General features: G+C 41.6%; 2 protein-coding genes, 1 long non-coding RNA gene and 1 other non-coding gene across 7 annotated transcripts; 2 read left to right on the plus strand and 2 right to left on the minus strand.

Annotated features, from left to right (window-relative positions):
• Window positions 1-10,570: 10,570 nt before the first annotated feature.
• RMND1 (required for meiotic nuclear division 1 homolog) lies at window positions 10,571-54,177 on the minus strand. Of its 2 annotated transcripts, XM_030316596.1 has the most exons (12): window positions 54,054-54,177; window positions 47,907-48,424; window positions 39,193-39,301; window positions 37,377-37,452; window positions 33,930-33,969; window positions 31,925-32,025; window positions 29,156-29,262; window positions 28,185-28,249; window positions 27,396-27,472; window positions 24,917-25,037; window positions 11,256-11,372; window positions 10,571-10,788 (listed from the first exon to the last, which is right to left on the minus strand). In XM_030316596.1, the coding sequence occupies exons 2-12, from the start codon at window positions 48,408-48,410 to the stop codon at window positions 10,747-10,749; spliced, it is 1,359 nt and encodes a 452-aa protein (XP_030172456.1). In that variant the 5' UTR covers window positions 48,411-48,424; window positions 54,054-54,177; the 3' UTR covers window positions 10,571-10,746. The 2 variants fall into 2 exon arrangements, with proteins under 2 accessions (XP_030172456.1, XP_030172457.1); XM_030316597.1 differs by lacking the exons at window positions 10,571-10,788; window positions 11,256-11,372 and adding an exon at window positions 13,231-15,505.
• Window positions 32,069-32,214, minus strand: LOC115515189. The gene has a single exon (XR_003969220.1). It is a non-coding gene; the product is annotated as a U4 spliceosomal RNA (small nuclear RNA).
• Window positions 54,178-54,519: 342 nt separating the features above from the next.
• ARMT1 (acidic residue methyltransferase 1) lies at window positions 54,520-69,196 on the plus strand. 3 transcript variants are annotated; one of them, XR_003969007.1, is made up of 6 exons: window positions 54,529-54,621; window positions 56,650-56,755; window positions 57,167-57,411; window positions 62,612-62,777; window positions 66,070-67,568; window positions 69,157-69,196. XR_003969007.1 is itself a non-coding variant. In XM_030316598.1 (5 exons), the coding sequence occupies exons 1-5, from the start codon at window positions 54,578-54,580 to the stop codon at window positions 66,835-66,837; spliced, it is 1,329 nt and encodes a 442-aa protein (XP_030172458.1). In that variant the 5' UTR covers window positions 54,529-54,577; the 3' UTR covers window positions 66,838-67,821. The 3 variants fall into 3 exon arrangements, 2 of the variants coding, with proteins under 2 accessions (XP_030172459.1, XP_030172458.1); XM_030316598.1 differs by lacking the exon at window positions 69,157-69,196 and having other exon boundaries at window positions 66,070-67,821; XM_030316599.2 differs by lacking the exons at window positions 56,650-56,755; window positions 69,157-69,196 and having other exon boundaries at window positions 54,520-54,621; window positions 66,070-67,821.
• A 2,539-nt stretch (window positions 69,197-71,735) lies between these two features.
• Window positions 71,736-86,512, plus strand: LOC115514531. Its single transcript, XR_003969008.1, has 3 exons — window positions 71,736-72,434; window positions 77,533-77,617; window positions 85,680-86,512. It is a non-coding gene; the product is annotated as an uncharacterized LOC115514531 (long non-coding RNA).
• Window positions 86,513-112,478: the final 25,966 nt, after the last annotated feature.

The raw sequence follows: 112,478 nt of genomic DNA on the forward strand, positions 1-112,478 counted from the left end.
GAAGGCAGCAGTTTCCAGGACACTCTTTGGTTTTAAGGCATGCAATTTGGTTATAAGCTCCTTAATTTGATGTTGAACCCGTTTTGGTTTACAGAGCCAGCCTTAGCACATTGCCCTGGCACATAGTTTCCAAAATATTTAAGGCAAACTTAATACCTTAAGACAGTTAACATACAGAAGTGTCCCTCACCCCCCCTAAAAATCTGAGTTTGATTTAGTAATCCAGTTATACCCAGAGCTACTGATGACTAATTTCTTCTTTGAAGATTAAATAAGCAGCTGTGTAACTTTAGTGGTCCAAAAGTGAATAATAGATTTCATACATACCTGCCTTGAACTTTCTTGTTCTTTGATCAGCTAGATAAATGACTTGAGTGGTTAAATGTCTGCCTGCAAAACCAAATTCTGACCCTGATATGTATTTCTAGTGCACTAACACATCAAAGTTGGCCTTCAGATTGGCACGCCAGATTCCTTGGATGGCTGTGCAGTGGAGATTTGTTTCATCTTATTGAGAAACTAAAGTGGTTCTGATTGGTAGACAGAGTTAGAAGTCTTTCAGTTCTTAATTCTTTTAGACCTTGAACTTCCAAGTTTATGGTCTGATGGAATACTTACAGTGGAGAGTGAACTGACTTAAGGGAAACTAAAGGAAAAAGTGGGCTAAACTGATGGCTGAAGTTTTAGATTAGTTTTTTTTTTTTTTTTCAACGTTTATTTATTTTTGGGACAGAGAGAGACAGAGCATGAACGGGGGAGGGGCAGAGAGAGAGGGAGACACAGAATCGGAAACAGGCTCCAGGCTCTGAGCCATCAGCCCAGAGCCCGACGCGGGGCTCGAACTCACGGACCGCGAGATCGTGACCTGGCTGAAGTCGGACGCTTAACCGACTGCACCACCCAGGCGCCCCTAGATTAGTTTTAACCATTGTGTCTAGAGTAATTGGCCTTGAGTCTCAAAGTAATCGTTTATTCTTAAAACCAGTGAATAGTTTCCCAGTACTGTACTCTTATATAGTTGTATGGAAATGAACCAGGGTAATTCCTGAAACTCTGGGTCTCATTCCTAGAGAAAGTGCTGTCAAGAACATCCTAGTTTTCTCTTCAAGAGCTGCTGTTCTGGATTTTAGAACAGGGCTGATTGGCTGCTGGTTCTCTCAAGGCATAGGCATGTTACTTGAATTTTGCCAACTTATTTTGATTTTTAGTCACTAGCATAAAGTAATAGCATTATAAGGAAAGCTGTGCAAATTATATCTGCTTTCTATAACTTGCTGAAGTAGAAACATTTAGGTGAATACATAGGCAGAGGTTGGGGGAAAAAATAGTCCTTGCAAAGAAGGACTAATAGCGTATCTCAGGATTGGGTTAAGAGAGCTGTCAGTCTGGTTGTGAGAGAGCCACAAATGCCCTGAGTAGTAAGAAAAATAGAAGTTAAATCATATGTTGAGTGCTTATGTACTGACTTATTTTGGTATTTTCAAAATAAGTTTGGGAAATTAGGAGTTCAAAAATAGTTTCACACAGTTTACCTCAAAGAAAATCACAGTGTAAGCAGATAATCTAAGTGGATTCATCAAAAGTGAGTTATGCATAAATATTCTGCAGTCATGTGCTGCTGAAAGTTTTGATGTGTGTTATGCTGAAATACAGTCAGATGAATATGCACTTGCTTGTGTTCTGAAGAGGATAATTTCAGTGAGACTCTGACAGTGGTCAGAAAGCAATTTAATAGTGCTGTACTTAACCTTTTTTTTTTTTTTTTTGGCCAAAATTTGTGAGTGCTCAAGTGAAAGATGGAATTTCCTTTAACACTGATAATAAAAGTAATAGAGGAAATAATAGATGTGGGTAGATCCCAAAGCAGCTTTTTCCCTACATAATTTCATGAAGGATGTCCTCCCAGGTAACCTTGAATTAGGAAAATGACATGCTTTTTACATGCTATTAAGCCTACCACGCCTTCTGTGTTTTACATTAAATTTAATATATAAGTCAGATAAGATGTATTTGGAAAGTGTCTTATATTTTGTTGGTTTGGTTATAAAGTTTATAGGAAATGCTTATTTTATAGTTGGTTGTTATTGAGACCATTTTCCCTCAAGGATTCCTGATACTTTAGGGAACTTTTTGTTTTGCTATTAGTGTTGGTTTCTTTTCTTTCTTTCTTTCTTTTCTTTCTTTCTTTTCTTTTCTTTCTTTTTCTTTTCCTTTCTTTCTTTTCTTTCTTTTCTTTCTCTTCTCTTCTCTTTTTTCTCTTCTCTTTTTCTCTTTTCTTTTCTCTTTTTCTCTTCTCTTCTCTTCTCTTCTCTTCTTTCTCTTCTCTTTTCTCTTTTTTCTCTTTTCTTTTCTTTTCTTTTCTTTTCTTTTCTTTTCTTTCTCTTTTCTTTCATTTTATAGAGTGTGCAAGTGGAGGAAGGGCAGAGAGAGGAGGACAGAGGCTCCGAAGGCGGGGGGCTCTGTGCTGACAGCAGTGAGCCAGATGTGGGGCTCAAACTCATGAACCGAACTGAACTGGGAGATCGTGACCTGAACTGAAGTCAGATGCTTAACTGACAGCCACTCAGGTGCCCGGCTTTTGGGTTTCAGACCTTTTTGATTACAATCTGAAGATGGTACACACATATATGTAAAATTTAAACAGCCATCAGGAAATAGTACTTGGTATTTTGAGTTGTGTAATCCATTCTACCTTTTTTTTACTTTTTTTTTTTTTTTTAATTTTTTTTAATGTTTATTTTTGACAGAGAGAGAGAGAGAGAGAGAGAGAGAGAGAGACAGGGCATGAGTGGGGGAGGGGCAGAGAGAGAGGAAGACACAGAATCTGAAACAGGCTCCAGGCTCTGAGCTGTCAGCACAGAGCCCGACGTGGGGCTCGAACTCAGACTGCGAGATCATGACCTGAGCCGAAGTCGGACGCTCAACCGACCAAGCCACCCAGGCGCCCCTCTACCTTTTTTTTAAAAAGTGATTGTGGTGGTTTAAATTGATTTCATCAGTCACCGATGAATCTAAGCCCACTTTTTGAAAAAAACTGGTAGAATAGTTTTCTTGCTGTTACAAATTACCCCAAGATTCATGGCTTAAAGCAGTAAATATTTGCTTCTCTCTTACGGTTTCTGTGGATCAGGAATCTGAACTAGGTTAGCCTGGTGGTTTTGGGTCAGGGTCTTTCGTGAGGTTACAGTCAAGATGTTGACCGGGCTAAAGGATTTGCTTCCCAGGTGGCTCACCCTCTGGCAGGTTAATGCTGGCAGTTGGTGGGTCTCAGTTCTCCGAAAGACTGCTTGAGTGTCCCCACGACATGGTGGTACTTTGTTTCCCTCAGAGCGAGGGATCCTAGCTAGAGCAAGGAGGAAGCTACACCACTGCCACATGCTGTTAGTTAAAAGAAAGTTAAGTCCAGCCTACAGCCAAGGGCGGAGGAATTAAGCTCTGTGTCTTGAAGGGAGGAGTATCAAAGAATTTATGATGTATTTTAATAACTACCACAGTTCTGTATTTTTCCTGTTGATGGGTGAATTAGGACTGAACCAGAAGGCTTGTTGAAGTCAATCTGTAAGTAATTATCGTAGTTAATTAAGTCAGTTTTTTCTCTGAGGGCATCTAGTCTCAAGCCCTCCATCTTAAATTTGAGAAGGGAGGCTCAGAGAAGTTAAGTAATTAACCAGCCCAAGGCAGTTCAGTCTAGGAAAACTAAACTGATTTTTCTCTGATTTTTGTCATGAATAATCTGTGTGCTGATTGAGAAAACTGGCTGGTGATTTTTAAAAATCTAAAGAAGTTATAGTGTAGAACTGTTGTGTTCTAGTCTCCTAGTTTGCGATCTTCTAGATAATAGTAATACTTTCAACCAGTTTGGCCTGCAGATAATACCCGATTCTTTATGAATTTGTAGACTCCTCACACCAGCACCCCTTCCCCATTGATTTTTAGAGGAGACAAAATGTACTTCTCCAATGAATTCAAACTTTTATTTACTGTTAGCTCCAGATGCTGCCTATATACAGATCTTGAGATTGACTATTCCAAATAGCACATTTCTAGGACCTAAAAGAGGTTATAAAAAAAGAAAATCAGGGTTTGAGTGTGAAAGAAAGCTCTACCATTTTCTGCTGTGAAATTGTCACGGACACTTTGGATCTAGAAAGATTTATTCTAAGACTGGTCTTGGCTTTGTGGTACAAGGAGCAGAGACCCTGACATTGGTAGTGTGAGTGAACTGGGGTAAATGTCTAAGGCTTTCCTGGATTTATTTCTTTTAAATCCAGTAGACTCAGGGCACCTGGGTGACTTAGTCGGTTAAGCATCTGACTCGGGGGTCAGGGCATGATCTCCTGGTTCATGAGTTCAAGACCCGTGTCGGACTCTGTGCTGACCGCTTAGAGCCTGGAACCTGCTTCAGATTCTGTGTCTCCCTCTCTCACTGCCCTCCCCTCCTCATGCTCTGTCTTTCAAAAATAAACAAACACTGAAAAAAAATTTTTTTTTTTTTTTTTTTTTTAAATTCAGTAGACATTCCTAAGTAATAGATTGGGGGATACAGTAAATTATCTTACACCTTTGCTGTTGCCGGATTGATAATGGCTACTTTGTTCTTAAACTGCTTTCCAGTTTCTCTTACCATCAGGACTCCTGACAGTTGCTATTCTGCCCTAAAGCACATACTTACGTGATTGCTTTTCTTGTTGTCTACCTATATCTTGTATCTCCCATCCCTACTGTAAATTCTTTACAGGAACTTCCTTTTCTGTATATTGCTGGTGCTCAGATGCTTGCAGAATCTGTAGTTGAAGGACCCAAGAAGTCAGTTTTTTCCCCTAGAACTGAATGTAAGAAAACGTTTATTGTAGAAAGCCTCTGAGTATAGGTGGGAGGTGCTGGTGGTGAATATGTCAATAACTATCTATGTTCTTAAGATGGTCACAGTCCAGTGGGGGAGGACAGTCATATACTTACCATACAGTTTGTTCTACACTATACGTGTTCAAAGTGCAGTGGTGTAGTATAAATGAAGTTGGTATTTAAACTGAATCTTGGGGCGCCTGGGTGGCTCAGTTGGTTCAGCGTCCAACTTCGGCTCAGGTCATGAACTCATGGTTTGTGAGTTTGAGCCCCGCATTGGGCTCTGTGCTGACAACTCAGAGCCTGGAGCCTGCGTTGGTTTTGTGTGTGTCTCTCTGCCCTTCTCCCGCTTGTGCTCAGTCTCTGTCTCTGAAAAATAAACGTTGAAAAAAAAAAAAACAAACCCAAAAAACTGAATCTTGAAGGGTGAGTAATGTTTGAAAAATAGACTTAGTTTCATCACATGTTTGGTGGTTGTACATTTCTTAGCTTTACTTCTTCATTATACATTTACCCTGAGTTGTTTTATTGTTTTGAGTTACCATCATGTTCTGAAATTGCTTTTTTCTGTGGTGTGCATGTTCTTTTCACATTATTTTTCTAGAAGTGTGCTGTCCCGTTAAGTAGCTATAAGCTGCATGTGGCAATGTAAGTTAATGTCACACTAGCCACATGTGGGTAGAGGCTACCATATTGGACAGCACAGATATAGAACATTTCTGTTGTTGCAGAAAGTTCTGTTGGGCCGTGCTGCTCTAGAATCATGTTTTGCTCATCTGCACATTCTCATGTTGTCTGTAATGTGTTGAGTTAGGAATAGAATGAGGAGACTTAATAATAGCGTTTTGGCATTATTGGAAGAGACAGAGTGGTTGGTATTTATGAACAGAGGGGAGAGAGTGTAGGCTACTATGTGGTGAAGTCAAGTCAAGTGTAGGTTGGTATCGTGCTCTGTACCTTAAGCTGTTTGGCTTTGGGCATGTTCCTTTATTTCTGAGCCTCAGTTTTTTGTTTTACTCAAATAGGGAGAATAATCATTATCTCCTAGGTTTGTGTAAGTGTAAGAAGGTGTGTGTAGGGGAGCTCAGCACAATACCTCAGTCTATGATAAGATCATTACCATATTTTTGAAATAATCACTGATTAAAGCAATTTGCAAAAATGTTTTTCTTTTGGTGCACAGTTCTGTGAACTTAACATAGATGAATATTTGTGTAACCACTACCACAGTCAGTATACAGTGCAGTTCTGCCGCTTTCAGACAACTCTGTCCTGCTGTCCTTTTATGTACTTGCTCTTCCTCCCACCCTTATCCTCCTCGGCAGCCACGAGTTGGTTCTTCATCAGTTTTGTCCCTTTTAGCATGCATGTTACATAAATGGAGTCCTATAATATGTAGCCTTTTGAGACTGGCTTCTCAGCCAAGTTGGGTGACGTTGGACATGTGTCACGTTTAGTGTAATTTAGAAGTATTTCCTAAAAAACAAATGTGAATCTGCATTTTTGCTTATAGAGTTGCATTTGACTTGGGATTTTTACGCTTGAAGGTGAAATCAGTGATGAAATTTATAGGGAAAAACGACTTCCCCTGATAACAACTGTGTGTCTGTACGATACTGGCTTGTTTTTCTTTATGAAAATGATTGATCCTTGGTTTTCAGTAGTTTTCAGTAGTTTCAGTAGTTTATCCATATTAAAGCTCTTCAGAGTGGCAACAGAGTCCTCGTTTGAAAAAGTTGTCTGTCTAAACATTAATGTCTAGGATGTGGCCTGAAGATAGGATAACCAGCTAGCTGCCTTGCCCCGGCCTTTCCCAGCCTAGCACTGAAAGTCTGGCTGCTGCAGGAAACCCCTCAGTGCCGGGAAGTCCAGGATCTGAAAGGGCCCCATAAAATTTGGGGATTCCAGTTCGTGAACCACAGGACAAGTATTCAAACTAATCTTCCCTGCCATCAGAGCGCTTAGAGTCAAAATCTCTAAGGTAACCAGAACCCAGACCACAGGAGGCTTTTAAGATTAAGATCAGTATTCTGAATTTAAAGATTAGCACCCTGGTGGCTTAGATTTGACTGGAATTACATCATTTTTTGGTAGTTTGTTGCCCTCTGTAAGTCTTCAAGTGATGAGTTCAGGAAGCAGAGTCCGTATTTTTATGTTAGCAATATTCAGTTGTGGTAAGCAGGTTTCCAAGACTCGTGTGGAAGCCAAGTTAAAGTCAAGTTTGTGCTTAACATAATCTCTTGTTTTGGGTTTTTCAGTTCAAATAGTGATGTGTAAATCTCACATACATTTTAGCTTCTCTGTTTCATGTTGTGCAGAATGAGTGAAAAAATGTGGCCTTTAAAGATTTTAACAAAATCCTGCTTTGTTAAACGTCTGAGGAAAGGGAATTTGGACTAGTGACCTTAAATCCTCCTTACAGAAATGGCAATTCAGAACCAATGGCCAGAATTGAAAGTTAATAGAATAGCATCGGAAGCACTTGGCAAACCTTCCTCTGCTCATCTTCCACCGTCTCACAGCAGGGGCCACACGCGGTTTGTAAAGCGGGGCTCAGAGGAGCGCGAGGGGAGGGGATGGGGCTGGGGAAGGTGAGAACTGAATCACCCGAAGAGACACATTAGTACATTAAACGGAGCAAGAGGTGCTAGTGAATTACTGACCATCTGTATCTGTAAACTGAGGACGAGCCGATAAAAAGTCTCTTAAGTTAGCGGTTCTCCGAGTTTAGTGAGCATGGGAACCTCTTGGAGAGTTGTGAAAAACATGTTAGTTGCAGCCTCAGAAATTCTGACTGCAAAACACAGGAATCTAAATCATGGACACCCAGGTGTTCGCTGATGCAGTTGGTCTGAGCATCCCGCTTTGGAAAAAACTGCTGTAAGTGGTAGAAAGACCAGGGAATACTTACATTAGGGGAGTGTGGTTAAGTTTTCTCAAAAAAATCTCTCCTCTGCAAGCAACAATATATTGATTTGACATGTAAGAACATCTCTACTTCTGACTGCTGTGGTTGTCTGAGGAGGCACCCAGAATGCTTATGGGCAGCTGCCTGGTGCGTGGGAATTGTGTAGAGTTTCCAAGCCTTTTGGGGCTCGCGCTGAACAGCCGACTCATTCGAACGGTGGAAATACTGCTTTGTATTTATTGAACTTGAACCACTTCATCCATTTAGGTGCAGGGTTTACTAACCTCTGTCTTTAAGTCTCTCATGCTGTTAACTGGACTCAGAGGGAGTCCTCGTGATTTGTTTCAACCTCCATTTAATCTCAGAATCATACTGGGATTTTTGCTCAGATGGATTGTAGGAACAGTAAACTCTAGGCTTCACATACGTTAATTCCATTAATACTCCTAGCAACTCTATGAGGTAGTGGTACTATTAAACCCATTTTACAGATGGAAAAAGACCCAGAGAGACTCAGTGATTGGCCCAGGGTGATCCAGCTAGCAGGTGGCGGTGAAGACTTCGAATGCAGGTTGGTCTTAACCACTGTCCTCTCATGAGTGATAGAAATTTGATCCCATTTTGAAGAGTGCTTCCAGGACTACTGGTGAAATGTAGTTAACTTGAGGCTCTCTTTAGTCTTCTGGTAGGATTTCTTGGTCATTTTGTTTTTACAGAAATTGTGATCGTGAAACACTTCCTTGCTTCTGTTACACCTAAGATAATTTTAAAAACTTCTCTATAACTTTTAAAAGTTGAAGCTTTTAGCATGAATTTAAGTATTTGAAAAATGTAGTTTCTGATGAATCAAATGTTGATGTTTAAAAATCTGTTATATCTGCCTTTAATGTATCTAGTGGAATGTACTACCATAATGAGTTGGTGGCTACCATGATACCTTTAAACATAAGTAAGCGATTCAGACTTAACACTGTTCCTTTTTCTTATGGAAAATGTTATATTTTTCCCACAAAATGTTTACCTAATAAATTTTTACGCTTGAAGGTCTTATTGATTATCCTTTTGATCTTTGCAGCATACTTGTATATAAGCTGAAATGTTAGAATTTGTCTGGACCACGAGACACCAGATGTTTGTTTTTGTTGTTAAAATTGTTACAGTTAACACAAAGGTGACCCAAACAGTAGAGTACATACTGATAATTGAAGTAAAACTTCATTGGAAATGCCCTTCTTAATTAATAGGTGGGGGATTATATGATCCCTATTAAACTAGGAAGCTTTGTTGGCCAATATTTCAAATTGTCTTCTTGTTGCTTTCCCGGAGGGTTTTAAAATGTATTTATAGGTTTTTAAATACAGTAGATGGAACTGAGATTCAAGATGGGTGAGAAATGTCTTCTGTATAGTGTGAGAAGGGAAGCTGGGAAAAGAATAGGCTTGGTACATTGACTGCAGGCGTACACACAGGCACGGCCGTTTTCTGTGAGTGCTGACCTGGAACTTAGGTCTAGAAAGCTGTTCTTGAACTATTGATGTCCATGTGTTCCTTGGGAAGCCTTGGGAAACGTACCTACCAGATTGCTGCTCAAGAACTCTTGCAGTGAACTGAAAATAAGCCAGGATGTTTACCTTTGCACTGTTAGAGAAAAGAAGTACATAAAAACCAGCAGTAAGGGTATAAATATGTATTCTCTTGGTGAAACACTGTAGCAGTTAAGTTGCAAAATAAGTGTCTCGATTTAGAACAGTAACACTGTTCAGAGATACAAACTGAACAGCAGGTAAGAACTGTGCAGTTCCACTCCTGTGCAGGTGGATTTTTTCCATAAATACGGTATAGTATGTAAATGCATTTTTTCAGCCTTTCCTCTAGGTTGCTTTATTGTAAGATTACAGTACATAATACATGTAAGAAAAAATGTGTTAACTGACTTACCGGTAAGGCTTTTGGTCAACAGGCCAAAAATAGTTTTTGGGGAGTCAAAAGTTATACACGGATTTTCAGCTATGTGGGGGACTGGTGCCCCTAACCCCCCCATTTTTTCAAGGGTCAACTGTATAATGTATGAAGAAAACCCAGAACATTTAAATTCATTGTGGTGGGAAGCATAGTGGGGCAAGTGGGGGTTATGCATAAAAATGAAGATAAAAAGGGCTTATTTAAAAAGTTGTGTATCAGGGCTCTTGGGTGGCTCAGTCGGTTAAGGGTCCGACTTTGGCTCAGGTCATGACCTCATGGTTCAGTTTGTGAGTTCAAGCCCCACGTCGGGTTCTCTGCTGTCAGCACAGAGCCCACTTCAGACGCTCTGTCCCTCTTCTCCTGCCCCTACCCTGCTTGCACTCTCTCAAAAATAAACATAAAAAAAAATGTTTACCAGTTCAAGATGCTAAGCACATAAATGTCAAGTTCTTTGTGGCATTTTTTCATTTCCCCAAAGTATGTGTGAAATGAAAAGTGTCTGTGGGAAGAATATTCTGACTAGGTAGGTAGTGAAAGGATGGACAGTACTGATTAATAAAAAGAAATGTCAATGAGCAGTTGTCCTGAAATTATGTCATCCAAAGTAGGTAAAGAAAATTCCACTTATGTCATCACAAACCTGTGTTTTATGTATTTACTCCCAACACTCCAGAGTTCCTGTATGGGAACTTAGGGCTAGGATTGGCATTTCCTGGAGAAAGATGATGGGCAGTGTCCAAAATCTAAGCCTTTTGGCTTTAATAATTCTTAGGTACTAAGATTTCTTAGGTACTAAGCTTTCCACAGTTCTTTAAAAATACCTTCCTTTCAGCTTCTCAGTTAAAGACCCCAACGCCAGATTTGTCATTAATTTTTATTCAAGCAGCAATACATTTAGGAGCTAAAAAAGATCACTGCAACTTTTTGATTAAAATTAAATACCTACTAAATAAGAGATTCCCCCAACAGTGAGCATTTATTTTTGATTGCAGAACTTTAATATCCCTTGCACTGATGCTTTTCTTTGGCCATCACTTGATCAGGAAAAATACTCGTCCCAATTCAAACATTACCTTAGGGTGATAAAATGAGATTTATTAATTTCATAGCAAATCATTTGTACAAACTAAATGACTTTCCAAGATTGTGATTAATGAAAAATGCTCCTGTAGTCTTTCCCATGTGGCAAGCTGCAGATCTGAGGCAAAGGGCCTATAAATTTGCAGCTAGAACATTCTCTAAATGCTGTCTTTAAAAATGGAACTTCTCCAAAAATCACACTTGGTGCATTTGCAATATTGCCATAGCCACTTGAAACTTGCCTCACTTCCAAATAAACTCAGTAAGTAGGACAAAGCCATGTTCTTCTGCACTATCATTTTCTATGTCACATTATTACTTTTTTAGATTTTTAATTTTTATTTTTTTAAGTAATCTCTACACCCAAAATTAGGCCCAGACCCGCGACCCTGAGATTGAGTTGAACGCTCCAGCAAGAGTCAGCCAGGCACCCTTATTTTCATTTTAAAAAGATCCTTACCTCGATGGTGATCAGAATGACGATCATCCACTCCAGGCGGAGTGCCCTCTTCTCAGTCAGGTGATTCCTCATTAGATCTGTCAGCTCCATGCAGTGTTGAAGTTTTTCATTCATGACCTGCATCAGAAAAATCTTAGGAAGTGTCCTGTATTTATATTTCAACAAGCCTAAGAAGAGTGTCACATCTCAAAATTCTAAAGGCTTGAAATAGGTATACTCTTGTTCCTTAGGCCTCTCCCCTCTCTGCCTCTTGTGACTCTAGAGACATTTTGTAAAGCACAGATTTGACTGCAGAAGTACTCTGCATACTGAAGCTCTTAAAGCCCAAGATTTTGGTGGAAGACGTAAAAATAAAGTTGTGGAGTCCTAGCTTTTGGTAGCTGCCCTTGGGTTTTTAGCAGTTAAGAAAGGCAAACCCGAAACATGCTCTGTGGTCAGAACATGCTTTGTGGCCAAAACATGGCCTGAAGATGACAAACAATGATTACCTTCTACTAAAGCTGCCCATACCCCCAAACTTTACTTGACCTGCTGCATACTTGTCACTAGATGGCACTGCTTTCAGTGCTCAACCGCAGAGGTTCTGGTTTCCGATGCCTCGCCACAGGCTGGTTGGGATGGGTTCAGAGTCTTTGAATTTGAGACTTGGATGTGACTCCTGGTAGTTATACCTCCTTAATCTCTGTATTTCACCTTCTTTTGGAAACTGGAAAATCTGGAAACCTTTAAAAAATAGTTTCCCTTTGATAACTTACGGGGTGGTGTGGATCTGGTCTGGAAATTTGAGGCCATCCCCACAGGTGCATGTTTGGGGATTAATGGAAATGTGTCAGTGTGCCATATGTATAAGGATTCTGCACAGAGCATTACGTCGCCTTAATCATGAGAGCACATGGGGGACCACACTCAAGCATACATTTACCATGTTTCCAGGCTGGACATTATGTAGTTTCTCATCTGTATAAATGTTTAGGACAGTGCCTCCTTTCCTCTCCTTTCTTTCCTACTTTCTTTGCCCCCTGTTCCTACTGGCTGTTCAGTCTTGGTCTGTAAACTTGCTCATCCCCAGGCTTGCTTCTCTCTTCAAGACACTGGCCCCACCCTCTTCCGTTTTCTTTCACCTTTGACTAAACTGGCATTTCCTTCCTCCACCTCCTCATCACTCAGTTTATTCTTCAGCCCTTAGAAGCTGCGTATTACAACCCCCCATGAAACCTCCAAATGTCCTAATTGGTAAATGGCAACTTTTCTTGGTTATAAACCTGTTAAACATTTGACAACACCTTGAAATACACACTTCGACTTTTTCTCCCCTAAGAACTAAGTTTTCTACCTCTGACCATTTTTTTCTGGGGTTTCTCTACCTCCTCTTGTTTTTAGATAGCATTTCCCTAAGTCCTGATCTTGTCCTCCTTGTCTTCTAGCTCTGCACTCTGCTTGCACGATCTCACCCATTTTGGTTTGTGTAGATGCTCCCTAAACTTTGGTCACTTGCATCCCACCATCACCACCCCCCCGCCGCCCCTGCGTCCCCAATCACTATATGTGATGTGTGTGTTCCAGCTGCACTATTACATGATTTCCAAAGGCTCTGCTTAATATGTCTATTTTAAAAGTAAAGGGTCACTGCCATAAGTGGACAACAGTTGGACGTGAAACTATGCTGCCAACAGGAGGCTGAGCCTGACACCTGGGGAAGTGGGAGAGTCGCATCCATTAGACGGCCTATCAAGAACCGCGACAGCCAAACTAAGTGCTTCTCCCGAGAGAAATCTGACTTGCTTCGATGTTAATTCAGGGTCCTTGTATCACCTAAATTCATCTCTTGAACAAGTGTTATGTATCCCACATTTTGGGAAAGACTTAACTATTTTCTACTCCCAAATATAAATGTTTAATGCTCGTCTCTTCGACTGAATTTCCTTTTTAAGTAGGCTTCATGCCCAATGAGGAGCCCAACTCAGGGCTTGAACGCGTGATCCTGAGATCAAGACCTGAGCGGAGATCAAGAGTCGGACACTTAACTGACTGAGCCGCCCAGGCACCCTTCTCTGACTGAATTTCTTTCTATAAAACATCTTCTGGGTCTCCTGCCCACACCTCAAATTTAATGTTTCTAAAAACAAAAACTGACATCCTGTTCAAGTCTATCCCTTGCCTTGGGTTTCCTTTTTGCAATCAGGTCCTTATCTTCCCAGTCACCTGGGGTGGAGATGTTTGATCTCTAATCCCCACTCCCTACGGTTACCCCTCTGTGGACAGTCTTGAATCTACTCGCTACTTAGCATTCCTTAGTACTACAGAGGTAGGTCTTCGTCAACTATTCATTATTCAAGGGATCCATCACCGTCGCCCCCCCCCCCCCCCCCGCAGCATCAGTTTTCATTCTAAATGGCTGTTCAACAGCTTTGTAAGCATTTTACCGTTCATTGCCTCCTTGATAACATTATCCCAGATCATGTGGTCCAATCGCATTTTAGATGGTGGGGTCCTGAGCAATCTTCAGAAAGCCTTCCAGCCCGCTCTTTCCTCAGTGCCCTGTCCCCTGGTGTCGGGCACTTTGTTCTGCCTCACGATCCTCTGCTGTCCACGCGGCACCCTCCCCTCCTGCCCCCCACCTTGGGGGGTTCCTCTTGCACGAGTTTCAACCGTCCGATACTGCCCATCATGATGTCAGCACCCACCTGGCACCTTCCCCAGGCCTCCTCCCCAAGGCCCCAGGGTGGAAGAGCTGGGGAGAAGACCCGGGCTTAGCCAATCATAACGCCCAGTTCTCTCACCGCACGGCTGGTCAAAGCTTGGACACCTGTCCCAATCCCTTGACGTTGCCAGGCAGACCGAAATGTCAACTTGGACGTTCCCTCTCCCCACACCTGTTTCCCCCCATTCCCCAGAGAAGGCCACGGAGAGGCAAGAAGGAGGCCAACCTGGCACAGAAGGTGCTCAGGAGAGAGAGTCCCGAGTGACCCGTTTGGGTCTGTGCGAGACATGCCTTGCTCCCACACTCCAGCCTGGTTTTTCTCGGCAGTACACGGTGATAAAAGCAGCGCTGAAACTTTTCCCGTGGTTTGTGCAAGGGAGTCCCCACTAGCGCACGCTTCCCACTTCATTTCGCTACAGCGTCATTCACGTTACATGCACACACGAGGGAGAACACAGGGATGGTATACAGAGGCGGTAAATGCGAAGTGGGCTCTAAACAGGTAGGTGCTGGGAGGAGAGGGCGGGGAGCTACAGGAAGGGGACCTGGGGAAAGCATCTCACACAGGAAACCGCATGGACGCACAGCACGCTGGATACTTGGAAATACTTGGAAGTGAGGTTAAAAAGGTAAGTTAGTGCCCAACTGTGAGGGATACTGTAGACCGTATGTCGTAGGCACAATAACGATCCCCCAAGGGCATTCACACCCTGATCCCTGGGACTTATGCACACGGCCTGGAGAAGGAGAGTTACGATTGCATATAGAATCCACGCTGCTGATCAGCTGACCTTAAGACAGGGAGATAAACCTAGATTATTGGGGGAGGTGGGGTTCAGCGTAGTCACGGTGGAAACGGCAAGAAGAGCTTCAAGTGATGCCACATGAGGCCCCAACTCGCCTCTGCTGTGTGGCAGGGGCTGCAGGCCAAGGGACGTGGGCAGCCTGTAGGACCCGGAGAAGGCAAGGAAAGCCTTTTCCTGCCCAGCGCCTCCTGAAAGGAACGCAGTCCTGCCACACCTTGATTTTGCCTCAATGACTCTCCCGTCAGACTTCTGACCCACAGCGCTGTAATCTGATGTGTTTGCGGTAAGCCAGTTTGCGGCAACTCGTTACAGCACAAGAGAAACCTCCACCTCGAGGTAACCTTGGGATTTTATTCTGTAGGCGCTGCGGGTCCTTTGTTCCGTCTTCAAATGTCGTATTTACTATACTGTGCCGGGCAGAGGAGACATCTCTGCCTTCCAGCTAAAGGGTCCAGCGAAGAAGGTATGGGAACAGTCTAGGGAGTGTTACAGGTGGGGCCTAGAAGGGAGGCGTCAGCACTGTAACCCGCCCCCCCCCCCCCCCGTCCCCCGTGTGGTCACCAGCCCAGGGCCTGTCATCTGGACTCTCAAGAAGTATCGGTCAATGAATGGATTCGTAGGAGAAAACGAAAGGACGGTGTGCCTGGACGTGGAGGGTGAATGAAGTAGAAAGAGGAAACCACCATGCATTTCAATTTTCTGCTTGACTGACAGAGAGATGAGGCTGGTGGTCCCGCCACGAGCTGAAACGGAGAACAGGGAGGGTTCAGTGTGTTCTGGGAGAATGCCACGGGTTGCATTCTGCGATCTTAACCACTGAGTAGTTCTACAGACATTTACTGCGCATGTGCTCTGGGTGAGGCCTTGCCGAGAACTGGGACTGTAACGGGTAAGAGGATCATCCTGGTCTCTGACCCCAGGGAGCCTACACCTGGCGTGCAGCGACACACAGAAGTCACTCTCGGAGGGATGCTAGGAGATCCGTGAGTGTGGGATTTAGCAGGCGATGAAGCAGCAGTGGTAACGGCGGGAAGGCAAACAGGAAACTGAGGTCAGATACACTTATTGGAAATCGTCAGGAAGAAATGGGCGCGGAAGTCACGGAAGGAACCCACGACAGGACTCGGGGACGCCGACGGACCGGTGTGGTGAGGGGCCCACCGCAACCTGGCTTTCCTGGCGCGACTGCACTTGTGCAACCCGTCTCCGACTTTCCCACTGAACCCCTAATACCGGCTGAAAGGACTTCGCCTCCACCCTCAACTTTTTGGATGGCTTTCCGCACATCTCGTGCCTATTACTCTTCTTTTTCTCAAGATTCTTTCCCCTGGGAAAAAAAACCAACAACAAACTGGAAGAAGGAACAGCTTTTTCGTGACACCACCACTAACTCTCTTTGTCCTGTACGTCTTCTTGGAACACTGTAAACCTTGTTCAAGGGCAGCACCGGTTCTTAATTTTTTTTTTTTTTGTATCACACACGGTGCCAGCATTGTGTTGAGCACGCTAAGGAACGTTAAATTCTTTTATCTCCTTCTAAATAATCTTCACATAACTAGTCTTAACTGCCTTTGGCATGCTAAGAAAGTACCCTGAGAAATGTAGTTTGGGAACTTTCAGGAATGCTTGCTAACTCATGTGGAAGGTTTGACACCAAAGAGATGGCTCAGAGTGGGGCTGGGAGATGATGAACAATTAGCTGTAATGACCCAATCAAGCCACGTAGATGACAATGGTAGTAACAGGGCACCTATGCTATTGGGGAGACTAATTTAATGGAATGAGAGGAGAGTTCCATAAAAACCGTCAGTTACCAAAGGAATTCTGATGAGCGTTTTAGTTGCTATGTAAGGAGTTTTCAGAAACAGAACATCCATTATATACAATGGAATGTAGTTCAAACCCACGTGACCACCATGCTTAGCAGGCATTTACCTACTAGAGGTCCCAATCCACCTACCTTGCTTGCCCTCTGGGCCCATGAGCCAAATCATCCCTCTGTCTCCGGTGTGCCTACCATATATTCAGATATTTGGGGAAAGTAGCTTCTATCCCCTTTGCTGCTGTGTTGTAAGGAAGGAGGGGGAATCCCACGGGTATAGCTCCAATTTCATAGAAGTCCCTTTCCCCCTAATACATTGCTACTTCTACTTTTAGCTATCTTGCCCCAGTTCCTAACATAGAATCCAATAGAGATGTGGTAGAAATATGTAATTTATCAAGATAATTAAAATCAATCTTGAATTTTAGCTCCTAAAGAAAAATTAAAGTGAATTTTCAGGGACTGTTGGTATTACAGAATGTTTGTATCCACCTTAAATTCTTATGGTGAAGCCCTAACTCCTAAGGTGGTGGTATTTGGAGATGGGGCCTTTGGGAGGTGATCAGGTGGAGATGAGGTCATGAGGGTGGGGCCCCTATGATGGAATTAGTGTCCTTACGGGAAGAGGAAGAGTCCCTGGACAGCACTTTCTCCTTCTGCCATGTGAGGCCACACTGAGAAGGTGGCCACAAACCAGGAAGAGGGACCTCAGCAGGAACCCAGTCCGTGCACGTGACCAGAACACTCAGATGCAGCGTGTGAAGTGCTGCCCCTGGGACATACATACAAAGAACTCCAGAAGCACAGAGGCACAGACCCGATGGAAAACCTTTCCTAGGAGGTGACCTTTGGGCTCATCAGGCAAAATGCAACCAGAGATGGTCCTGGCCCAAAAGCATCAAATGAATCAAATCACATCAACTTGAAAGAACTTAAGCTAGAGATAGATGATGGTGCCACATTTAAACAGACCCTTATTCTGATGAACTGCAATGTATGCATCCTCCCTGTGTACTCAGTTAACGACTGAGAAGCCAGTAGTACTGTAGTTAAATATAGTTCGTACAAGATTAAAAAAAAAAATAAACAAAACTGCCACAGAACGGACCTGTTCCGGGACTTTTCCAATTTGGGGACTGACTGGACCCTACCCCACCTGCCCTCTGGGCTGCACAGTCAACCTTCCCATGGTGTCTCCACTGGAGGAGCTCTGTGCCCAGGGAAGCCCCGAGATACCCCTCCTGGTTTAACAGAGTATGATGCACTGGCACTTTCTCCAGGTTTTCCCTTCCTTCTCAGCATTTTGATTCTTGTCCAGCTAGTTGATTATTTCATTGCACTTCTGTCTTCATTATTGACCCTCCTTTGACATTTCTCATCTTCAACTCTGGCTTTCCTGTTGAATGCCGTGTTCATATTCAGTTCTTGAAAGACACCCTTATCTTGATACTTCGGTGAGCCATATGCTCAAACCACGTTCCTAATTGGTGACCATGATATTGTTTCTCCTTTCCGGTACTCCTGTCCACGAAGGACACGTGAAAGACACCTTTGGCATCAATATCACAGAACTGTGGTTTGAGGGAAGACAGGATGGGGTGGGGGGAGTGTGCCTGAGCCCAAGCTTCCAAGCAGCTGGTTATCTTGGTTACTGCTCACTTTACTGACTCAATTAAGCACAGCAGGCTGGTTATCAGAAGAGGCAGAGAAGGTCTCTGCATCTGCTTGGTGGCAATGGCTTTGGACCCCATCACAATGATCATGATTCCACCAGAAGTCTCCATTCCAAGACAAAAAGAGACACCCAAGAGCAGTAACTTTGAGTGCTCTCCGATTTGCCCCCAGTGAAATTTGTCTCATCAACACTGATGTTTTCCGTTAGTGTGTCATTAAAGAATTCTCATAAGAGACTTTATTTTCAAGTTAACTTTACTGAGGCATAATTTGCATACAATAAAATGCAGCCTTTCTAACTATACAATTGGAAGACTTTTGACAAACGGATATCCTTGCAACTGTCCCTGCAATGTTTCCATCATCCCAAAAAGTTCCTTTGTGCTATGAAAACTAAGGTCCCATCCACCCACCCATCCTGAGCTCCAGGGAATCAATGATCCACTTTCTGTAACTACAGATTCGATTTGCCTTTCTAAATCCCATAAATACAGCACATCTGTTTTTGTATCTAGATTTTTCCATTCGGCATAATGATTCTGGTATTTATCCATGTTGTGGCATGTATTAGTAATTAACTTATTGCTGAGTGGTATTCCACTGTATGGATATACCACAATTTGTTTATCCATTCACTTACTGATGGGCACCACCGGACTTCTTCTAGTTTGGGGCTATTATGAATAAAGCTGCTACGAACATTTGTATATAAAACGCGAGAGGACACGTTTTCGTTTCTCCTGGGTAAAATACTTAGGAGTGGAATTGTTGAGTCTTCTCGTAAGACAATGATTGGTTTTATGAGAAACTGCCAAGCCATTGTACCAATTTATATTTCCACGAGTAATGAAAATTCCAATTGCCCCCCATCCTTACTAATACCTGGTATCAGTCTTTTAAATTTTAGCCATTCTAATGGGTGTGTAGTGATATCACATTGTAGTTTTTAAAGTTTTTTTGTTTTTGTTTTTGAGAAAGAAATAGAGATAGTGAGCAAGCGGGGAGGGGCAGAGAGAGAGGGAGACAGAATCCCAGGCAGGCTCCACCCTGACAACGCAGAGCCCGATGAGGGGCTCGAACTCACAAACCATGAGATCATGACCTGAGCTGAAGTCAAGAGTGGGACGTTTAACCGACTGAGCACCCCTCACATTGTAGTTTTAATTTGCACTTTCTTGGTGAACAAGGACACTGAACATCTTATTCATGTTCATACAGCCACTTGCATTATTTTCTTTTGTGAGGTGTCCAAATCTCTCCCCCATTTCAAAAATCGGGCTGCCCTTTAATTACGGAGTAGAAAGAGTTCTTTATATTTTCTGGATAAGTCCTCTGTCAGGAATACATACTGAGAACATTTCCTCCCAGCCTGTGACTTGTCTTTCATATACTTAGCAATGTCTTTCGAGGAGCAGTAGTTTTTAGTTTTGACAAAGTTGAACTTACCAAGCTTTCCCCCCAAGGTTCATTTTTTTTTCCCCTAAGAAACCTTTGCCTGCCTGAAGGTCAGGAGGCTTTCTCCTATTTTTTATTCCTAAAGTTTTATAATTTTAGTTTTTATAAGTCTCTGAACCATGTGTGTGAAGTAAAGAATAGAGTTCTTTTTTTTTTCTTTTCTTTGAGAGAGAGAGAGAGCAAGATCATGCAAGTGCAAGCAGGGGAGAGGCAGAGAGAGGGAGAATCCCAAGCACAGATTCTGTGCTGACAGCACAGAGCCTGGCTCGGGACTCGAGGCGGGGCTCCATCGCACAAACAGTGAGATCATGACCTGAGCTGAAATCCAGAGTTGAATGCTTAAACAACTGAGCCACCCAGGTACCCCTAGAGTTTTTTTGTTTTTTTTTTTAACTTATGGCTATCCAATTATTCCAGCCATTTGTTGAGCTGATTTGTCAAAAATCAATCACCTAAGAAAAAACATCAATTGCCTATATGTGTACAGGTCTGTTTCTGAAATCTACTCTGTTCCATTAATCTATATGTCTATTCTTATGCCAAGAGTCAAATGTCTTGATTACGGTAGCTTAATTTAAGCAAGCCTTAAAATCAGATGATAAAAGTCCTACAACTTTGTCCTTTCTTCAGAGTTGGTTTGGCTAGTCTAGGCCCCTTCCATTTACATTTTATAATCAGCTTACTTCTAAAATACATTTTTTAAAAGCCTGCTGGCGTTTTGCTTGGGACTGAGTTGGAATCTACAGGGTAACTTCCAGAAGTAACTTCTTCATAATACTGAATCTTCTGTTGTACGTACACGGGATATGTCTTCATTTAATTTCTCAGCCAACATTTGTAGTTTTCAGGGTACAGATCTTTTTTTAAAAAATTTATTCCTATATAATCTGAGGTCTTGACCATATTGTAAATGGTATTTCAAATATTTCATTTTCCAATTGTTCATTTGCAGTATAGTTATTTTTTTATATAGTGACCCTGGGTTTTTTAACCTTGAGAAATTCGCTAATTAGTTCTTGTAGCTTTTTTGTAGATTCTTTAGGACATTCTACATACAAGATCCTGTTGTCTGTGATTGAATTGTTTTACTTCTTCTCAAGAGATTTTAAATCTTGGAGCTATAAATACAGCCACCCGCAGGGATTGGTGCCTTGTCTAGCTGGCACGGCACAGGGCTTTCTCCACGTATCTAGGGTTCTAGAGACTGGGTTAGCAGCGGATCCTCCCAACTGCCGCTGTGTAACAGTGGTTACGTGTCAATCCTTTCATGGAGAGACTCCATCTCAAACCGGCCTCACTACTGGAAGAAAGAGTACTCTCAGCATCCTCCGAGTAGAGGGGGATGAGCCTACACAGCCCTTCTGTTCTGAGAGTTTTATGCTTGCACTTGACCATTTGGTTGTCCACTTGGTTGTCAAGGTATTCTTCGTTCAAGGTGTCCTCGGTTGCAGACCCGATGCCAAGAATTCCATCTTGGATAGTGAGAAGAGACACAGAAAAATGGCCACGTTCCAGGTTAGAGATCAGATTGTTAGTCTGTTATCATCCTTCTTGCCCAAGCCAAGTGGCAGTGGCAGCTGGCTTACTGAGGATCCTGCACGTGGGAGCAGTAGGTGCTTGCTGGCAGTGCCTTTGGTGGCCTGAAGCAGGGGATCACTGAAGTCGCAGCAGCGAGAGGATGACGTGGGTCACAGCGCTTACCAAGTAGGCTTCTAAAATGTTCTCCACCTCTTTCAAAACCTGAAGTCTATGTTAGGCAGACTTCTAAGACATCACCCAAAGATCCTTGTCACCTGGAATTCACACCCCTGTGCAGTCCCCTCCCCTGGACCGTGGGCTCCCCTTGTGACTTGTGTCTGACAAAAATACCGCAAAAGCAAGCAGGCTGTAATCGCGGACGAGGCTACGAGAGACTGAGTCTGTCTTGGCGGTGCTCTGCCCCCTTCCTCTCACCCGCTCGCCCAGACAAAACGGGCTGCCTGCTCTACGGAGAAGACAATGGGGCCGGGAACGGAGGGAGGCCTCTGGCCACGAGCTCAGGAGGAGCTGAGGCTTCAGCCCAACGGCCTGGGAGGAACTGAATCTTGTCGACAACACAGGGGTGAACTAGGAAGTTCGCCTTCCCCGCTGGTCCCGGAGATTACTGTAGCCTCGTGAGAGCCGGAGGCCCGGGCTGAGCCGGACCCGGATTCCGGACTCCTCAAACTCTGGGACAGTAAGTGCTGTTTGAAGCCACTCAGGTTTGCAACAAGTTTTTTCGCAGTGATAGCCAACGAGTGTAACCACAGGAGAGCCCCCAACTCCGTAAAGCTTTTGGCATCCCTTTTATAGCCCCTGGACCTTCAGCCCCTGGACCCTGTAGGCACAGTCCACAGCTATGCAAGCCCAATGTTTTTCATGTCTGACCAGACATCTGGATTGCCAGATCCTGTCTAGGTAGACTTAGTACCTAAAACCGTATCGGAGGCCACTGAAATTCGAATCTTATGGTATCACTGATCAATCTTTTCGCGGTAGCTAAAAGCAACATAGTTTAGGGTGGGCCTCGTGCCCTGACCACTGGAAGCGACCTCTACTCGCCTGTGCTCGAAGACGCCCATGCAGATAGAGGTGGTAGCAAGTTCAGGGACAACTATAGTTGGTACTATACAGGTCAGTGACAACTACACAGACAACTTCGATGTTGTTCTTCAGGGGGAAGTGTCTGATGTGGGGGAAAATATGTAGATACCAGAGCTGCCATAACATTCAATGAGCCATGGTGGGTTTCTGAAGTTGTAAGTCATTTATTTTTGACTGGGCATCGGATGCACTGGGGAAGTGGCAGGAAAGAAGACTGAAAAAGAGGAGGAAACACGACGGTCCTTGTATATGAAAGCAAGAACACTTGAACATAACCCATTAGGCAATGAAGGAAATTAAAGGTACTAAACTGGCTGGAAGGAAGGAGAAAAGGCAATCCACAGATAACTAACATCAAGATAAATCAGATACTGAAATTATCTGACAAGGATTTTAAAGCAGTCATCACGAAACTGCTTCAATAAGCAATTATGAACATGCTTGAAACAAATGAAAAAAAAGAAAAAAAAAACAAAAACCAGTCTCGGCAAAGAGAGAATGTAAGAGGAATCATACGAAAATTTTAGAACTGAAAGGTACAATAAGCAAAATAAAAAAATTCAGCGATGTGCTCAGCAGCAGAATGAAGGTGATAAAAAAAAAAAAAAAAAAGAATCCGTGACCTCAAAGGCAGAGCAATGGACATGACCCCACACAAATGACAGAGACAAACCAGAACAGAAAACAAGTGAACAGAGTCCTGAATGTGTGCGGGAATGGGAAAGGAGCTTATATTCAGGCTTTCTCATCAGAAACCAAGCAGCTCGGAACTAGGTACCATGGCAGTTTTCGGGTGCTGACAGAACAGTCACCCCAGAACCCTAGAGCTGGGGGCGGCGGGGGAGGGGGTTACTGAGACAGTCTCACATGAAGGAAAACTAGGAGGGTCTGTTTCTGCAGACTTATCCTAAAGGAATAACTAAAGAATGTTTGTGAAATGGAAAAGACTAAAAGAAATCTTGGAACATCACGAAGGAAAAAAAGAACAACAGAAAGAACAAAAATAGAGGTAAATGCAATAGAATTTCCTTCTCCTCTTGAGTTTTCTAAATTACATTCGGCGGCTGAAGCAAAAATTGTAACACCGATGGAGTTGTCACAATGTCTGCGGAACAGTTAAGACAACGGTACTGTAAATGGTGGAGGGTAAACGGATGTAAAGGGGGTAGATTTCTACACCTGACTTACTCTGGTCAAATGTCAAAACCAGCAGACTGATAAGCTATGCATGTATAATATAGTATCTAGAACAACCACTAAATATCTGTGCTGAGAGACATAGTAAAAAATAGAGAGATAGATAAACCAAAATGGAATCCCCAGAAATGTTTTAAGGAATGCACAGGAGGGCAGGGACTGATACAGGCAACAACTCGGATGGATCACAAAGGCATTATGCTCAGTGAAGACAGTTTTAAGAGTCGCATGCCGTGCGATTCTATTTATGTAACATTTTCAAAATTACAAAATTACAGAGACTAGATCACTCACGGGCAGGGGTTAGGGATGGTGGGGGAGGGGAGGCGGTGTGACTAGAAGGGGCAGCACAAGATCTCTGGTGACACAACAGCTCTGCGTCCCCACACCACGTGGTCACGTGGACGTCAATGTAATAAAAGGTCACAGAACTATGTGCGTTATGTCGCAAAACATCCATTTTCTTTTGCACCCTCCTTCCCCACGTCGTTTCTCTCTTATCATGACCACCTCCACCCATCCCATCATTCTCTTGATGCCTATGTCTTCTCAGTTTTGCTTCATTTTGCTTCTAAGTGCTTGCGTGATGGTTCTCACTGGATGGCTTCTTGCCCCGTACTCTCAATGTATCTTTTTTTTTTTTTTAAGTGCATTTACTTTGAGAGAGCGAGAGAGAGAGAGAGAGAGAGAGAGAGAGAGAGAGAGCAAGTGTGTGTACATGGGGGAGGGGCAGAGAGAGAGGGAGACAGAGCCAAGCAGGCTCTAGGCTGTCAGTGCAGAGCCCAACTCAGGGCTCAATCTCACAAACCATGAGATCATGACCTGAGCCACAATCAAGAGTTGGACACTTAACCAACTGAGCCACCTAGGCGCTCCTCAACATATCTTAAATTTCACTCCTCCACTCCCCTTGACCCCACCTGTCTACGTACTGCCAGGTTCCTACCGGGCACTCGCAGGCAAACATCAGTCATCCTTGACTCGTCCCTTTCCTTGGCCTCCCATTATCAATTACTTATTTGTCTTGGAAGGTTCTTTCTTGAATTCATTTCTTTTCTTGCTGCCACCAACACAGTTCTGGGACCCAAGAACTCTTGCTTGAGACTTGATGAGGGCTTGGAAAAGTAGGCCTCCAAACTCTCACTTATCTCATCTAGTCTGCAGAGCAAGTATCAGAATTTCCTTTGGTGCAATAAAGAAAATTTCTGGAAACTGTACACAGCAGATGGGGAAGGGGAAATCTGGAGATCTGAATACAAGTCAAACAAGGTATTTCTCCCAAAACAGTGAAACACATTTACTTAAATTTCAAATTTCTCTTCACACAGTCACACAAATTATAAACAGTGTTGTGTCTTTCTCAGTGAAAGCATAAAATACATACCTTAACTCTACGAGCAATGCTAAGGAACTGACAAGTTTTATCATAAAGTTGTTCCAGGTTTTCTCTGTCCCAGTAGAAATCAGGAGTGATCAAGAAGTCTGAACTCAAGTTTATACGGTGTCTTAAAAAAACAGAAATTATAAAACTTTTTTTACCTTGAATGAAAAATCAGTCTCTACTTTATTTCTTTTTACCTAGTACTTTATGAAAACATTTGTTAATGCTGACCGTGTTTCCGAGAAACACGTAAATAAAAAAAAATTTACATAAGAATTTCAAAATCTGCCACCAAATTACCTCAATCTTTAATATTATTTATGAAGTAATTAGAAAAAAATCCCCTCATTTTGCTTTCATTCTGAGCTTTTTTCTGTTTTTATTAAAAATTTTTACAATATATACACACTTTTTTTTTTTTTGTGGCTAGGTAATCATGTGGCTTAAAAATGACAGAAAAGGTACACTGACAAATCTCACTCCTATTCTTATCCCTCTTTCCTTTTCTCCCACCCATAGCGGGTAACCAATGTTAGCTTTATTCTTCCAGTGTTTGTGCAAACACTGGACAAGTATACACACACACATCCTTCAATATCTACCTTTTTGCATAGGAGCCCTAAGCTTACTTTTAAATGAAAATTTAAGGCATAGAAATAACACATAAATGGTCATTCACTATAAAAAAGAAAAGCCCTAGAGAAGAACTCAGAAAACAGTAGTCAGCCCTCTTACCCTAAAACACAACTCAAATCCTTTAGGCCCTGCGAATGCTTTGCTGTGTCCTTCCAGACCTTTCCCGTGCATGCATTCATGTGTGCGTGTGCACATATAAACATATATTTGTAGCACGACACATATCAAGATAAAGATGAATATTTATTTTTGTTTGTTTTACAAACTGGATAATACTATACGTAATTTGGATTTAAGTTTTCACCCAATGTAACTTGCCATGTATCTATCAGAGATTTACCATGTTCCTTTTACTAATACACAAGCACTTTTATTATAAAGAGAAGAAAACTTAGGATAAGGACAGGAGGACTCTATAGAAACTGCTCACAAACCTAAATATATTTAACTCTAACTTCTGAGTTTTGATACTATTATGATCTGCCGTATCAAATTCTGCTTGTGTTACCAGAGAAGAGGATAGAAGAATCTCTCTACCCCACTTCTTGGAAAACTCAAGGCTTCATTCACATGTGCTGCCCGGATGCTCCCGATGAGTGGGCTTTTATTTTGCTGGCTTCCGGAATAAGGGCCCCTGAGCTATGAGAAATGCATAGGCGATGAAATCCTGGAGCACTTCTCTCCAAGCCAATCTCTACGGAGAATGTGGAAAACAGCTCTCAAACTACGTACAACGACCTCGAGTAGCTCACGCCATATACTCCGAGGGACAAAACACCACTGCCTGGTGAGAATAAGGCCAGGATTCAGGGTGTTTCGTTCCATGAATCCTGGGAGAATTACAAAGATGAAATAAACGGGAAACCTTTCCAGAAACTTATTTAAAATGATGCATTGATGTATTTCGCCAATTTTAAGATCCAGTTCTTTCCCATCTCTGAAAACGGAAGGCATCTTTAAAAAACGATGTCTTACGGGCGGCAGTTGTGACTTAGTGGCCATTGCTTTAATTTCCCGTATGCTTCCTTTTTATGTACGCCCAAGAGGGAATGTGACGGAATCTACACCCAAATAAGGCTAAAAGTCATTTCAGTGTAAATGTTAATTCTGTGATAAAAAAGCATCCTTTCATAGTTTAACTGGCAGCACTTGTCTCTGTTTCCCGCATACATAGGAATTAAAGTAAAATATATTATTTAAAATAGTATTTATAATATTTATAAAATAAATATATTTTAATTCCAACGTAATTTGTAATGTTATATTAGGTGTACAATACGGTGACTCAACAATTCTATACGTTACTCTGCGCTCATCGTAAGTGTACTCTCAATCCCCTCACCCAGCTCCTCTCTGGCAACCATCTGTTCTCTACAGTTAAGAGTCTGTTTTTTGGTTTGTGTCTTTCTGTCCTCTGTTCATTTGTTTTGTTTCCTAAATTCCACAAATGAGTGAAATTATACGGTATTTGTCTTTCCCTGACTAGCTTTATTTTGCTTAGCGTTATGCTCTCTAGATGCAATAAGATGGTTTTCCTGAGAATTCCTGTCACCCAAATTCTAGAATATACCTTTCTCCCTACAGAGAACATCTCCTGTGCCCCGTACGTAGGTTGACTGTGGATGGATCAGGGTCTCTGTGCACATGCAGAACCTCATGCAGTGCGGTCCCTAATGTAGCCCCAGGGCTCCTGACCGGGAAGGTTCTGCCTGCTTATTTATCCAGGAGATAAATACAGCTGCAATTCCCATAAGGGTACGTGGTTGCTTTTTATTCTACAATTACAGGAGTGTTTCCTTCAGACTGTTAAATATATAAATTACTTTATTTACAGAGAAAATTCTACCTCAGGGCAAAGAGTTCACCCATTTTCTGCATAACTTCTTGATGAGATAGTTTCACTTTCTTCCCAGCTTTTAAAGCCTATTTGGGAGGGAAAAAAATACATACGTACATACATGTATATCTCTCCAACAAGTCACAGGACCAAACAACACATTCTAAAGCAGTCACTGACTCCACGTAAAGGACTGTCTTGGATGCCACTCTCTCAGTCATTTCTCTTTGAAATTTCAAAATCTTATTAAGTAGAAATTTTACATTCCCTTGTCCCACCTCTAGGATCTACATTCCTAACCTCTTACTGGAAAGCAGGGCCTCTTTCCCCAAGAATAATTCAATTATTCATTCAAGTAAAAAACAAAATCACAGTAAACATGAGTGTTAGTGTATTTTGATATAACTTTACACGTATTTTTCAAGCCACTATTTGTCTCATAATTCAGCAAAACACTTTTCAATCAAGAAAACTGGTCATAATCCTATTCCTTAGAGGGGACAGAGCTCACTTCTCAAAAAATACAGTTACATTAAAATTACTACACCATCAGAAGAAAGTAATTAGACTTTTAAGTTTTAAAAAGTAAAAACAAAAACAAAAAACAAAAAACAAAAAAAACAGCATAAAATTTTTTAATATGTAACGAGTGTTCTGTTTTTGCTTAAATTCAGTGTAGGTTTTCCAGTGTTTGTTACTACTTTATTATACTCCTAAATATATTGTTGGGTGGGAAATTTGTATTTTTCCCAAACAGAAATCAATCCTTGAAAACAATCATAACATTGGTATAATTACCTCTGGAATTGACTGAATAGACTCAACAAATTTGTCCAGTGATGCCTCCCAAATAGCCAGTTTCACTGGGGGAGAAAAATAACAATGAAACTTTTTTTTATCATCATACTCCTGTTTCTACAAAACGCATAATGAATTGCACAGGACCTCTACCGCCATTGCAGCCCAGTTTAAGAAGCACATGTGTTAACAATGTGACACTGAAACTTAAGAATAGTTACCATCATACAGGGGAGCACTGAGCACTCTGCCATGTTGGCAGACCAAAGTGACACCTGGTAGAATTCCTGACTTTCTAACACTGGATCTCAGAAACCCAGGACTATGAGGTCCACCCTGAAGGGAAGTGTGGCTGCGCAGACGGGGCAGGACCCAGGCCTTCCTGGCCATCCTGCGGGCCCCCTACTCTTCTCGGGGCAGTGAGTAAAGCTCACGAATCCCCGAAGACTCCGGGAGCGGTGGACAGGCCAAGCCAGCCACAGCGGTGGACAGGCCATGCCAGGCATGGCTACAAATCTCTCAGAGAACTTCTAGTTTTATTCAGGCGCATGGATCTCCCAGAAAAAACTGAGAGCCACTGTGGCTCTCTGTCCCACTCCCGTGAGGAACTGGGTGCACTTTTCTACAGAGGCCTCCGCCCAGTCACAGCGGGCTTTCTCTGCCCGGATTATAGACAACCTGAGAGTAACGACCACATAGAAGAAGAGAGGGACACAAAGGGAAAAACAATACTACAAAAAATATTTTTGGAGAGGGCAAGCTTTATTGAAAGAATTAATAAAGAATGAGTAGCTTCAGCAGATACTCTGTTCCCTGTGTACTATACGTTCTTTTCTCTTGGAAGGAAAAGAAATGCTAAAGCTTTGCCGAGTGTTCTGTGAAACATGCCTAACTCCTTACTAAATGGTTAAGCTTCCTTTGATGAAATGAAAACTATGCAACATATTCTCGGATAAGTAGCAATAACTTACCTGAAAGACAAAGGGCATTTGAGAAAGCAAATTTCTCTAGAATGGCGTCATCTAAATCTAGCTCCGAATTTAACCTGATTTCCCCTCTATGAAGTTTTGACTGTCCCCTGTGAGAAGAAAATTAAAAAAAAAAAGGTATAAATCTTAAAAAGCACTTTAATTTTTTGCATTCTTTCTTCTTCAATTTTTTTTATTTTGAAAAAGTCACTTTACACTCTTTCTAGAAGTCATTTTGGCAATTTATACCAAGAGTCTTATAAATATTCTTATATCCTTTGATCCAAGTAATTCCACTTCTAGGAATTTATCCTAAGGAAAAAATAAAAAATGCAAAGGAAGATCTGTGTACGAAAAACTTTTATGGTTAAATGTTTAACAGTAAAAAAACTAGGAAAAAAAATAAACGTTCAATAGGAGAACGGTTCATTTATATGAAGTCCACAGAGCAAAAATCAGCAAGAATGTTTTGATATTTCGTAGAAAGGGAATACAATGATCACAATAAATTGCTAACTGATAAAAGGCTGCTCATACACACAGACTGTGATCTAAAATCACACTGACATGGTGGGAAGGGCGAGGGAGATGGGGAAGCGGTGAAAAACTGAGGTTACATGTGAGGACTTTGGGGGGGCTGGGCAGTGACAAAAGGGTGTGAATTTGGGAACATACGTGTCACAAGCAAACAGGAAAAGAAGAGGGTAAACCATCACAGAGGATGGGAGGCACGAGACGGACAAAGCGGTGGACAAGGAGTCCTGACGGGAGGGCAGCGAGGCAGAATCTGCTGACAAGCTCAGGTCGAGGGAGAAAGAAAAGACAAGAAAGCAGAGTCGACAGGATGCTTTAATGAAGGAGCTTGGCCAATGTCACAGCACCGCACAAGGCAGCCAAGAGCTGGAATCACTGGCAGGACTCACGAAACAGCTAATTGACAAAACCCAATTACGGAATCTGGGATCCAAAGAGATCCCAGTTGGGGATTTCACTCCTCCACAGACCGTAAGGTAATACCTGTGCACACGTGTGCGTGTGCGCGCACAGGGGCACACATGTCTGTCGGTGCCTAGTAAGGAACGGTTTGATAGGGAAGTAGAGCACGGAAGGGAAGTTCATGGGAACCATAACCACAAGACCAAGTGCTTAATAATAAAAATTAATACAATTCTTTAAAAAAAATTTTTTTAATGTTTATTTCAGAGAGAGAGCACATGAGCGCACGCACGCGCACGTGCGCAAGTCGGGGAGGGGCAGAGAGAGGGAGACATGGAATCCAAAGCAGGCTCCAGGGTCTGAGCCGTCAGCACAGAGCCTGATGGCCCGAAGTGGGGCCTGAACTCTTGAACCCTGAGATCATGACCTGAGCCGAAGTCGGACACGCAACTGACTGAGTCACCCAGGCACCCCTCAAATTAATAAAATTCTGGGGCGCCTGGGTGGCTCAGTAGGTTGTGTGTCCGACTTCAGCTCAGATCATGATCTCACAGTTGGTGAGTTCAAGCCCCACGTCGGGCTCTGTGCTGACAGCTCGGAGTCTGAAGCCTATTTCAGATTCTGTGTCTCCATCTCTCTCTGAACCTCCCCCGTTCATGCTCTCGGTCTCAAAAAAATCAATAAAGGTTAAAAAAATTAAAATAAATAAATAAAAATAAAATTAATAAAATTCTATTAGTTCTTCATCTGTTGTGTCTCTCAGGATCACGTCCTCACTTTCAAGTGCATCCACTCTGGGCCCAGGCCCTCACTCACTGGTCCGGTGCCCTTGGGCAGGACAAAACATGTCTGAACCTCGTCCTGAAAACTAGTTAACGTCATTTGGAGGGTTTTTGTCAGGATACATGAAAGGATGCGTGGAAAGCACTTAGAACAGTGCTGGGCACAGGGCAAGTAGTTCACCTTTGCTGGCTATTATCTGATCCCATCTGGTCTTTCTAAGGCTTGCTGCTGTCTCTTCCAATTTTCCTAAAGCTCTGCTTTCATCGCTTCCTCTGATACACAGGATTCTTTCTCCATATTCCACTAGACAGGTAGCTCCAGGCCTTTCAATCTTGTTCACACAGCCTTTTCTCTCTGTTCTGACATCTTTTCATCTTTCCCTGCTTGCTGAGACAGGACAATCAGCTGGTATGTTGCCTACCCACCCATCTTCTCTGAGGATGCTGTCAGGCCCCCACTTCCTGCAGACACCCCCATTTCTATAAGTAATTCTCTTAATTCACACCCTCGTCCAAACTCAAAACCAACAGGGAAGAAAATGGACTTACTCATGAGGACCTTTACTGTAATAACCTGATAGGTTCATGCTGATGAAGGCATAGTACTTCTGAGGAAGGTTATGCTATCCACTTGTTTTTGTTTGTTTTTTTTTTTTAATATTTATTTTTGAGAGACAGAGACACAGAGCACAAGCAGGGGAGGAGCAGAGAGAGAAGAAGGCACAGAATCCGAGGCAGGCTCCAGGCTCCGAGCTGACAGCACAAAGCCGGACACAGGGCTCGAACCCACGAACCGTGAGATCATGACCTGAGCTGAAGTCGGACGCTTAACCAACTGGGCCACCCCGACGCCCCTCTACTACGTGTAGCCTGACAAGTTAAAAAAATTATGTTTACCTACGAATATTTATTATATCGTTTAGGCTTTGTATCTGTACCAGTAACTTTTTTCTTAAAATGAGTCTCCAAATGTGTAAGTTGTTTATTGTCTCCACTGCTTCCAGTCTAGTAATTCCAAGTGCCCTTTTTGTAAACGTGATAAAATGTTGCTCACTCTGTTTTGATGTAGTTAAGCTCTTCATTCTCCCAGTGCACCAGTGCGATTTCATAGGGCTGGATTTCATGTTTTTCTAAGACTTGCATCACATGCTTCATCTAGAAGAAAATGAAAAGTAAGTAACCTGAAATTATACCTGATCCTCTCCGTACAGAACTATGTCATAGTGTTAAGGGTTATAACATTTGTCATTACGTTTGGTGACATTTCTTCTGTTTAGTTTTTAATTAGCAATAATCATGCCTCGGATAAACCTCACTGGCCACTCACTGCCACTGTGCAAAGCTCTTCTGATTAGTTTTTAAGGAAAAGGCAAATTTGTTGTGATATTAAACTCATCGGAATAATGTATTAACTTGTTTTCACATTTAGAAAACACATTAGCATAAAGAAAATTAAAATTATCACGTTCCACAACCCAAAGAAAATCACGAGTTTTATGGTTTGTATCTGTGAAATCTTTTTAAAAATGTGTAAGTCCCATAGTTATAAAAATGTAAACAACATAAAGGTATAAAGTAATAATCTCTCTCCGCTCTCCTGAATTCTTAATCCCCAAAGAAAACCCTAATTTGCTGCATATCTTTCCAGACTTTTCAAAATACGTGGTTTTTTTTTTTATATAAAATTAGATCATACTATGCATGTAAACATGTTCAATGCTACTCTCCTTAATGCAGAAACCACAATTTATTTAACCTTCCTCAATGTCCGTCCACAGATTATTCCTACTCTTGAGACACTATTACAAGGTTGCAAATGCACCATCCTTATGTATCTTTGTGGTCTGATGGGGGTATGTCCTCAGGAATTGCTAGATCAAAAGACGTGCACACTTACTATTTTGATAAATGTTGCTAAACTGCTCTCTAAAACGGTTTTTCCAATTTTAGAATCTAAACATTTAAGAAAACATTTTTTTTTGAAGTAAGCTTCACGCCCAGCACAGAGCCCAAAGTGGGACTTAAACTCATGATCCGGAGGTGAGATCAAGAGACCTGAGCTGAGATCAAGAGTCGGATACTTAACCGACTGAGCCACCCAGGTGTCCTCAGCAGAGCATTCTTAAAAAATACTGGGTATTACCAGCCTTTTACATTTCTGCCACTTCAAACAGCCAATTTTTCTTATATTTATTAGTCATTTATATTTCCTTTTCTTCAGGAAACCCCACCTTACCACTGCCGTGTGTGTGTGTGTGTGTGTGTGTAGTGGGGGTGTATTTCCTTTTAGTGAAAGTGGGATTTTATGAGGCATATTTTTTTAACTAGCCCTGATATTATAATGGTTATATTTTATAATCTGCTTCTTAAATTTAATTAGGCAATTTCCTAGGAACAGATATTTTTCTACATAATTTTTAAGAACTGCGGTATCACCTAGGGAGGTATCTGACAAACTTCCTACCATTACGTACTTCGGTTATTTCTCATTTTGCTACTGTAAACGGTACGCCGATGAACATTTCTGTACATCACTTATCATGCGTAACTGCAATTACTTCCTCTGGATAACATTCTAAATGTAAAACTTTGTTGAGTTAAATATGAAGCTTTGATCTGTATTATCAAACTACCTCTAAGAAAGTTATAGTAAACAAACTGTGATCGAGATAATGAAGAAATTGTTTCCTGTGAGAAAGTTCTAGAAAACTTGATCTGAAGTAAGACCTTAGTGCAGTCAAATGCCAGTGAACTGTGATTCACTTTGTAGATTATCATGTACAAAGTGTAACTAACTTCTTTCTGTCTGCGTTGTAGCTAGGCTGTTCTAATTCTTCACAAATTACTATAAGCCCAGAGGATGGAAAATGGAGGAAACTTATAAGCCAAAATATAATCATTTTAGAAGACAAACGTGCTAGGATCAATCACATAATGCAGAGCAAGTAAGCTGTGGATTTCCTGTTAATTTATCTTCCAGTGGCTCAGATTACTGAGTGCTAATTAACAATTTTTTTCTCAGAAACACTTTTACACTTTTATATTTTATATATACTTACAGTTTTGTCTTTCACATTCCAGAACACAGCAGCTCCTTCTCTGATTTAAAAGAATAAAAGAATCAATTAAGTTAACAGTGGAATACATTAAGGCCATACGTAAAGCCATGCTTAGGTAGCTTCTAGAATATATCCCAAAGGCAATTTTTACAAATGTGATTACTTATTTGACATTATGGTCCCTAGATGATTTGCTAAGACAAAAGAGCTATTACTGAGCTTTTGATACAACCTGAGCTCCCCCAAATTCAGGATTTCTCACATGGTTTGCAGAATAAATAACTCTTATTGTAATACTATATAATTTCATGGATCTGAACTGTTTCATACCTGGTTCAATTCTGATGTACAGAAATCAGAATAAGGAAATTTTTGAGACCCGTCTTAGCTCTCATTAGGCAGATTCTGCTATAGGAAAAGAATAAAGGATCATGCTTTTAATAGTTGTGGAATGAAGAGACTGATACAAATTAAAGCCAAAGATGGCTAAGAGCGCCCACAGAATAATGCCACCCATCCTTACAGCGCTTGGACAACAGTGAAGCCACAGGACCTAGTTCTGGCTTTGAAAGAATTTAAGGTCTAACTTGTTTCGATTCCTGAAGTCTGACACACTGAGCTATTTTTGGTAGTAACTAAAAAGAGAGCGAGAGTGAGAGCAAGAGAGAGAGAGAGAGAAAGGTATGGCTCTTTTCTTCCTGGAGGAAGGAAAGGTGGAATTGAAAGGCAGGTAAAAATATGGTGGCTTCCTACCATTCTTCAAACATTTTTTTTTTTTTTAATTTAAGAAAATATTTTTTTGTTTATTTTGAAAGAGCGTGCATGTGTGTGCATGAGCAGGAGAGGGGCAGAGAGAGAGGAAAGAGAGAATCCCAAGCAGGCTCCATGCCGTCAGCCCAGAGCCCGATGTGGGGCTTGATCCCACGAACTGTGAGATCATGCCCTGAGCCGAAATCACCCAGCCGACTGAGCCACCCAGGCACCCCTCATTCTTCAAGGATTTCTTAAGCGAAGTGCTTAGCCTATGTGTGGGTCTGGGCTTAGCATCTGGGATACAAAGATGAGTATGGTCTGGTTCCTACCCTCACGGAACTCCCAACTTAGAAAAGACCGACCGACAGGCCTCCAGCTGCAGTCCCACGTGGTGAGTGCCCTGAGAGGTATGCCCTCAGGTATGCCCTGAGACATACACGGGAGGACACAGTTCCCACGGACGAGCAGGGCTAGCCGAAGGAGCAAACGAGAGGCGGCGATACGGCCGAGGGAACGTCCTGGATTCAGGGAGAAGGCGTGAGGGAGCAGGGCAACATCTCAGAACAAACAGCTAGTTGTCTGCAATTCGGTTGTGGACGTGGACAAGTACTGGGCAATCAGGTCGGAGAGGCGGGGAGGAGCCAATCCTGTGCCATGACAGGAGTCTGGTCAAGCTCCGCAGCGTTTCTGGCAGGAGAGTGTAGTGATGAGAAAAAACGATCCTGCCCACAGACTGGCGGTGGGGTGAGATGGCAGGCAGGGGGCCGGGCAGCAAGCTGCGGCCACCAGCCGGTGGAGGGGACAGAAGGTGGATGCGATTGCCCCTTAAGCCACAGCCAGAGCATTAGCAGTTCAGAGCAGCCCCTCCAGGCAGATGAGAGGGGCTGGGAAGAGCGCCCCTCTTTTGGAGCTGTGCTGTGCGGTGCGGTCTCAGGCCATGCGAGCTACTGAGCACTTGAAATGTGCCCGGTCCACGCTGAGAGATGCTGGAAATGTACAACACACACTGGGTTTCAAAGGCTTAGTATGAAGAGTGTAAAAATCTCATTAATTACTGACTGATTACATGCGGAAACGACAGCATTGTAGACATGCTGGGTTAAATAAAATACGTTATTAAAATTAATTTTGCGCAATATATATTGTTACTGGTGTTCAAAAGTAAATCTTTTTTTTTCAACTTTTAAACATGTGGCTACTAGAAAATGTATCATTACATACGAGGCTTGCATTTGTGGCTTGCATTGTATTTCCACTGGATGGTGCCGATCTAGAGGCCCTCAGACAACCAAATTCCTCACCTGAGTCAAAGGGGATGCTATTCTACTTGGACCAAATGTTGAACTCTTGATTATCTCCTAAGTTACTTAATAAAGGAAGGTAAGGTTCAGCCACCTGGCTGGCTCAGTCAGTAGAATGCACGACTCTTGATCTCGGAGTTAAGTTCAAGCTGAATGATGGGTGTAGAGATTACTTAAACATACATAAAAAAGGAAGGTAAAGGGGCGCCTGGGTGGCTCGGTCGGTTAAACGTCTGACTTCGGGTCAGGTCGTGATCTCACAGTTCATGGGTTTGAGCCCCACATTGGGCTCTGTGCTGACAGCTCGGAGCCTGGAGCCTGCTTCGGATTCTGTGTCTCCCTCTCTCTCTGCTCCTCCCTGCTCACATGCTCTCTCTCTCTCAAAAATAAAAATTAAAAAAAATTAAAAAAAAAAAAAAAAGGAAGGTAAGGCATTGACAGGAACCAAGCTGGAGCTCCAGTTATCAACTACGAACACTGGTATCACAGACATTTCATCAAAGTTTGGGTTCTTATCGATGTTCCTTGTGTTTCTGTTCTACACAGAACAGTCCCATGACTGTGGGTAATTCCCTTAATGCCTCTCACCCTCAGTTTCCTCAGCTGCAAAATGAGAATAACAGACCTTCTTTAAGAGCTGTGGGGATAATATGAAATTATTTTCAGTGGTTCCTATTATCATAACCATTCTCACTCAGCAACTCTGGACAATTTGGTATTAAAACAACCTTTAAGCGGCGCCTGGGTGGCTCAGTCGGTTGAGTGTCCGACTTCAGCTCAGGTCATAATCTCATGGTCCATGAGTTTGAGCCCCACGTCAGGCTCTGTGCTGACAGCTCTGAGTCTGGAGCCTGCTTCGGATTCTGTGTCTCCCTCTCTCTCTCTCTGCCCCTCCCCCGCTCACACTCTCCGTCTCAAAAATAAATAAATATTAAAAAAAAGAAAAAAAAAAAACCTTTAAATAAAATGAATAACTATACGTGAGTCAGGGTCCCAGGCTAAAGTCTCTGGAGAGGTAAGGTGGTCTAAAACTTTAACCAAAGAGCGACAGAAGGAGGAAAAAAGAAGAAAAGACAGCAGAGTAGTAGCATGAGTCTGATAAGGGGCACTGAAGATGAATGGAAGGCAAGGTACTTTTATGTATTCTTAGTGAACAAAAACCCAGATTTATAGATAAAGGCAAGCCATGAAAAAACTGTTTCATAAGAGACTTCACCAGAAAATTCCTAAAGCTGACAAAGTCTCCTAGATGAAATAACAATTAAAGGAGAAGTTTAAATCACAGGTAAATTTTGAACACATTTACTATTAAGGGAGGAGGTACACCCTCAAGTTTAAAGACCAGTGTCTGACCACAAGCCCATCTCCCAGTAGAGCTGCTCCCTTGTCTTACCTGAAGAAGAATATTGTTCCAGGATCACCTTCTTTCGCAGAATGTTCCACGCCCATCACCAAAATATTTGCTGCATCTGTGATATAAAATAAATGAGTGAAAAGCTACCACCATAAAGTGACCCAAGGTTTATGAGTCACCTAGAAACTTTTAATGAAGTACATATGATCATTCCTTCGTAAGCCATTGAGTATTCTATAACATTCTGCCCATCTTTTTTAGGTTTCTGAAAATATTTAATATGTGAAAAGGAAAAGACCATAAAAAATTACTTTTACAAAACACCTGAGGCACTATTATTAGTACTATTTAAAACCACTCACTGACAACCATTTTCACTCAGTAATCATTAGTCCAGTTAATAATTATTGAAGTCTTAGTTTCAATACAACCAAGTTTCAGGAATTACACTGTTTACAAAATTCACTTCCTTTAAATATGATGTTATTAATATAATTTTAATATTCTCAAAGTACTCATTTTGATGGATTTAAATCATGTGAAATGTGGGACAACAGAAAACGTATAGACACAAAGATAATGACCGTTTCAAAATGTGGGTTCAGAGTTAACCATGAGAATGACCACTGTAGCCACCTATAGCTAAATATTTTAACCTTGTGCATATTATTAAATATGTTAATACACATGTTATCAATAAGTATATATCAGTACACTTAATATTTGTAAGTATACAAATATTCTATAACATAAATTATAAACATGTTTTAATGTATCAATAAGTATACTCCTAATATGTAAAAAGTTATATATAATTTCTTAACTTAAAATTAGGACCCACAAAGCTTCAGAGCTCCTGGTAGAGGTTGGGGAACGGGGTGTTCGGATTAAAGACCAAATCCAAACTACCTTTTTTGGGTCAGCTCTAACATCCCTAAGCACTATATCCTCCAGAGGGCAAAGTTCACCTACGTAGCCAAGAGCAACATAAATGCAATGGAAAAGACCCACGGCACAGGACTGGGACAAGAAGTCCCCCAGAGTGCAATGCACAGGTCACCCTGCTGACAGCTTTTGGGATCAGCCAAGGATACACCTGGAAAATTTTTTATCTTTGGGGCTCCGGACAGAGCTCTGTTTTCCCCAATTATGTTTGTTTCTGCCATCAAACAGCACAAAGAGTCTGTTCCGATCACCAAAGAAGAGCACGGTGGCATTTCAAGTGTTTCTTATGGGGTCAATGACTCTTTGAAGAATCTTCTATGTAGCAGGGAGGTTTTCAACCTATTATTGCTTCTTTGTGGTAAATTTATGAACTTCCATCAGGGTGTTTTAAGTTACTTATTTTTTACTATAAAACAGGCTATTTTTTTTTCAAGAATCTTTCGGGATACTATCCTAAAATCCTGTTAAGTTTGATTCTCTTTTTTAATATGATTTGTATTCCTCTTTTAGCTAATTTTGTTAGTTTAAAAGTACTGAATTATACTGGTAAATTTTTCTTTAAAGGCTCTCCCTAACATTTCTATCAATTGTATGGCCTTTCTGTAAGAATAAAACAACTTTTTTATGCGACAGAAATGAAGTGCATGGCCTTTGATTATCCCAAGTCACAGTGATCCTATAAGTAAATCTTAAAAAATCACACTGATTTTACTCTGAGAACTAAAAGTTCTCTGTAAATACATTTTAGTTTCTTATCTTTGTCATTTGTATAAAGAGATTCAACATCATTTTTTTGTGATAGATCCTTTAAATAGAAAATGGAGCGTAAACAAATGAATATTTACGATGTATCACAGGAAAACTATTTTCTGATACATTTTAACATATTTGGCCCAGGTTCAAGATGTACCTCTAGGCAAGCTTGTTACTTCAACATATCCGTGGGAGACCAGATCTTGAGAGAGAGTTCCAAGATGATACTCATCTGCAGTTGCAAACGCTGTGCAGTGCATCAGGTCCTGTTTCGGCAAGATCGGCACGACATGGGTTACCAAGAGGTTGAAGTGTCTGTGATGGCTATTGCCTTCGGGGACTCCATTTTGCAAAAGCAAGCACTCGAGAGTTTTTGTCAAATGTCTCAAAGGTTCATACAAGGCATACGGTGAGAGTGAAGAAAAAAAAGCTAAAGGGAGATGGAGTTCAGCCCAATCCGTGAAAGGACTTTCTTCCGCCAGCCACCAAAAAGGTGGAGTGGGCTCTCCAGAAAACAGAACTGCCCCCTCCCTGGTGGTAGTGTTGCAAACACAAACTAAAACAAAGTTACAGAGAGGATTAAGGCACCATATAGGCCTGGGTGCCGTGATATTTACAGTCTCTCCAAACCTGAGTTGCTGTGACTTTTTCACAAACATTATTATTTTAAGGTCATTTGATAAATTGCTGCTAACCTTTACAGCAGAGATTATTGTTTTTTTTTTTTTAAGTTTTTATTTATTTTGAGAGAGAGAGCAAGCGAGAGCACAAGCAGGGGAGGGGCAGAGAAAGAAGGTGAGAGAGAGAATCCCAAGCAGGCTCTGCGTTGTCAGCTTGGAGCCCCATGCAGGGCTTGAACTTAGGAACCATAAGATCATGGCCTGAGCTGAAACCAAGAGTCAGACACTTAACCCACTGAGCCACCCAGGCTCCCCCAGAGATTACTTTAAATCTATAAATGAAGTACAGCACTTTTTACTCTGGTTAGTATTAAACAAAAATTCTGTGTATCTGAGTTGCCTATGTCTGCACAGTGCACACACAGGGAGCAGTATGGCACAGCACTTTTGTCAAACTGTGAGCCACAACCATCCATGAATCCTGCTACCGATCTGGTTGGCCCAAACCAGCTTAAAAAAAAAGAAATTAAAGGGGCACCTGGGTGGCTCAGTCGGTTAAGTGTCCAACTTCGGCTCAGGTCATGATCTCACAGTCCATGAGTTCGAGCCCCGCATCAGGCTCTGTGCTGACAGCTCAGAGCCTAGAGCCCGTCTCAGATTCTGTGTCTCCCTCTCTCTCTGCCCCTCCCCTGTTCATGCTCTGTCTCTCTCTGTCTCAAAAATAAATAAATGCTAAAAAAAATAATTAAAAAAATTAAATTCAATAAAATAGAAAACATTACAGTGCGTCATTCATAGTAAGGGTAAATGTTACTTTATCGAGTTTTCTGTCATTTATATCTATGTATGTGTTAGGTAAAATACATTCCTCACTAGGGGATGAAGTCAATAAAGTTCAAAAGCTATTGACACAGGCCTTAAAGAGTTCACAGAATTTGAATAACTTTTTTTCTTTTTTTTTTTTAAATCAGAATGACAGGTGTGCCTGAGTGGCTCAGTAGGTTAAGCATCCGACTTCAGCTCAGGTCATGATCTCACAGTCCGTGAGTTCAAGCCCCACATCGGGCTCTGTGCTGACAGCTCAGGGCCTGGAGCCTGCTTCGGATTCTGTGTCTCCCTCTCTGCCCCTCCCCCACACACGCTCTGTCTCATCTGTCTCTCAAAAATGAATAAACATTAAAAAAAAGTTAAAAGAAAATCAGAATGACAAAATGTCTTAGAGGACTGCTGTGACGTTTAGACAAGCTGATGAATGTCAAGTGCTCAGAACCATGGCTAGCACAAACAAATGGTGAATCACAGATTATAGTTATTTTTACCGTGTGTACGGGTATGTTTAAACCATCAAAATTTACGGGAGGTGAACAAGTGTATCAAGTAATTTACATCTGAATTTTCATATGTTCACAGTTTTATATTTCTGATCAGAACATGAGTGATTCTACGGCCATTTGATATGTATGGTGTCTGACCCACTGCTGGTTAAGAGAGGCTTAGGAGTCACCGAATCAGAATTTACTCTTAGGAGTTACTCATGTCACCATTAAACTCTCTCCCTTCCTGTTATGCTCCTAGTACAAAATTTCAGAAAAGTAGTATATTAATTCCTTTCCTCCTCCCACTTCTGTTACCTAACTCCTGGCCCTAAACTCAAGAAACGGCTTAAGCCTGCCCTGCCTTTTCTTCAATCTGTTATGCCATTCTAATGTGTGATTTAATTTTTTTTAATGTTTATTTTTGAGAGGGAGAGACACAGAGTGTGAGCAGGGGAGGGGCAGAGAGAGGGAGACACAGAATCCGAAACAGGCTCCTGGCTCTGAGCGGTCAGCACAGAGCCTGATGCGGGGCTCGAACCCATGCACCGTGAGATCATGACCTGAGCTGAAGTCGGACTCTTAACTGACTGAGCCACCCAGGTGCCACTCTAATGTGTGATTTAAAAAGCAGTAGGGGCACCTGGGTGGCTCACTCAGTTGAGTGTCTGACTTCAGCCCAGGTCATGATCTCACGGTGCGTGGGTTCGAGCCCCACGTCAGGTTCTGCACTGACAGCTCAGAGCCTGGAGCCTGCTTCGGATTCTGGGTCTCCCTCTCTCTCTGCCTTCCCGGGCTCATGCTCTGTCTCTGTCTGTTTCTCAAAAATGAATAAACATTAAAAAAAATTTTTTTAAAGCAGCAGAGGAATAAACAGAGGCCCCGAAGGAACACACAAGCTGAAAAACCTAAAATCAACCAAATGTCCACTCATCAGCAAAATGATTTTATCTCAATTAGAAAAAAAGAAAAAAGGCAAGTCAGACAAGCAGAAATTGTTGAAAGTGACGATAAATGTCGTACCCCTTTTTACAGATGGGTAACTGATCAGCGGGTTCCCAGAGTCACTATGAAGGTAAGCACATGCTGATACACAAATCATAGGGATCCACAGCCAGAGTATAGATAGTTACTGGAGTACAGGAAATCAGTTATGTGCGTAAGGCTTAGAAATGCTAACACTATCTGTTCTTTTAAGGCTTCATGGAGTTAGAAAGAGCTGAGAGGACATGAGATTCAGCTGCATGAAAGAAAGGAATCCTGCCAACAGGAACCAGGTAAGGCCACAGTGGGCAGGCTGTGTTTGGCAGGAGACCCAACAAATTTACTGAAACTCACTAAGCAAAATCACAGGATATTAGGTTGGATGTCAGAATTACTTGTGTGACTACTACAGCTGACACACTTTGTCTGGGCTGTGGTGAGAAGAGCAGGAGGAGGCACAAAAAAGATAAAAGATGAGGAGATAAGGGGGCCTCAGTCCAAGAACTATTCCAGTAGAGGATCTTCCCATAACTGTACTGGAGACGGCAGAAGCCACCTGTTCTACAATCAGAATTGCAAACTGGCAGCTCAGAGACCTATCCAACTCAAAAGTTGACCCATATTTGGGGCGCCTGGGTGGCTCAGTCGGTTAAGCGTCCGACTTTGGCTCAGGTCATGATCTCACGGTCCGTGGGTTCGAGCCCCGCCTTAGGCTCTGTGCTGACAGCTCGGAGCCTGGAGCCTGCTTTGGATTCTGTGTCTCCCTCTCTCTCTGACCCTCCCCTACTTACACTCTGTCTCTCTCTCAAAAATGAATAAACATTAAAAAAAAAATTTTTTTTAAAGTTGACCCATATAGTGTTTTTTTTTTTAATGTTTATTCATTCTTGAGAGAAAGCGTTGCGGGGGGGATGGAGGTGGGGACAGAGGATCTGAAGACGGCTCTGTGCTGACAGCAGTGAGCCTGATGCAGGCCTCGAACTCACAAGCCATGAGGTCATGAAATGAGCCCAAAGTCAGACACTGAACGGAGTCTCCCAGGCACCCTGACCATACAGTGCTTTTAAGATTTGAATTCATCCTCAACAACAAATTGAGGTTTCACACAAAAGCCAGATTTCCACCAAGATCTGACCAAGTGGAAGACCTGGCAATAATCAACTATCGAATATAATAGGAATAGAATATAATTAGGAATGAATATAATTAGGAATAGAAATAATTCAACTAATGAATATATTATTCACTAAAGCTGAGGAGGTGGTCCCAGTTCTCCAGCCCACGCAGCCCCTCCCACCCGCTAGGTCCCTGCCTGCCTCACCATCATTCGTTGCTTATCGGACCCGTCCGTGCTAAAAACACATACTAACGTGCACTCAAGTGCATTCAGTCACTACTTCCATGAGAAAATACATTCTGAGTTCCAAAAAATTATAAATAAATTTTTAAACACAATCTGTTTTTACTTAGCCATTCCAAGGATTTTTGCAGACTTTCTGAAGATTGTCACCTTTCCTTCTTTCCCTGTCTCCTGTTTAGTTTGGCTCAAAGTTCTGGCCAGCATCACATAAACTTACACGGCTTGCCACACTACTTTCTGTATCCTTAAGCCTTCTGGGACTCACTCTCTCTGTAAGTTATGGCTTCTTCCATTAATAAATGATTTACAAAGTTTTCCAGATTGATTTGCTGGATCAATCTTTTTTTAGGTTCATATCCTTTGCTTTAAGTTTCTTTTTTTTTCCTTTGCTTTAAGTTTCAAGATTGCCCTGAAATCCATTTGGTAAAGGGAAAGAGGCCCACGGAGTGTGTTGTAGTCCCGTTTTTTCCATATTAATTATATTGTTATGTTGTGAGAAGCTTCCGTTTTCATACGTCTTTTTCTGGATTTTTATAATGAATCATATATATAGTGAGAGCACAAATTTCAGGCTTTAGGACAGGGATCAACAACTTGTTCTTACGTAGATGTGCCAAACCAACCTCAAACACTTACTCGATTTAACACTTAAATGTAGGCCTTTCTATTTTAAAATGTGAAAAAAAACAAAAACCTAAAACCGAAAGCCAAGAAAGCCACAGTGTTTCAATATGTGTTTTGTTTTGCTGGCCACAGAAAACATGTTCCAGCAGATGGGGCTAGAAATCTATATACGATCCTTGCTTCAGTGCATCACACGCTCTGATGGAACACTTTTCTTAAAAAAGAAAGCTTATTTTTATTCACATTCTAGTACTGAAGAAGAGTAATGCATTACTGTAATGTTGCCTCTAAATACGAAAAGAAAAATGCATGTTTTCCTGTTATGTATAGACCGTAGATAAAAGTTATACAACAGATACGTTTTACGTCAGCAGGACAATGCTTTAGCTTTTAAGTTTCTTAACTCCACCCCACGGCGAAAAAGCCTTCTGTACACACAGTACACAGATGCACGTGGGCACACATACCAGTACGTGACACAAAAATTTCATGAAATAGTATTCATTTCTACCACGATTAATGCATTCTGATGCTTTCTATTATATTTCGCTAAAAAACCCCCAAAAAACAACAAAAAAACCCATCGATTAATAACAATCCACTAGTTAACTCTGCAGTACAAGGACGTGCCCGCCTCCATGCTGATCAGAGCAGTGGCTGTCATCCTCTCGCATCCTCTTCCTGAGATGAGACGCACCAACAAGGAACACCGTTGCTGCCAAGATAAACTACGAGCCAACGGCAAGTGGGCTGAAATCTTAGTACGTTACGATCTCTGCAAATGACACTAGGTAAAGAGTTGATTCTAGTACAGCGGGTAGTGACTAACCTCACTCAGTCAATTCTGGGAGCTTGCTGTGTGGCACAGGAAAGAGGGCGAGTCAGGAGCACGTGGGGGGAGTGAGACAAAGCACACCTGCTCTCTGGTGCAAAGCAGAGTCCTTCCTGTCTGTGTCCAGAGGGGGAGAAAGGGCTATCCCACCACTAGGGACTCCCCAGCCCCAGGATGCCCATGTGGAAATGGGGTGGCCCTCCATGTGGGGCAGATAAAAGCCAGTCTTCGGCCCTGGGGATATAGGACCTAGCCACACTTCAAGACTGCGTTCGCCCACGAAGAGTAAGATCATCAGAAATGATGTTCCAAGGGGGGGCCTGGCTGGCTTATTGGGAAGAGCACACACTCTTGATCTCAGGGTCATGAGGCCGAGCCCCACATTGGGTGTAGAGGTTACTAAAGAAAAAATAAATGCTTTTAGAAACATAAGATTTTCTATTATTTCCCTGTGCTCTTCAGAGAGACCACATGCTGCTTCTGTTTTTGCAAAACTGCATCTGAGGTCACGCCTATTATGTTACATAATATCTTGTATCTAAGAACCCAGCACGTATATGACTCCTTAAATTTGGTGATAGAAAACCATAGTTCCTCATAAAACATTTTTAAGTTTTTTTTTTTTTTCCCGTTAAAGAACAAAAAAAGTATAACCCAGGAGGATTCCCTTCGTTAACCATTGGGCTTCTCAGAACTAAATGTTCACCTAGATTATTCACACCAGGTAACAGTTATTTCTCTGTTCATGTCAATTGTCTGCTCCATTTCAAATGTAATACTTTCATTATCTCATTTAAAACTACATTAAATTTTGAAGATCTGCTTCAAATCCTTTCCTGGAAGCAGAAAAAAATATCCTCAAAAAAAACAAAAAAACAAAAAACGAATTCAAGAAAATTGCCTCCAAGTTGAAGGACAGCCCAAAGAAATAATGTCTCTTTGAGAGTTTACAACCAATAACTTATAAAAAAAAAAAAAAAAGTGACACCTCTGACCATATCATCCTCTTCGTTAAGAAACTTGATTATTGGGGCACCTGGGTGGCTCAATTGGTTGAACATCCAACTTTTGATTTTGGCTCAGGTCACGATCCCAGGGTTGTGGGATCAAACCCTGTGTCGGGTTCTGCACTGAACATGGAGCCTGCTTGTGATTCTCTCCCTCTGCCTCTCTGCCCTGCTCACACTCTAAAAAGAAAAAAAAAAAGACTATTCTCTGTGCTGCTAGGTGTTACAAAAGACAAAATGGAGATCTTCCTCTTTTTTTCTAATTTTTTTTTTTAACATTCATTTATTTTTGAGAGACAGACAGGGCGAGAATGGGGGAGGGGCAGAGAGAGAGAGGGAGACACACAATCCGAAGCAGGCTCCAGGCTCCGAGCTGTGGGCACAGAGCCCGACGCAGGGCTCGAACTCACAAACTGTGAGACTGTCACCTGAGCCGAAGTCGGACGCTTAACCAACTGAGCCACCCAGACCCCCAGATCTTCCTCTTTCTTGGATCTGCCGTGAATTCAGGTTTTTACACTTCATGCACTGCATTTCCCAAATGATCACAAAGCTAAACAATACAATTAAAAAATCAGGACCTGTGGGGCCCCTAGGTGGCTCAGTTGGTTAAGCATCCGATGCTTGGTTTCAGCTCAGGTCATGATCTCATCATGGTTTGTAGGTTCAAGCCCCGTGTCAGGCTCCACGCCGGCCTGCTTGGGATTCTCTCTCTCTGCCCCTCCTCTGTTCGCTTGTACGCTCTCTCTCAAAATAAACAAACCTAAAAGTAAAGTAGAAATAAACAAAGCTAGAATCCAAAGTAAAAATCATGAATCAATCCTAATGGCATAACCTGAGGATCAGTCGTGAAGGTCTATCGACCTTTTTGAAGGAAGTGAACTATGCAGTAAAAACAACAACAACAAACCCCCCCCCCCCCCAATTAAACATGCTCAGGGTCTACTCAGAATCAAGATTTTAAGACTGACATTCTAACCTGTTTTCTGAAAGACTCAGAAGGCCTGATTGTTTTAAATATTCTCAATTCTCATTTTTAATGTTGATGACCATAGACATGAAAGATCCCTTTGCCTCTCTTCTCTCCTTTCTAATTTAATAAGTATTTGTTACATATAAGACACAGTTCTGGGTACTATACAAGGTATAAAAGTTAGCAAAGGGCTTGATCTTAACCTTAAATAGTATTTATCATGTAGAAGGGAAATGCAGTTGTATCTGAAAAATTCTCACAAACATCTAACAGTGAGTAAAAACACCCTCTTCAACCCTTAAAGGCCAGAAAAGCAGAAACCTCTTGCTGTTTTCTGACTATACCCATTTTCTGTCATTTCACTACCCCATCCCATACAGTTACCACAGGCTAATGAATGCTTACCTGTCTGCATAGCTACTGAAAATGTTAAAAAATTATTTTTAAATGTTTATCTTTGAGAGAGAGAGCGCGCACGCCCACGCACATACATAATGGAGGAGGGGCAGAGAGAGGACAGAGGATCTGAAGCCAGCCCCACACTGACAGCACGAGCCTGATGTGGGGCTCGAACTCACGAACTGTGAGATCATGTCCTAAGCTGAAGCTGGGCGCTCAACTGACTGAGCTACTCAGGCGCCCGTTTTTTGACTTTGTTTTTAAATCTGATGAAGAATTTCTACAGTTTGATTTTGTTTAATGGGTGTTTTTCATAATACCATTCCAACACTGGACTTAACAGTAGTCTTTTTTCTCAAAGTTTCCTTAGGCCAATAACTAATCTTTTCATAAATTATATTTTTATATTTAATTGCCTATTTTTGCCTTTATATGTATTATTATTATCATTTAAGTAGCCTTCACACCCAGCGTGGAGGCCAACGTGGAGCTTGAACTCATGACCTCAAGATCAAGACCTGAGCTAAAATCAAGAGTCAGATGCTTAACCAACTGAGCCACCCAGGTGCCCCTCTTTCTATGTATTATCGATTCCTAAAATTAAGATGCTGATTCCCTTTGGATGTCACAGGTTTCACTATCAGACTTCAAAGCCCTTGCTGCCAGATCTCTTACGTTCACAGCAAGGCTGTGGCGCAGCGGGCACTCGATTACAGTGCAAGTAAGGATTGTACGCACAAGGCACCATCACACATTTACCTCATTCACAGAGAGAACTGGAAGGTTGGTCCTGGATGGCTGCCTGGTCCTCGACGCTTTCAGTGGTCTCTTGATTTGCGGAAAGTCTTGTTTAGGAACAACCGTTTCCGTTGATATAGATGAGTACTGCCGCTCTAATATTTTTATAAACCACTTAGAACCTAATAGATTTGGTTTGTGAGTCACTTTCCTGTGAGTACTAAACGATTTCCTGGTCGGAAGGTGCACTTTTTCACCCTGGCAATGTGCAGCATTTAATGGAGACAGTATGTTTGTATTTGGTATTTTCTGACTTGTTTCCAGGACCTGGGACTTACTCAAATCACCCGCTGCTGTCTCAGGAAAGAATAAATCCAAGTTCTGGCTTCTCGTCACGGTGCTGCATACTGTAGTCTCAAATTCCTTAAGCGGTTTTAACGTTCGATGAGCAAGTCTTTGGCACTGATACACTTTTGATAAAATACAGTGAGATCCGGCCAGGGCTCTGAAAAGTCTGGCTGACATTACCACATCCCAAGCTAAAAGAAAAAGAATTAGAGGTTCAAGGCTTTTTTGTTTTTGTTTTAATGTTTTCAAATATATACAGTATCTTCCTAGGCAATAAGCATATTTCTGTAAAAACATTTGCAAAACAAATACACCTTAGCCTAAGTGTAGAAAAAGGAGGTTAAAAAAAGTCAATGCAAGTGCTCCCCCCACCTTTCCTTTAATCAACCTCTGGCCTTCTTTCTGGAAGATTACAACACTAGAAAGCTAGTGACATGACAAAGACCTAAAAAAGAAAAATAGATGATGGGATCTTTTCGTTTACTTCATTAGCATTTGAACCATTAAAAACAATCTATACTTCTAAATTCCTTTACTCAAAATTTATTCAATGAGATCAACAATGAGTTAGGGCCATGAAAGGACAGAGTTCCTGCCATCAGGTGCTAATGGTCTGGAGGAGACAGGCATTTTCAGCTGCCCATTATAACTCAGTGGAACAGGCCCTAGGTTCTATGAAAGAGCTACAGTACAAGCTGCGGAGGAAACACACTAGGAGCTCCCCTAATTCTACATGAAGAGTCAGGAAAGGTTCTCGGAAAGATTCCAGCTGCTTCTTATATGGCAAAGGGCTTTTCAGGTTGAGATGGGCCTGGTAGTGGGGGTAAGGGATGTGAGAGACACGTGTTCATGCTCCAAAAGAAAGAGACTGCATATGTAAATAATCCCCTCCTCTTATTTAAAAAAAAATTTTTTTTAATGTTTTTATTTATTTTTGAAGGAGAGAGAGAGACAGAGCATGAGCGGGGGAGGAGCAGAGAGAGAGGGAGACACAGAATTTGAAGCAGGCTCCAGGCTCTAAGCTGTCAGCACAGAGCCCGACGCGAGGCTCGAACCCACAAACTGTGAGATCGTGACCTGAGCCGAAGCTGGACGCTCAACCGACTGAGCCACCCAGGCGCCCCCCCCCACCTTATTTACAGCATAAAATATTTGTTTTGTAAAGGCAAGCCTATTAATAGGCAATCAATACTAATAATTCTTTACAAAAATAGCATGTTAGGTGCTAGAGATAGAACAGTGAATCACTGATCTCAGAATTCACAGTCTAGCTGGGGAAACAGAATAATGTGATTAAGTTCAGAACAGAGCTATGTGCCAAGAGAAGGGAGCATCTCAGGTGAGGGTGGGTAGGACATATTGACAGAGGTGACATTTGAACTGGGTCTCAAAAGGGCAGAGGGATCATCAAATCAAACACTCTAGGTACAGAGTACTGTTTGACCACCAAGGTGCAACTTGAGGGGAGGAAGGAGTAAGTTGCAGATTAGGACTGAAAAGGAGCCCACTGGTGTCTGAAAAGGAGCCACAAAAGTGTCTACAGGTAGGGGGAAGCCACAGCTTCTCAACGTGACACTCACACGGTCAGATGTATGTTGAAGAAACCTACGTTCCGTAACAAGGCAGACCGGGAACAGAGAGAGACCAGGGCCTTACTGGGTACTTTCCACACACTAGGCCCTCCGCTTTACCTCACTGTTACCCCGGGAGGCGTTTTACAGACCAAGAAGCTGAGGCCGAGAGGCAGACACCCTTGCTGAGACCTAATTACAACCGAGGCTTTTCCAATTCCAAAGACGACACGGTAACCACTACGATTTACTACCTACCTCCAGGAGGAAGAGGACAAGGGTGAGTCACGGCGAAGCGAGGGGGGCAGAAGCTGCTGTTTTCAAAACACCTCAAAAGCTGGAACTGGGTGTTTAGTTCTAGTCCAACGAGCTACTACACTTGACCTTTAATTAGTACTATTCCCTGCCGGCTCAACCAGTGGGTGTTGAAGAACCTAATTACAATACACGTCGGAAATTTGTATACACAGAGCCTTCCATTCTCTTCGAGGAAATTCTTACCTTGAAACTAAAGACTGCCTTCCTACAGAGGCTACGCAAAGCACTAGGACAAAGAATGCAAACGCTACCAGACAAACAAGAAGTGTGTTTTCTCTTAATCTTTGCAGAGGAAGACAGATGTAGCATTTAAGGTGTCTCTGTCTCTGTCTCTCTCTCTCTCTCTCTCTCTCTCTTTCACACACACACACACACACACAATTTCGGCTTTGTGAAAAACTGGGGCGCATCTCAGTAAAGGTAAATTTTAATTGTACAAACTAAATCTAAAGGTTGAAAGTATGTTAGAGTGTTAATGACTCTAAAAAGCTCTGCGTTACGTTTTGTGCAGATCCGTGGTGGACGCGGCTCTTCCAACTCCCCAGCCCGAGTTCCCCGACCGATCTTGCGTTCCACCCTTCCTGCATCGCTCCCTCCCACGGTCATATGCTCCTGGCGGCATAGTAGCCACGGAGCGCATATGGTTACTGAGCACCTGAAATGTGCTTCAGTAACACTGAATGCTTTTTGTACTTTGTGTTTTATACTTAATACAAAAAAGTAAAACATCTCCCTAATTTTTACACTGATAAGTTGTTGAAATACTATTTTTGGATATATTGGGTTACATAAAGTAAATTAAAATTGATGCCACTTGTTTATTTTTATCTTCAAAACCTCTAGAAACCTTCGAATGCCGTTATGTGGCTTGCACTGTATTTCTATTGGAGAGTCCTGCTCTAGACATGTCATTATCAGTAATTGTAACCGCATATTCTCAATTTCAAGCATTCTGCTCCAAACAGCATGTCTGGTCTTTTTTTTTTTTTTTTTTTTTTTTTTTTTTTTTTTTGAGGGGAAGGGCTAAGTGAGTGAGGGCAGAGAGAGAGAGAGAGAGAGGGAAAGAGAGAGAGAAAGAAGGAAAGCGAGAGGCAGGGCTCACCCGAAGCGGGGCTCAAGCTCACCTGAAGCAAGGCTCGAGCTCACTCAACATGGGACCCAAACTCATGAACAGAGATCATGACCCGAGACGAAGTCAGATGCTTAACAACTGAGCCACCCAGGCGCCCATGTCTGGTCTTTCAAGCTCACTCCTCCTCTTAATTCCAATTCTTCATCCCCAATAGGACCGAACGGTCCAATGATCCAGACACCCTTTCATTGTCGCTCACTCCCCACTCACTCCACTTCTGCCATGCTCAGCCTATATTCCGTGGTCTACCATCTCTCGCCCATATACCTCAAATCCTTTGAATCCCTCGCTCATCCACAGGCTCACATGACATAACATCAACTAGAATCAAATATACTTCCCCTTATTTGTGCCTGTACTGCATCTGAACATGGCTAAAGGCAACCAACCAACCAACCAACCAACCAACCAACCATGCCAGCTGGTCTCACTCTAGAATCATGACCACTTCCTTTAGGAGCACCTTTCCTGCTGCTCAACAACCTTAACCTCTTTCCCCACCACAGTCTACTCTGTGCCCTCTCCTCACGCCTCCAATGCCTCCTCGCTTCCTCTGTCATTGACAAAACAGAAACAATCAGAAGAGAATTTCCACACGCTCTCACCATGATCTGCCTGCCCGCCTACTGATTCCGTGCCCATGGATTCTGGCTTCCCTTCTGCTGGTCCCATCTGGAACCAGGTCCTCCACAGGCACACCAAGTCTCACCCCTTCCTGCCTGCAGCAGGAAAGGTTAAACTCTTTCCTATTTCGTGCTATTTATTTTTCCATCTTTCCGGCACATTCCTATTAGTAGATAATTGTGATTTAATTTCTCTCATCTTATAAAAACAACTCTTCCCTTCCATATACTATTTACTCTTTCTTTGAGTTCCATTCCTTTAAAAGCTTTATTTACTGTCTCTAACTCCTGTTCTCTGAGTTTCTTGAGCCCCTTCCAATCAGGCTTTTATCCCTGCCACTTTACCAAAACCCACTTGTTAAGGCCACAAATGACTTCCCTATTTTTAAGTCCAATGGTCACTTCTCAGTCTTCATTGTACCCGAGTTATAAGCAAGACCAGATTAGTTGATCACTCCACCCTCTTGGAAGCACCTTCCTCAAGTGGCTTCTAGAATACCACACTGGCCACTTTCCTCCTACCTCACTGGTGGTACCTTCTTTCTCCTCTGTATTTTCCTATCCCATCAACAATTGAAAGCACCACTGCTCAGTATTTGGGCCATTTTTCTTCTCTATTCTCAGCTCCTTAGATGTTATCTACACATCGATGAATAGCAGGTGTCTATCCCTACGTGAAAAATGTAACATGCTCAAAACTGAACTTCCAAAATCTTCCCTCAGATTCTATTCTTGCCACAGTCTTCCCCATTCACAAAACAGCAATCACACCCTTATCTTTCTTTGTTAAAGGCAAATACCTATAATCCGTCTTGCCTCTTCATTCCCCATACCCAATCTATCAGCAAATCCCACTGGCTTTATTTGCACCAGGTCTCAACCCACACTGCTACCACCCTGGTCCAAGTGGCTGTCTTTCCCATGATTACCTAATGGGTCTCCCTGCTTCTGTTCTTTGCCTCCTACAGAAGCAACCAAAGTGAACCTTTGAAGACGCAAGTTGGATCACATCTTTCTTCCTGCACAAAATTTGATGCTGGCCTCTCATCTCATCACCGTAACATCTCTTGTAGCTCTATGTCTTGCTCAGTTTGCTCCAGTCACTCTGTCCTTTGGATCTTTGTGCTTTTTGTACTTACAGTTCGTTACGCTCTTTTCCTAGGACTCTGTAAGGCTCATTCCCTCACCTCCTTCAGATCTTTGCTCCAACAGAGTCCTACCCAGTGAAATCTTCCCCAACCACTTCATTTAAGATGCACAACCAAGACCCACTCTCTATTTTCCTCCACTTTTTATTTTTCCATTGCATTTAACATCACTTGCGGACCTCGTATTTCTAATTTGTCAATTCATACAACAAAGATGAACTGAGTTCCTATCACGTGACTGACATGCCCGACTTGCTGGTAATACACGTGAAAATAAAAGACGAAAATCCCTATGTCTTGAATCTTACACTACATCGGACGTGAAAGGCCATAAACGGGACAAGTCAGTAAGATAGATACTAACTAGCGACAAAGCTAGGGGCGCCTGGCTGGCTCAGTCCGAGAAGCGAACAACTGCTTGATCTCGGGGCTGTGATTTCCAGCCCCACATTGGGTGCAGAGATGATTTAAAAAGGAAAAAAAAAAAAAAGAAACAATGACAAAGCTGAAGAAGAAACCATAGAAAAGAATAGATTTCTCTTTCTCTTCTCTAGAATGTAAGCTTTTTGAGGATAAGATTGGTCTTCCGTTCATGGTCTTCTGTGACCATAGTGCCCAATATACAGTAGGTATTCAACTCACATTTTCCGAATGAAATACAAGGCAGCTACTCAGTTACTTGGCACATTTTATACTTTTTAAGAACAATAATACCAAATAAGAAAACCGTATCATCCAAGCTGCGATTCAACGGATAAGTGGCTCTAACCTTTGGGAGCATGCCTTCCAATTCCTTAAACTCAATTTTAAAAAAATCTTTGCGGTAACCGCTATGTACTGGCTCAAAAAAGGGCTCGCTCAGTGTTTATGGATTGCGTGCTTTTTTCACTCCCAGCTAAGTCAACCAAAGATCACCGCAGCGGTACCGGTGAAACCTGTGACCCGAGCGATTCAGAGCTGCCCGGGTGCAAAGGTTGGGGCCCCGGTGCAGGACCATACAACCAGCTAGGGAAAAGCAGTGCACTAACCTCTCCGCTGGAAAACACGAGGGATGTGCCAAGCGAGCAAGCTTACGCGACCCTGCTGCAAGTAAGACTGCGGCCGCAGGTCCCGCTTCCCGCAGTCAGCTCTGCCGCTCGGGCGGCCCTCCCAGCGCCCGCACTGCGCAGGCGCACCGAACTCCGGGCCCGCAGAGCGTGAGCCGCCCGCTGCACGTGACAGCCGGACCACGTGACCAGCGTCGCCGCGACCTTTTCCGCTCCCCAGTGCCTGGGACCTCCCGGTCCCTGCTTGCTTCCGCCTCCGCCCGCTTCCTTATTCCGCTGCTCTCGTCACCCTCAGCTGTCCCCGCCCTCGTCCCCGGAAGATCTCCGCGTCCCCGAGCGCGCCGTTGTTTGTCTCTCGTACGGGCACCAAATAAAGTTTTTTCATTCAAAAGCATTTTTTTTTTTTTTAACCCACGTCCCTCCCTTTCTCAGCTCCTCCTTCGCGCTGGCACCGCCTCTCTTCCTGCGGAGGGTGCGACGCGAGTTTGGGCGCCGGCAGCGTGGAGATGATGGCGGGGTCTCCGGCGTCCCTGTCGGGACAGGACGTAGGGTTCGTGTCGCTTTCCCCGCCCAGTCGCCCCTGCTCCTCTTCCTGCTCTGTTTGCGGAAAGCCGGGCCTTGCCGGGAACCTGTGGGTTACCATCGGGGGAGCTGCGGCGGGCCTCAGGGCCCCGCTCCCCGGCGCGTCTGCTCGCCTTCCTCGGACGGCGGGGGAACGAGGTGGCCCGGGGCGGGGGCGCGCCTGCTGGCTGCGGCTGCCCGCCGGGCTCCGGGCTCGGCTCGGCTTCCCGCCTTCTTCCTGACTGCTGGGAGCGGGCTGCGCACCCCGCCGAAGTCCTGGGGTCACCCGCCTCCTGTCCCTTGTTCGGGCCTTTTAGTGGCTTATGTTTTAATTTGTGTTGTCTTTCAAGTGATCCGATGTTGCTGCTTTTTTACTCTTCATGACTGTCTTGCGAGTTTATGCTCCTCTGTCCCCTTTCAGGGTGTTGCAGCGACATAGCTTTAATCATTTTTCACTTATGTAATAAACGCACTTTGGGGGGCTAAAATCTTTTTGCAAAAGCTAGGAATCTCAGCTCTATCGAGAAATGTGTCTCTTCCTATTGCCGGTGAGATTAATTTGTGGTCTCCCTATTAATGCCTGCAGCTTTTGGTTTTCCGCGTCCTGTCACAGATTTCTACATCAAGTTGTGGACGACCGTAAAAAAATACATATTTATTTGTATAAATCGAATGGCCAAATTTATATTTGAGATATAGCCTACTGCAAAATATGGGGGGGGGGTGCGGGGGAGGAGGAGCTCTTAGACGAAATTGACCTTATTCGGAGTGGATGGAGACCAGAGAGGCACCGGTGGCCCCAAATTTAAGCAGGCAATCGTTGAGAGTCATGCAAAATATAAGGAAGGAAGTGTCTGGAACCTTAAATTTTGAGTCCTGGGTTCCTCTGGCTCCACCCTAGTCCTGACCTGGGACTTTACCCTCACAGATGCAGGCCTCTGAGGAAATACTGAGGATACTTAGTACTTTTGACCCTTGGACAAGGTGGGGGTCGGTTGTGGTTAGGGGCCCTGACACCCCTCCTTCTCCCCTCCCTCAGTGGGAAATCTGCAATTTGACTTTTGACTCCTCCAAAACTTAACTACTGTACTTTGTGTCTGGTAATCTGAAGATACAAATGAACTGATCAGCTATGTTTTGTGCTCTAAAAATGCACAGAATTTCATCGTGTCCTAAAATCTGTCTTTTCTAATGGAATCCTGTGCATTTGCTTAAAAAGTTATTTCTGTATAAAATGATAATCTGTAAGTCTTTTTTTTTTTTTTTTTGTAAGTCTTGATTTTTGTAGGTCTAAAATAAAAAACATCTTCCAGTTTTTTTTTTTTTTTTTTAATTCAAGTATGCTCAAGTTTTTCTTCCAGCTTTTTTTGTTCTTTGGCACTTCTCGAAAATTTCTTGATTTTGGGGTTGTGAGAGTGAGATGGTAACATCTTGTTTGAGGGCAGAGTAGGAGTCCTTATGCAGGTAGAGAAGAGAGCAGACAAAACCTTTGAAAAGAAAAAAAATGGCTAAGGATATAGACTAAGAGAAAAGTGAGAAGCAGGTTCCTAAATAGCTTTCATTCTTTATGTTCCTCTAGTACAGTAGACGCTCTCAGGCAATTTTACATCCATTGCCTCGTTCATCTTTCCAAGTAGGTGAAGTCAGTAATAACCCTGGAGTAGAGCCTGTTTGATATTTAGGATGATCTTTTTTCTGTCCTGTCATGTTGTTAAACTAGTTTCTGATTCCAGAAAATAAGAGGATTAGAATGGGAAAGATAAGATTGATGGCACAGGCTCCAGGGGAGAATCTGGGATTAGAGGCACAAAGACTGTTAGCTTTCATGACACGTAACTCCAGAGAAGTTTGCCGATTTTCCAATGTCTTAATGTAGTAGTCAAACAATGCTGGCTTACTTTATAATGCTTGTATGCAAAGGGCTTTGAATTCAAATGAGCTGTTCTAGAAACAACGACGGCCAATCTGTTGGTATTAATGCTAAGTAATATACTGTGTATGTGGCTCTCTTTTCTAGATCGTTTGCATATCTTACAATTAAAGACAGAATACCACAGATCTTAACCAAAGCTATTGATACATTGCATCGACATAAAAATGAATTTTTTGAGAAACATGGAGAGGTAATATTGTGTTTTAACTTTAATTTTTTGTTAATCCTTTAACAGAAACACAATAGCTGTTTTTTGTCTGTGGTAACAATCATTCCTCCTGACGATAAGAACTCTGGTTTTTAAGAAGAAGCTTAAACAAAACAAAACAAAAAAGGCAGAATAGATAAGACAGGATAATGTGTGTGCTCTTTGATTTTTAACTTAAGAATTCTGAATATCAATGTTTATATTAGTTTGTAAAAGACATAAAATGTAGCTTTGAAGTCTAGTATTTTTTTTCCTTCTTTAGGACCTTAAAAATGTTAACCTAGAGGACTTATTTCTGTATAATATTAACTGTTTGCATATATAAATTATTTAAATATAGAGTATTCAGATATATTTTTGAAATATTTAAAATTTTTTTTCGTGTTTCTGCAGAAAGGCATAGAAGCTGAAAAGAAGGCAATTTCTCTTCTTTCTAAATTACGAAACGAATTGCAAACAGATAAACCAATAATCCCCTTTGTTGAGAAGTTTGTTGATACTGACATATGGAATCAGTACCTAGAATATCAACAGAGTCTTATAAATGAAAATGATGGGAAACCCAGGTGGTTTTACTCACCTTGGTTGTTTGTAGAGTGCTACATGTATCGTAGAATTCATGAAGCAATTATCCAAAGGTAAGCATATAACATCAGATAATAAATGTTTAGAGAACTTAATGCTTTCACAAAATTATAGAATAAGTTTAAAGATTAACAGTGGAAGCCAGAATTCAGTTCAGATATTAATGACAGTATCGGATATTTCTGTAAATGTTATCGATATAGTAAATTCTTAGCAGTTATAACCCAGTTGTTTAGAATAGACATAAGATCTAATATCTGAATAAAATAATATAATATCTGAATAAAAATTCTTAAGAGTTTAGAGTAAAATGAATTGTACTGGGACACCCAGGTGGCTCAGTTGGTTAAGCATCCCAACTCTTGATTTCCTGAGTTAAGATCCCAGGGTCATGGGATTGAGCCCTGCATTGGCTCCTTGCTGAGTGTGGAGCTTGCTTAAGATTCTCTCTCCCCCCTCCCTCCTTCCCCTCCCCCTCTTTCTCCCCCTCTCTGTCCCTCTCTCCCTCTCCCTCCCTCTCCCCTACTTGTGCTCACTCTCTCTCTCAAAAGTAAAGATTACTGATCAAAAAATGTTAATATGAAATAATTATTTCTGTAAAAAAACAAGACAGGACAGAGTAAGCATGTTTTGTTTATAAAAATAGGTAATAGATCAGAGTTGATTTGGGGTAAGGAGTCAACAGAACAGTGAATCACTACAGGGTTTTATGTACTATCTTAATTTTTAGGCCTTTTTTTTTTTAATGGCTAGATTAGAAACAGACTTTAAAAGTTAAACACATGTCAAAATCACTTTTTGTAGGCTTGTTTGTACTAATTTATTTCTTCCTAGGAAAATTCAGGTATAGAACTGATTTAAAGAGCAGAAGAAAATGTAATGGGGATTATCCTTTTAGCTAGCTAGTTACAAAAATACAGGTTTGCTAACTAAGGAATTCTTTGGTATCTGTTCCTAAACATAGCAAAGGATAATTTAAAGCAATTGATCAAATCAGCACGAATAGTAAAATAAAAAAATTATTTTGGGAAACATGCATAATTTGAGTCTATTCATTAGCTTTTTCTGACTTCAGAAATTATTTTTTCAAGTCACAATTTGTTGTTTTTGCTGATAAGTTTATTTAATTAAATTATTTTTTCTGACCTCACACCCACTGCTGAATAAGTGTATTTTAGGACTTTTGCTCTAAAAGCAAAAAAATGCGCTGTTAAAAATCTAGCACATTGCCTGGCACATGGAAGGCATCTAAACAAGACTATAGCTAATACTAGGAGCTGCCATGTGCTGAACATCGGCTGTGTTCCAGTTACTTCGCAACCCAGTGAAGTATAGGTATTACTATGTTTCCATTATGTCTGAGGAAACTGAGGTTCAGTGGTATTAATAACTTTTCCCTAGGTTACATGACTAGTAAATGGTACAGTCAGTATTTGACCCTGTTCTGTATAAATCAGCTTAGAGCCCTCATGAAACCATCTTTTTCCAAGTAGTAGATTTGGGTGTCTTGTCAAGGACTAAGGCAAGTCTGAAATTCTGGGTGATGGTTTCATAACTTGGGGAAATATCCATCTTACTAGTCAATACCATGCTGCTGAAGTGTCTGGGTGGCTCTCTGTAGGGAGTTGGTGGAGTTTGGAAGTTAGAAAGGTAAAAGGAATGTGTTTCTGAGTTTGCCTTTGGAGGTAGATCAGGTTCAGAGAATAAAAAAGTCCAGGTTAGAAGTTTACAATAGAAGTTTACAAACCTGGCTACACGTTTATAACTCAGTTGGGCGAGAAGATTTTTTTAACATGTAGCTTTTGAAGTCATTATATTAAAATAAACACTGATGATTTAATTTGCGGTGGGGCCTGGGCATCAGTTTTTCTTTCCATACCTCGGAAGACTGCACACCCTGGATTGATAGCCACTGGTCTGGAAACAGCTTGCTAAAAGGAGTCAAGGCAAATTTAGCCTTAAGTGGCAGAAACAAAACTACTAATCTCTCATGGATGTAGACCTCTCCTAAGGTGATCTAAGGTGGCTGGGGCAGGCAATTTGTATCCAAACTCAGGTTTTAGGTCAGTGTAAGGAAGTACTATTCCACAGAAGTAGTAATGAAATCGTTTTTAAATGTCCCAATTCATAGGAGGAATTCCTGCCCTGGGCCAGTGATAGCTCCAGTGACCAAAGAAGGGTCTTCTTAGCTTTTCTAGGATCCCAAAGCACACCTTCACTTTAAGAGCTGTTTGTGCTGATTTTGCCCCTTATATTGAAACATACGTGTAATTTTTTTTTTTTGTCAAGATGTTTGGTTTTAGTTTTTCTCAGCGTTAAATAGTTGAATAATCTGCAAGTCTGAAGACAAAATCTCAGCCATATGTGAAATTTAAGTAAATTATTAAGTAAATATACTTCAGATATTGAAAAGTGAGAGTATGGAGAAAACAAGCATTTTAAAACTTTTATTAAAGTAGAATATGGGGGCGCCTGGGTGGCTCAGTCAGTTAAGCATCTGACTTTGGCTCAGGTCATGATCTCATGGTTCGTGGGTTCAAGCCCTACATCAGGCTGTGTACTGACAGCTCAGAGCCGGGAGCCTGCTTTGGATTCTGTGTCTCCCTCTCTCTCTGCCCCTTCCCCACTTGTGTGCTCTCTCTCTCTCAAAAAGAAGTAAAACTTAAAGTATAATATGCATTCAGAACATATCTTTTTTTTTTTAAGTAATCTCTACACCCAATGTGCGGCTTAAACTCAACAACCTCAAGATCAAGAGTTGCATGCTGTATGGACTGAGCCAGCCAGATGCCCCCATCCAGAACATATCTTAAGTGTTCAACAATCTTTACCAGAACACACTTATGTCCCAAGGGCCCCCATCAAGAGTCAGAACCTTACTAGGACCCAAGAAACCCACCTTATGGCCCCTTTCAGTCCTGACATCACTGCCCTTCATAACACTATTCTGACCTGTGTTAGTTTTGCATGCTTTTAAACTGCATTTAAATGAAATTATATGGGATATACTTTTCTGTCCGGTTTCTTTCATTTAGCATTAATGTTGGTGAGACTCATCCGTATTGTCGCCTATAAATTAAATAATTTTCATTGGTACATAGTGTTGCATTATATGACTATATCACAATCTGTTTATCTATTGTTGATGGATATTTGAGTAGTTTCCAGCCTGGGGTTATGAAGAATGCTGCTGCAAACATCCAAACACATGTTTTTAGTGAGCATATATGTGTGTTTCTGTTTGGTGTATATCTAGGAGTGAACCCCTGGGTCATAGTGTATGCACATACATGGCCTCAGTAGATTCTAAAATAGTAAACATTTTAAAATCAGGAATCAAATGTAAGTGTGTGAGTGTACTCTTAAATACAGGAATAAGGCTTTTTTTTTTTTTTAATTTATTTTGAGAGAGAGAGAGAAAGTGGGGGAGGGGCAGAGATCCCAAGCAGGCTCCCTTCGGTACTGAGCCCCACATGGAGCTCGATCTCATGACTGCAAGATCACAACCTGAGTGGATGTCAAGAGTTGGACGTGTAACCCTTTTTTTCCCCCAAATTTAAGGCTCATTTTTAAAATGAGGTGTGACTTTAATGATGTGTTAATAAAACACCAGAACAAGGATTGGCAACATTTTTCTGTAAAGGGCAAGGTAGTAAATATTATGGGCTGGCGGGGGGACATGCGGTCTTTATCGCAGCTGCTCAGCTCTGTCCGTGCAGTGCAGAAGCAGCCACGGACAGTACGTAAATGACTGAGCGTGGCTGTGTTCCTAAAACTTCATTTATGGACACTGAAATTTGAATTTCACGTGTCAGCAAATATAACCATTCAGAAATGTAAAAATCATTCTTCGCTCACAGGTCATACAAAATAGGTGACCCGCACTGGGTTTGCGAGCTGCAGTTTGCAGACCTCTCTGCTTGAATCTGTGCATCCAAGTAATTTTTATCTTTTTTTTTTTTAAGTCGCCTTGAAAGACTGATTTATTTCAGCAATGCTGCCATTGCTAAAAATATCTTTTAATTCTTTGGAACTTCCTTCAGAGCCAGTTTACAGGCCTCAAAAAGAAATTAGTCTCCTCCTTTTTTAGTCATTTTTCATTTTTGATAAAAAAAAGAAAAAGAATCTTTTACTCCATTTGATTTGCACACATCATTCTACTGAAATTGCTCTGAGTGACTTTGGGTTCCAAATGAACTCCAGAGGAGAAAGAGGCGCTGTCACTGACAGGGTGTGTAATAGTGTGCTGCAGGTTCTGAAGAGAATTCCAGAAGTGCTTGAGCAATGGCTGCATCCTCAGAATAAGGGTCTCGCTTCCCAGGGTGACTGACTGGAAGGAGACAGCAGTCATGTGGATGTGTAAATTCTGGTATGTTTTTGTCTTTTTTTTTTTTTTTTTAAATCACTTCCACAGCAGTCACATTGTTTTTATCCTAAGGTAGATGATCCAAGGAAAAAGTTGCTAATTTAGAAGATCAGATGATCTGAATACCTTTTATATTTGGTTCTGTGAAGTCTATGATGTTCTTATTTATACCTTGCTGGTTATGTTTCTCTTAGGCTGGTATTGATCTCTCATTGGACAGACAGCTTAAAGATGTAGCCACAGCACATGTATCACCACTGGTCAAAGTCAACTTGGGAATAAAAGTTGACCTAAAAAACCCCAGGAAACTACATATACGTGACCAAAATTTGTCATTATAATAAAAGTTATGTTTGTATTTTCTGATTTCTCTCAAGTAGTTGTTGGGTTCCCATAGTACTCTATGTTTTACTCTCTTGGTGATTAGCACATTGGATTCAAGTATTTATATGCATATGTTTGTAACTCGGAACCCTGCCACATTTAGCACCCAAAAACTGCTAAATTAAAGCAATTATTTTGAATTTTTGTTTCTCTCTCCTTTTGCTCTGGAAACCATACTGGGTGAATAATTACAGATAGAGTCGCTACAACTATTTAAAATTCCAGTAAAATTTTGATTAGGGAACTTGTGACAGTTAACTAAAATGAGTTTGGGGATTTGTTTTTGTGTAATTGGATTAAATTGATTTAGTGTGTATAATTTGATAATTATTTGTTTTTCTGTAATTGATCTATGTTATTATATGTAGTATCTGTTACCACTAATTTTTGAGACTAGATGCTTCTATTCTCTTTCCTTTAAAGAATTGCAATTACCCAAATGTTAAATAAAAGAAGGTACAGAGTTCTATAAATGTTTCGCTTACGTTTTTCTCCTCTTGTAGTCCGCCAATCGATGACTTTGATGTATTTAAAGAATCAAAAGAGCAAAATTTCTTTGAGTCACAGGAATCTCTCATTGCTTTGTGTACTCACCTACAAGAGTTGAGAACAACTATCGAAGACCTAGATGAAAATCAGCTGAAAGATGAATTTTTCAAACTTCTTCAGGTAAACGTGATAATCTCCTGTATTTAAAAAAATTTTTTTTAACGTTTATTTATTTTTGAGACAGAGAGAGACAAAGCATGAACGGGGGAGGGGCAGTGAGAGAGGGAGACACAGAATTGGAAGCAGGCTCCAGGCTCTGAGCCATCAGCTCAGAGCCCGACTCGGGGCTCGAACTCATGGACCGCAAGATCGTGACCCAAGCTGAAGTCGGATGCTCAACCGACTGAGCCACCCAGGCGCCCCTCCTGTATTTAAACAGTCAAAAAGTAAACTGGGATTGATTTAGCAACAGAGCATGTGTGTATATATTGTCATTTAAGTTATAATTGATCATTTTTTATCATTTTAGTAATAGTGTTATTCAAGAGATAAAAATCCACTTAATCTCTGAAAATGAGTTTTGAAATTTCTTTGACTGGAGGTGATGTTAGTGGCACAGGTGTCATCTGGCTTCATGGCTTGTGTCATTCTTGAGAGGATACTTTACATTCGTTTGGTCAGCCTACCCTGACTTGGGCTTGAATGCTGGTTCTGTTTGTTGTTGGATCTGAGGCAAGTCACTTAACTTCTCTGAGCTACAGTTTTCTCGTCTGTTAAATAAGGACGGCATCGTATACGTCATTTGACATGAGAATGAAACTAGATTCAGTCCTGTCAGCGTGAAGCACGGAGCCTAGAACAGCCTCCTGCTACCATCAGCTGTAAACGCTCAGGTCGTCAGTGGTCTGTTTAACGTGACTTTATTACGTTCCTTCATCTGTCTTGTATTACATTTTGCTTTTAATTCTCATTCAAAACATCCGAAGATTTAAGATATGTTATTAGAATCAGAACTATTTGAAAATACGTGGTTTTAGACGACAGTATCCCCAGCCCTCATCTCCCAGAAAAAGTCAGAAGCATCCCCAGAAAAAGATGTTATTAGAAAATGCCACGAAAGGAGATAAAGCAGGGCAGGAGAACCGGGGATGGTGGGGGAGATGCAGGGGTGTAGTGTGAAGTGGGGCTGCCAGGGAAGGGCCTCTGAGAAGGTGGTGGGGAAAGACCCGAGGCAGGTGAGGACATGGGTCCCATGCATGTCTAGGGGAATGTTCCTGCCTAGGGACCCGCGGGGGTGTGAGAGAAGGTGCCAGGTGATCCTGCAGGAAATGAGCAGTGAGGCGAGGGGGCTGGAAGGGCCACAGAGGCCTTGTAAGCGAAGGTGAGGACTTTGGTTTTTACTTGCATTGCAAGCACTGGGGAGCTATTGGAGCGTTTTCATCTGAGGAGTAACAAGGATGAACTTGTTTCAAGGGTTACTTCTCAGGACACGGTGAAGGGGCACAAGGCTAGACACCGGGAAGTCTGTTATTAAAATGACCCACGTGAGAAGACATGTTCAATGTCACCAGCATTCTGGAGACACTGTGAAAGCAGAGACTGCAGAGTCCTGGTAAAACTTTGAGGGCAAGCACAGTAGGCTGCGTGATTAAGAGGGAACAGCTTGCTTTGAGTTTGGAAGGAAAGTTGTCAGGGTGTCGTTAAATAATAAGCCTAGTCATCTCCCCCCTTTGGAACTATTCCTTTATGCTGAGCTTTGACTTAAAAAAAAGAAAAGAAAAAGGAAAAGCAGTAGTCACATCAGTCTTTATCCCTAGCTAGCCCGTTGTTTCCGGGAATAGTCCTTGAGTATGTCTTTGTCCCATAAGTAATATAATAAGTTGTGAAGAAGAAGGAATACCACTCTCTTTTCTGTCATCTAGTCTGGCCAAGTAACGGAGGCCAAAAGTTGCCTTCCGTTAGCGCTCATGGTGGATCACCAGCAGTTTAGCTTCCTACCAGAACATGAAGGTGTTTTCGTTTGCAGGGAATGTTGGTCTGTTTTTAGAAGCCATAGAACTCCACCCCTGTCCGCGCGAACATTTCATGCCTGCTCTGTCAAAGACTGGATGCTGGGCGTGTGATGGTGAGGAAAACAGATAGAACTTGCTATCACAGAACTTGTAATCTTGAGGGAATATAGACAGTTAATGGCACAAATTAATGTGGAATTACAAACTGGAAGATGGGGTGCAGGAAACGTGCAGGGGGCCGGCAGAGACCCTCACCTCCGCTGAGGAGTGCCGTCATCAACCCCACTGTTTCTCTGTCAGGTAGACACTTAACTGTTTGAGCCTTGCACTTAAAAAATCCATTCATTTATCTTTGTGGGTTTTTTTTTTTTTAAGTTTATTTATTTTGAGGGAGAGAGAGCACGAGTGGGGTAGGGGCAGAGAGAGAGAGACAGAGAGAGAATCCCTGATGTGGGGCTCGATCACACGAACCACGAGATCATGACCTGAGCCGAGATCAAGAGTTGAATGTTTACCCCACTGAGCCTCCCAGGTGCCCCCATTCATTTATGTTTTTAAAATAATATTCTTGGTTGGAACATGCATTTTCCTCTTATTTTGAATCACACAAGTAGAGTTTGTTTTGGCTAACATTTATTGAGTATTGGGTATATTATTTAGACATACTATGTCGATTAATTTTCGCAGTAACTCTACAAGGTAAGTGCTGTTGTTACGTCATTGTTCAGTTGTGGGACCATTGTAATTTACCAATGGTCGGTAATTGGAAATGCTGGGAATTGAACCCAGGTCTATCTATTTCCAGAGCCTGTACTCCTAAGCATGTAATTTTAATTAGAGCTTTAAAAAAGAGGGGCTGCATGCCATTTTCTATAAACTAAGCTGGAGTGTTATTTCAGTTTAAAATAGAATAACAGATAATTAGAGTTGGAGAGGTCTTTAGACATCTTGCCCAATTTCTTTATTTTACAAGTAAGAGAACTAAATCCCAGAGAAGTTGCCTGGTCCTAAGTTTTATATAACTAGTAAAAGAAACTGAGCAGTTTGGGTAGGAGTGGGAGGAGGGAAAAAGGAACTTATTTTTCTCATGACTTTGGATTTTTAAATAAACTTTGTAGCCTCTTTTCACAGTGTATCATATTCTCTTATCTGCAAGATGCAAAATCCTTCTGATTAAGCAACACGAATCGTTAAAATCATTCAGATCAGTTTTTTAAAAAGTTTATTACCTAGTGACCAATTAAATGTTTCATTGTCTTAATCTTGATTATACATCATGATATAAACAATCTTTGCATTATTAGAGAAAGTGTAGATCTGATGGATATTTTGTATCAAGACTGCTGTAGAAGTAAATTTTATGAATAGTTTTAGCAACCCCTTGCCCCACATTTTACATAATAGAGGTTTTGTTGGTTATTCAAAAGAAGGGTAAAACTTGTGTACTTTTTCTTTTTCAGATTTCGCTGTGGGGCAATAAATGTGATCTGTCTCTATCGGGCGGGGAAACCAGTTCTCAGAGAACCAACATAATAAATTCTGTGGAGGAACTAAAACCTTTCATTTTAGTGAATGACATGGAACATCTTTGGTCACTGCTTAACAACTGCAAGAAAACAAGAGAAAAAGCGTCTGTTACTAGAGTAGATGTTGTTCTGGATAATTCTGGGTTTGAACTCGTTACGGATTTAGTATTGGCTGACTTTCTGTTGTGCTCTCAACTGGCTACCGAGATCCATTTTTATGGAAAAACTATTCCGTGGTTTGTTTCTGATACTACTGTCCATGATTTTAACTGGTTAATTGAACAAATGAAAGGTTCTAATCACAAGTGGATGTCCAAGTGTGGGGCCGACTGGGAAAACTCTATTAAAATGGGCAGATGGGTTTACCATGATCATATATTTTGGACTCTTCCTCATGAATTCTGTGTAATGTCTCAGGTGGCTCCTGACTTATATGCCGAACTACAAAAGGCACATTTAATTTTCTTCAAGGGTGATTTGAACTATAGGAAGCTGACAGGCGATAGAAAGTGGGCATGTACCATTCCCTTTCGTCAGGCTCTGCGAGGGTTCCATCCTGCCCCTCTCTGCAGTGTAAGGACATTAAAGGCCGAGGTTCAGGTGGGGCTGCAGCCCGGGCAAGCTGAACAGCTCGCAGCCTCCGAGCCCAACTGGATGACCACCGGGAAGTATGGAATATTTCAGTTTGATGGTCCGCTCTGACTTGCTTTAGGATGTCTTAAGTTGTCTGGAAAAATCTGACAGTCGCTTGGCATCCCCAGAAAGGCAGTGTGCGAATTGAGTCACGGGGCTGCTCTGCCTGGCTCTGGGAAGCCTGGCTTCTCGGTGCTCCCGTATGTGCCCTCTGGACGCTTCTCTCTTCGAATGTTTTGCCCCACGACATTGTTTGGGAGATAGACGGAGTAAGCTAGTTACAGAGATTTACGTTTCTGTTGGCATTTTAGTAACTTATTTCAAGTTAAATGCATAATTTCAAGTGGTACTAATGAACTTATTTTTAATTGGGCAGAAAGTAAAATAATGCGTGAATTCTGCTTTTAAAGTTCGTTAACATTCTTTTAATGCTATACTGCATGGTATTTACAAGCATGGGATTTTATTTAACTTGTTTTGGCGCTCTAAAAATAAGGGCTCTGGGGAGACATTTTAAATACGCTTTGAAAAGAGAGGGATTTCTTACAGCTGTGACATTTGAACAATGGACGTAAAGATTACTTACCTCATAAGTTAGTTTTAAATTTTGTTCTCCTTGAATTTTATTTCCTTTTAAATACCCTGTTTTATTTGCACGCATTTGTATTTTGATTGACCTGCGGAATGGACACTAGGAAACCCAAGATTGAACAGAAACAACTGGTATTTGAAGAACCGTGGTACCTTTTTACGTTCTATTTGCAATGTCCATGATCAACTGAAATGTAGTATTTTAACACGTAAGTGTTTTAAATGAACAGATTTTTAGATTGTTCTGCAGTTTAGAAAAAAGTGCTTTAGATAAAAAAGATTCTTGTGCATTGAATTTGGAGTACTACCAACAAGTTAATTTTTTACATGCTTACACATTTTTTGGTGACTACTTCATATTAAAGACTAAGTTTCAGGTCAGTTTGCTTTGAAACTGAAATTGGAAATAAACCTGGAAATGTTTTTCCTGAACTGGTATAATAAAATGAATTGTACTGAAAATCTTGTTGGTTTTATTTTTTCCAGTGGGTGAAAGTCAAGGAGGGACGATTAAGTATGAGGTCTAAGAAAGAAACTCATAATGTACATGTTGCCAAAGCAGTTCTTAAATTATGTCGCTTATAAATGAGGTTAGTCTAAATGAAGTTATAGTCTATGACCTTGCTAAGTGTTTTTAAAAAGCTATGTCAAATATTTATATAAAGCTGCACGTTTTGAATTTACTCTTACCTACGTGTGTTCCTGTTTTAAACATTAAGTTACTAAAATACTGAGCATAGTATAAGTGTAGACACTTGACATGAGTTAAAAAATGAGTATATTTGTGTTGACTTTATAGCCACAGTGTGGGAAAATGTAATAATCCCATTTTCCAAAGCAGTGAATTTTTTTGTTTTTATTATGTTGTATTAAGAACATGAATTTAGGATTCGTGAGGAGCTAGTTCACCCCCTCCTATAAGAGCACAGAAGCAAACGAGCAAGCAAGAAGAGTGGCACGACGGAAGAGGAAGTCGATTCTAGATGGAAGTCTAACAAATGCTTAGCAGGGGTGGGACCCACCTGTAGCTTCACCGGTTGGCTTTTTAAAATTGAAGTTTAGTTGACACACAATGTTACCTTAGTTTCAGGTGTACAACAGATTGGGCCACTCTCTGCTCCCCAGGAGCTCAGAGGGGAGCTTCACCCCTTTTGCCCATCCCCCACGCCCCTCTCTCTGGCAACCATCAGGTCGATCTCCCTATTCTATGTTTCTGGGGTTCCTGGGTGGCTCAGTTGGTTGAGCGTCTGACTTCAGGTCGTGAAACTCATGGCTCACGAGTTCAAGCCCCACATTAGGCTTAGCGCTGAGGGCACAGAGCCTGCTTTGGATTCTTTGCCTCCCCCTCTCTCTGCTCCTCTCCCTGCCCTCTTTCAAAAGTAAACATGAAAAAAGATAAAAAATCTCTTTCTGCCTTTCTTGTTTCTAGATTCCACATCTAAGTGAAATGTGATTATCTGTCTTTCGATGGCTTATTTTACTTAGCATAATCTTGGTTAGGTCCATCCATGTTGCAAATGGCAAGACCTCTTTTTTTTTTTTTTTTTTTTTAATGGATGGGTGATACTGTGTGCATGAGTGTGTGCATATAACATAACTTATCCCATCTACCAGTAGACCCTGGTTGTTTCCATATCTTGGCTATTATAAATAATGCTATAGTAAACATAGGGGTGCATATATCTTTTTCAATTAGTATTTTCTTATTCTTTGTGTAAATAGGGGAATTACTGGGTATATTCCTATTTTTATATTCCTATTAAAAAAAATTTTTTTTTTTATGTTTATTTCTGACAGAGAGAGACAGAGCATGAGCTGGGGAGGTGCAGAGAGAGAGGCAGACACAGAATCCAAAAAAGGCTTCAGGCTCTGAACTGTCAGCACAGAGCCTGATGCAGGGCTCAAACTCACAGACTGCAAGATCATGACCTGAGCCAAAGTCGGACTCTCCACCAACTGAGCCACCCAGGCGCCCTATATATTCCTATTTTTTTAATGGTTTGAGGAGCCTCCATACTGTTTTCCACGGTGGCTGCACCAACTTACATTCCCACCAACGGTGCACAAGGGTCCCTTTTTCATTTTTGAATCTTTTTTAAAACCAGCTTTCTTGAGATGTAATTCACATACAATTCATCCATTTAATGTGTATGGTATTTTAGTATATTCACAGTTGTGCGACCATGACCAGAAATTTGATTTCTAATTTCAAAACGTTTTTGTCACTCCTCAAAGAATCCCTGTGCCTGTTAGCGGTCATTCCTCATTCTCTTCTCAGCTCTTGGCAACTAGTCATTGACTTTTGGTCTCTGTGGGCTTCCCTGTTCTGGACATTTCCTATATAAATAAGAATCAGAAAATATGTGGTCTTCGTGACTGGCTTCAAGCTCATCAGTTGTAGCTGTAGGTTTTCAGTCCTCTTGGGTTTCAGCCCTCTTGGGGACACGCCTAGAAGTACACGCTAGAGCCCATGGCAGCTGTGCTCCTGGCTGTGAAGTGGTCTCTTGTGGTTTTGATTTGTATTTCCCTAATGACTAACGGCGAGCATATCTGAGCGTATTTGAGCCGATTGGCCATTTGCATATCTTCTTTGGAGAAACGTCTTTTTAATTCATTGGCCCATTTTAAAATTCGATTATCTTTATTACCGAGCTGTAAGAGTTTTTATATATTCTGCATACAAGGTCTCATTGGATACATAATTTGCAAATATTTTCTCCCATTCTGTGGGTTGTTTTGTCACTTTCTTGATGGCGTTGTTTGCAGCACCAAAGTTTTCTACTTTGATAAAGTCCTTCTATGTATTTTTTCTTTTGTTGCAAAGCCTTGGTTTTTGAACTGCTTCTTAACATCCACTTGAGGGCCGCTGCAGTGAGGGACTGAAACACCCAATGGTCAGGGCTCTGTCTATAGTCTTCCGCTCCCTCACGTATTTCAACCCACCAGGCTTGGAGGTCAGTTAGGGGTGTTCCCCCTGAAGAGCTGAGTGATTTGGGGAAACTCCCAAAATAGCATCTGCAATTGTTTCAACTGCTGATGTCATACTTGGTTAAGCATGAAGTAGCTCTTGAATACAGGTTATACATTTCATGCAATACATTTTTATCAAGACATAGACCCAGTATCTTATGTACATTATGGAAATATAGATGAAGGGCAGGTAAATAATTAGGTGAGGTTGGTGGTTTATACTCCATGGGTTTATGTTACTCTCTGATGAAACAACAGTGGACAAGATTTTTTTTTTTTTTAATTTTTAACGTTTATTTATTTTTGAGACAGAGAGAGACAAAGCACGAATGGGGGAGGGTCAGAGAGAGAGGAAGACACAGAATCTGAAACGCTCCAGGCTCTGAGCGGTCAGCACAGAGCCTGACGCGGGGCTTGAACTCACGGACCGCGAGATCATGACCTGAGCCGAAGTCGGATGCTTAACCGACTGAGCCACCCAGGCGCCCCAAGATTTTTTTTTTTAATGCTTATTTTTGAGAGACAGAGTTTGAGTGGGGAGGGACAGAGAGAGAAGGAAACAAAGAATCCAAAGCAGGCTCCAGACTCTGAGTTGTCAGCACAGAGCCCCATGCGGGGCTTGAACTCACAGACCATGAAATCATGACGTGAGCCGAAGTCAGACATGTAACCAACTGCACCACTCAGGTGCCCCAGCAAATGGACAAGATTTATTGAAATGATCCAGCTTTTTTTTTTCTTTCTATAATTTGAGGTGTATTTTGTGTTGGATAAAATGCAGTAATGTTTTTGAATCTTTATCAAGCCAGACCTTGGTTGTTCAACCTCACGGTCATGTTTATGTAAAAGAAACACCCATCACAAAAGACAATATCAACATAGTTCAAACTCTTTACTTTTTTTTAAGAAAATTCCAGAGTGGATCAAAAACATAATTCAGAGTTCTATTTATTAAAATTCCCTCTCCCACCCATTTTTCTGCCCAAACCCCCCAATGAGTCTTGTTCTGGAATCTCTCCCTCCATAAAACTTTTCTTCTCCTCTCTCTCTCTTTTCTGAACTGGAGGGTAGGGAAGGGAAAGACTGAACACTTCTACACATGCATCTCTTATTACTTAAATGAAGCTTTAATGTAATGTCTGACTCTTATGGTAAGCAATCAGTGATGTCTTGAGATTATAGAAAATGAATAAAGCAGAAGGGAAAAATAGGAAAAACAAGAGCATAATCCTATCACCTTTAAATACCCCTGTTGATTTTTATGTATGCATTTCTTTTTTTAAAGGTTATTTATTTATTTTGAGAGAGAGGCAAAGAGAGATGGAGAGAAGGATTCCCAAGCAGGCTCCACACCATCAGTGCAGAGCCCCATGTGGAGCTCAAACTCATGGAACCGTGAGATCATGACCTGAGCGGAAACCAAGAGTCAAACGCTTAACCAACTGAGCCGTGCAGGCACCCCTTTATGTATGTATTTCTAAGTTTTCCTCCATAGACAGACATATTTTCTACATTTCTAAGGTAAAAAAGCAGGATCATACTGTCTGAAAAGTCATTTTTATTTTATTTTTTTTAATTCCGAAGTATTTTTTCCAACTCCTGAAGTTTTTGTCTGGTTAGTTGGTTTCCTTGTTATTCTTACTGTCATTTTACTTTTTTCTAATTCACTGATTAGTCCCTCCTGGAGAGAGAGAAGTTTGTGGGGGCTTTTGTTTTTGTTTTTTCCCCTTGGGTAGCAGTCTGGCCTGGGACTCAGTAATGGCCTGGGACTCATAAATACTTGATTTCTAATCCCTGGTATCCTATTAATCATGTAACCTGTCACATTCTGACCATTTTACTGGAAAAGGAAAAGTTATTTCTGGTCAACTTGAACTATGTTCAATCTCAAATCCCCGGTCCCCTAGGAAAAGGAGTCATGCAGAGATATTAGCATTCTGGCACCCCCTAGCGGCCATCTGGGTATTCTGTAAAACCTGATCTTTTCCCTTCCTGCAGGGTAACTTGCAGACAGACAGATGCTGTTGTGAGTGGAACATAAATTTAAGCTGAACCATCCCTTAGACACCACCATTCACCTCGTTCTTCCTTCCTGATTTTCCTTGGTGGGTCACATTCCCTCCTTTTAGTTTATAGAATATCCGCTCCATTTTCAGACCTTTTAGGAAATAGGGAGGAAAATCAGTTCGTACAGAAGACATTTCTAAAGTGTTGAATCCCATTAGTTGTGCATTCCTTGGGGCAGCTCCCCACTGTGGCTTCTTTGTATTTGCCCCACACACGGTTGGTGGAATGAATGACTGATTAATAGGTGATACATTTTAGCATTTGAAATGCTTTTTTGAATATTTATTTATTCTGAGAGAGAGAGAGAGAGTCAGGGAGGGGCAGAGAGAGAGGGAGAGAGAGAATCCCAAGTGGGCTCTGTGCTGATAGCAGGCTTGATCCTAAGAACTGTGAGATCATGACCTGAGCTGAAATCAAGAGTCAGATGCTTAACCAACTGAGCCACCCATGTACCCCTTAAATAATTTTTTAAACCTCTGAGTGATTGAGGTCACCAGATTGAAGTCTGAAGGATGAAATGTTCTGTTAGCCTGATCAATTAGATCATTTAGTACTTGTTGAATGAATAAAGAAGTATATATTATATAATTGGGAGTTTTCCATAAATATATACCTCTTTAAATACTGTTTTATTCCTTCGATATTATATTGTGATCAATTTGCCATTGTTGAAAATTCCTCAAAAATGTGATTTGTAATGGTCACAAACATTTCATCATAGAACTAGATCGTATTCTCTTTTGCTATGTAGATTGTTCAAAATCTTTGCTATTATAAAAGAGGCTGAAATGAACATCTTCAGACAACTAACCCTCATTAAGATTTGCAAGTCTTTGGGGCGCCTGGGTGGCTCAGTCGGTCGGGCGTCCGACTTCAGCTCAGGTCATGATCTCAAGGTTTGTGAGTTTGAGCCCTGTGTTGGGCTCTGTGCAGACAGCTCAGAGCCTGGAACCTGCTTTGGATTCTGTGTCTTCCTCTCTTTCTGCCCCTCCCCTGGTTGCGTTCTGTCTCTCTCAAAAATAAATAAACATTTAAAAAAATATTTGCAAGTCTTCAGTTACTGCAAATTATTTGAAGCCACTCAATTATTCTGGTCTTGCTAGAATGGTATTAGACTTGTAGCCCCAAACCCTCAATATTGAGTAATTGCTTGATATGAGAAGGGAAGTCACTTTTTTCCTTACTTTCTTTTTTTAAAGTCATGCCATATATCATGACTTTCAATCCTGCTTAAGTTCAATACAGAGTTTAGGCACAAGGGGGAGATCCTTTAGCATAATAAAGTGGCTGGATTTTCCTTCTACTATTTAGCAGAGATTTTAGCAAGAACTGGCACAGTATAATTTTCATTGTTGACTGCACACATTCTTGTGGTTTCAACTTCATTCCTTTCTTGGCCAAAATTTTATGTATACATATAATCTTTGCCACAAAATATTATAGTGGTTTATCATAGAAATATAGCAAAGTAGATGAATTTGAAAATAAAATGAATACTCGGGGAAAGTAGAAAAAAAGAAATAGAATTCTGTTAACAATATAGAAAAGTCACACTAGAAAAAAACTTTGTAAGAAAGTAAAAATAATTGCTTTCTGTTCATTTAACCTTTGCTCGAAGGGAAAAAGCACTACCACATTTGTTTCCTTGTTTTGTAAATTTTAATACAGCAAATTAATTTTTACTGTGATTGAGAAAATTTAAGGGAACTAAATATTCCAAATGTACCTTACGTTTAAGAAGATAGGAATGTGGGGCGCCTGGGTGGCTCAGTCGATTGAGCATCCGACTTCAGGTCATGATCTCACAGCTTGTGAGTTCAAGCTCCGCGTCAGGCTCTGTGCTGACAGCTTGGAGCCTGGAGCCTGCTTCAGACTCTGTGCCTCCCTCTCTCTCTGCCCCAACCCACTTGCATCCTGTCTCTGTCTCTCTCAAAAAGAAATAAACATTAGAAAAAATTAATAAAGAAAAAAGAAGATAGGAATGGGGCATGGTATGCTTTCAGTGTAGAAATTTTTTGAGTGGTGTCCAAGGGGTTCATCAGAAATATCCAGGCGGGGGGCGCCTGGGTGGCTCAGTCAGTAAATGTCTGACTCCTGATTTTGGCTCAGGTCATGACCTCACGGTCTGGGAGTTCGAGCCCCTCATCCGGCTCTACATTGACAGTATGGAGCCTGCTTGGGATTCTCTCTCCCTTGCTCTCTGCCCTGCCCTCACTTGCTTTCTCTCTCTCCTCTCTCTCTCTCTCAAAATAAATAAATAAAGTTAAAAAAAAAAAAAAAGAAAAGCAATATCCAGGCGGTCTGCAAACGTGGTTGGGAAAAAATGTCATCTTTATTTTCATTAATCCCGAATTGCAATTTAGTATTTCCTTCAGTTTTTTATGTCAGGTTTAAATTTTTTCATGGTTTAATGATCTTTAATGATTTTTAATTGCAGCAATATTGGCAAAAAAAAAAAAAGTTTTAGAATGTCTATAATTCAATCTCAAATTTTCAACTCATTTCCTTTCATATTATTCTATATTTAAACAGTTGCAATTATAATGAGCACATTTTTAGGTTTTTACCTGGCTTCCTCAGGTATTTCCTTCCATTTTGTATATAAGACCTGAACTTTAGCAATATTAAGGGTACCTGTACCTTTGTCACCTGTGGAAATCATACATCTTTCCTATTGCATTACAGTTATCTTAAATTATTGTTTCATTATTATGTCAAAAATCAAGACACTTTATCTGGGAAGTTGATGGCACAAAAACAGTTAAGAACACCTGCTCTGATTTTTCTCCTTTCCTTTTCATAAAGCTGGCGGAAGACATAACAGGATTTTTTTTTTTTAATTAATTATTTATTTATTTATTTTTGAGACAGAGACAAAAGAGCAGGGGAGGGTCAGAGAGAGAGGGAGACACAGAATCCGAAGTAGGCTCCAGGCTCTGAGCTGTCAGCACAGAGCCCGACGTGGGGCTTGAACTCACGAACTGTGAGATCATGACCTGAGCTGAAGTCGGACGCTCAACCGACTGAGCCACCCAGGCGCCCCATAACAGGATTGATTTATTAAATTTTTAAAAAATGTTTATTTGAGAGAGAGAGAGAGAGAGAGAGAGAGTGCAGAGTGTGAGCACGGGAGGGACAGAGAAAGAGAGAGAGAGAGAGAGAGAGAGAGAGAGAGAGAGAGAGAGAGAATCTGAAGCAGGCTCCAGGCTCTTAGCCTGATGCCAGGCTCGAACTCACGACCTGCAAGATCAGGACCTGAGCCGAAGTCGGACACTTAACCGACTGAGCCACCCAGGAGCCCTGACAGGATTTATTTTTATAGGGTTTGGTTGGTTGGTTTTGGTTTTGTTTTGTTTTGAGCCGAAGAGGAAACACATTATACAGCATTTTTTCTTCCCATCTCAAACTTCACTTAATGCTAATCCTCTACTATCCAGCTTGGTACCTACCATGGGTCCTTAAAAAAAATAAAAGAAATGAAAGATGTGACATGTGCACATGGGTTGAGTTGTCCTTAACTTTACTATTAGGAGATTTTTTTAAGAGATGAAAAAGTACTTGGAATGTTTTTTCCTATTTAGAACTCTTAAGAGTATTTTATTTTCTTTATGTGTTTTAAAGTTTTTATTTATTAATTACAGAGAGAGAGACAGCTGATGGGGAACAGAGAGAGGGAGAGAGAGAGAGAGAGAGAGAGAGAGATTCCCAAGCAGGCTCCACACTGTCTGCACAAAGCCCAATGCAGGGCTTGAACTCATAAACTGTAAGATCATAACCTGGGCTGAAATTGAGGGTCAGATGCTTAACCGACTGAGCCACCCAGAACTCTTAAAAATATTTTAAAGATCCTGACAATCAGAAGTCAGAAAGCCATTTAAAGTATAAAGCAAGAAGTAAAATTCAACACAATTTCTTTTACATGTGTTTTCAATTTTATAATTATTGACAGTCAGTGAATATGAAGTATATATAGATGTGCTATAATCAGAATACATATCATTTGTGGAGTACTATGTTCCAGGCTCAGTATTAAGTGCTTTACTCATAATGTGGAAGGACATCCTCCTAAAAATCCTGGAGGCAAATATTTGTATTCCATTATACATACGGGAGCACTGAGTCTCAGTGATTTCAAGTAACTGGGCACAAGGCCAGTTAACTAGTTAATGATAGAGCCAAAGTTAAACTCCAATCTGCTAAACTCCAAAACTCAAGTTATGGCTTTAAAAAAAATTTTTTTTTGTTTATGTATTTATTTTGAGAGAGACAGAGACAGTGCTAGTGGGGGAGGGTTAGAGAGAGAGGGAGACAGAGAATCGCAAGCAGGCTCCATGCTGCCAGTGCAGAGCCAGATGCGGGGCTCGAACCCAAGAAACCGTGAGATCACGACCTGAGCCAAAACCAAGAGTCAGACGCTTAACTGACTGAGACACCCAGTCGCCCCAAGTTATGGCTTTTATTGAATTTATTATTCCTTTAGCATAATTAATTAGCACGTAATTAATTTTTTAAAAAAATGAGTAAATATACTATCATTGGAAATTTGAGTCATGCGATTATGCCCATCATAAGTCATACTACAAATGATTAGTATGTTGAAGGCTTAGTAGAAGTAGAAAAAAACCTGAGCTTTAAATATCAGTGATAACGTTTTAGAATAATGATCAGGAATGGGCGGGGCAGAAATAGGGATTGTTTTTCTGTATCATTACATTTTGTACCATTGGACACATACGAACTCGTGGAATTTTACAACAGGCTGCACATCACACTGGGAGAGTGAGCCGTCTCTAAGAATTTGGTGCAAAGGGCTGAGCATCAGCAGATCCAGCAATGAAATGGAAGCCTCTCATCTTTCAGGCCACCAACCAGCTGAAAACAAGTGGGGAGTTATTTTGAAGGGAAATTATTTTTGTGAACAGATGGAAGTGATTTCACAAGAATGCACTGGCTCATTCTTCCAACCAGAGGGATGATATAAAAATGGTTTTGCTATCTTGGTGGAATCCCAAATCCGTTCAAATCAATGATCTCAATTCTTGCCTTGTCTTCCATAGCAAATGAAATGAGGCTCACTTTTATATTAATCTGTAAAAATAGGCCTTAATTCTATACTTCTGTTTCCTTTCCCATCAGTTCCTAAACAGAAAGGGATTTGAATTTCTGAAACCCCAATAATGGTCATCTTAGAGAAGATCCATCACTACCTTCCATTACTGAGGTGGGTTCTTGTTCAAAGCCTTGGTAACTGGGGCAAGGAAACTGAATGCCTGTCCCAACTCGGTCACTAATTAACCATGTGGTTTCCAGTTAGGTGTTCGATTATTCTGCTACTTAATGTTACAGATAGATTGATAGAGATATAATTGGATATGTTGGTAAGAACCGAAGGATATGATTTATTTTTGGTTACAACAATTGAAAATATTCCATAATTGTAGACTGTAGATACTACAGACAGAAATTCTTCATGGAATGGAGAAATATTTTATTATATTGAGGAGCCTGGCTTCCCAACAGGACTCCAAGGGTAATATCTGGAGGGTGTTATGTTAAGTGAAATAAGTCACACTGAGAATGGTAAATACCATACAGATCACTCATATGTAGAATCTAAAAAACAAAACAAATGAACAAACAAAGAGCAGAATCAGACCTATGAACACAGAGAACAAACTGATGGTTGCCAGAGGGAAGAGTGGTGGGGGGATGGGGAAAAGGGGTGAAGGGGAGTGGGAGGTACAGGCTTCCAGTTATGGAATGAATAAGTCATGGGAATAAAAGGCACAGTATAGAAAAAAAAAGAGGCTTATGGAAAGAGATAACCCTCTTCTTCCTCTGGAGGTTTTTATGTCCTAATGTGATACTGTATTTGCTCCATTTTACACATGCATTAAGACTCTGAGAGAATAAGAAACTCCAACGGCAGCAACAGAACCTGTACATGAACAAGGTCAAAAGGGCCCAAACCCATATTTTTTGCCACCACTTACATTGTCTCCCATAATAATATTCTATCACGCATTTTGCAAAGCACTTTGTACTTTACAGAAGAATTCACATACTATGTGGTGTCGTCACAAGAGCACTCTGAGAGGTTATTATTACCTTAACTTGATCTGTGGGGCAACAGAGGCTCAACAAGGTCCTCAGAGCTGGTCAGTGGTTAGATTGGGGCTTGAATCCCAAATCTGCCAGTTCTCTGACCTTTCTATGGTCCCATAAATTCTTTAGGACCAATAGTAAGAGCTTAGAGATCAGAAACCCAGATCTAAAAAGTTAGGTCTTGTCCTTGTGACTACTGGTCCTTCTCAACTGGTGACTCAACTAGTCCTTCTAGGAGTTCTTAGGGGTTCTGTGGAGATACTTTGGGGGTTTGGGGTGGTGTGTAAGATGGAAATCATGGGGTGTCAACTGGGTGACCAGGGGAATCTCCAAATTAGTCTCTTCTGCATACTGGGCTCCTGAGAAAGACTGCATCTGACAAGGATTCATTGGCTTTAAAAGGAGAAAGGCTTGGAAACCACCGCTGTAGGTGATAGGGAGCCGCTGAAAGTTTCTGAGGAGGGAAGTGGTAAAAGTCATGTTCTAGAAAGATCAATCTGGCAGTTTTGTTGCAAAAGACCTTCATCGTGGAGAGTCCACTACAGACAGACTTAGCAAGGAGGGGATAGAAACAGGAGAGGTTATAGGAGAGGTTATAGCAGGGGGCCGGAAAATCATAGCAAGAGATGGGGGAGAGCAAAAACTCAACTTTTCTGGATCTTAGGACACACAGGACTAAAAACTATTTTTCTTACATATCTATATTTTATTTATTTTTTAATTTTTTAATGTTTATTTTAATATTTTTAATGTTTATTTATTTTTGAAAGAGAGATAGAATGCCAGCAGGGGAGTGGCAGAAAGAGAGAGGGAAACAGAATCCGAAGCAGGCTCCAAGCTCTGAGCCATCGGCACAGAGCCCGATGTAGGGCTTGAACTCACAAACCGCGAGATCATGACCTGAGACGAAGTCGGATGCTTAACTGACTGAGCCAGCCACTCAGGCGCCCCCATTTTATTTATTTTTGAGAAAGAGAGAGAGAGAGATGGACAGACTGACAGAAAGTGAGCGTGAGTGGGGGAGGAGCAGAGAGAAAGGAAGACACAGAATCCGAAGCAGGCTCCGAGCTGTCAGCACAGAGCCCGATGTGGGGCTAGGACTCACGAACCATGAGATCATGACCTAAACTGAAGTCAGGCACTTTGAGCCACCCAGGCGCTTCTATATTTTATTTTATTTTTTTCCTGTTTTCTTTTGGAGTTCAATTCTATGAATTTCATCAAATGTATAGATTATTGACCAACGTTATAGTCAGGATACAGATCGGTTCTGTTACCCTCTAAAATTCCCCCTACTGCTATTCTTTTATAGAGTCGCCTCTATCCCCACCCATAACTTCTGGCACCACAGATCTTGTTCTTTGCCCTTAAAGTTTTGTCCTTTTGAGAATGTCATATAAATGGAATCATACAATACAGACATTTCGAGATTGGTGTCTTTCCCTTCATGTAATGCCTTTGAGAATCATCTGTGTTGCCGTATCAACATCCAGGAGACTCAGAGGGGAAAGAAGGCTGCATAAGGGCAACAGGGCTTGCTAAGGTTGGAGTCTGAATGTTTTTGAGCTGAAAAGAGTAATATTCAGGTGCTATATACTCTGGGGTATTTACTTATTCATTTATAGAATTATTTACTGAGCAACAAATACATGATATGTACTGTTTCAGGTGTTGGGATGTAGTAATGAGCAAAATAAAAATTCCATCCTCAAGTGGCTTATATCTAGTGAGGGCAAACAAACAAGTTTATTTACGATTTAATGTGAGGAAGCGATATACTCTGGGTAGCGGGGTAGAAGGAGAAGAGACTATTTAAGACAGGATTGAATGGTCAGGGGAAGTCCCGGGACCAGGTCAGCTCTGACCATAGAGGTCTCAAGAGAATGTGTGCAGGATGGATTGGGAGACTGGGAGAAACTGAGGCAAAGGAGTCATGCAATCTGGGCCTGAACTAGGCGGATGGCAGTGAAAAATGGAAGGAGGATGAATGTTAAAAAATAGTTTGGGGCGCCTGGGTGGCGCAGTCGGTTAAGCATCCGACTTCAGCCAGGTCACGATCTCGCAGTCCGTGAGTTCGAGCCCCGCGTCAGGCTCTGGGCTGATGGCTCAGAGCCTGGAGCCTGTTTCCGATTCTGTGTCTTCCTCTCTCTCTGCCCCTCCCCCGTTCATGCTCTGTCTCTCTCTGTCCCCCAAAAAATAAATAAACGTTGAAAAAAAATTTTTTTAAATAGTTTAAAGGAAAATGGAATGTATTAGGTAAGACATTACGTAGGTTGAAAATTGAAATAATTTCCAGACGTGCAGATAAACTGGTACAAGGCAAAGCAATTGTTACAAGTTATAAGAGAAACTAAGGATGTTTAGTGTGACCGTACCTAGTAGTTTGTGATTGAATTAATGTAAAGTGTGGCTTTGAAACTATGCTCCTAAGTGCCCCTGGGGTTTTGTTGTTTCCAGGGGCACCAGGAGCAGTTTGGGGCTGGAGCAACATACTCAATTGTACTTCAACCAGAGCAGTGCCAGGATGATCTGTTTTGTATATTTTCTTCCCTGTGAATTTCACTGAAGTGTTACACAGAAAAAAAGAAGGGGGGGGGGTTACTTTGTGGGAAACCATCCATTCAAAACCTTCTTATTCGATGAATGAAGAGCCTCCACCTGAGACAGAAGCTATTCTGGCCCTCGCTACAGGGGGCATGGCTGCCAAGGCAGATGGGGTGAGAACCGAACAGCTATTTCTATTACAGATTGGTTAAAAAAAAATTTTCCCTCAAATAATTTTATCTCTCCATGTTTTTTTCTAACTATATCTATACTTACAGGTTTAATTTTACTCACCATGCAGATGTTTTATCTTTTACTTAAAAAAAAATAAATATGAGAGGCGCCTGGGTGGCTCAGTCGGTTATGCGTCTGGGTTTTGACTTAGGTCATGACCTCATGGTTTCGTGAGTTCAAGCCCCATGTCGGGCTCTGTGCTGATGGTGTAAAGCTTGCTTGGGATTATCTCTCTTCTTCCTCTCTCTCTGCCTCTCCCCCGCTCATGCTGTCTCTGTATCTAAATAAGTAAACTTAGGGGCGCCTGGGTGGCTCGGTCGGTTAAGTGTCTGACTTCGGCTCAGGTCATGATCTCGCGGTCCGTGAGTTCGAGCCCCGCATCGGGCTCTGTGCTGACTGCTCAGAGCCTGGAGCCTGTTTCAGATTCTGTGTCTCCCTCTCTCTCTGCCCCTCCCCTGTTCATGCTGTGTCTCTCTCTATCTCAAAAATAAATAAACGTTAAAAAATAATAATAATAAATTAAAAAAAATAAGTAAACTTAAAAAATACATAAAAAATAAATATGAATTCATAATACAACTCCTTTCATAAATTTCTAACATTCTCCGACATAGTTCAACAGGATGACACATCTCTTTGTTTTAGTTTTCTGTGTTTTAAAAAGGACACATTGTATAGTTAAGGTGATGCTAGTTGTTGAAGCTCAGTGGTTTAACAGAATAGAATGTACTCTTAGGAAATCCAGTTGCCCAGGATGCGTGTATGTGGGAAGTAAGGGCGTTATCTGCTCTATGCAGATATTCAGGGGTCCAGGCTGTTGGAGGCTGTACCACCTTCAATATGTGGAGGTCATCCTGGAATCAGGGTCTAGCCAGAAGACAGGAGAAGAGAGGGCACATGGGATCACTCACGAGCTTTTTAGAGCAGACACGGAAGCCACACGCTTCTCCAGCCACAAACCAAAGGCCGTGCCTACCCAGGCTCGGTGAATAGCTTACCAGTCTCCGACACATGTATGATTGCAATGTCAAAACTGGAAAACACAAGCTTGGGCCTTGGATTTGGTTTTGCTTTGGGGCAAGTCAGGCTACATTGATGTCGGAGTTTCTGTGACTACGTGTGAACACTGCAGTGTCTAACAACGGATTCAGGGAGTTTTGTTCACATAGGTGCTTATACAGTGGCGCAGCCTGAAGCATGATGTGCTGAATTAGAAAAGTCTTACTTTTTCTCATTTTATCTTGTGGAGTTGGATGCAGCTCCCCAGTGAAGTCTTTCTCTGGCTATCACCAGGTCCTTCTACAACTCCAGCTATGACTTGCCACGTTTTCAATATCGCTCAGTGACTGGTTTTGTCTGTGGTTGTGTGTTTTTTTTTTTTTTTTTTTTGGTTTTCCTCTTTTCCATATCTTACGGTTCCTCATTAATCTGAAAGTCCTTGAGGTTAGACGTAAATACCTTTTCCTCTCTTTTTAACTCACTGTACCTCCTGGTCACTGCTCTGTATGGCATCGGTAATAAGTAATTGTGGCTGATTGATCCAATGAAATAAAGGCAGTTTATTCTCATAAATCAGTGTTTTGTATCAACGATGAAGCTTTGAGGAACAACCTCAAGAGACATCTGTCCTTGGGAAGGCTGAGGCATTCATTAAAAAAAAAAAAAAAAAGAAATGGTTAGCTGAGTGCTCAACTTTCTGTATCTTTCTTCCTTCTCTTTCTCTTTTATTAGAGGAAGCTTTATAGACCAAGGACATTTATGACTAGTAATGCAAGCTTATAAAGAGGTTATTTTCAACTGAGGCTAAGTCTCTGAACTCAGCAGAAGATAAAAATCTCTTTTCAAAAATTAGGCTAATTTATTTTTATGATATTGTTGAGACGAGTAGATGAGGATCGCTTTATACATTATAGTTTTAATATATATCATATGAACATAGTTGGCTAAATCTCAATTGCTAATAAAATGTAGCCTGGTCTGAATCAGAAAAATCATCAAAATGGTTTTGGTTATTTTTGTGAAAACCTCAGCAAAAGCCAGAACCAATCCTGACAAGCCAGAGCAGAGCATATGAGAAACTTTTCACCCTCAACTTTTACAAATGTCTTATTAACAAGAATTATTTGTTGATTTTTGAAAGAAAGTTGGCATTATTTTAAAAGAAATTTCAAGCGTGTCTAAAATAGGGTCAGGAAAATCCCACACTCCCCACCCAAAGCCATAAGAGTTTCCAAAATAACAAAGACATTTTAAAGATCTAGAAGAAGCTGGGGTTTTGCTTAATTTAGAAACCACACTTGCTTTTAAAAGTTGATTTAATGGAATGTTTGGCAAATTATCATATTTTTTGGTGGAATTTTTAACATTCGTCCTTCAAGACCCATTGGTCCAACTTGTGGGAGCAAAGGGATCCTGAAGAACTGCGTTCATTTTTTTTCATTGCTGTTTTAGAGTATACTGTGACATGAGGGTCCTGTTTCTGGAACATTCCTGACATGTCCTGTGAATGGATGGGGAGACTGTAGCCACAGGTTTGCAGGCTTGGGGCATGGAATCTGGATCTTCTAAAACTCAAAGTCTCATTTATTAATTTCGGTGAGAAATTAAGTATCAAGTGGACAAGACAGTATTAACATTTGAGGTCCACTGCCTTTCCCCTGAGTTCCCATTGTACAATAACCTCTATTGTGATTACCACATTCCTTCTTTATATATGTTAATGTATTCAGTTAGAGTTCTGTCTTGGCTGGGGAAATAGTGTCCTTATAAAGTGTCTTGCATATCTCCGTTTTGTTTAATCCGGTGAAGCCAACTGATTTCTAAGTTCTTGGGGATAAGGCATGTCTCTTGCTTCCAGCTGCTCCCTACAAACTGTCTGAATCCGTTATTTTCTCAAAGGAAAGAAAATGTTTTAAGAATTTGTTTGTATATATGGGGTAGTTAAAAAAATGATTTTTTAAATATAATTTATTGTCAAATTGGTTTCCATACAACACCCAGTGCTCATTTTTAAGACTGTGATCTTCCAAAGTTCTAAGCAATTTAGAATGAGAGTAAGCCAAGATTTCATCTCAGGCAGCCTGGCTCCAGTGGCCGTTCACTTGACGTCTGTTTGAGGGCCTCAAAGTCCAGAGATAAACCCAAGGACTTTTACTATTTTTATAAAAGGAAAAGATCTCTCACACAAGTGTATATTTTGCTGGTGCTTCCCGCCCCCCCCCCCCTCCAGCAAAGTTTATACTTTGCTGGTTCTTTCTAGTTCTCGGAGAACTAGATTTCATTTATAATCTGATTTCACTTAAGGGTGAACCCACTGATTGCCAACTTTGTTAAAGCAGGGGAAATGCTTGACCCTACAACATTTTCACTTGGTAGTCTATGATTTCCAGCTCCCAAGGAGGGGCTGGCTTTTTGTCTGACCCAACTACGTAGATCAGTTCTAATTCTTCAGTGATACCTCTGCTAAAGCGATAATACAGCAGTGATATCCTTTCCATACTGTTAACCTCTCTTTTAAAGATTATCTTGCTGTGTAACAGCCAAAATATTTTTGTAACCATTATCACTCCATTTTTCTTTGGAGAATTTCATAATTTCTTAATCTGATGCTTTTGACTAACACTGGTTGTTTGCATGTTTCCTTCAGTTGTTTAGGAAAATATTTAAATCAGATAATACTCGTTTAAAACAAGCTTTAGACAACTAACATGTTATAGGAGTGGTTTCCGTGACAGGTTTCTAAATACAAGTCGAAAGCCCCCAAATTTATTGTCATATTACGAATTTTGCCATGAGAAACACGTATACCTTGTGAGACAAACCAGCAAACAAAGAAAAGGAGAGACCAGAGCAATAAACATGTGACATCACAAGGGAATAAGACCTCAAGTGCTGGAGAGAGGGTTTTTTTTGTGTGTCGTGTTTTATTTATTTTTGAGACAGAGAGACAGCGTGGCAGGAGGAGGGGCAGAGAGAGGGAGACACAGAATCTGAAGCAGGCTCCAGGCTCTGAGCTGTCAGCCCAGAGCCCGACGCGGGACTCGAACCCACAGGCCCTGAGATCGTAACCTGAGCAAAGTTGGAGGCTTAATTGTCCGAGCCACCCGGGCGCCTGATAGATAGTTCTGCATTTTCCCAGAGCTCCTTAGGAGGCATTTTTATCTCGTCTCAGAGTTCGTGTTTATTTAACATATACCTTAGCGTGCCAGGTTTATAAACACATTTCAGGATAAAATTTAACATTATAGCAGAATGAGCTGGAGATTCTGGTTTATGCTGGATGTGCCCAGGACTGCCTGTTCCCAAACTGCAAAATATTTGCCTTCCCCTATCAGAACCGCAGACTAAATGTGTCCCAAGCCGAACTCTCCTCCTCTCTCCTCTGCTTTATCTCCTTGCAGCCTCTCAGGCCTCACTCCACTTCCAGTCCGGCTGGGTGCTCAGACTCCAGATCGTCCCTCTCCTCCTCACCTCCACCCCCATTCCTACCAGAGCCAAATCTCAGGGGGTCCCCAACAGCCCATCCTGAAGACCTCCTCGCCCTGCCTCCACCTCCTCCAATGCATCCCGCCTACTGTTGTACCGTTGTCTTCCTCTGGGTGCAACTTCCTAACAGTGCTCTTCCAAAACTTGAGCAGCAGAAGAGTTCCTAGACACCATGGCCCAAATTCAGCCTGGCATTGAATCTGGAAGAAGCATTTCCAGGAGGTGTACTAGGTCACACAGCTGGTAGCTTTCTGCCTCTGTTGTTGTTATAAAGGAAAGCAGAAGTCTGTACCGAGGTATGATGGATCATAATATACTATCCACACGTGCAGTTTCGTGAGAAATCTAGGCTGGAACTTGCTTTGTTCATTCTTATCTCCCTCCCTTTCTTAATTAAACTGTCATCATGCCCGGAGTCCCCCCACCGCCAGCTTGCATGTTTTACAGCATTGTGCCAGCTGGTCCCAAATTGTGGTCCTTTCCACAGTCCAGCTCAGGCCTCCCTCTAGACTCAGTCCTCCCTCTCAACCCTCAAAGGACACATCATCAGATGTTGCCTTGAAGAGTCACTGGACTCATGTCTTGACATGCCAGAAAGTTCAAAGGCATCCGGACAGGGGCCAGCCCAGCACTTTTCCTGCTCCCACTTACACGGAAGTGCATTGCTGTTACTCAGAGAAAAAAAATTTTTAACACTGATTAAAATGTTTTCATTGTGTGTATTTGTTTTTTTCCCAGCTTTAGTGTAATTGACAAATACAATTGTAGGATACACAAAGTGTGTATAGTGGTGATGTATATATGCATCGTGAAAGGATTCCTCCCAACTAGTCAGTTAATGCATCCATCACCAATACTGACTTTTTTTTTAAAGACTTTTATTTTAAGTAATCTTTACACCCAATGTAGGGCTTGGACCTGCAACCCCAAGGTCGAGACTCACACACTCTACCAACTGAGCCAGCCAGGCACCCTAACCGATGCTGACTTTTAAAAAGACTGTGGGAATTCAGTCTTCTCATATCTTATGTTGTCATGAAGAAGAGTTACACGGTTGACCACCGTGACCAGAATTAGACTTCATAAAATTGAATTCTGAAACAACTGGATGCTGGAATTAATAGAGAAGGGACTTCCTCGGCTTGGTTCTCTGCCAGGTGACTTGGGGTTTCATCAACTATGTGTTTCCTCGGGCAGTGTATTTTTATTGAAAATTTAAGAACTGTGTAGCGATTCCACTGCAAGGAGAAACTGCACCTTGAAAACACGGTTATTACAAATTATACTATTATATTTTTATTTTTATTCAGAGAGAGAGAGAGAGCAAGCAGCAGAGAGGGGCAGAAGGAGAGAGAGAATCTTAAGCAGGTGGCAGGCTCAGTGTGGAGCTGGAGGGGTGGGGGGCTCTATGCCACAAACCTGGGATCATGACCTGAGCAGAAATCAAGAGTCGGATGCTCAACTGACTGAGCCACCCAGACTCCCACAAATTATACTATTTTTTTTTTTTAAATTTTTTCAACGTTTATTTATTTTTGGGACAGAGAGAGACAGAGCATGAACGGGGGAGGGGCAGAGAGAGAGGGAGACACAGAACCGGAAACAGGCTCCAGGCTCCGAGCCATCAGCCCAGAGCCTGACGCGGGGCTCGAACTCACGGACCGCAAGATCGTGACCTGGCTGAAGTCGGACGCTCAACCGACTGCGCCACCCAGGCGCCCCCCACAAATTATACTATTAATACATTTCTGAAAGCCTCAGTTTCCCTTAAGGATTTTTTTTTTTTAATGGTGCTCAAGTGAAAGCCTTTTAAGTGATTATGGATTGGATAGGTGGCAAGGTTAACTGTAAAATCAAAAGCCATTGTCAAGGCCAAGAAATCCTCGGCCAATAATGGATGCATGCGGGATAACTGGATGGAATCCCAGAAGCACTCCTATCTCTCTGATTTTATTTCATTTTAGAACAGCACAGAGGTCCGCCGAGGGCTTTCAAGTGAGGTGAGTGGGGCTCCATTTTTAAGCTCTGCTGCAAAGACTGGAACCTTCCGCAGGATGCTCCCTTCTCTGTGCTTTAGGCCCGTGGTCTGGGGTCTGATCCTCATTCTGCCCCTGACCAGCTAGCTGTGTACGCGTGAACAAGTTATTTCATTTCCTTGTGATTGTTTCCTCATCCTAACAATGGATCATTCTAATGTCCACTTCATAATCTTGTTTTATTCGAGGAGATTTTTTTACCTCGGAAGCACTTAGAATAGCTCTTGTAAGAACACTTCGTACCCCAATGTTCATAGCAGCACTCTCAACAATAGCCAAATTATGGAAAGAGCCTAAATGTCCATCAACTGATGAATGGATAAAGAAATTGTGGTATATATACACAATGGAATACTATGTGGCAATGAGAAAGAATGAAATATGGCCCTTTGTAGCAACGTGGATGGAACTGGAGAGTGTGATGCTAAGTGAAATAAGCCATACAGAGAAAGACAGATACCATATGGTTTCACTCTTATGTGGATCCTGAGAAACTTAGCAGGAACCCATGGGGGAGGGGAAGGAAAAAAAAAAAAAAAAAGAGGTTAGAGTGGGAGAGAGCCAAAGCATAAGAGACTGTTAAAAACTGAGAACAGGGGCGCCTGGGTGGCGCAGTCGGTTGAGCGTCCGACTTCAGCCAGGTCACGATCTCGCGGTCCGTGAGTTCGAGCCCCGCGTCGGGCTCTGGGCTGATGGCTCAGAGCCTGGAGCCTGTTTCCGATGCTGTGTCTCCCTCTCTCTCTGACCCTCCCCCGTTCATGCTGTCTCTCTCTGTCCCGAAAATAAATAAACGTTGAAAAAAAAAAATTTAAAAACTGAGAACAAACTGAGGGTTGATGGGGGGTGGGAGGGAGGGGAGGGTGGGTGATGGGTATTGAGGAGGGCACCTTTTGGGATGAGCACTGGGTGTTGTATGGAAACCAATTTGTCAATAAATTTCATATATATATAAAAAAAAAAAGAACACTTCGGTGTTTCATAACTAGAAGTTATGGCTGTTACTAACACTAATATTACTATTACTTACAGTTTCCTGCGGGGTTGTTGAAAAGGTTAAATGCAAGCACACTCACCAGGACGGGCTACTTACTTTGCAGAAACCAGTACAAAATGAAAATACAGGGGCCTGTGTTCCAAAATCGTTAAGAAGTCCAAGGCTGGAACAGCCAAACATTCAACCAAGCACGGGACCCTGCTGAGCATAGGGCCTGTACACGCTCACAGGCTGCACGCCCCGGAAGCCGGCCTTGGAAGGAGCACAGCGTCTGCACACAGCAGGTGCTACATAAACGCTCTTCACCTTTGTGTCAGCATCCTCCTACACCTCCGGCGCGCCAGCGCCGTAACGTGGACCATACCACTGACCACTCGTTGTCACTTGTGCCTGCCCGGCAGAAGGACAAGACCTGGAATCACGCCCGTGGGGCAGCCCCACGGCGAAGACCCGGGACCCCCAGCCTTTTGGCGAGTGTCTGCCGCTCAACCAAGCCTAGGCCAGACGGGGCCGCCAGGGCGTCCGAGGCCGCCGCAGGACGCAGTCCGCAGGATCTGGGTCTGCCCCGCGGCCCCGCCCGCCGCCAGGGCCCGCGAGCGCCGCGGGCCCTCGTTTGCTAGTTGCCCGAGGAGACGCGCGCGCACGCGCACCCGCACCCGCACCCTGCGCTCCGCGTCGCCTGCGCTCCGAGCGCGCCATGAGCCGCGGCCGCTCCTCCGGCTCCAGGCGCCTGGACCCGGCCGGCCACGCCGCCCGCAGCGCCTCGTCGCCCGCGCCCGAGGTACGGTCCCAGCCCGCCGGCCGCGCGCGGGGGTGGCCCCAGGCGGCCTCCCCGAACGCCGCGGAGCACCCGGGGGGTGAGCGGCGGCGGGGCGCCCAGGCGCTCACATTTGCAAACTTCTTCCCAGGGCGTGGGTGCATCGTGGAGGGTCCGGCCCCGCCTTGGAAGTGGACTGCAACTGCCCGCGGCTGGCTGGGTAATTTTAGGAAGTTATGGGCGGGTCGTGAGTTTGTGAAGCGCGTCTGAGCTTTAGGTGGTACCAGTTTGCTTCTCTGTGTTTAAACGGGTGAAATTCTAAAGACCGCTCCTGTCGACCCTCCCCGACCCCCGCCCTCTTCGTTCATTTAACTTCCACTGCCTGCCTAGTGAGAAGTGATTCAGAGCAGTTTCTTCAAGCTCTGGTGTGGTAGAATTAATGACGGTCCTGAGCAACGTTGCTGGCCTTTTCGTTGCTAATCACCCTGTAAACAACCATTAAGTCGTCCTTGGATCTATGTATTCAATTACTCTCAGGAGGTACTTAAGCACCGGGGACTTTGGGGCATCAGATGTGCAGTAGTAACGCACGCACAAACGCGCACACACACGAAGTTAGGGCTGGCTCAGCCCGGGTTATCTCCTTGCACCTGGCATTAGGGTCATAGTGTGTTAGGCATAGGTGTTAGGCATAGTGTGTTAGGGGTGTTGCCAGGGACGAGGGAGGCATTGTGTTCCGCTGAATTGCTAACCTGAGAGTTGTCCTCAGCCTAACCCTACTGACCACAGAAATTCCTCTGGCGGGGGCACTCTTAGATTCAAAAATGGGGTGGATTCTCAAACATGTTATAGGAATTCTTCTAATACTCAGCACCTTTGAATGCTGCTTTACATCTGACCTATATTTCGATTTCTCTGATTCTTGGCTTCTTGTGGAAAATCAGTAACATATTGTACAAATAAAACTGATTTTTTTCCACTTGACATTTTATCCCAATATGGTATCCTCTGTGAATTAAGTATGTTAGTCCGTGCATAAGTATGTAGCCTTTTTTTTTTATTATTTATATTTGTTTGGAAAAACGATTGAAAGTACGTTATAGACGTTATGGCCCTTCATCCCTGAATATTGTGGTAGGTATCTCCTACGAGAAACACATTCTCTGACCAAAATACATTGATCATATTCAGGGTGTTTGACATTGCTACAGTAATTTTATCTAATATATGCTATCTACAAAAATTTTGCCAATTGTCCCAATAATGCCATTTACTGCAGCATACTTTTTCATTATCACGCATTGTATTTAGTTATGTGTCTTTAGTCTCTGTAAACCTTGAATAGTTCCCCAATCTTTTTGGCTTTGATGACACTGATATATTTTTTTTAAATTTTCTTTTAATGTTTATTTATTTTTGAGACAGAGAGAGACAGAGCATGAACAGGGGAAGGTCAGAGAGAGAGGGAGACACAGAATCGGAAGCAGGCTCCAGGCTCTGAGCTGTCAGCACAGAGCCCGATGCCGGGCTCGAACTCATGGACCTTGAGATCATGACCTGAGCCGAAGTCGGACGCTTAACTGACTGATGACACTGATATTTTTACAGAGTCTAGGTCACTTGTCTTGTAGAAAAAGTTTGTCTGATTGTTTTTCATTAGATTTTTGGTAGAAGAACTCTAAAGTGATGTGTTTCAGTGCATCACACCGGGAGGTACATGAGGTCACTTCGTCCCACTTTCGGTGGTCCTGATTGGTGGTGTTTGCCAGAGTTTTCCACTGTAAAAGTGAAAAAAAACAAAAGCTTTAGCAATAAATAAGTGATCATATTGCATAGTCTTCTTGGTTCATATTGAGATTTTAAGGATAAATTTATCTGCCTACACAAAGGAAAATTTTTACCAAGCCTTTTAATTGACCTGAAAGACGTAAATTTTATTGAGACTAAAAGTAGAAGCAGAAAGACCAGGATTGGTTACAGTTAATTTGTCAGTTTGCTAAATACTTCATCTGTGACAGTCGTATAACTCAGGTAGGTGAGGCAAGGATTTCCCATTATATAGATGTCGAAATGGCTTGCTCAATTAGCAACTGAGGTAGCCAGGACTTAAATATCCTGCTTTTGACAGTTTAGTAGTACTTTTCCTACTACACCATCATGCACTGAAAAACAGACTAAATACAACAGTATGCAACTGTATGAGGAAGGAGAATACTGCTGAGGCTGAAGGTATTAGTTTTGAGTTCAGGCAGTTCTGAGTATATCACTTACTACCTGTGATGCCATGAGCAAGAGAATTCCTTACGTCTCTAAACTTGAGTTTCTTCATCTGAAGCATGGTACCAGAGTATTTACCACATAGGATAGTTTTGGGATTTCACAGTTAATATATTTGATGCATCCAACAGAGTGACAGAATAAGTGCTTATTAATATGAGCCATTCTTATTCTATATAGCTTTTGGAATTGGCCTTGGCATCTGTATCACTACTGTCATCACTGATACCTCCATTAATGCCTCAGTCACCACCTCAACAATCAGTAATTGAGGATCCGTGTGAGATCCTGAGGGTAAAAAAAAATGAATTTGAGGGGTGCCTGGGTGGCTCGGTCGGTTAAGTTTCCAGCTTTCAGCTCAGGTCGTGATCTCGCGATCTGTGAGTTCGAGCCCCGCGTCGGGCTCTGTGCTGACAGCTCAGAGCCTGGAGCCTGCTTCAGCTTCTGTGTCTCCCTCTTTCTCTCTGCCCTTTCCTCACTGGTGCATTGTCTCTCTTCCCCTGTCAAACATAAATAAACAATTTAAAAATGAATTTGACAGTTTTTGCTCTCAATGAAGAATCAAGAGTTCATAATCAAGAGAAACAGACACAAAAACAGTGATTTTTGTTGGTATCACCCATGAACCGAATTTAATGCTGCATTTTTCTCACGTTGGGTTTACTTCTAATGAAATCATCATCAGAGCTTTACTAGGTTAGAAAATGCGATGAATACTAAGAGTGATATTGTGTGACTTGAAGTATAACAGCTCAAGCATGGAAGACAGAAACATGCTTTGGGGAAATTTACAAATACAGCTTTAAGCAGAACAGTGTAACTTTGCCATGCATTTGAAATAAGGCATGGGAGCTGAAAAATGTTACCAAATTATTAAAATGATGTCAGTCAGCAAAAAGCTGTAGCAATCATTTGGTAAAAAGTGATTGGATGTGGTATGAGAGGCCACAGACATATGGTGGCTTTGCTTGGCCAGTGTTTTCACGTACCTAGAAGACCTGAACCAAAGTTACGGCTCCAGTACATGCCACTGTTGGGAATTTGAGCAAGTTCCTTTCCTCTCTGTAAAACAGATTAATTAGAATAACTGTCTGATGGGGTTGTTGAAGAAAATGTAAATAGCAGCACAGGTTACCTACAGCATTAGGTCCTCAAAGCAAAGGACTTGGAACTGGTCAAGTATAATTATGAAGGAAGTAAAGTCAGTTTTCCCTTTATTTCTCCAGTATTTCCACTTTTTTTTAATATTAAAATTTTAAAAAAATGTTTATTTTTTGAAAGAGAGGGAGACAAAGCATGAGCTGGGGTGGGGCAGAGAGAAAGAGAGACACAGAATTGGAAGCAGGCTCCAGGCTCTGAGCTGTCAGCACAGAGCCTGACGTGGGGCTGGAACTCACGAACTGTGAGCTCATGACCTGAGCCAAAGTCGGATGCTTAACTGACTGAGCCACTCAGGTACCCCACCACTATTTCCACTGAAAAAAAAATTTTTTTTTTTAATGTCTATTTTTGAGAGAGAGAGAGAGAGAGAGAGAGAGTGAGCAAGGGAGGGGCAGAGAGAGAGGGAGACAGAGGATCCAAAGCAGGGTCTGCACTGTCAGCACAGAGCTTGATGCAAGGCTCAAACTCACAAATTGTGAGATTGTGACCTGAGCCAAAGTTGAATGCTTAACTGACTGAGCCACTTAGACCCCCCTATGAAAGACATATAAACAAAAGTACATGGAAAAGTTGAAAACAGTCTATAAAAAAATTTATCAGGCAAAAAATAAGCAAGAGAAAGCTGATTAGATATAATGTACAAAATACTTTTAAGGCAAAAATGTACTACTAGAGGTAAAGGGAGTCACTATAATGATACAAATTGTATCACTGTCTCACAATAATAAAAGTTTTCATTCAACAGGAAGTTGTAAGAATTGTAAAATGTATATGCAGTAACATGGCATCAAAACTTAGCATTCAAATATGTAAAACAAATATTGACAGAAGCAAAAATCTATAAGGAGATATAGACAAATCCAAACTAGAGTAGAATTTTTCCCACATACCTCTGTTACCAGCTGAAATATCAACCAGGCAGAAATTGGTAAGAGAGCTATTAAAGAGCACCAGCGTGGCTCGGTTGAGTGATGGACTCTTGATTTCGGCTCAGGCAACGATCTCAGCTCAGGTCATGATCTTGCATTTTGTGGGTTCTAGCCCTATGACGGGCTCTGCACTGACAACTTGGAGCCTGCTTGGAATTCTCTCTCTTCTTTCCTTTCTCTCAAAATAAATAAACTTAAAAAAAAAAAAAAAGGTAAATGATGACAATCTGATCATGAGAAAACATTAGACACACCCACCATCTGTATATCTAATTTTATTTTAACTACAACACTTAGTTTCTTCTGTTGTCTAATCATTCTTTGACCACCTGGCTTTAGAATGCTGCATGAGAGAGAGCATTCGAAGGACAGGTAGGAGAGCTTTCTGAACACCAAACAGAGCAAGTTTTTCTTTGCGTATTTTTAAATGTGTGTGTATTTACTCAATGTTACCAAATACAAAGTGATGTATGTTTGAAACAGTAGTGAGTGCTCCTTGGTTTGCACTTGAATTACATTGACTAATTATAAAGACTTACTTTTTCTGCGTTCAAGGACAACTTAAAAATTTTTAATTGAGAAAGGGAGTAGCACTTGCTGCCCCGGGAATTCTTTATGCTGTGTACTTTACCCAAGGTTGTTTTTCTTTGTTTTGCTTCCAATTTTTTTCCCCCCTTTTAAAAATTGGCACTTTGGTGGCTTTGATCTAAGGTAGAGGACTTCAGAGGCATTGCTGACGAGGACCATACATACCCTTTCTTACCGATACCAGCATAACTACCAATTATGGCTGCTCTATCTACGTTTGGATAGTGCTTGAATAAAATATCTTAAATTTTGCTTATAAAAACAAATATATGAATTTTATTTCTGAGTGACTGAGTAACTTCCTTTGCATTGAATTAACTCTGTGATTTCCCTCTTGAATCTTCCCTGTTCACTTTGTGCAGAAATGCGTTTTCAGCATACTCGGGTCATTATAGCCTAACCTCAGTGTCAGTGCAAAGGGGAACAACTTTCAGACTGGACTATAATTGTCACATTTCCCTAAGTCTCTTCCACTTCAGGGTAAAAGAAATGTATACTAGTGGAGAATACCAAAAAGGAAGTCTTGATGTTGACATCTTGTGAATGTTGGAAGTAAGCAAAAATGAGAAGTTGGGAGGAAATCTGAACCAGAAATAATCTGCTTAGTGAATCATGCATTGTGTTAGTCACCTATTTGGCAACTACCCATTGAGTCCCAAGCTCTCTGTTAGGCACAGAAGATACAGAGATTCTTTCCTTTAGCAGCTATAAAGAGAGGGTGTATTCTTTTTTTTTCTTAAAAAAATTTTTTTAATCTTTATTTTTGAGAGAGAGAGAGCGAGCATGGGGGAGGAACAGATAGAGAAGGAGATACAGGATCCAAAGCAGTCTCCAAGCTATGAGCTATCAGCACAGAGCCTGATATGGGGCTTGAACCCACAAACTGTGAGATCATGACCTGAGCTGAAGTTGGACGCTTAAAGCAGGCGCTGTTTTAGATATGGCCCCACTTTTATAAAACTTATATTCTTGTGCAGGGAAACAGATAACAAAAAAAGTAAAAAAAGTAGATAAGGTAATTTATGGTAAAACAAAAAACAGAATGCTAAATGCTTTAACAAGAAAATAAAGCAGGATAAACAGGATCAAAATTGGCTGGGGTGAAAGGATGGTTAGGGAGGGCTCCCCAAGGAGATGATGTCTGTGCTGAGTTGTGAATGACCCCAGGAAGGGATGTTCTCAGAAATCACAAGACCCTTAGGCAAGAATGAGAGCAATGCATTTAAAAAGAGCACAGCTTGGGGCGCCTGGGTGGCTTAGTCGGTTAAGTGTCCGACTTCAGCTCAGGGCATGATCTGACACTCTGTGAGTTCGAGCCCCGCGTCGGGCTCTGTGCTGAGAGCTCAGAGCCTAGAGCCTGCTTCACATTCTGTGTCTCCCTCTCTCTCTGCCCCTTCCCTGCTCATGCTCTGTCTCTCTCTGTCTCAAAAATAAATAAACATTAAAAAATAAAAATAAAAAAAAAATAAAAAAAAAAGAGCACAGCTTGTAGAATGTCCCTGATTTGGGGTATGTCCAGTGTTTCCTCATCATTGATTCAGCTTAATCATATTTGGAATTTATGCTAATTCTGTATGAGGGGTGTGTTACTCATGTTAGGAGCTGTATGTCAGTTTATCTTGTTATTGATGTTATGAAAGTTAAAGGAAGGCTGAGAACCTGTTACAGATCAAACAGACTGAAGGTGGTTGACAACACAGGTAATGTAGTGATAGCTGCTCCAAGGAACAGTATTGAGGCGATTAGTGAATAATTATGGTGTCATTGGTAAATTCCTTAAATTCACTGTTTTTTAAAGTTTATTTTTTGAGAAAGAGAGAGAGAGAGAGCATACAGAGAGAGAGAGAGAGAATCCCAAGCAGGCTCTGCACCATCAGCCCAGAGCCTGACGCGGGGCTCGAACTCACAAACCATGAGGTCATGACCTGAGCCTAAATGAAAAGTCTGATGCTTAACCGACTGAGCCACTCAGGCACCCCATAAATTTGACTATTTTATGCAAAGGACTATTCTTGCGCTTAGGAGATACATGCTGAAGTATTTGGGGTGAAGGGCCATGATGTTGGCAAATTACCCGTGAATTAGCAATCATAACTGTAATTAACACATAGAGTAAGGAATAAGTCAAATGTGGCAAAATGTTCTCAGTTGGTGAATCCAAGTGAAGCATGTACTTGGACTTAGCAATAAAACTTAAAAAAAGCATGTGCCTGCAACAAATGGAGTTACAACAGAGAAAACCCTGTTTCCAGCTATTGGTCTCACAGTGTAGTTATGTAAACAATAAGTGGTAATACGTAGAAGTTCAGAAAAGGGTGGAGGAAAGGGTTCCTGGAGTAAAAGGGTGCCCGGGCTCAGATAAGGATGTAGCAGGAAATATAAACAAACAGTCACACAGGGTGCTCTTGGGGACCGGTGGCAAGGATGGAGGTGGGCAAGCTTTGCTGCTGGAGGTGGTGGGGAGATGATGTTGATTTTGAAGTGTCAGCAGGACCTGCAGGTGATGGTCAGTAGACTGTTGGGAATGGGAATCTCTAGCTCCAGGTGCAGATTTGGGAACCATCAGACACCGGAAGTTGTTGAAATCTCAGAAGGGCAGGAAGTTGGTCAGAGAGGGTATCTCCAGTGACAGAGGGTTGAGGACAGAAGTCCAGAGAATACCCAGGTAAAGAGTGGTGGAGGAGGATGAGCTACCAGAGGGACTGAGAGGGGAGGGCCGAGTAAATCAGAGGAGGGAGTGATGCAGAGGAGAGGTGAGGGAGATAGGAGTAAGGAGAGTTCAAGGAGAGCGTGCTCCGTGTGGCACATTGCCAAAGGGAGGTCAAGTCAGGTGAAGGGCAAAAGTGTTCTCTGGACTTGGTAGTCAGGGAAATCTTCTTGTAGGAAGTGATTTTTTTTTTTTTTAAGGTTATTTATTTATTGAGAGAGAGGATCTCAAGCAGGCAGCATGCTGTCAGCCCAGAGCCTGACTCAGGGCTCAATCCCACGAACCGTGAGATCATGACTTGAGCTGGAGATGAAATCAAGAGTCAGATGCTTAACCAACTGAGCCTCACAGGTGCTCCCCAGGAAGTGAATTTTAAGCTCAGCTTCGGAAGGTAAGAGTCAGGGAGGCAAAGGATGGAGGGTGATGGTGGCGGATAAGTCTTCTTCACAGCACAAAGCATAGGTGACAGCAAGGGGAGAGGAGGACGCAAAGTCCACTCAGGCGACTGCAGAAGGCCAGTGTGGCTGGAGTGTGGTTGGAGGAGACAGTGAGGTGAGAACAGTCATGGGCAGTAATGCTGGTGAAGTAGGCAAGGGTCAGAGCATACAAGACGTTTTATAAGAGTTTGGATTTTGGGGCGCCTGGGTGGCGCAGTTGGTTAAGCGTCCGACTTCAGCCAGGTCACGATCTCGCGGTCCGTGAGTTCGAGCCCCGCGTCGGGCTCTGGGCTGATGGCTCGGAGCCTGGAGCCTGTTTCCGATTCTGTGTCTCCCTCTCTCTCTGCCCCTCCCCCGTTCATGCTCTGTCTCTCTCTGTCCCAAAAATAAATAAAATTTGAAAAAAAAAAAAACAACAACAAAAAAAAAAAAAAAAAAAGAGTTTGGATTTTGTCCTAAAAGTGAGGGACACTACTGGAGAATTTGAAGTCTTGGGATATATTATTGAACATTTCTGCATTTTACAAAGATCCGTTTAGGGGGCACCTGGCTGGCTCAGTCAGTAGAGCATGTGACTCTTGATCTTAGGGTCCAGAGTTCAAGCCCCATGTTGGGCCAGAGCTTACTTAAAAAAAAAACCAAAAAACCAAAAACCAAATAAAAAGATCCCTTTGGCCACAAATGGACTAGCACCTTGGTGTGGGGTGAGGGTGGGGATAAATCTCAGGCTGGGGAGACCCTCTGGAGGCTGTTGTGGTAATCTAGACTTGCACAGTAGGTGTGCAGGTTGAAAGTGAATAGTGACTTAGGTTTGAGAATCAAGACAGAGATGTTGGAACTAGTTGGAGAGAGAGATTGTAAAGCATGGGTTTCTGGCTCACAGAACTGGGTGGGTGTTGGCTGCCGCTATTCACTGAGATGCAGAAAGAACAGGTTGGGGGAAAATAGCATGAGTTCAGTGTTTGACATGTTAGGGTGGGAGGTGTCTGTGTGCTATCCAGATTATGTCCGTTGGGCAGTTAGATGGAGATCCTGAACCTAATAGAGAGGTGTTGGGTGGGGACTGTCATATATTTGGGGCTCATAAGCACATGGATGGTTTGTGAAGTCACAAATAAAGGAAGGCCAGAGAAATAAGAGGTTTTCTAGGGAGAAAATGAGGAGGAATTTTTAAATTAACATTGAATTTGACCATGTGATGATTGAAGGGGAGTAAATAGGAAAACTGAAAGGATCCAAGGGAGTAAATTCTTCCTGTTATAGGCACCTATTAAGAAATTGTTTACTCATCAATTTATTCATTTATTGAGCAAATATTTGTTAACCTCAGAAGAATATTAACCTTGGAGTAAAGAGACCTGGATATTATTGACTCTGAAATGAGCGGACTTTGTTATCTTGAGCACAGCACCTAATCATTCCAAGTCTGGTTTCTTTATGTCCATTTCCACTACAAGGTTTCTAAGAAATATTAATACACGAATCATAACTTCCAAAATATTTTATAATAGAAACATATATAAAACAGTAAGTTAGAACTTATGGCATAGGTCAGCCCTAGAATTTGCTAAAGGTGAGACCTTATGAATGTGTCCTCTTTGGTGTATTAATACTTGATCTGGGCTTTTCACTCAAGATAGTAGACTGTGCACATGTGCTTATGTCCGTTGCTTCTCTGAACCTCATTAAAAGACAAGGAAAATAAAAAATGGCATCACTTGCCAACAGTGCTGGGAATAAGACCAGAATTTTTTTTTTTTTTTGACTGTTCTGGAAAATTACAAAGGCACTGGCGTCATCAGGTAAATCAGTGACAGAAAAGGCAGCCAATGGAGGTAGAACTGTTCTTTCCAGAGACCTCTGGAAGCTTCCATGCTTGGAATTGCCAGATACGGATATGGATTAGGAAGTAGGAAGAAATCAGGAAGAAATAATTGATGAATGGAAACGTGGACCAACTAGTTCAATCCCCACGGCCCCGCAACTGCTTATACTTTGAATTCACCCGTTCCAGTCTGTGCAATTCAACTTGGAACCTGTTGTGTACTGAATGTTTGTGTCGCTCTCAAATTCACATGTTGAATACACAGTGAATTCACAAACTGAATACCCAGTTTGATGGTGTTTGGAGATGAGGCCATCAGAAGGTTAATTGGGTTTGGATGCGGTCATGAGGCTGGGCCCCCATGATGGGATTAGTGTCCTTATAGGAAGAGGAAGAGACTGGAGCTCTCTCTGCACTGTGAGGACATTGTGAGAAGATGGCTATCTGCGAGCTAGGAAGGGAGTTCTCACCAGGAGCCAAATCAGCTGCACCTTGATCTTGGACTTCCCATCCTCCAGAACTGTGAGGTATAAACATCTGTAGTTGAAGCCACAGTCTGTGGTGATTTGTTACGGCAGCCCACGCAACCAGGAGTCAGTCTTTGCTAAAGTTAGCCTCACACCCAGCGCCCCCCACTTCAGGCCACGGCCTTCCAAACAAATATGAAGTGTTATTATGATGGTACACAATGGATGGTGTTTTCAGGGCAGAAACTTTCTTTATAGGCAGGTTTCTCACAACATTTATCCCTAAAGCTTAAGTGTATTAACCTGTGCCTTAAAGAAGTTACTTCTCTGGAGAAATAGTTTCTGCTGCTCAGATTTAAACATCCTGGGCAATACCTAGTTACTCTGTTTCTATTGTTTTCTTGTTCACATATCAGGATTTTTTTTTAGTTTTAACTTTTTTTTTTTTTTTTTGTATTTAGCAGAGGATAGATAGCTCTCTTCGTGAGTTCCTGAAGTACAGATACTACATAGGTAGTGAGTATGAAGTTTGTATCTTTAGGTGGGCAAAGATGTTTTCTAATAACTTGGCTTAATCCAGGAGACACTGTGTCCTCTCTTTAGAAGAAAAATACCAACTTGTCAATTCAAAGGAATTTATTCCAATTGTTTTCCTCACTCCCTCTTTCCCGTACCGTAGGTGAGCTCAGTTTCTGCAGGTGGGGATGGGTGTGGTTTTGAATATCTTGGCACTGGGGGAGGAGCTTTTGGGCTGAAGACCATCCTTTGCCTTCTCAGCTCCCGCTTCCCTTGGGGACTTGGACATGAGTCTCTGTTGATTCCCTGGGCTTTGCTCTGGCTTCTGAAGGTCCAGCTGTGCGGTGTGTTTTTGCTTTCCTTGGAAAAATGGGAAATGAAGGTACGGTCTTCCTTCCCTGCTTGAGGAGTGAGTGCAGGAGGCGGGGCTGCCCTGGGACCCCAAGGGCACAGCAATCTATCATTGTTACTCATCCCACTCCCAGGAGCTAAGCAGCCTCGTGGGCTGGCCGTGCAGCTGACATTCATCTCCATGGGCAACACTGTGGGAACCTAGGGAGTTGGCTGGTGTTTTTATTATTCTCCCCACTCATCTCAGGTGTCAGGTCTCGAGAGGGTGGGCAACATCTAAGCGCTGGTCATGTCTCCTTCTTCCACGAACTGGAGCACACACTCCCTTCCAGGTGGGAAAATGATTCTCCAGCCTGGTCTGTTCTCTCCTCTACAACTTACGGGAATAAATTTTGTGCTGTGAATCCTCAGGGCTTCATTATTTATATGCAAAGCCATGCTTTTGAAATTTTAAATGATTCTCTTTCAGAAAGCCCAGTTCTGAAAATCTGGAGCATTATAGCTCTTGAAAGCCTTAGTGCATCCTCTAGACGTGAACCTGAGCGACATGCCCATGGGCAGTATCTATTCACAGAGTATACTCTAAGTAATGGAATGAGTTGACTTGATGGAATTATCTAGAATTGACTATTAGAATTTTAGGGAATAGCTGCCAAAGCAATGATTATGGTTTTGGCCACATTGGCTGTTAAATTTTTTGTTTTTTTGTTTTTTTGTTTTTTCCTGATAGTAATTAACCAAGTATTTTAAGTCTTTTTTGGTTCATGATTTTAAAATCATGCCATCTGGGTAGAGAACAATGCTTATACTCCTGTTCATGAAGGCAGATGGGTAGGCTGGCACTTCCTTGAAAGCAATATTAAAGTTATTTCAGTGTATCCGAGTTTATGACATAAGGGAGATGAAACTGTAGAAACACTGCCTAGAAGGCATTGATGAGTAATAGAAGAGGTAATACTAAGAGATGGGTAATCTTAATGGGTATCTTAAAATTGCTTGCTCCTTCTGTAGGTTGACACGAACTGCTGAGTACTGAAATGAAGTCCCACAAGAATTAAGGCTCCTCATGACAATTCTTGGTGTTAGGGAATTGCTCTTTTGGAAGATGGTATAAATTATATCTCAAGTGCCTTCTAAGGGAAATATTTCTGTTTGAATAAACAACTTATTCACGTTTGGAGGACACTACTCAGCATAGGAGCTAAAACAATACACCTTGAAAAATTTTTTCAATTTAAAATAATTTATTAAGTGTTTTATAACAGACAGAGTGAAAAATCCCATTGGGAAGAGTTCTGGAATCTTTAACATGTGAAAAGATGTGTGTAAGATAATGATAAATAAAATATCCCATCAGGTTGTCAACAGAGATTTTTGTCTCCACCATTCCTCTTGCAGAAGCGATTCCATATGTGACTGTTTTCTTTTTTTAAATTTTTTTTTTTCAACGTTTTTATTTATTTTTGGGACAGAGACAGAGCATGAACGGGGGAGGGGCAGAGAGAGAGGGAGACACAGAATTGGAAACAGGCTCCAGGCTCCGAGCCATCAGCCCAGAGCCTGACGCGGGGCTCAAACTCACAGACCGTGAGATCGTGACCTGGCTGAAGTCGGACGCTTAACCGACTGCGCCACCCAGGCGCCCCCATATGTGACTGTTTTCAAATCCGCATTTGTTAGCCTTGGCAGCCACACCCAGTGTGTTACGTGGAGCTCTATCCAATGAATGCTGAAAAACTGCTCGCACTCAGAATACTGCCCGAAGTTCATTAATTTGCCTGTGATTTTCCTTGCATCCAGCCCAGAGAAGTTATCTTGGTGACATAAACAGATTTAAAAAAACTTCGTAGAACTTTATGTTGAACTAAACTCCTAGCTTCTAAATGGACTGGACCTGACCTGTACAACATTTATGAACTTGTAGATAGCAGAACGTATCTTCTAAAAAGTAATTAGAAAGTTTATGAATTTATTAAAGTTATATTCTTTGAGCTTTAACCTTATTATGAAAAGGCATCTCATTACTACAGCGAAGAGATTTTCAGACAGCAATATTGGGAGTGTGAAAATAATTCAGTTTAGGGAGAAATGATTACTTCAACATTTAACCAGATATGGATTGAACCATATATGTTCCATATGTGGAACAACGTGGGCTTTGGAGTCAGACAGTCTTGGTTTTGAACATTGTACACAGCCATTCATTCCATCCCTTATTCATTCTATAGTATTTAACTGATACCCAGTTACTGGGGACACAGTGGTAAACAAAACAGGCATTTTACTGCCTCTGTGGACCTCATAGTCTAGTGGGGGAAGTAGATAGGAAATAAATAATCGTATAATTAAATAATAGTTACAGCTGGTGATTACATGAAGGCTAAGTGCTGGGCGCCATGAAATCAAATACCACAAGGAGTAATTTAGATTGAGGCTCGGAAGGCCAATTGGAGGACTGGAAGCCGGCCATAATGTGGTTGGGTAGAGCGAACCAGAGTAAGAGAAGTTGAGGGAGAAGGGTAGGGAGGGGGAGGAGAGGAGCCAGAAAAATGAAGCTGTAAGGTTTGATCAAAATTTTTATCCTTTTTGAATCTAAATTTATTTTTTATAGAATGTGGATAGTAGTAACGGCTTCATGTAATTGCTCTCGGAATTCAATAGCATTATGCTTAAGTAATGTTTAATATAGACCTAGCATAATAAGTATTTACTACCTAGTGGCTGTAAATAATAATAATACCCTCCTGGAGTTTAAATTCAGGTGTGGTGATAATATCCACCTTAAAAATGGAAATAAGAGGGTCTGGTAGTTGCTTAAAGAGCTTCAGGGAAAAGTTCCACATTTATGCTAATTTTAGAAATGAGTTGTTTATTACAGTCACAACTGAGGGAAAAAGGAAAACAAAACATCTTAATGTTTTCTAATTAATGAGTGAATTTAAGTGACATATCAGCGAGGTTACAGAATATAGATACTGAAGTTATAGATAGTTGATTAATGTAATTTCCTGTAATATACATCTAGTATATAAAAGCTTGAAATCAAGCTTGGCTGTTTCTCAGGGCCTGACAAGCTTCTGAAGGCAGGATGAGTTAAAGAAATAATTGCAAACTTAGTAGTTAAGATATTTTCATAACAAGATTCAGAAAGATTACAAATTAAGTAGGAATGGACCTTCATCCTAACAAGGATTAACACATAATTTTGGTTCCTTCAAGATAAGCATTTAAAAATATTTTATACTTTTATCCTTGTCTAATAATATGTGGATGGATAATTCATGGCCTTTCCTCCCCAGTGTATCTTGGTCAACTATCTCCTCTTATCTCCAGCTTCTTCTAAAGCTCATGTCTCTGTTCTAGGTTGGTCTCTAGCCAAGGCTAATTTAAAAAAATAAGAGATTTACTACTTTGTATTTTTACAAGAAGTGAGTGAAATTCCACCTAAACTTCTTCTAAGGGGCCTTTGTTTAGCCCTAGTAAAGTGTTATTATAAATCAGTAAATAAGTCCATCTAGGTATTTTTTTTTGTATTTTTATTTAATTTATTTTTTAAAAATTTGCATCCAAGTTAGTTAGCATATAGTGCAACAATGATTTCAGGAGTAGATTCCTTAATGCTCTTACCCATTTAGCCCACCTCCACTCCCACAACCCCTCCGGTAACCCTCTGTTCTCCATATGTAAGAGTCTCTTATGTTTCATCCCCCTCCCTGTTTTTATGTTATTTTTGCTTCCCTTCCCTTTTGTTCATCTGTTTTGTTTCTTAAAATCCTCATGTGAATGAAGTCATATGATAATTGTCTTTCTCTGACTAATTTCACTTAGCATAATACCCTCTAGTTCCATCCACGTAGTTGCAAATGGCAAGATTTCATTCTTTTTGATTGCTGACTAATACTCCATTGTATATATATACCACATCTTCTTTATCCACTCATCCATCGATGGACATTTGGGTTCTTTCCATACTTCAGCTATTGTTGATAGTGCTGCTATGAACGTGGGGGTGCATGTGTCCCTTTGAAACAGCATACCTGTATCCCTTGGATAAATATCTAGTAGTACAATTGCTGGGTCATAGGGTAGTTCTAGTTTTAATTTTTCAAGGAACCTCCATACTGTTGTCTAGAGTGGCTGCACCAGTTTGCGTTCCCACCAGCAGTGCAAAAGAGATCCTCTTTCTCCACATCCTCGCCAACATCTGTTGTTGCCTGAGTTGTTAATGTTAGCTGTTCTGACAGGTGTGAGATGGTATTCTCATTGTGGTTTTGATTTGTATTTCCCTGATGATGAGTGATGTTGAGCATTTTTTCATGTGTCTGTTGGCCCTCTGAATGTCTTCTTTGGAGAAGTGTCTATTCATGTCTTTTGCCCATTTCTTCACTGGATTATTTGTTTTTTTGGGTGTTGAGTTTGATAAGTTCTCTATAGATTTTGGATACTAACCCTTTATCTGATATGTCATTTGCAAATATCTTCTCCCATCCTGTCAGTTGCCTTTTAGTTTTGCTGATTGTTCCCTTTGCTGTGCAGAAGTTTTTATTTTGATGAGATCCCAATAGTTCATTTTTGCTTTTGTTTCCCTTGCCTCTGGAGACGTGTTGAGTAAGAAGTTGCGGTAGTCAAGGTCAAAGAGGTTTTTGCTTGCTTTCTCCTCAAGGATTTTTTTTTTTTTTTTTTAATTTTTTTTTTTTTTCAACGTTTTTATTTATTTTTGGGACAGAGAGAGACAGAGCATGAACGGGGGAGGGGCAGAGAGAGAGGGAGACACAGAATCCGAAACAGGCTCCAGGCTCCGAGCCATCAGCCCAGAGCCTGACGCGGGGCTCGAACTCACAGACCGTGAGATCGTGACCTGGCTGAAGTCGGACGCTTAACCGACTGCGCCACCCAGGCGCCCCGCTCCTCAAGGATTTTGATGGCTTCCTGTCTTACATTTAGGTCTGTCATCCATTTTGAGTTTATTTTTGTGTCTGGTGTAAGAAAGTGGTCCAGGTTCATTTTTCTGCATGTTGCCGTCCAGTTTTCCCAGCACCACTTGCTGAAGAGACTGTCTTTATTCTATTGGATCTTCTTTCCTGCTTTGTCAAAGATTAGTTGCCCATGTGTTTGTGGGTCCATTTCTGGGTTCTCTGTTCCATTGATCTGAGTGTCTGTTCTTATGCCAGTACCATACTGTCTTGATGATTACAGCTTTGTAATACAGCTTGAAGTCCGGGGTTGTGATGCCTCCTGCTTTGATTTTCCTTTTCCAAGATTGTTTTGACTATTTGGGGTCTTTTCTGGTTCCATACAAATTTTAGGATTGTTTGTTCTAGCTCTGTGAAGAATGCTGGTGTTATTTTGATAGGTATTGCATGGAATATGCAGATTGCTTTGGGTAGTATTGACATTTTAACAATATGGAGCATGGAATATTTTTCCATTTTTTGATGTCTTCAATTTCTTTCATAAGCTTCCTATAGTTTTCAGTGTATAGATTTTTCACCTCTTTGGCTAGATTTATTCCTAGGTATTTTATGGTTTCTGGTGTCATCTAGGTATTTTTATGTTTGATAGGCTACCCTTAGAGATGTGAACAAAGAGAAGAAGCCTTGCCTTTCTCTTTGTCCGTTTACTCCTCCATCCATTCATTTATTCAACAGATATTGAGTAGATATCCACTCAGTAGACATTTATGGAGGTGTTCACCATATCCTAGGAAAGGTACATGGTGCTAAGGATACAAATATAATTGATTTCTAGATTCTGCCTTGAAACCCACAACCTTGTAGCCAAATCATTCATTCATTCATTTATTTATTTTTTTTTATTTTTTATTTTTTTAAAGTTTTATTTATTTTTGACACAGACAGAGCAGGAACAGGGGAGGGGCAGAGAGAGAGAGGGAGACACAGAATCTGAAACAGGCTCCAGGCTCTGAGCTGTCAGCACAGAGCCCGACGCGGGGCTCGAACTCACAGACCGCGAGATCATGACCCGAGCTGAAGTCGGCCGCTCAACCGACTGAGCCACCCAGGCGCCCCATCATTCATTCATTATTAATACTGTATATGTATTTCACAAGTGCCTACTCTGTGCCTGGCACTGTTGTAGACACTGGGGACGCAGTGCTGAAAAACAGACATAGGGTCTGCCCTGGTGGAGCTTTCATTCAAGTGGTGTACCTAAAAATGAGTGTAGAAGGTAAGGGCTCTGTTCCCCAAACTGGCCTGGTGGCTGTGTGGGGTGCACAAAATTATTTAGGAGAGTTTTAGGAAGAAAATATTTTCAATTTTTATTTATCTTAATCTCATTTTACTTTATTTATATTTTGTGTATATTTGGTAATGTACTTAATCTGTATAGTACTTTATATCATTTATGTGTAATAAATATTTAAATTTCTTCCATCAGTTCATACTGATAGGTTGCATAAACGAAAACATTTGCAGACCCCCGGAGGAAAGCATGGATTTAGCATTAGATAGCCTTACAAGTTTGAAGTCAGTTTCCATCACTCGCTATTTGTGGGTCCTTGGGCAGGCCAGAGCTCTGCATCCTTTGTCAGAAGTGTTGTCAGGATTGACTGCAATAGTGTTAGTGGAGTGCTCATATTGTGTCTGTTTATATCAAGTCCTCAACAAAGTGATAACTGATGTTACCATTGTTATTATTCATGTGATAAATAAATGCAGGCATCTTCAAAGTGATACAGAAACATCTGAGAAGGAACTAGTTAAGCTGTCACCCTAGTGCCATGAAACTATTATAATAGATAATTGCTGGGAATATAAGTTGGTGCTACTTCATACGCAATATGTACCCAAATCCTTAAATTTGTAATTTACATTGACCCAATTATTTTCCTTCCAGGAATTTATCCTAAGGGAACAATCAGAAATTCTAACAGATTTATAATAGTGACAGATAGGAGAGAGAACTAAATGCCCAGATAAAAAATAGTCAGGTTTAATTACAACTTTATGATGGAATATTGTGTGGCTTTTAGTATTTTTATTTTTTATTTACCTTTTTAATGTTTTATTTATTTTTGAGAGAGACAGAGTGTGAGCAGGAGAAGGGAAGAGAGAAAGGGAGACACAGAATCGGAAGCAGACTCCAGGCTCTGAGCCGTCAGCACAGAGCCCGAGGCAGGGCTCGAACCCATGGACCGGACCATGAGATCATGACCTGAGCTGAAGTCAGACACTTACCTGACTGAGCCACCTAGGTACCCCAGCTTTTAATATTTTTAAAGAATACTTGGGGAAACATTAATATTTAGTGATGGATGTAGGATACAGAATTACAGTTTTAGTGTAATCCCAATTACATTTTTTTTTTTTTTTAAAGCACACAGTTTAATTAAATGGTGTTGGGAAAACTAGACAGCTACATGCAAAGGAATGAAACCAGACCACTTTCTTACACCATACACAAAAATAAACTCCAAATGGATAAAAGACCTACAGGTAAGACTTGAATCCATAAAACTTCTAAAAGTAAACATAGGTAGTAATCTCTTGGACATTGACCTTAGCTACATATTTATGGATATGTCTCTGCAGGCACAAGAAACAAAAGCAAAAATAAACTATTGAGACTACACCAGATTAAGCTCTTGTACAGCAAAGGAAACTAACAAAATGAAAAAGCAACCTACTAAAAGGGAGAAGATATTTTTAAATGGCATATTGGTTAAAAGGTTAGCATCCAAAATATATAAAGAACTTATACAACTCAACACCAAAAAAACAAATAATCTAATTAAGAAATGGGCAGAAGACATACAGATATTTCTCCAAAGAAGACACACAGATGGCCAACAGACACATGAAAAGATGCTCAACATCACTCTTCATCAGGGAACTGCAAATCAAAACTACAAGAAGATCACCTCACACCTGTCAGAATGGCTAAAATAAAAAATACAAAAAACCCACAAGTGTTAGCAAGGATGTGGAGCAAAGGAAACTCTCTTGTACTGTTGGTGGGAATATAAATTGGTGCAGCCACTGTGGAAAACAGTATGAAGGTTACTCAAGAAATTAAAAATAGAACTACTCTATGACCTAGGAATCACCACTACTGGGTATTTACCCAAAGAATACAAAAACACGAATTCAAAAGGATATATGCACCCCTGTGTTTATTGCAGCATTATTTATAATAGCCAAATTATAGAAGCAGCCTGTGTCTATTGATAGATGAATGGGTAAAGAAGATGTGGTACATATAAAGTGGGATATTATTCAGCCATCAAAAAGAATGAATCTTGACACTTGCAACAATATAGACGGAGCTAGAAAATATAGCACTAAGTATGTCAGAGAAAAACAGATACCTTATGATTTCACTCATATGTGGAATTTAAGAAACAAAACAAACAATGGAAAAAAAGACAAACCAAAAAAGAGTCTCTTAATTACAGAGAACAAACAGATGGTCACCAGAGGGTAGGTGGGTGGGGGATGGGGATGGGTGAAGTGGGTGAAGGGCATTGACAGAACACTTATTGTGGAGCGCCTGGCTGGCTCAGTTGGTGGAGCATGTGACTCCTGATCTCAGGTTGTGAGGTCAAGCCCCACATTGAGTGTAGAGATCGCTTAAAATTAAAATCTAAAACAAACACAAAAAGAGTATACCAGGAGCACCTGGGTGGCTCAGTCAGTTAAGTGTCCGACTTTGGCTCAGGTCATGATCTTATGGTTCGTGAGTTCAAACTCTGCATCAGGCTCTCTGCTGTCAGTGCAGAGCTTGCTTCGGATCCTCTGTCCCCCTGTCTCTGCTTCTCCCCACTCTCTCTTTCTCTCTCTGCCCCTCCCTAGCTCACATGCACTCCCTCTCTCTTTCTCAAAGATGAATAAACATTAAAACATTTTTTTGAACGTTTATTCATTTTTGAGAGTGAGAGAGAGCATGAGTGGGGCAGGGGCAGAGAGAGGGAGACACAGAATCCGAAGCAGGCTTCAGGCTCCGGGCTGTCAGCAAAGAGCCTGACGCGGGGCTTGAACTCATTAACTGTGAGATCATGACCTGAGCTGAAGTTGGATGCTTAACTGGCTGAGCCACCCAGGTGCCCCAAATAACTTTTTTCAAAAAATTAAAAAAAAAGTGTACTTACCATGGTGAGCATTGGTAATGTATAGAATTGTTGAATCACTATATTGTACACTTGAAACTAATATAATACTGTCTATTAACTATACTGGAATAAAAAATAAAGAAAAAACCCTTCTAATTCAATATCTCTATTGAAAAAAAATACAGTATTCCAAAATACCCTTAATACTCATGCTCTGTTAAAAAGAAATTGAGTCTTCTTTTCATTGGGTAAGGCAGAGCTGCGATTAGAAAAACTGAGATGTTGGGCTCCTGGGTGGCTCAGTCGGTTAAGTGTCCAACTTCAGCTCAGGTCATGATCTTGCAGTTCATGGGTTCAAGCCCTGCGTAGGGCTCTGTGCTGACAGCTCAGAGCCTGGAGCTCGCTTCAGATTCTGTGTCTCCCTCTCTCTCTGCCCCTTCCCTGCTCATGCTCTATGTATCAAAAATTAAACAAACATTAAAACATTAAAAAAAAAAAACCTGAGAGGTCAAACCTTTGGAGATTTGCTTTAAGTACTAATCCTGATGTAATTCTAAGATGTATTTATATATATATCATCCTGATGTAATTCTAAAAAAAACCCCATATACAGCATGTGTGTGCGTGTGCGTGTGTGCGTGCGTGCGTGTGTGTGTGTGTGTGTGCATGTAGTAAATCCCCAACTGACTCACTGAGCCAGGGACTATTTCCATTCACTCTTTATAACAATTCACAAGTGGAACCGTTTGAAAATGAGGCAATTAAGGCCTGAAAAGGAAATTCTACAGCCAAATAAACAACTGGTAGTAGATCTAGAGGCCATGATGGCTTTCTGTGGTGTATGATTTAAAACGTACATCTAGGTAGGTTTATTGAATGGACTTTGTAAAATGATCCTGCCAGTGTGGGAGGGCACTTGGCCACAGTCTACGAGTGCAATTCTCCTTTGAATTCTATGTGAGTGTTCACAGTTTGTGGTGTCCCTCAGTATAGGACAGGGTCAAGTATAGTATGTCCATAAGATAGGAATCTAAAAAGCAGTTAAAGAACAGAACTATCTGTTTAGGGCAACGTGAATAGATATCAAAAAACATACTGTTTAAAAAAAATTTTTTAATGTTTATTTTTGAGAGAGAGAGAGAGTGTGCGTGTGTGCAAGTGGGGGGAGGGGCAGAGAGAGGGGGAGATAGGGAATCCGAAGCAGACTCCAGGCTCTGAGCTGTCAGCACAGAGCCCGATGTGGGACTCCCCAACCTCACGACCAACGAGATAATGACCCCAAAAACATACTGTTTCTAAAATAAAGTAAATGAGAGCAAAACTAACAGATGTCCATTTATGTTTAAAATTGTATGTTATATAAGGGGCACCTGGGTGGCTCAGTTGGTTAAGCGTCCGACTTTGGCTTAGGTCATGATCTCGTGGTCCGTGAGTTTGAGCCCGCATCGGCTCTGGGTTGATGGCTCAGAGCCTGAGCCTGCTTCCGATTCCTGTGTCTCCCTCTCTCTCTGCCCCTCCCCAGTTCGTGCTCTGTCTCTCTCTGTCTCAAAATAAATAAACGTTAAAAAAATATATGTTTATAAGATAATAATCTTTTTAGGTATAAGCAACATGCAAAAGATATTCTTTAATATCGTTGAAGATACTTACAAACTTACCTAATAATACTCTGGAGTGGAGGAAGAGGTCAAAATAAGAGGTCATGGAGAAAGGAAATGTAGCTACATTTGTCATCTTCCAATTTCTTACAAGTGGCTATTAATTTTAATGTTAAAATTATTCTTATTAAGTCAAAGACAACTGAAAGTCGTATGTTTAAAGAGTGCAGTTTACTAGGTTCTCAACTGTCACATCCTAATCTTCAGACTTAAGAAACTGAGTACTGTGTTTCTGCATTCCTCCTGGCTGTGGAGGTCACAGGAACCCCAAATTTGAACCTCTGCATGCACAAAGAAGGCAGCGGCAGAAAGAAGAATCGTTGAGTTCCCAGCAATACTTGGAATGAGTTTGTAAGCAACTACAACGTTTTGACTACATTTGGGACAGGAACTTCACATGAAAAGAAATAGAATATAATAGAATAGAATATAAATAGAATATATTATATAATAGAATATAATAGAATCTAACTAGAATATAAATAATATTATTGGCCAGAATAGTGTCTTCAAGGATTAAAAAGAAGAGGAATTCAATGATTTTTAAGTTTTCATTAACTGTAAAACGATCTCCAACTAATAAAGGACAAGCCCAGAGAAGGAAAGTGACCTAAAATAGCTTGTGTATTGCTACTAAATGCTTTCTCTTCCAAGGTGGCTGGCCCTTAACTCGGCCCTAACAAAACCCAATAAAACGATGCTGCTTCATCACTTCTAGTAATATTGTTCTGTAAAAGGAAGCCGCAAAGTCCAGCCTACACACTCCTGATGGTAACAAAGCCTCCACAGAGGCCTGCCTTGTAAAAAAAAAAAAAAAAAAAAAAAAAAAAAAAAAAAATTATAATATATATATATATATATATATATATATATATATTAAAAAACAAAAGGAAATGGCAGGAAAATGTTAGCAACAGACAATCCCTCTGGCTTTCACTGTC

Source organism: Lynx canadensis, chromosome B2, assembly GCF_007474595.2.
Source record: "Lynx canadensis isolate LIC74 chromosome B2, mLynCan4.pri.v2, whole genome shotgun sequence".
Classification (NCBI taxonomy): Eukaryota; Metazoa; Chordata; class Mammalia; order Carnivora; family Felidae; genus Lynx; species Lynx canadensis.

Excerpts from the sequence above, each read along its gene's own strand:
- ARMT1 (XM_030316598.1), top strand. The coding sequence starts at position 54,578 with ATGATGGCGGGGTCTCCGGCGTCCCTGTCGGGACAGGACGTAGG. Across the intron at positions 57,412-62,611 it reads CATGAAGCAATTATCCAAAG|TCCGCCAATCGATGACTTTG; the intron begins GTAAGCATATAA and ends CTCCTCTTGTAG. Across the intron at positions 62,778-66,069 it reads AATTTTTCAAACTTCTTCAG|ATTTCGCTGTGGGGCAATAA; the intron begins GTAAACGTGATA and ends TTTCTTTTTCAG.
- RMND1 (XM_030316596.1), bottom strand. The coding sequence starts at position 48,410 with ATGTCAGCCAGACTTTTCAGAGCCCTGGCCGGATCTCACTGTATTTTA. Across the intron at positions 29,263-31,924 it reads CTTAACTACATCAAAACAGA|GGGACAGTCAAAACTTCATA; the intron begins GTGAGCAACATT and ends TTCTTCTCACAG. Across the intron at positions 25,038-27,395 it reads GGTGAACTCTTTGCCCTGAG|ACACCGTATAAACTTGAGTT; the intron begins GTAGAATTTTCT and ends TGTTTTTTTAAG.